This window comes from Peromyscus eremicus, chromosome 4 (assembly GCF_949786415.1).
Source record: "Peromyscus eremicus chromosome 4, PerEre_H2_v1, whole genome shotgun sequence".
NCBI lineage: Eukaryota > Metazoa > Chordata > Mammalia > Rodentia > Cricetidae > Peromyscus > Peromyscus eremicus.
Genome location: NC_081419.1, coordinates 85898774 through 86042952, shown reverse-complemented (window position 1 = coordinate 86042952; position 144179 = coordinate 85898774). Strand labels below are relative to the sequence as shown.

At 37.7% G+C, this 144179-nt stretch overlaps 6 protein-coding genes across 6 annotated transcripts; 2 read left to right on the top strand and 4 right to left on the bottom strand.

Moving 5' to 3' along the window:
* Positions 1-15122: 15122 nt before the first annotated feature.
* On the bottom strand, positions 15123-16070 carry LOC131908453 (olfactory receptor 4K3-like). Its single transcript, XM_059259496.1, has one exon. The coding sequence runs from the start codon at positions 16068-16070 to the stop codon at positions 15123-15125; it is 948 nt and encodes a 315-aa protein (XP_059115479.1).
* Positions 16071-32889: 16819 nt separating this feature from the next.
* LOC131908452 (olfactory receptor 4K3-like) lies at positions 32890-33831 on the bottom strand. Its single transcript, XM_059259495.1, has one exon. The coding sequence runs from the start codon at positions 33826-33828 to the stop codon at positions 32890-32892; it is 939 nt and encodes a 312-aa protein (XP_059115478.1). The 5' UTR covers positions 33829-33831.
* Positions 33832-59282: 25451 nt separating this feature from the next.
* On the bottom strand, positions 59283-60226 carry LOC131908451 (olfactory receptor 4K3-like). Its single transcript, XM_059259494.1, is given in 2 exon segments — positions 59283-60041; positions 60044-60226. Coding segments are annotated over 2 exon segments (939 nt in total). The 5' UTR covers positions 60224-60226.
* Positions 60227-98777: 38551 nt separating this feature from the next.
* LOC131908450 (olfactory receptor 4K3-like) lies at positions 98778-99716 on the bottom strand. Its single transcript, XM_059259493.1, has one exon. The coding sequence runs from the start codon at positions 99714-99716 to the stop codon at positions 98778-98780; it is 939 nt and encodes a 312-aa protein (XP_059115476.1).
* A 17638-nt stretch (positions 99717-117354) lies between these two features.
* On the top strand, positions 117355-118296 carry LOC131908449 (olfactory receptor 4K3-like). Its single transcript, XM_059259491.1, has one exon. The coding sequence runs from the start codon at positions 117358-117360 to the stop codon at positions 118294-118296; it is 939 nt and encodes a 312-aa protein (XP_059115474.1). The 5' UTR covers positions 117355-117357.
* Positions 118297-137563: 19267 nt separating this feature from the next.
* Positions 137564-138505, top strand: LOC131908448 (olfactory receptor 4K3-like). The gene has a single exon (XM_059259490.1). The coding sequence runs from the start codon at positions 137567-137569 to the stop codon at positions 138503-138505; it is 939 nt and encodes a 312-aa protein (XP_059115473.1). The 5' UTR covers positions 137564-137566.
* The last annotated feature ends 5674 nt before the right edge of the window (positions 138506-144179 follow it).

Below are 144179 nucleotides of genomic sequence, written 5' to 3'. Positions count from 1 at the left end.
TTTGCAGACAGGACAGGCTTGTAGATCAAGGGTTTTGTGGTGTATATGTTTCTTCTTTTGGTAGCCTTCAGAGTACTTTCCCATACCAAAGACATTAGAATGTAGAATTAAAGGTTCTATGTAGGAACCAGCTCTACTTCTTTATGTTCAATGTGTTATGTGTGTGTTGTCCTCAGCAATGAGACCCTGTTGTCAGTTTGCAGAGGACAACCCATCGTCTTGGCAACAGCTTGGGTTGTTTGGAGATTTTGGTGGGACCTCTTTGGGCAATAACTCAGTAGTGTAACCTGTGGTGATATATTGTGTACCCTATAAAGCTTGCCTGAGGATCAGAGGACAGAACAAGCCACTAGATTAAACATAGAAGCCAGGCAGTAGTGGCACACACCTTTAATCCTAGCACTCAGGAGGCAGAGATTCATCTGGATCTCTGTGAGTTCAAAGCCACCCTGGACTACATGAGATTGACTCAGTCTAAGAGAGAAACAGAGCCGGACAGTGGTGGCACACACCTTTAATCCCATCACTTGAGAGGCAGAGCCTGATATTGGGGTGAAAACTGAAAGATTAGAGAAGCAGAGCAAGCCACAGCCACCACCTCTTACCTCACCAACTCCTCAGCCTGAAAGAGCCTCAGCCAATAGGCTTTTATCCCAGTGAGCTTCCTCAGCTGAAAAGCTTTAGTTCCTGTCTCCTCATGCCTTATATACCTTTCTCTGCCCACCCGTATCATTTCCTGTCTCAACTTTCCTAGTGCTGGGATTAAAGGCACATGACTCCCAAGTATTGGTGTTAAAGGTGTATGCCACCACTGCCTGGCTCTTTTTCTCTCCTAGACTGAGTCAATCTTATGTAGTCCAGGATGGCTTTGAACTCACAGAGATCCAGATGAATCTCTGCCTCCTGAGTGCTAGGATTAAAGGTGTGTACCACCACTGCCTGGCTTCTATATTTAATCTAGTGGCTTGTTCTGTTCTTTGATCTTCAGACAAATTTGTTAGAGTACACAATACATCTCCACAGTTTATTCCTTAAAAGTATTTTCTTCCCTCAAGTTATGTTTCAGTAGATACATAAAAAGTGGTGGAGAAACTTTGATATGTGTAGAGTGTCCCCTGGTGGTGACTTTGAATTATTATTATTCTAACACTAAGGACAGAATTGGGTGGAATAACACTAGTATCATCAAAATTGCTTCCAGGCAGTGGGACCGGGTCCTGTGCTCATTGCATGAGTCGGCTGTTTGAAACCTGGGGCCTATGCAGGATCGCTTGGCTTGGCCTGGGAGGAGGGGACTGGACCTACCTGGACTGAGTCTACCAGGTTGATCTCAGTCTGCGTCTGTGGGGAAGGCTTTGCCCTGGAGGAGGTGGGAATGGGGGGTGGGCTGGGGGGAAGGTGAGGGGGGCGGGAGGGGAGGAGAACAAGGGAATCCATGGCTGATATGTAGAACTGAATTGTATTGCAAAATAAAAATAAAAAAATTATAAAAAAGAAACGTATAAGCCAATAAATCACTGTATTGAGAAAAAAGTGTATAAGCATTTCTTAGTATAGAAAGCAACATCTCTATGGGGCTTTGCTTAATGAAATAGTTATGGGATAATATTAATGGCACTTAGTAAAATAATGCTAGTAATTAATCAATATCTTTTTTAGATGTGGAGATATTTCTGTTATGATAACCAAAACAACTAATATTTGCTTCTGAAACGTAGAGATGCTAGGTATCTTTTTTGTCATGATACTAGTGACTGAACCCAGAGACTTACAAACTCAGGTAGTAAGATCTTTCAATATGATAGACAGGCCAATAAAACAAGTAATTTACTACCCCGTAGCAAATACAAACTACATATACAAGCTATGCAGAACTGCCTTTAAAAGGAGTTCAATTTTTTTTCTTTTAATCAGCTGTTCAAGTTGGATACTCACAATGAGGTTCGAGGTTCTAGGTTCAAGTAGAAAGAGAAGTTAAGTTTTAGGATGAAAGACCATTGGCATTTAGATCACATGCTTATAAAACTTGTCCTCAAAATCTGTTTGTGGTGTGGGGAGTGCGGTAAGGTGGTGAAATACAAGTATGTTTTGTGTGATCCCGTAAAAGAGGAAAATTAGAACAAAATCAGAGAAACTATATTCTGAGAGCGCTGTGAAGAACATGTGGAAAGAATTAGATGGCAACAAAACTGAAAAGCATCTAGAGAAAGAAACAGCAACTCACAGAAAACTATGAAGCAATCCATTGCACCAACCCCAGGCACTCAGTGGAGTGTAACCTGATGTCACAGTACAGGGAAGTGCAGAGAATAAGGTCAGTCCCCAGGGCAACAAGAGTGTGCCAGTCTTTGTTGAAGGAGAAATTCTTGCAGTGTTTAAATCCAATGTGGGGATTAGCCCCAGAGTGGTTCCTGCTGTGTACCAGGCTACTGTTGGAGAAGAAATCCAGTGATTGCTTGCCAAGTCTAGGAATGCTATAATCAGAAGCCATCTTGAGAAGGTGCTTATGATTTGGGCCTGGAATACTCAGAGGACCGGGAAAACACAGAACAGTAAGAACTGAGGATCCTTGTGGACACCTTTCTTTAGTGATTTGGTAGGAGATGGTTACAGAGAGTGACAGAGAGGAAAACATCCTGTTACAATTGCACTGATAAGAGTAAGCAGCACAATCTTGGATGATGGAGAGCATGATGGTTACTGATCTTGTGTTTTGTGGTGAGGAATGAGATCAAGTCCATTTCTGTCCACTGAGCTGGCAGGATATGAGAAGGCCACTATTGAGGGCAGAGAATTGTTGGTCTCATGGATTCCTTTCATTGTAGAATTCAGTTATTCTCTCCCTATGTCTATACTGCATTTGGGAACATGCTTGAGCATATGCCCTGTCCTTGTGTGCACATATTGGAATGTCATTGGAACAAGTGGACATCTGTTCAGGAACAAGACACAGAGATTGTTGGGGATAGCTGCAGCTTAGAGTGCATAAAAGTCTAGGGTGGATGTGGTGCTGCCACAGACCATACAACACTAAACAAAACTATCTGGTGAAAAATGTGGGGACATGGCTCAGCCTACCTATTCTGTAGCACCAAGCTACCAGTGGCTGCAGAGATGAATTGTAACAGACCTCAGCTGTTACTGTCTACCCTCCACACTTGGTGGGTTTTGATGTTAGATGATCTGGAAAGCAGTCTTTTGATTCATGTTCCCTTTTGTTTCATTCTTTCCTTCTATATATTTTATTTATATATTTGTTAATTCATATTATCAGTTAATTTGTTGTTTGTGTGAATACATGTATGTGGGTATGACTGCATGTGTGTATGTATATGTGTGGAGGCCAGAGGTCAACCCAAGATGCTGTTTCTCATGTGCAGCCAACTTAAAATTTTGAGACAGTTATCTTTCTCTGGTCTGGGGGAGGAAGATAAGAACAAATTATGTATGAAAATGCCACAGGAACACAGTACTTTGTATTCTAATTTAAAAACAAACAAAAGAAAATGCAGCATAATGTTTTCTTAAAAACAAATTTCTTTTTAAAGAAGTAGTAGAATGGATGATAGAGAAACAAACTCACACATTCCAGTGCTCTGACTTTGGACAGAAGTGCCAAAAACATATTGGAGAACAGAGCACCTCTTCAGTAAGTGGTGCTGGGAAAACTTGATGTTCCTTTGTAAGATGATGAAACTAGATCCATACTTTTCATCCTGCACAAGAACTCACTCAAGATTATGTCACCAACCCAGCCACAAAACCCCTCCACCTACAATCTGTCCTGCCTGCAAGATGAGCTGGGGTAATGATGGCACAAAGCTTGTGGGAGTGGCCAAGCAGCGTTTGGTGTAACCTGGGGCCCATGCTACAAGAGGGAGCCCATGCTCTATTTTATCTTAATGGCCAGGACCCAGAGACTGGACGGTCCAGAGACCTAGGGTAAAACTGAGCACAACTCCCAAACAAAACAAAAACAAAACACCCAACCCCCAAACGAAAACAAAACAAACAAACAAAAAACAATGAAATGATTCCTAATGCTATTCTTCTATACTCATAGATGAGTGTCTTGTCCAGGTTTATCAGAGAGACTTCCTCCTACAGCAGATGCGAGTGGGTACAGAGACCCATGGACGTTATGCAGAGATAAAAAGTCTAAATTGGAGGTTTCCATTGGGTCCTTACCCTTGGAGATCAGGGAAACCCATTGAGGAGGGGGAGGAAAGATAGAGGAGATGAAGAAAACTAGGAGAACATGGCCGGTCAAATCAGCTAAGCAGGGCTCACATGGACTCATAGAGACTGAAACAGCAAGCACAGGGACTGTACAGGTCTGCATGAGGTCCTCTGCGTATGCTATGGCTCCCAGCTTGGTGTTCTTCTGGGACTGCTAACAGTGGGAGTGGGTGTGTCTCTGACTCTTTTGCTTGCTCTTAGAACTCTTTTCCTCCTAATGGGTTGCCTTGTCCAGCCTGGATATGGGAGGGGTTTTGCCTCATTTTATTGTATCTTGTTTTGTAGTGTTTGGCTGTTGTCTCTTGGAGGCCTGCTCTTTTCTGAAGGGAAACAAAGAGGGAGTGGCTCTAGGGGAGAGGGGAGGTGTGGGGGAGCTAGGAGGAGTGGAGGAAGGGGAAACTGTGGCTGGGATGCTTTGTATGAGAGAAGAATCTATTTTTTAATATAAATTTTATTTTACTGGGCAAGGCAACTTATGAGGAATAGGATACCAAAAGCCAGTAAATAAGTTAAAGACAGCCCCTGCTCCCACTGTTAGGAGTCCTACTAGAAGACCAAGCTACATAACTGTCACATATATGCAGAGTGCCCACGTCAGTCCCATGCAGGCTCCCTGGTTGTTGGTTCAGTCTCTGTGAAACCCTATAGGTCCTTCCTTGTTAGTTGATTCTGTGAGTTTTCTTTAAGGAATCCACTCAAATTTGATCTGAGACCTTAAGGTAAGGCTTGACATTTTGAAGCTATTTGGAGGAATCTTAGAGGAGAAACACTTGAAAATACAGGCATTAGGCAATGAATTTCTGAATAAGATTCCAGTAGCCCAAGAAAGAAAACAACTGACACATGAGGTTATATCAAATTATGAAGCTCCTGTGCAGCCAAGGCAGCGAATGATAGGCTGAAGAGAAAGCCTACAGAATAGGAGATGTGTGGTAGCCACTCATGTGACAGAGGATTCATAGCCAGACTATATAGAGACATTAAATAATTTAACAACAAAACAATTAATTTGATCCATAAATAGGCAAGAGATTTGAGGGGACACTTTGGAAATGAAGTACAAATAAATGTAGGAAAAATTCAACATCTTTCGCTATCAGAGAAATGCAGTTACCAAGATTCTTCCACCTCATCCCAGTCCCCAAAACCATTATGAAATAAACAAACAACAACAGCAACAAAACAATGACAACAGAATTTAGTGTTTCTGGAACTTTCTCTTCTAATAGCTTGCATTAGGGTCATTCAGCTTATGTGGACTGCTAGAGGGCTCCATGTTTGAATGCTTGATCATGCTACCTCTAGTTTAGTGTCGTGGGGATGACTTCAGTGTCAAATGGAACTTTGAATTCTTCTACACCACCCCTGTCCTGTGCATGATCCAACAGCCTCTAGTAGCTTGTGGCTATATACTTGACAGCTCAACTTCAATGAGTTGTGCATTCCAGAATGCTGTTGACCGAGAGCAAGAGTGTGTAGCAGTTGGTAGATCTCTTCATCTGGAAATTGGAGATGTTTGGAGAGAGAAGGCACACTTTTCTGTTGACTATGAGTCTTACCACATGCCTGCTTTGCCTTAAATAGTCACTGTGAGGCCAGAAGACTGATATATGTGATGATATCTCTTAGCCTCCACCCAGTTGTTTGGCCTGCTTTGACAACCCTTGCCTTATTGCCAACCACCACCTCCATGTGTTAATGGTGAAGCACAAGAACTTTTTCTAGAGTGTCAGGGCTAGAAACATTAAGATCTAGTATTTCTGTACTGGCAAAGGTAGACATGGTCACAGTAGGGAATAAGAGACTGCAACATCCCATGAAGGTGAAGTTCCAGGCCCTATGTGATGACTAATGAGTAACTGAGCCTGCAACAAAAATTTCCTTTAGAATTTTTTAAGAAGCCATACTCAGAGGTTCTCACAGCATTTGGGAATAGACATGACACCATGTAGAGTCCAACAGATACCGTAGGCCAGTCCAAAGATCTTTTCAGAGGATCTGTAAGTAACAGCAGGTTCTGGTAGTTGAGGTCCATTAGTAAATGGAAAAGTCAGTTCAGCTGTCACCAGAGACACCATTCAGAAGGAACAAGTATCAAATTTAGGGCCTGGGGCCTCAGAAATACAGGATAGAAATATCTCTCTGGCTCTTGTTTGGGTCTCTGAACTCCTTTCACCCAAGCTCCCCAACATCTTGTTTACTTCATGTATTGTTGGATTTGAATTGTTCCCAATAATGGTGTATATCAAGAATGAGAAGCTTGGATAGCATAGGGGTGTCCATGTCAGCGTCAGGGGGGGGGGTTACTGCATTTTTCAAGCACCTGAGGATTCAGAGCAGCCCCCCAGGCACTAAACCCTGTGTTGGGTAGTGCTGTGCTGAAGTCTCCTGTGTTCCAGGATATGGCTAACCATTCTCCTGGAGATGGAGCGGTGACACAATTGAGTGGCTCAATATGTACCAACTTCCCTGCCACTTGAAAAAGGTAAAACACCATCTTCATTAAAACAACCACATTCTCCCTTGTATTTCAAACTTTATATCATTAGAAATTTTCATGACCTAAACATATTTCCAATAGCTTGTGCTGGTAATATTCTTTAATCAATTATCTGGCAGTAACACAGACCTATGAGCACTCCTAAATGATGGTTTCTCAGCCCATTGCATGTGCCCACGTTTTTGTTTAGAAAATGCACAAACACACACATGCAATCATTTGGTTAATATTTTTTTTTTTACTTTCAGTATTTCCCGCCATCATTTCCTCATTTCCTCTTGGAACATTTCTTAAATACTTTCTTCTCTTTTCTTGTATTATTTTCACCATCTTTCTACCCAGTTCTTCGTACTATGGTGTCATCCCTTCCACCATTTCTCCCTTTACCTGCTGGCTCTCACAGGAGATAAGAAGACAGCAGAGAGATAAAGTTGAGCAATTCCTTAGTTGGCTTTATTTTGTTTGTCAGCTGTAGTTTCTGATGTCCTATAACCACTCAGGAAACATTTGCTGAATTAAACTGTACTTTGAGAGTACTGATTTGAGCCTGCAATGATGGGAATATATCACAGGTGGACATGTTTAGCTTCTTGGTCTCTATTTTTCGCTTGATGTGGATGATTTTAGAATCCTGTTGATCATATGATTGTATAATTATCTTATAGTAATAACAAACTGTTCTAACATGTTTTCTCTACCTTCTATCTCTTTACCCCTGTGTTTGTATATATGTATCTCCCTTTTGTTTCATATATGTTTGTACACACATATATGCATATGTATACACATGCATACACAAATCCATACATATATATGTATGTATGTATGTATGTATGTATGTATGTATACATATATAAAAAAACCACAGGGAGCAAACATGAGCAGAATTGGTTAGATGTATATGTCCTAGAGCAGATTTCCTGTTTTCAAATATAAGATCCACCAATTTGGGGGCTACGGCAAAGGGTAAATAGAAAATACACTCTTTATCACAATTAATTATTAGTCAAAATATTTGCATTTATTTATTATTAAGTGTGGATTTAAATGATTTTTCAGATTCTCCCTCTCTATGATCAGATACTTCATGTTTTCTCTTAATTCATATATATATATATATATATATATGTATATATATATATATTCACTAATTGTGGTCTCAGGAATCATTTTAGTTTTCAGGATTTAAGATTGTTTATTAAACTGCTGTTACAGGAAGTCAACCTTTAGATGTTCTGCTCAGACTAGAATCCACTTATAAAATCTGTGTTGGTGAAAACACTGGTGTTTATTTTTAATATAATTTTTAATTAAAAGTTTTATGGTCAGCTAGGTAATGGATATTTATTCCCTCTAGATTTTTGTGACTTTCACCTTGTTTATCCTATTAATTTTTTCATTTTCCATGAAGACATTAATAAGTAACTACCAAAGCAATAAGTTTTACTGCCAGCTTCGACTTAAGGGTCCCTGAGACTATGTTTCCCTATTCTTGACATAGATATTACAGAAATAACTCTCAAAACTGTTTCAGTTTTTTCCTTTTGTTATTTTGTATTCAATTCTAATTTGCTTGTTATTCAGCTTCATAGGCAAAATAATTCTTAGAAGAATAAAGAAATGGTAATTCACAGAAATCAGTGTCATCCCCTGGTGACCCATTAAGCACCTTAGCTCTCATTACTGTGGGAGAGCTGATGTGATTCCAAAATAAACTTCAGTGGCAGACCAATTCCTGGCAGCCAACACTTGGCCTCTGAAGTTCCTCTTGGTCACTGTCCAAGCACAATTAGTGCTCTTAATTAGCTGCTTTTATTGTGGCAGAACTATGTAACATTCTTTACACAGGGGACTGTCATGTAGGGATGGAAACTTTGTATGCTGTTTCAACTCCCTGAAGATGCCTATAGCCTCCAGTCACAAGAGCAAAGTTTCTCCCGTTTATTGTGTTCTATTGTCAACAGGGAGTGTGCTTATGAGATTTGCCTTTGGCAATGATAGTTGAATCTTGGCTTCCTGACAAAGTAGATTATGGGCTGGATTTATGTATCTACAGTTTTCTACCAAACTTTGAATTTTATCTCATTTATTTATTTATATTGAGACTGCAAAAACTGGAATACAGAACATACAATGGGACAAATGATTTTATATAAAGTGAGTATTCTTGTAAGCATTCTCCACGTCTAGAAATGGAACTTTCCAGCTACTGCAGAAATTTTTAAGTGGCTCTTGCTAATCCTACCCACTGCAAATGCTCATCTTTGCATGCACAGATTAGTGCACATCTCAGCCCTCACCAGAGAAGCTTCTTTTAGCAACAGGCAATACTGGTTAATACAGGAACTCACAATTGGTCCAAGTATAGAAAGTGTGCAGTTCTCTGCCCTAAATGGACATCTGTATCACCCAAGCCCTGCCCACAGCTCAGGAAACTTTGTGTAAGAGGTGGCAGAAAGAGGTAAGAACCAGAGGTTGGGAAAGACTGTTGTGGATCAGGGTCTTCGGGCAAGACAGGGCCATACCACTCATGGACTCAGAGCACCTCTTGTTACCTACATAAATTCTCCATGATATAAAGCTAGTCACATTTCAGCATTGATGTGATAGTGGCACATGAGTCGTCATACCTAGCTAAGGAGTTATTTGTAGTTGACAATCACTGTGAGAGGGAGAGTCATTTTTCTTCAAGGATGTAGCCCCTGTCAGGTAGCTCATGTTCCAGTGCATGCCCCTGCATATTGTGTGCATACAAGCAGTAATAACTTGACTCATGGAATTAAGAAAAAGGCATGAAGTTTGGAATAGGACATGTTGCAGGGAGCAATGGGGACTTACAGGGGGAGGGCTGGGAGTGTGTATAATCAAAATACATTGTATTCATTCATGAAATTATCAAACATACTTTAAAAAGTAAGAATAGTCTGGCTTATATTAGTTATCAGGGAAATGCAAATTGTTCTAACAATCAGTAGCCACCAATGGCAGAAAAAACTGGTTTGGGAGAGAACAACAACAAATGGTTTATTTGCATTTTACAGTTTTACTGCCCAAGTATGCATTCCACAACGCTATCATTTAGTCTTCTTTAATTTTTCACTTGACGTGTTTTTAGATCCTTGTATAATATAGAGTTCCTCCCAAAATTCCACCTTACTGTATTTGTTGAAAGTTACCTTTTGTCTTTTTTTTTTTTTGCAATTTGAATTTTTCCAGTTATAGATTCGGTTAATGTTAACATTCTAATCACTTTTGCATTTTATTCAAATGGAAGCTGGATATGGAAGATTAATTAGACACAGGTTTGATTCTGTTTTTGATAACATAGTACTGCTGTGTTCATGAATCAGGAAGCATAATTATGTGTTTTCTCTTACTATCAGCTGTTAACTTTCTTTTTCTTTTTTTTTCTTTTTTTTTTTTTGGTTTTTTTTTTTTTTTTTTTTGGTTTTTCGAGACAGGGTTTCTCTGTGTAGCTTTGTGCCTTTCCTGGAACTCATTCTGTAGCCCAGGCTGGCCTCAAACTCACAGAGATCCACCTGCCTCTGCCTCCTGAGTACTGGGATTAAAGGTGTGCACCACCACTGCCCGGCCAGCTGTTAACTTTCAATACTATTAAATGTACATATATATGCATATAATTATATATACACACATATATTGCTATATTCTAGAATATATATCTTCATGCATATATACATCTATATATGCAAAATAACAAAATAGGAAGAGATACAGAGAGAGAGAAAGAGGGAGAAAGCAGAGAATATAACATCAATAACACCAATTCTAATCCAACACGTTACACTTCTGCCCCCCCCCCATGCTTCATATTTATTTTTGAGCAGTTTTGTAATGATATCCTTCTGGGTTATAATTGTTAAATAAAATGAAAACGGTCAGTTTAGGAAGTCCTTCCTAGAAATGGATGCATAAACAATGATGAGTATTCTTTAAAGACAGCTGCATGTTTTTTTTGAAGAAAAATAAATCTAAAACATAATAGTTTAAATTGAAAATGAAATGATGCAGTGGCAAATAATTAACAAAAGAAAGCTTATTTGGTAACGTGAACGTGTAAAATATATTTTAAGTTATTCATAAAAATAAAGAATGCTCTTCCTTTCATATAAACCTTACTTCTAGATGACTCCTTCAATTGTTCCGGAGTCCTGTTGCTTCCTACCCTGGATTTCCTAGGTGCCATTTCTGTATCAAGCTCAGGCATAGTTTTGTTTCTTTACTTTATCTCTGTAAGTCCCAAATGAAACATGTATAGCTTTCACTCAAAAATTAATTTAAAAATAAATTACCTGCTGAAGAGTATATCAGAGGCCATTTTTCTCCTTCAGTTTTGGTTATGACTTTTTTTTTTTAAAATACATTTGGCTTGAGTTGTAGGTTTTTTTCTTTCATGTTGCATTAGCATTCCCCAGGTGACACTATTAAATGTTTAACAATCCCAGAAGGTCATCAAAGACAGTCCAAAGTACAATTTCACCAAAGTCCAACTTGGTGAGGTAAGTGAGTTTGTTGAGGTTTATTACATAACACAGTTGAGGGGTTACTTAGAGGAGTACCGGTAATCCCCAAATAGCTGTGTAACCATGAGAACTAAGAGGGAATATGGTGGAAGAGAACACTCATCCATACATTTCTTATTGCTGAGTCATTAGAAAGTACATGCACATAAACAATCTTATTAGGGTTCAATTGGCTTTCCAGCACTTTGAATATTATTGTGTCTCTACATTAATCACTACCCACTTCAAAAAAAAAATCTTCTCTCACTAAGGTTGAGAATAGTACAGATCTATGGTTACAAACATGACTATTTAAAAGGAGTTCAACAACATGAACATTTTGTAAACTAATACTAATAGATTCACCCTTTAGAAATTTGCATCTGGCTCTCGAAGCTATGGGCTTTTAATCAGGCTTCAGAGCCTAGCCATAAATTCCTTCCCATGGTAAATGCCTCAAATCCAATAAGAAAGTGATTAGTTACTCCATAGGAGCAATGCCATTATTGCATCAGTGGGCACATCTTGCTTGGTAGGTCATTCATTGCATGCAGAATCCAGAGATAGATAAGACCACGGATGTCTTTTCTTCTTTTGTGGCCTACATAGCACCTTCCAATACTATGAATGCAAGTTAGATCAGAAGAAGTATCTCTGTCACTTTGAAATTGATTTTTCTACTTATTGAAGCCAAAGTATGTTGTGCCTTCAGCAATAAGATCATGCCATTTAGTTATGATGGGCAACTAAGAACAATGGAAATGGCCGCTGCTATTTTTGGAGGCCTTTGGGGATTTCCTGGACTATAAACCATAGGAATATAGCACAGCACAGATTCTTACAAATGTATATGTTAGAGGTCTGTTAAATGTTAACAAGTAGATTAAATACAAGTTCATGAATTAAAGAGTGGATTCATGCACACAGTCCTCGGGTAGATTATATTTAAAAAATATTACAAAAGTATTAATAATCACCTGACAAAATTTCAGTCCTCAAGACTGAGATAACGTAGAAAATATCATCAGAATTCATTAGTAAACTTATGATATTATGCTTGTTGAGTTATAAAAGAATATACACCTCAAGCTCTACTATAGAGCTACAGTAATAAAAACAGCTTGGTACTGGCATAAAAACTGACATATAGACCAATGGAATGAAATTGAAGACCCTGACATTAATTCACATACCTATGTACATATAATTTTTGACAAAGAAGCCAAAACTGTACAATAGAAAAAAGAAAGCATCTTCAACAAATGGTGCTGGCATAACTGGATAGCAACATGTAGAAGGCTGCAAATAGATCCATATCTCTCACCGTGAACAAAACTTAAGTCCAAGTGGATCAAAGACCTCAACATAATTCCAGTTACTCTGAACCTGCTAGAAGAGAAAGTAGGAAGTAGTCTTGAACGCATTGGCATAGGAGATCACTTCCTAAATATAACACCAGTAGCACAGACACTGAGAGAAACAATTAATCAATGTGACCTCTTGAAACTGAGAAGCTTCTGTACAGCAAAGGACATGGTCAACAAGACAAAGCGACAGCCTACAGAATGGGAAAAGATCTTCACCAACCCCACATCTGACAGAGGACTGATATCCAGAATATATAAAGAACTCAAGAAATTAGACATCAAAATGCCCAACAGTCCAATTAAGAAATGGGCTATAGAGCTAAACAGAGAATTCTCAACAGAGGAAGCTCAAATGGCTGAAAGACATTTAAAGAATTTCTCAACATCCCTAATCATTAGGGAAATGCAAATCAAAATGACTCTGAGATACCACCTTATACCCGTCAGAATGGCTTAGATCAAAAACATGGAAGACAGCTTATGCTGAAGAGGGTATGGAGCAAGGGGAACTCTCCTCCACTGTTGGTGGGAATGCAAGCTTGTACAGCCACTTTGTGAATCAATATGGTACTTTCTTAGAAAATTGGGAATCCATCTCCCCCAAGATCCAGCTATACCACTCTTGGGCATATACCCAAGGAATGCTCAATCATACCACAAGGGCACTTGCTCAGCTTTGTTCATATCAACATTGCATATCCAGATTGTAATATCCAGTTTGTAATATCCAGAACCTGGAAACAACCTAGATGCCCTTCAACTGAAGAATGGATAAATAAAATGTGGTACCTATACACAATGGAATACTACTCAGCAGAGAAAAACAATGACATTCATGAGATTTGCAGGCAAATGGATGGATCTAGAAAAAATCATCCTGAGTGAGGTAACCCAGACTCAGAAAGACAAACATGGTATGTACTCACTCATAGGAGGATACTAGATGTAAAATAAAGGAAGACTAGACCGCTACTCACAACTCCAGGGAGGCTACCTAGAAAACAGGACCCTAAGAAAGACACAGGGATTGCCCAATGACAGAGAAATGGATGAGATCTACATGAGCAAACTGGATGTGAGTGGGGGTAATGAAGGGCAAGGTTGTAGGGAAAGAGAGCTTAGGGAGTGGGAGATCCCAGCTGGATCAAGAACAGAGAGGGAGAACAAGGAAAAGGAGACTATGATAAATGAAGACCTCATGGGAATAGGAAGAAGCAAAGTGCTAGAGAGGTCCCCAGAAATCCACAAAGATACCTCCACAATAGACTACTAGCAATGGTCGAGAGGAAGCCCTAACTGACCTACTCTGGTGATAGGATGGCCAAACACCCTAACAGTAGTGCTAGAAATCTCATCCAATGACTGATGGAAGTGGATTCAGAGATCCACAGCCAGGCCCCAGGTTGAGCTCCAGGAGTCCAATTGTCGAGAAAGAGGAGGGATTGTATGAGGGAGAATTGTTGAGACCAAGATTGGAAAAAGCACAGGGACAAATAGCCAAACTAGTGGAAACACATGAACTATGAATCAATAGCTGAGGATCCCCCAACTGGATCAGGCCCTCTGGATAAGTGAGACAGTTGATTAGCTTGATCTGTTTGGGAGGCACCCAGCAGTGGGATCAGGACCTGTCCTCAGTGCATGAGCTGGGTGTTTGGAGCCTGTGGCCTATGCAGGGACACTTTGCTTAGCCTGGGAGGAGGGGACTGGACTTGCCTGGATTGAATCTACCAGGTTAAACTGAATCCCCAGGGGAGTCCTTTCCCTGGAGGAGATGGGAATGGGGTGTGGACTGGGGGGTGGGCGGGGCGGGGGCAGGAGGAGGGGGGGCAGGAGGAGGGCGGGCAGGGGAATCCGTGGCTGATATGTAAAATTAAATCAAATTATAAAATTAAAAAATAAATAAATAAAAAATACCATCTGCATCAATGAACAAATATTTATTGACGGCCTACCTGAAAAAAACAGCAAGAACATGATAATGAAAAAAAAAAAAAGGATACATGACAAAGTCCATTGCTGTTCAATGTACAGTTTATTACTTTTATCTCATCTTTTCTTAATTCTTCTTCCTGTCCCCATTAGCATTTTCGTAGATATCTGTGATAAGCAAAAGTTCAATTTGGCAGGGCTTAAGTTAAAAGTTTTGGGGATATGGTAATAAACAGAATTATATTCAAAAGAAATTTACTAAGTTATTCACAGAGAAAGCATACAAGTTTGGTAAACAAACATTGTTCTACTTTATGGAAGACAAAAGAGAATGCAAAATGGGTTGAATAACATTCCTGTAAGAAGGATCATTCATATTTGTATTCCAGGTGAATAACTCATAATGTTATGCTGGCTGATTAGTAACAATTATGTTCTTTGACGTATACCTGAATTTGTAGACTGGTAAAAATATTGACTATAAGTAAATTTCCTGATTTTAAACTTATTTTGTAAGATCAGTCTCTATTATTCAAAGTATTTAGTGGAGATTTCTGGCTATTAGTAATTTTCTTTGGAATACATGTAGTTGTTAATAAACCTTTTCATAGCATTTTTCATCTCTTTATTTCGAAGTGTATAAATGGCTGGATTTAGGAGAGGTGTAAAAACAGAGTAAAACACAGCAAGAAATTTGTCCAACCAGGTGATATTGAGGGGCCACACATAGATGAAGATGCAGGGCACAAAAAATATCATCACCACTGTGAGGTGGGCAGTACATGTGGACAGAGCCTTAGATGCACCAGCTTTAGAGCTCTGGCGAACAGTGATAAGGATATATGTGTAGGAAATAAGCAAGAGAATGAAGCAGGTTACACCCACAAGTCCACAGTCAGCATTCATTAAAATATCCAGATCATGGGAATCTATGCAGGCTAGTTTGATTACCAATGGCATGTCACAGAAAAAACTGTCTATTTCCTTGGGTCCACAAAAAGGCAGCTCCACAATCACTACAAGATGACTCATGGCATGCACAAAGCCAATGGTCCAGGAAGTCAGCACCAACCCAGTGCATCTTTTCAGGTTCATAATGGTGAAGTAGTGGAGTGGTTTGCAGATGGCCACATAGCGGTCATAAGCCATTACCACCAACAACACCATCTCTCCTGCAGCAATGCAATGGGCAAAGAATACCTGAGACATGCAGCCTGAAAATGAAATGGTTTTGTGCTTCCTGAGAAAGTCTGTGATCATCTTAGGAGTGGTGACTGAAGAAAGCCACATATCAACAAAGGACAGATTGGCCAACAGGAAGTACATGGGGGAATGGAGATGGGGGTCAGTGGTGATTAAGACCATGATGACAATATTTCCAGACACGATGAGCAGATACAATATCAAAAACATCACAAAGAGTAAGACTTGAAGATTCTGTGAGTGGGAAAGTCCTAAAATCACAAATTCTGACACCACAGATTGATTGCCTCCATCCATTTTACTCATGTGCCTTTAGAAACAACCTGTGGGGGAAAGAAAGATAAATTAGAAGGATGTGGAAAATGATTTAACTACTCGAATCTGACATTCACATTGAAAGTTATCATCTACTCCTGAAAGAGAAAAGTATAAATGTTAGGCAAGTCTTTGCCAACTTTGAGAAACATCACTGCCCAAGTGAAAGGTAATGAGCCAAGAGCAGCTCCCATGAAGAGAAGCATGAAGTGTGACTGTTATCCACATGCTCTATCAGGAAATTCCTATATAATAGAGCGGTGAAGAAGCAGGATAGCAATCCAAAAGCCTAACCATGTGTGTGATTTCACCTGGAAAGGGTTTTTGTTCATTAGTAAAAAATGATCTGAGTATGTCACTAGCAAGCATAACACTTCATAATAGAAATGAGGTTTATATTTTGGACCTGATAGGAATTACATTGAATTTCAGTACAAAAGTTCTTACTATTTAATTGTAACATGTATATTGAATCAGTTGATCACCAATAGAGTCATTCTTGTGACATCATTGAATTGAAACATTTGTTTAAAGCTATAAAGTAGATGTTCCAACCTCATTGGAGATAAGTTGTACAGAATACCATATAGGAAACACATAGTTTGAGACTGAGATGTAAAAACCAGAATCACAATATTTTGCTAATAAAATTTTATCATAGGATTTATTTATTCAGCTAAACTGATTGTTGAGCTACCATTGTAAATACTTGTGGTAATCAAGAACAAGGCAACTCATATTCAAACCTGAACTCTGAAAGTTACATTTAATTCAGTTTTAGTAGTCAAAAATACTGATCTTGAATTCTTTAAACTAATTTTTAGAATCCTTAGACTGAAATATTATACTTTCCTGACTTGAATAATATATAATCTATCATCTGTTTTCTCATTATGTCACTTACCTATTGACCATCTGTATTGCTTGAGAAGAAAATAAATTACATAAACACAGAAGCAAAGGATGACTTTAATTGTAAACCTTAGGTGAATGTAATGTTGAAGTTTCAGTGAACAGCAGTTATTCACCTCAAAGCACAGCTGGAGTGCTTGTGCTGATCTGTAATGAAAAACATTCAAGCTGGATGGTTGGAAATCATTGCCCATTTTCTTCCATCTTGAGTAATTCTCTTGGTGATTTTTGATTTTTAAGTCTTATTCTTTTACTCTATGAAATATCTATGGTAAAGGAACAGAGCATGTGATCAATGAAAGCTCTCTCATTATCATCAGAGTTAAATTCACCTTCCCTTTTTTTGAGGACTCAACAGATAAGGATGAAAAGAATGCTCTAAAGTCATTAGGTAACATTTATTTGCACATAGAAGCATGATAGTAGCTAAGAGTATTGTATGCTGGATAAATGTTATGTACTTTTAGAGATCACCAGATTCTGTAAGGAAAATACACTCATATTATACCCAACAGGCCTGTGAGCCTTGAAAATTTTGATAATCTGAATTCTACCTCTAAATTAGCTTCTTGTCATTCTGAAAATTCCAGGAAAGTTTCCACAAACCCATTCTGTATCTTCAGGAACAACTTATTTAGATAATATAAATTTAATATTTCATGTGTTTAATATATAAATTTCCTCCAAGATGAACATACACATTTTTAGGAAACAGTTAGCCATTAAAAGTGTAACCATTTTAAAATTAAGCTTAATTTTATTATTATTCAGAATCATGGAGGAATGATCATATTCATTTATTAATATTAACCCATGTTTATCAAGTTACTAGACTAAGCATAGATTTTAAAATAAGATCAGATTTATATTTATCTAGCAGTTAACAATATGCATACTTTTTTCTTAGAAGTATTTGTTTCCATTTCTTTATCTACAAAATTAACATACTTAAGTTGGTACTGTATTGGGAAGCTATAAAACAACACATAAAGAGAAATAAAGAAGATTTTTCTAGTATGTATGGTAAAATGATCCATAGGAATTGTCCCCTGTATACTTTCATGTATGTCTTAAAACAATATTGTTTGTACTGTTTTAGGTAAGGATTTTTTTGTTCAGTGGAACACTTTAAGATTGTGTGTATGTGAATATATATAGTCACTTTTCTTTAAAATACTTGATATTTATATTTCCTCCAAGTTGATATACATATACTCAGTAACTATGGGATATGCAGATGCAAATGACATATTAAGCACGCTGCCTGTTTTCTAGAAACCTAACAAACATTTTATGCTTCAGTTTCTTTCTTGGGCGTGCTCTAAGTATTTTAGAGGGCCTAGATTCAGTAGAATGTTCTATTACTTCATCTGGAATTCTTAAATTGGTGACTAATCTCATAGAAAGTACTAACTTCAGCTTTTAGATGAATAATATTGAAAAAAATCAATGAAGGGGAACACATCAAATTATTTTTAGGAGCATTAAAGCCAAGTATTTATTCTTTTCTCTGATTAACATTTTTTCCATGTAGGTAGTTTTGTATCAAAATTCTAAACTCTGTAATAGTGTCAATATTTATGTTTTTGTAAGCATTTGTGAATATAGTCAGAATTATACACTTTAATTAATACTATGTTATAGATCCTGATGACTTAGAATTGTACTGTAGTTGCTCCTAATGTCTTGATTGCTGGCAGATTGTTTGATCTGATTTCTGAGATCAACAAGAGTTATGCTTCCACTCACTTGACTTGCTATTATATTTACTCCTGTTTCTGAGCTGAAAATTGTCTTATCTACTGTGCACTCAATGATTAAACATCATTATTCTTGATTAAGTCATAGAATTCTTGCTTAATGTTAACTGGGTGCTGCTCAAATTTATCACTGGACAAGAGATAATGATCTTCTGACACAGACACTAACACACTGGGGGGGGGTGTGCCTTTTGGTGGTGTGTGCACAAATAAATGTTAATCCACAGAAAATTCTGGTGGCTTAAAAGATAGTGAAACCATTTAAATGGCTTCTAAAAATGACAGAAGATAAAGAAAAACATTTCATGTCCATATATAATAGATGGTAGAAGAGATACCCAGGAATATTTCAAGAATTATCTTAAAGTAGAATGCCAAAGATATGAGATGATTTACCAAACTCGATCATATTTTCTTCCTGCTGATGTGTGCTCCTGAAGACATCCATTTCATGCAGATGCAATCTCTTGGAAGTGTATCTTCTAAGCCTGACCTATATTCCCTGCCTGAAGCTGTCCCATGGGTGAATTGACTTGTTCTGTGTTCTGAACAAAATGAGAACCCTGAAAATAATTATCTTGGACATCTCTCAGGGATTTCTCTGTTAAGAACAATACCAAGAGTTACTTATCTTATTAGTCATCCCAGAGTTGACAACATTAGTCCATTTTCCAAAATTATTTACTTGATTAATAAGAACCAAAGAGAAGTTTTCTGCTATCCTGATATGTTACTATGTCTATATCATGTAAGTGAATAAAATTGTTTTATAGTTATAAGAGGTCATGTGCTGAACACTGTGAGATATTACCAGAATGAAAGTGAATAAAATTGCTTTATAGTTACAAGAGGCCACGTGCTGAACAGTGTGAGATATTACCAGAATGAAAGCCATGCTATGAATGCAGTTCCTTAGTGCATGATAAGGTGGTGTCAAATCAGCAGGCGATTTTGGCCACTTGGTTGATGCATTTTAGTCTGATATATGACTCTATATGTCAGCATCAGGTAAGAATTGGGTGTCAAGTTATTAAAACACTATTAGTTAATTTTTTATTATTTTGCAGACATTAATAATATGTGTGTTCATGTGAGTCCTGGTATGTTATGGGAATTAGAACAACTTTGTGGAGTTGATTCTCTCCTTCCACTTACCAAGTGTTCTGGGACTGAACTCAGGTTGCCACACTTGCATAGAAATTCTTCTTATTTTATCAGCCACATGTCCAATGCCTTTCCTATCATGTTTTAAGAAAAGAAGACATAGATGTACAATTCAAATGTTTTTGTTTTGAGTTTTACATTTAAAATATCTATAATAATACAATATATAAGAAACAAGTGACATTTAAATGTACAATTTAAGAAATGTTGATACATGCCATCAACCATGAAGAAATCATTACATATAAACTTTAAACCTCTGAATACAAAAGATCAGAAATGACACTAGAAAACTGAAAGACAATTCATGCTCATGGGTTAGTAGAATTAATATTGTGAAAGTGATCATTTTGCTAAAATCTATGTAAGATTAAACATAGTCCCAGGAACAATTTTAATTGTATTTGTCATATAAATAGAAAGAAAAACTCTTCTAAAATTAATTTGGAACCACAAAGGACTCTAGATAGTCCAAACAAAACCAGCATTGTAGGAGGGATTATCATTACAAATCTCAAGATATATTATAGATTCATAATAATAACAACAACAGCATAGTACTGGCACAGAATCAACAGGAGAGCAATGGAACCAAATAAAGACCAAACATAAGTACTCACCACTACAGTCATCTAATATTTGACCATGATGCCAAAATCCCACATTTGAAAAAATACAGCATCTTTAATAAAATTTCATAGGAAAAATGGGCAGCTACACGCAGAAGAATGAAATTAGATCTCTATCTATTACTTCGTACAACAAACTCCAAACTGATCAAACCTAAATATGAAAACCATACACCGAAACTGTTAGAAGAAAATAAGACAGCACCCTTGTAAATACTTTACATTGGATTGGATTGTTTTATATTGTATACAAATTATATATATTGAAATTGATATTGTTAGAAAATGCTATATGTATATTTCTAATTGTACCCTAAGTGTACCATTCATTTAACAATGTAATGCAATTTTCTGATCCTTGAATGTTGTTATTACCAACTATTAGGATATAAAGAAATGAAAGCTAGTAGTTAGACATTATAATAGAACTTGTAGTCATATTAGGTATGTTTTCAAGATTGAGTAGATATATTTTAGATAGGTTATCTTCAAACCCTTCAGAGATCTACAGAATATGGCATTTAAAATGTTTTAATAACTTAGAAAATTTTTCTTTTTTGTTATGAATATGAGACATGCCAGCTCCTGACAGTACCAATCTACTTCAGAGAAAATATGGGCATTGAAAAAACTGCAATTGGAGTTAACTTTCATTGTGGCAAAAGTTAGCCACTGGACAACAAAGTATCCTCAAATCAACTGCTGACAAACAGGACAGACAGGACACGAAACAAAGGACTACTGATTCTTGTCAAAACAAGTGTGGTTATGGCTTTATCAAAAGGCATCTTCTGAGGCCAGGACAATATGGCACCATTCCTGAAGTGGCCTTAGCAATCCGGGAAAGGTACAGTGCCCTTTTCTTCGAAGGCAGCTTAACAGGCAGTGGGCCGATGGCTTCTGATGTGCAATGGGAAGGTAGTTGAGACAGTTATTCTTGAAGAGTAATTAAGCTCACACCTCTCAACAGTAGAATGGCACTTAATAGAGGGATATGGAGAAGAACGGGATGCTGAAATGAAGCCACATACACACATAGCCAAGAAGAATGGACAGCTGAATTAAAAAAACATCAACAATTTCTAGAATTTAAAATCCTGAATCATGACATGACACTAGTGGAATTCAGGTGTTTCTGGTATATATACTGCTCTCACTCAATGTGAGGTTGAACTGTTGACCTTGTGTACATCCTACTTCACAAATGAGTCTTTCAGATACGCTAAGCCTATAGGCTGAAGATGATGCCCCAACACTGCAGAGAAGCCTCAGATGATTGTCCAGGCAGATGGCTGTTTCTGTCAACTCACAATTTTTTGGAAGTTGCTTGCATATACTTCCTGTTTTTATTTTTTTGTTAGCTAATATTACTCCCTTCTTGGGTCTCTGAGGGAGTTGAAGATTAGTTAGTTATAGTTGAAGATTAATTAGGATAGAAAGTGAATTAGATACAATAGAATAGATAATGGAATTATTTTCTCTGAATTTGTCAAATACAAATGAACTAGACATTGTTTAGGTATTTATTACTTATATATATTGTATATAGTTATTGTACTTTTGTATATAGTTTTTCTTATGTTATAAGCTTTTTCTTTTTTTCCTTTTTATTAAAATAGAAAAGGGGAAATATGGTAATATTTTATTTGTATTAAAATGTTATTTGTATGTTAATAAATAAAGTTGCCCGGGGGTCAGAGCTATTAGCAAGCCATAGGAAAGCAGGGTAGTGGTGGCGTACACTTGTAATCCCAGCACTTGGTAGGCAGAGCTGGGTAAGGCTCTGTGTGTTCAGGGATACAGCCATTATTGGATATACATGCCTTTAATCTCAATACCAAGCATGGAAAACCTGGAGGCCTATACAGACAGGCCGTGACGAGGTGGTCATGTGGTTGGGTTTACAACCAATAAGAAGGCAGAACAGAAACTCTATATAAAGACTTTAACACAGGGGTAGTTCTGGTTTGGAGAGGTAGGACCACTGCAGGAGGAAGGGTAAGGTTTTAGCTCTTAGCTCTGACCTCTTGGTTTTCTTCTTTGCATTGGTTCTGTGTTTCTTATTTAATAAGAAGGTTGGTTACATCTACATACCCTAGATGATAAAGGTGAAGGAAAGGACATTGTCAATAGTATTCCATTTCCTCCAAATCAAGGCCTACAATTGGCAAGTAAGATCTCATGAAAACCAAAAAAAAACTTCTACACAGCTGAAGAAAAAGTCATCTGAGTGAAGAGGAAGCCAAGTGAATGAGAAAGAATCTTTACTAGCCATACATTTGATGGAGGGTTAATATCTAGAATGCACAAAGAACTCTGAAAAACAGAGCCACTGAGAAGTAGTCTTTAATTGGGATTGGGAAAGGAAGGTCAGCAGAGAAGAGAGAGGAAGGGAAGACAGATAAATAACATTGAATCTATTTGAAAAAGCCTTAAGGAACATTGCTTTATATATATAAACTTACATGTAATACATATGTTCTTTATATTCTAAATGAAATTTTACCACTTGGGCTGACAACACTTCCCACAAGAGCCATATAAAAACCAAACAAACACAAACAAAAAACCAACAACTCAAAACCAGGTATGAGATATCTCTTTTCAAGTTGTTGGTCAGGAAAGTCTAAGAGAGTCCCAAAACCTATAGGCTATTTCTATTGCCGTTGGTTTTCTCCCAGAGATTGAAGGTAAACCTGTGTTGCTGAAGACACCATGTATGTGAGATATATGACTCAAAAGATTTGAGCTAGATCTGACCTGATAACTTCCTCCTTGAGAACTGGCTATCATAATATTAGACATTATTATGCAAGCTTCCAATGGAGGGAAGCAATCAGTATTGCTACCTAGCTGTGATGCCTATGATCAGTCTTGCAAGTTAGTTCTAAAGGAGCAATAGTGGCATTTGTGTCTTTATGGTAACCAACAGTTTTCTAATTAAGTTCTATTCAATGGGAGGATAAACATATGTGATACTGGCAAACTAGACAACTACCTGGGTCTAGTAAGGCCATGAGTCTTATTCAGAAACCTAGTACCACCACTTTACAAAACAGTTAAATTCTAATTGTACATTAAATACTTATCCGTATAATAAAAAATAAGTGTTGCTCTCATACCTTATCAGGAAAACCTTACTTTTTGCAGCAGATGGAGATCATCACAGAAAACCCTAGCTGGTCAAAATACAGAGAATATGTGATTATGGGGTGACCATCCCCATCAAGTAAATTGACATAATTCCTGTATTCAAGGCCCAAGGACTATTGCAGAAATAGTGGGTGGAAAGACTGTAGGATGAAGAGGATTAGGAAGTCTGTTGTAAGATTTTGTCTCTTAGAATAGAGAGGAAAGATGTTCCCATGATAACATACCAATATGGCTGTTGAAACAAAACCAGACATTTCAAGGGCCCCACTTCAAGACAAAGAACTACATGTAGTTAAATCATGCACAGAGAGTCAGAAGTAACCTTTTACAGCGATGAATGCCCTAATTAGTCACATACTACAAAGTGGTCAGCCCTGAAATCATGTACAGGGCTACACTAAATGGACTTACCTGTTATATTTATATTTTATGCATACATATGTAAAAGTAATAATCAAGAAAATGAAGCCATGGTTTTGAGAGCGAGTGAGGGTGGATGGACATGGGAACTGTTGAGTAAGAGGGCACTGGAGAGATTTGATGAAAGAAAGGTAACGGGGAAAATAATATAACTGTATTCTTTCCTTCCAAAATCTTTACTGATCACTTGTGAATGTCTCATAGTGAACTCTGATCATACTCTTCCCAGTCATCCCAGGTGCACCCCCTACCCTTGTGACCTCCCCAGAAAAAAAGCAGCAGCAACAGCAACAGCAGCAGCAGTTGCAGAGGAAGAAGAAGAAGAAGAAGAAGAAGAAGAAGAAGAAGAAGAAGAAGAAAAAGAAGAAGAAGAAGAAGAAGAAGAAGAAGAAGAAGAAGAAGAAGAAGAAGAAGAAGAAGAAAACAAGTCCAATTTGTGTTGCTCATATATTCACTGGAGCATGGTCAAAACTTCCCGTGGACAGTCCCTTAAAGAAAACAGACTTCTTCTCTACCTGCACTTCCACCAGAAGCCACAAATTGCAGAGAGCTACATGCCAGTATCCTCATCACAGTTTTTACCTATTTTTTTTTGAGACAGGGTTTCTCTATATAGCTTTGGAGCCTTTCTTGGAACTCACTCTGTAGACCAGGCTGGCCTTCAACACACAGAGATCTGCCTGCCTCTGCCTCCCTAGTGGTGGTATTAAAGGCATGTGCCACTACCATCTGGCTCTTATCATGGATTTTAAGAGTTCTCTGTAATGGATTTCTAGGCTGTTAATTTTTTGGAAGATGTAGGTGGGGATAGGGGTTATCAGAGAAGCTGTTTATGTCCCTCTTTCTCAACTGTGAGTTTTCAGTCATTGAGACCACTACAAAAGTAGCTTCCTTGCCTTTTACAGTCAGCAGAAGCACAGAACATGGAATTCTACATGGTTTCTGGTGAACACATGGACCATGGACATCCAGTGTCAACACATGCCACAGACCTCAGCATGGTCTCTGGAGGCAGTACAGACCACAGACATTAACATGGCCTTCTGCCACAGCACAGGCCATGGACACCATCATATCCCTTGTTAGCAGTACAGGCCAAGGACATCAACATGGCCTCAGGTTGTAGGACAAGCCACTCATATCAACATGGCCCCCATTGCTCAGAACCAAGGTGATCATGTGGCTGGGCAGAGTGTTCAGAGGCTGAGTCTGCATAAGCTCCAGGCTGGCACACACCACCCTGTCAGCTCTACTCAACAAGGTCATGTTTCCCTGTCTACTACAGCCTTCTCTTATGCCTGTCACTGTAGTTGTATCCCTAGTTCCACATCTCTCCACCTTGCACTCACCACTCCATCCCTCCATCTTTCCCACCTCTCCATACCATATTTGTTTGTTGTTTTTGCATTTGAAACTGCAGTGTGTCACACAGAATATTCTTTTGCCCAAATAGCTCTACATGCAAATTCTTATTGCAACTAGTCATTGTTCTGGTTCAAGGTTTCTAGTTTCTGAAGCACCATAAATACTGGACCATTGCTGAGACTTGTCTCCTGCTGTTGTCCAGAGTCAGGGTAATGTTGCAGCTAGGCAGCACATTTGAGGACAGGTTCTGTACAAGCTCCCGGCTGCTGCACACCTCCCCACTGTTAGGATAATTGTTTTAGTAAATGGTGTGAAGATGTGTCTCTGTTCTACCTCACCTGCCTAAGGCACCTTCTGATTGGTTTAATAAAGATCCTAATGGCCAATATCTAGGCAGGAAGAGGATAAGCAGGACTTCCAGGCACAGATAGGAACTACGGGAAGGAATCTGAGGTGGGGGATTCACCAGCTAGACATGGAGAAAGTTGGACATATGGTACTGAGGAGAGGTAACAAGCAATGTGGCAGAATGTAGATTAACATAAATGGGTTAATTTAAGTTTTAAGAACTAGTTGGGAACAAGCCTAAGCTAAGGCCAAGCTTTCACAATCAATAAAAAAAAGTCTCTGTGTCATTAATCAGGAGTTGGCAGTCCAAAGAAAAGTCCGACTACACTCCACCCTCAATGTCTGCCATTCTGAGGCTCACTGGGCTCTACTTTTGTGCTTGTAGAGTTTTGGCAACACCACTGCCCAATACCCTCCATCTTCTAGCAGGACAAGCAGCACAGGCTGCAGCCTTGGAGGTTCTGTGTTGGAGGCTGGCCAATTGGAGGGCCTAGGGCTGGACCTGTTCAGTAATGATGTTTCCCTGGGAGCTCCAGGCCACTGCATACTATTCTGTCCATGGTGGCAGCCACCTGGGGCACAAATGCTGTTTGTAGGCCATGGGAAGTGCAGCTGTCTGGTGCCTTTTCTCTCTCCACAGGGAAAGCAGCACAGGCCATCGCTCAGGTGGCTCCAAACAAGGATCTGGATAGTGAGCCTAGGAATTGCCCTACCCAGTATTGACCTGTATCTGTGGGAGATCCAGGCTGTCACACATCTCTGTGCCATCTGTTCTGGGAGCCCCACAGCTCATCAGGCATGACCTTTGTGCTTGCAGTCTGCTGGCTAAGATGTGGCAACAAGGATTCATCATTCTCCCCCACTGTTCTGCTATCTTTCTTTCCAACTTTTTAAAAGCGTCTTCCCATAAAACCTGCCTTTTTTAGTTTTTCAGTCGTTCTGGAGCTACTGGGGACTCCACAGACTCCCTTTCTGCCATGCCACTCTCCAGAGCCTCCATGGGTCTCTCAGACTCCTAGGAGTTCTGCAGCAGGTCGCAGTGGCTGCCACCATCTTTGTTTTCTCCACTGTATCTTTTATTTATTTATTTTTTTAAATTTTATAATTAATTTGATTTTACATATCAGCCACAGATTCCCCTGTCCTGCCTCCTCCCAGGCACCCCCTGCACTCCCCCCAATTCACCCCCCATCCCCATCTCCTCCAAGGCACGGACTCCCCTGGGGATTCAGCTCAGCCTGGTAGATTAAGTCGAGGCAGGTCCAGTCCCCTCCTCCCTTCACCCAGGCTGAGCAAAGTGTCTCAGCATAGGCCCTAGGCTCCAAAAAGCTAGCTCATGCACCAAGGACAGGTCATGGTCCCACTGCCTGGGGGCCTCCCAAACAGTTCAAGCTCATCAACTGTCTCACTTATCCAGAGGGCCTGGTCCAGTTCCATGGGGGTTCCTCAGCTATTGGTTCACAGTTCATGTGTTTCCACTAGTTTGGCTATTTGTCCCTGTGCTTTTTCCAATTATGGTCTCAACATCTCTCACTCATACAATCCCTCCTCTCTCTCACCAATTAGACTCCTGGAGCTCCACCTGGGGTCTGGCTGTGGATCTCTGCATCCATTTCCATCAGTCATTGGTCCCTTGATATTCTTATGTTGTCTTATTGCTCTGGCTAGAACTTCAAGTACTATATTGAATAAGTATGGGGAGAATGGCCTTGCCTTGTTCCTGATTTCAGGGGAATCACTTTGAGTTTTTCTCCATTTACTCTGTTGGTTTGCTGTAAATTGCCTTTATTATGTTAGTTATGTTCCCTGTATTCCTGATCTCTCCAAGACCTTTATCATGAAGGGGTGTTGGATTTTGTCAAATACCTTTTCAGCATCTAGTGAGATGATCATGTGTTTTTTTTTCTTTCAGTTTGTTTATATGGTGTATTACATTGACAGACTTTAGTATGTTGAACCACCCTTGCATCCCTGGGATGAAGCCTACTTGATCATGGTGGATAATTGTTTTCCTGTGTTTTTATAGTTGGTTTGCCAGTACTTTATTGAGTATTTTTGCATCAATGTTCATAAGGGAGATTGGTCTGTAGTTCTCTTTCTTTGTTGCATCTTTGTTTGGCCTGGGAATCAGGTAATTGTAGCCTCATGGAAGGAGTTTGGTAATGTTCCTTCTGTTTCTATTGTGTGGAACAATTTGAAGAGTATTAGTATTAACTCTTCTTTGAAGATCTGGTAGAATTCTGCACTGAAACCATCTGGTCCTGGGCTTTTTTTTGCTTGGGAGACTTTTAATGACTGTTTCTATTTCCTTGGGGGTTATTGGACTATTTAAATAGTTTATCTGGTCTTGATTTTACTTAGGTATGTGTACCTATCCAGAAAATTATCCATTTCTTTCAGATTTTCCAGTTTTGTGGAGTAGAGGCTTTTGAAGTATGATTTGATGATTCTCTGGATTTCCTCAGTGTTAGTTGTTGTGTCTCCCTTTTCTTTTCTGATTTTGCTGATTTGGATCCTCTCTCTCTGCTTTTTGGTTAGCTTGGATAAGGGCTGGTCTCTCTTGTTGATTTTCTCAAAGAACCAACTCTTTGTTTCATTAATTATTTGTATTGTTCTTTTTGTTTCTATTTTATTGATTTCAGCTCTTAATTTGATTATTTCCTGGTGTCTGTTCCTCCTGGGTGACTTTGCTTCTTCTTGTTCTAGAGCTTTCAGGTGTGCTGTTAAGTCACTAGTGTGAGATTTCTCTAAATTCTTTATGTGAGCATTTAGTGCTATGAATTTCCCTCTTAGCACTGCTTTCATAGAATCCCATTAGTTTGTGTATGTGGTATATTCATTTTCATTGATTCCTAGGAAGTCTTTAATTTCTTTCTTTATTTCTTGCTTGACCCATTGGTCCATTGGTGATTCACTTGAGCATTATTCAGTTTCCATGAGATTGTAGGCTTTCTGTAATTTTTGTTGTTGTTGAAATCTAACTTTAAGCCATGGTGGTCTGATAGAACACAGAAGGTTATTCCATTTTTTTTTTGTATCTGTTGAGATTTGCTTTGTGGCCAAGTATGTGGTCAATTTCCATGGGGTGCTGAGAAAGAAGGTATATTCTTTTTTGTTAGGATGGAATGTTCTGTAGATATTGATTAAGTCCATTTGAGTCATAACATCACTTAAGTCCTTTACTTCTCTGTTAAGTTTCAATTTGGGAGATCTGTACAGTGGTGAAAGTGGGGTGTTGAAGTCTTCCACTATTAATGTGGTGTTTTATAGGTGATTTAAGCTTTAGTAATGTTTCTTTTACATATGTGGGTGCCCTTGTGTTTGGGGCATAAATGTTCAGAATTGAAACTTCATCTTGGTGGATCTTTCCTGTGATTAGTATGTAATGCCCTTCTTGACCTCTTTTGATTGATTTTAGTTTGAAGTATATTTTGCTGGATATTAGGATGGTTACACCCCTTTGCTTCTTAAGACCATTTGATTGGAATGTCTTTTCCCAGCCTTTTATTCTTAGGTAGTGTCTATTTTTGAATTTGTTTCTTGTATGCAGCAGAACGATGGGTCCTGCTTAGATATCCTTTCTGTTAGCCTGTGTCTTTTTATAGGTGAATTAAGTCCATTAATATTAAGGGATATTAATAACCAGTGATTGTTCATTTCTTTTATTTTTGTTTTTGGTGGTAGTGTGTGTGTACTTCTCTTCTTTGGTGTTTACTGCTCTGGTGTTATCTGTTGCCTGTGTTTTTGAGGGTGTATCTGACTAATATCTAATAAAATAGAATTCAAACTAAAATAAATTGAAAGAGATTGGTATGGACATTACATATTTATCACAGGGAAAATCCACCAAGATGAAGCCTTAATTCTGAATATTTATGCCCCAAATATAAGGGCACCTACATTGTAAAAGAAATGTTACTAAAGCTTAAATAGTACATCAAACCCAACACATTAATAGTGGGAGACTTCAACACCCCACTCTCACTAATAGACAGGTCTGCCAGACAGAATCTTAACAGAGAAATAAGGGAACTAACGGACATTATGACTCAAATGGACTTAATAGATATCTACAGAATATTCCACCTTAACACAAAAGAATATACCTTCTTTTCAGCACCTCATGGAACCTTCTACAAAACTGACCAAATGCTTGGTCACAAAGCAAATCTCAACAGATACAAAAAAATTGAAATAACCTCCTGTATCTTATTGGACCACCATAGCTTAAAGTTAGATTTCTACAACAACAAAAATTACAGAAAGCCTACAATCTCATGGAAACTAAATAATGTCCATTTGAATCACCAATGGGTCAAGGAAGAAATAAAGAAAGAAATTAAAGATTCCCTAGAATTCAATGAAAACGAATGTACAACATACCCAAACTTATGGGACACTATGAAAGCAGTACTAAGAGGAAAATTCATAGCTCTACATGCCCACATAAAGAATTTGGAGAAATCTCACACTAGTGACTTAACAGCTCACTTGAAAGCTCTAAAACAAGAAGAAGCAAACTCACCCAGGAGAAACAGATGCCAGGAAACAATCAAACTGAGGCCTGAAATCAATAAAATAGAAACAAAGAGAACAATACAAAGAATCTATGAAACAAAGAGTTGGTTCTTTGAGAAAATTAACAAGATAGACAAGCCCTTATCCAGAGTAACCAAAAAGCAGAGAGAGCGCATCCAAATTAACAAAATCAGAAATGAAAATGGAGACATAACAACAGACAATGAAGAAATCCAGATAACCATCAGGTCATGCTTCAAAAACCTGTACTCCACAAAATTGGAAAATCTGAAAGAAATGGACGATTTTCTGGATAGGTACCACATACCAAAGTTAAATCAAGACCAGATAAACTATTTAAATAGACCAATAACCCCCAAGGAAATAGAAATGGTCATTAAAAGTCTCCCAACCAAAAAAAGCCCAGGACCAGATGGTTCAGTGCAGAATTCTACCAAATTTTCAAAGAAGAGTTAACACCAATACTCTTCAAATTGTTCCACACAATAGAAACAGAAGGAACATTATCAAATTCTTTTTATGAGTCTACAGTTACCCTGATACCCAAACCACATAAAGATGCAACAAAGAAAGAGAGGGAGGCACGCTATTTTCCAAAGGGAAACAGAGGGACAGTGGGTCTGGGGGAGAGGGGAGGTGGGAGGGAGACAGGGAGGAGTGGCAGACAGGAGGCTGCAGTTGGGGTGTTTTGTACGAGAGAAAAATAAATAAGAAATGTAAAAAGGTAGTTTGTTTTCTAGGGTCATTGGAAATTTCTTTCCTTCTGGCTAGCTATCACAGCGCCAGAAGTTATTGAGGCTACTGGGAGAGAAAGGTATTATTGGTCTGACCCAGCACTAGACTTTACATGATACAATACTGATTTGCCAAGCAAGATGAACTACTGGCATAAGAATGGATGGGCTATCATGGGCTAACCAACTCTTCCATTTGGATTTAAGTCTGTTCCACATTAAGGAATACAGGATACAGTCATATTCTGAGGATGTTCTCAGCATGCCAGATGGGGAAAGATCTAAAATGTACAGGAAATATAAATTGTTAAGTTCTTATACTTATCAGTAACAATAGATAATATAAGTATAATTGAGGCTGTCCAATACGTATCTGATTGTTACTTAGTGTTACCTATATGCCAAAGGTACTTATATCTACAGTTCAGAATGCATAGCACAATTGTTCACAAATCACACCGTTTTGTAAAAATAGAATGTGAATCGTGACATGAAATCGTTAAAAATAATCTGAACTTTAAGAGTGATGTTCTGGCATTTCATTTAGCACGAGCTACTCTTTTGTGTAAAAGTTACTATTTTAGTATATTGTGCAATGACATTTAACAAATAAATGCCATTGGGAAAATTATTTTCTGCATCCTTCAACAATAAAAAATTTCAATCTTTGTTACCAAAAAAATGTAATATATATGTCTAAGTTTTCTTTAAATATTAAAATATTCAAGACAATAATAAATGTGTTTGTGATAATAACATATCTTACATCATAAACATGAACAGATAGCTAACAACCATAAATATATTTTATTTATTCTACCACTTGTATTTTCCTATATTAAGAGAATAAAAGCTATATATATGTATGTTATTTTTTGCTTTATTTCTATTATTTCACTGTATTTTAGCCCTTATCTTGAGAAATAAAAGATATATTGTACTCTATTACGATGCATATTATTATGATGCATATTATTATGCAAATGATAATTTTAGGAATATTTCAAATGTCAAAGATCATATTCAAATTTTATTCACAAATAAATGTTAATATTAGATGAAACAATTGGCCTGCTTTCTGTTTTGTATAATTGTTCATATATATAACTATATAATTAACTATAAGAAGTATTTAAATATGAAGAATTAGCAAGAATGTTCATGGCTACTGTCTCAGAAAGATTATAGTTCATGATTTTATTGAAATAATAAACAATAACTTAGAGGATAAATTTTAATTCTTGAAACTCAGATAATTAAGGAAAAACAGCATTAGATTTGTTTATACAACTATTTCATTGTCATTAAGGTAATAAAAACTAAACTAAATAAAAGTCCACTGCTATTTGTGTGCAGTTTATAACTTTTGTTATAAGGTAAAAATAATAATGTTGTCTTTTTCCAAAGGAGTGAATAAAAGGTTTGTAGCTGTGTTGAAAAACAAAGTATATTTTTGATATTGTTAGAGCAATATTAAAGTGAATTTTACAAAACAAATGCCACTTATAAGCCTGACAAATACATTTATGTTCTTTTTTAATATTATTGAAGATATAAGAATCAATTGAATAATTTTGTCATGAGGAAGCGCCATATTAAAAAACAATCAGAAATAATTTACAATGTTCTATATGATTAAAATGTTAAATCTCCAAATTATATTAAGCTTATTACATATCAGAATACCTTAACTAATTGTACATACAAACTAAATACCCAAATTATCAGTTTGTAGTAATTTTAGTGAATTGTAAGTTTGAAATATTTGCAACGAATTTTCTTGGCATTAAGTATTTCTCTTGTGATTCATGAAATGGCTTTTTAATTTCTTTACAGCATTTTTCATTTCCTTATTTCTCAGTGTATAAATGGCTGGATTCAGGAGAGGTGCAATAAGAGTATAAAATACAGCAAGAAATTTGTCCAACCAGGTGATATTGAGTGGCCACACATAGATGAAGATGCAGGGCACAAAAAATATCATCACCACTGTGATGTGGGCAGTGCATGTGGACAGAGCCTTAGAGGCACCAGCTTTAGAGCTCTGGCGAACAGTGATAAGAATATATGTGTAGGAAATGAGCAAGAGAATGAAGCAGGTTACAACCACAACGCCACAGTCAGCATTCATGTAAATATCCAAATCATGGTAATCTGTGCAGGATAACTTGATTATCAGTGGTATGTCACAGAAGAAACTATCAATTTCCAAGGGACCACAGAGAGGTAGCTGCACAACTGCCAAAAGCTGACTCATGGCATGCACAAAGGCAATGGCCCAGGAAGTCAACACCAACCCGGTGCATCTTTTCAGGTTCATAATGGTGAAGTAGTGGAGTGGTTTGCAGATGGCCACATAGCGGTCATAAGCCATTACCACCAACAGCATCATCTCCACTGCACCAACACAATGGTCAAAGAAGACCTGGGACATGCACCCTGTGAAGGAAATGATCTTTGGTTCCCTGAGAAAGTCTGCAATCATCTTAGGAGTGGTGGCTGAGGAAAGCCACATATCAACAAAGGACAGGTTAGCCAAAAAGAAGTACATGGGGGAATGGAGATTGTGGTCCGTGACAATTAAGAACATGACAATACTATTTCCAGATAGAGCGAGCACATAAATCATCAAAAACATCACAAATAGTAAGAGCTGAAGATTATGTGAGTGGGAAAGTCCCAAAAGCACAAATTCTGGTACCATGGACTGATTCCATCTATCCATTTTACTCAGGGGGTCTTTAGAAATAACCTGGAGAGAAAGAAAGTTCAATTAGAGGGTTGTGGAAAATGACTTAACTATTGAATCTGACCTTCACATTGGAAGCTAACCTCCACACTTGAAATAGAAAAAATGTAATTTAAAGACAAGTCTTTGCCTACTTTGAGAAACATTGCTGCCCAAGTGTAAGTTAATGAGTAAGTTTAACTCCCCACAAAGAGAAGCACGGGGTGTGACTGTTATACTCACACTCTATCAGGAAATTCCTCTACAGGAGAGCAGTGAGGAAGTAGAACAGCAATTTGAAAGCCTAAAAAAAAATGTGTGTGGTTTGATCTGGATGGTGTTTTCTGCCCATTAGTCTAATAAAAATGGTCTGAATGTATCACCATCAATCACAACACTTCATAAATGAGGTTTAAACTTTGGACCTGATAGGAATTACACTGAATTTCAGAACAAATGTTCTGATGAGATCTTAACATATTTTTGCAGCATATATAATGAATCCACTGATGACCGACAGAATCATTTCTGTGACTGAATTAAAAATGTTGCTGGAGGTAACTTGTACAGAATACCACATAAAAATACATAGTTTGAGACTGATATGTAAAAACAAGAATCACAATATTTTGTCAACAAAAACTTACCATAGAAATTATTTATTTAGCTAAACTGATTAGCAGCTATCATTGAGAATACATGTAATATGGTGCATGAGCGGACTTTTTGGAGCCCAGTGCCTATGGTGGACACCTTGCACAGCCTTGGTGCAGGGAGGAGAAGCTTGGACCTGCCTCAACTGAATGTATCAGGCTCTGCTGACTCCCCATGGGAGACCTTGCCTTGGAGGAGGTGGGAATGGAGAATAGGTTGGAAGGGAAGTTTGAGTGGGCAGGAGGAGGGAGGAGAGGGAGATCTGTAGTTGGTATGTAAAATGAATAGAAAATTTCTTTAAAAAATTGAATAGAAAAAAAGAATGCAAAGGGAAAAACCTGTAAGAATAAGGTAGTATATATTCAAGTAAAAAAAGAAAATACGTGTAATAATGATAACCAAAGAAGAAGGCAAATCATAGTCAAGCCTGAACTCTGACAGTTAGATTTAATTCAGTTTTAGCAGCCAAAAAACAAAAAAAAAAAACAAAAAAAAAACACCTGACCTTGAAATTTACTAGCTAATCTTGAAAATTCTTAGATTTTCAAATATTATCATTTCCTGGCATGGACTATGTTTCATCTATCATCTGCTTTCTCATTTTGTCACTTACCTATTGATCATTTGTATTGTTTCAAAGGAGAAAATAAATTACATAAACATGTAAGCAAAGGGTGTGTTTTGTTGTCAACCTTGGATGAATGTGATGTTGAACTTTCAGTGAACAGCAGTTATTCACTTCAAAGCACAGGCGGAGTGATTATATTCATCTGTAACAGAAAATATTCAAGCTGAGTGGTGGGAGTTGATTGCCCATTTTCTTCTACCTTCAGTAATACTCTTGGTGGTTTTCAATTTTTAGGTCTTATTCTTTTATTCTTTGAAGTCACTATGGTGAGGTAATAAAAGAGGTGAACAAAAGTTCTCACATTATCATCAGAGTTATATTTACATTCCCATTTTTTTAATTTGGACTCAGGGGTGGAGTTAGGATGAAAACAAAGAGGACATCAGATAACACATTCATCTGCTATAGAAACGTGATAATTGATAAGAGTCTTGTATGTTACAAATAAATATATGTACTTTCTAGAGATTACTTGATTGTCTAAGGAAAATAATGTTGATATTATACCAAATAGGTCCATGTTCCATGAAAGTTTTGATAATCTAAATTCTATCTCTAAATTAGTTTCTTGTCATCCTGAAAATTTCCAGCATAGGTTTTCAAAAACCAGTTCTGTATCCATGTAATTTACATGGGTGATAGAAATTTAAAATTTCATTGTTTGCAAACCTCATGATGTCATTGTTTTTCTCTGCTGAGTAGTACTCCATTGCGTATATGAGGTTTGCAGGCAAATGGATGGAACTAGAAAAAATCATCCTGAGTTAGGTAACCCAGACTCAGAAAGACAAACCTGGTATGTACTCACTCATAAGTGGATACTAGATGTAAAGCAAAGGATAACCACACTGCAACTCACAACTCCAGGGAGGCTACCTAGTAAAGAGAACCCTAAGAAATACACAGGGATCGCCCAACAACAGAAATGGATGAGATCTACATGAGCAAACTGGATGTGGGGGGGTAATGGAGGGCAAGGGTCAGTGGAAAGAGAGCTTAGGGGAGGGGGAGGTCCCAGCTGGATCAGGAACAGAGTGGGAGAACAAGGAAAGACATACCGTGATAAATGAAGACACCATGGGAATAGGAGGAAGCAGAGTGCTAGAGAGGTCCCCAGAAATCCACAAAGATACCTCCACTGTAGACTACTGACAATGGTCGAGAGAAAGCCCGAGCTGACCTACTCTGGTGATCGGATAGCTGAACACCCTGTCATGATAGAACTCTCATCCAGTGACTCATGGAAGCAGATGCAGAGATCCACGGCCAAGCCCCAGGTGGAGCTCCAGGAGTCCAATTGATGAGAGAGACGAGGGATTATATGAGCAAGAGATATTGAGACCATGACCGGAAAAAGCACAGGGACAAATAGCCAAACTAGTGGAAACACATGAACTATGAACCAATAGCTGAGGAGCCCCCATGGAACTGGATCAGGTCCTCTGGATAAGTGAGACAGTTGATTAGCTTGAACTATTTAGGAGGCCCCCAGGCAGTGGGACCAGGACCTGTCCTTAGTGCATGAGCTGGCTTTTTGAAACCTAGGGCCTATACTGAGACACTTTGCTTAGCCTTGGTGTAGGGAGGAGGGGACTGGACCTGCCTGGACTGAATCTACCAGGCTGAGCTGAGTCCCCAGGGGAGACCTTGCCTCAGATGAGGTGGGAATGGGGGGTGGACTGGGTGGGGGAAGCCAGGGTGGCTAGGAAGGGGGAGGATAGGGGAATCTGTGGCTAATATGTAAAATTAAATTAATTATAAAATAAAATTTAAAAATTTCATTGTTTAAGATAGAAATTTGCTGCACAATGACCATACACATTCTTAGTAAGCAACTGGCTAATAAAACATAACAGTTTTAAAATTAAGTTAAATCCTGGAAGAATGGTCATATTAGTCTATTAACATTCACCAATGTTTAAGACAATTATTAGACTAAACATAGATTTTAAATAAATTCAGGTCTAATTGATTTCTCATTAGCAGTTGATATTATGTATGGCTTTGTCCTAAATGTATGTGTTTACATTCCTTTAAAATAAAATACTTAATACTTAATATTTTGTTGTGAAGGTGTAAAAGAAAAGACAGTATCTGGAGTCAAATAATCCACAGGAGTTGTCTCTTTTCTGTATACTTTCATGTATATCTTAAAGCAATATTGTTTGTACTGTTTTAAACTTTTAGGCAAGAATTTTATCGTTCAACTGAACACCATGTTTAAGATGAGTGTGTATGTGTGTGTGTGTGTGTGTGTATGTGTGTGTGTGTTGTGTGTGTGTAAAAGAATATATACAATCACCTTTCTTTAAAATACTTGATGCTTACATTTCCTCCAAGTTGACACACATCTTTTCAGTAACTATGTAGATGTGAAGGGCATATCAGTCATGCTGACTATTTTCAAGAACCTAATAACCATTTCATGCTTCTTTTTCTTTTGCTCAGGGGTGCTATAAGTATTTTAGAGGGCCTAGATTCAATAGAATCTTCTGTTACTTCATATGTAATTCTTGTCTTTAAATTGGTGGCAATTCTCACAGAAAACACTAATTTTGACTTTTAGATGGTTAAAGATTAAAAAACCAACAAAAGAAACAGCAAATTACATTTTATGAGCATTTAAGCCAAGTATTTATTTTTTTCTCTAAGTATTTTTTCCATGTAGATTTTTTTTATTAAAGTTACATACTCTGTAATAGTGTCAATATTTATACTCTTGTAAACATTTGTGGATATAGTCAGAATTATGCACTTTAGTAGATACCATATGGTAGGTCCTCATGACTCAGAGTGGTATTGTAGATGATCATAATGTCTTGTTTGCTGGTAGACTGCTTTAATTTGATTTCTGAGATGAATAAGAGTTATGCCCAAGTTGACTTGCTATTACATTTACTATTTCTAAGCTGAAATTATGTTATCTACAGTGTACTCTATGATTAAACAATACTGCATTTGGTTAAGACACAGAGAATTATTTTGCAGTGTTAGCTGGTTGCTGCTCATACTGATCATTAGATAAGAAATAATGATCTTCTGATGCAGACACTAATGCGCTGAGGGTGTGCCTTTTGGTGGTGTGTGCTCTGATATTTATCCACAGAAATTGCTGTTGGATTAGGAAAGGTAGAGAAAACACAGTAATTGTCTGCTAAAATGACAGAAGACAAAGAAACATTGCTCAAGTACACACATAATGGGAATTGATAGAGGAGATACATAGAAATATTTCAAGAATTATCTTAGGGAAGAATTTAAGATGAGATGATTTACCAAACTCATGTTTTTCTCCAAGATCACATTTTCTTCCACCTGATGTGTGCTTGTGAAGATATCTATGTCATCCAGAGATGGTCTCTTGAAAGCACTTCCTCTCAGCCTGACCTATATTCTCTGCATGAAGTTGTCCCATGGGTCAATTGACTTGTTCTGTGTTCTGAACAAGATGATAACCTGGCTATAATTATCTTGGACACATCTTAGGGATTTCTCTGTTAAGAACAATTCCAAGAGCCAGGTGGTGGCGGCACACACCTTCAATCCCAGCACTCAGGAGGCAGAGGCAGGTGGATTTTGTGAGTTTGAGGCTAGCCTGGTCTACAGAGTGAGTTCCAGGACAGGCTTTAAAGCAACACAGAGAAATCCTGTCCCCCAAAAAAGAACAACACCAAGTGCTACATATGTGTGTTATTAGGGAGACATTCTTAGTAATCACCCCAGAACTGACAACATTAGTCCATTTCTCAAAGTTATTCACTTGACCAATAAGGACCAAGGTGAATATATTTTCTCATAGTTATAAGAGGCTATGTGTTGAACAGTGTGAGCTGAACAGTGTGAGATATGACTAAAATGAAAGTTTTATTGTGGATTCAGTTCCCTAATGCATGGTGAGGCTATGTCAAATTGGCAGGCAATCTTGGTCACTTTGTTGCATATTTCAGTTTTATCTGGAACTCTCTGTGATGGTGGCAGGTATTAATTGGGTGTCAAATTATTAAAACACCATTGGGTTTTTAAATTTTAAAGTTTTTTATTCATATATGTGTACATGTGACTCATGATACGTATATAATAAAACTTTGTGGAGTTGATGTTTTCCTTCTATTTCACCAAGTGTTTTGGGACTGAACTCTAGCTTCCAGAATTGCACAGCAAACTTTCTTATGCTATTAACCATCTACCCATTACCCTTTCCATTATGTTTAAAGAAAAAAGGACATAGATATGCAATTCAAATATACTTGTTTTGATATTATATTTAGAATACTTCTACAGTAATACAATAAATAAGGAACAAGTGACATTTGAATGTATAATTTAAGAAGAGTTGATACGTGTCATCAACCATGAAGAAATCATGACATGTAAGTTTTAAATCTCTGAAGAAAGAAATTGGAAATGACACTAGAAAATGGAATGACATCCCATGTTCATTGGTTGATAGAGTTAAATATTATGAAAATGACTATTAGCAAAAGCTATTTAGGATTCAATGCAATCCTAATCAAAATTCCCATCTCATTTATCACATGGATAGAAGGAAAAACTATCCTAAAATTTGTTTGGAACCACAAAATTCCCTGGATAGCTCAAGCAATTTTGAACAAAACCAACAGTGCTAGAGAGTTCACCATTATAGATCTCAAGATATATTAGAGCTTAGTTGCAATCAAAATAGCATGGTACTGTCAGATAAGCAAGCAGTAGATCAATGGAACAATATAATTACTTGCCACTACAGTCATCTTATAGTTGACAATGATGTCAAAAACACACGTTGTAGAAAAACAGCATTTTTTAACAAATTGTCCTAGGAAAACTGGACATCTACATGCAGATGACTGAAATTAGATTTTTATCTATCACTTTGCACAACAAAGAACTCCAAATTGATAAAATCTAAATATGAAAACTGAAACCCGATTCCTGGTAGAAAAAAAAAGTCAGTATAGTATATGATAAATGTGTAGGAATGGACTTTCTGAATAGGACTCAACTTGCCCAGGAATCAAGGCTTAAAATTGGCAAGTAAGACCTTGTAAAAACCAAAGAGCTTCTACACAGATAAAGAAATAATTATCTCAGAGAAGAAGAAATCCAGAGAATGATAAAGAATCTTTGCTAGCTATACATCTGACAGAGGATTAATGTCTGGAATGCATAAAGAACTCTGAAAAACAGAGAAGTAGGCTTTAATTGGGATTGGGGGAGGGAGGTCAGCAGAGGAGAGGGATGATAGGAAGAGAGTTAAATAGCACTAAGGATATTTGAAAAGGATAATTTTTTAAAGGAAACATTGTTTTCTATTTATTAAAACTTACATGTGATATATATGTTCATATCCTAAATGAAGTTTTGCTACTTGGGATGACAATACTCCCCATAAGAATGACAGATCATCTGAAAAAGAAAACCTCAGAACCAGGCATGAGATACCTCTTTACAAATGGTTGGTTAGAAATATCTAAGAGACTCCCAAAACCTATAGGCTATTTCTATTACCTTTGGTTACCTCCCAGAGGTTGAATGTAAGCCTTCATTGCTGAAGTGTATCTCAGATATAGGACTCAAAAGATTTGAGCTAGATCTGACTTGAAAACCTCCTTCTTAAGGACTGTCCTTCATAGTAACAGAAATTGCTAGACAAGCTTCCAACGGAAGGGAGCAATCAAGATTGCTACCTCGCTGTGATACCTATGACCAGTCTTGCAAGTTAGTCCTAAAGGAGAAATGGTGACATTCATATCTTGGTGGTGACCAACAGCTCTCTAATTGGACTTAAGATCTCCTCAATGGAAAAATAAAAATACCTGGTACTGGCAACAGAGCCAACTACCTGGAACTAGTGAAGCCATGACTGTTAGTAGGTAACCGAGTACCAGCACTTTACAAAACAAAGTAATTCTAACTGCATTTTAAATACTTATCCTTATACCCACATAAAAGAAACTACTCTTTAAACCAGATAACAATTATCACATAAAACCATAACTGTTTAAAACACAGAGAGCAAGTGATTATGGAGTACTTAGAAACATAAAATACAATGTCAACCTAATTCCTGTACCCAAGGCCAGGGGAAATTTACAGAAGTAGAAGGTGGAAAAATTGTAAGAAGAAGATGATTAAGAAGTCTGTTGTGAGATTTTGTCTTATAGAATAGGGAAGGAAGATACATCCAATATGGCTGCTGAAACAAGACCTGAAATCTCAAGGGTCCCACCTCTAGACAAACATTGACATACACTTAAATCATGCACACAGAGTTAGAATTAGCCTTTTCCAGGGATGAATGCCCCAATTAGTCATACACTACCAAGAGATCAGCCCTAAAATCATGTACATACAAGTAACACTAAATGGACTCAGCCTGTTGTATTTATGTTTTATGTGTACAGGTATAGCAGTAATAGCCAAAGAAAAAGAAGCCATGATTTTGAGAGGGAGTAACAGTGAGTAGACATGGGAACAGTTGGAGAATGAGGACACTGAAGGGATTGGGGGAAGGAATGGCAATGGGGAAAATTATGTAGCTTTTTTTTTTTTTTTTTTTTTTTTGAGACAGGGTTTCTCTGTGTAGCTTTGGCACCTTCCCTGTGAACTCACTCTGTAGCCCAGACCGGCCTCGAACTCACAGAGATCCACCTACCTCTGCCTCCCAAGTGCTGGGATTAAAAGTGTGTGCCACTACTGCCCAGCATAATTGTATTTTAATTAAAATAAAAATTAAGAAAAATTCAAAACAATCCATTTAAAAATGAAATTTGATTATGAACAGAGTTATCAAAAGAAGAACTAAAATCGCTAAAAAATATGTTAAAATATATTTATTGTTCTTTTAAATCTGGGAAATACAAATCAAAATAGCTATTATAATCCTTCCCCAGTCAGAATGGCCAAGATCAACAAAATAAATGACAACAAATGATGTACGTGGGCAAGGGGGAAACCTCATTTACTATTAGTGGTGTTGCAAACTGGTTCAGATAATCTGGAAATCAGTGGAGCATTTTTTAAAAGCTAAAATTAAAGCTACCAACTGATCAAGCTTTACCATTCCTTGGCATATCATTAAAGGACTCAACATCCTATTTCAAAGGTACTTGCTCAGCAATCTTCATTGCTGCTGTGTTCACAATAGGTAGGAAAAAGACAACTCAAATGTCCTTCAACTGAAGAATTGATAATGAAAACATGATACATTTGGACTATAGAATACTATTCAGGTATGAAGAAAATGAAATAAGATTTTCAGGTAGGTGGATGGAATTAGGAAAGATCATATTGTGAAAGGTAACACAGATCCAGGAAGACAAAAACTAGTTATCCTCTCTCATCTGAAGTTCTAACCCCAAATCTTCAAATTTGAGTAAATAATCTGGAGTAAAAGCAAAAACCAACAAAGTAAAAAGGGACCATGGAGAGGAACAATAGAGAGGGGATAAGTTATTTGATGGGGGAAATGAAAAAAATGGAGGACTTTATTTGGGGAGGAGAGAGGTTGATCAAAATGGAAGGAGAGGAAGGGAGGTTATTTGAAAAGCCGTAAGGATTCATATTATTATTTTTACCTAAAATTACATGTAAAACATATAAGTCTATATGTATATATATATATATATATATATATATATATATATATATATATATAGTTTAAATGAAGTTGATCAACTTCACTAACTTCAGAGGGGAACCTCTTACTACCACTTTACCAATTATTGGTTTAGGAAATTCTAAGCGCATTCTAAATACTTCCTATACCCACATAAAAATAAACATCTTTGTCAAATAAACATCTTAGTCAAATAAACATCTCTTCATAAGAGATGAAGACCATTACAGAAAAACAACTTGTCAAAATGCAGAGAACTATTGATAACAATTGATCAGCCCCAATTGATACATCTACAACACACCTTCTACATCTAGTGCTCAGGGAACACTGCAGAAGTCACTGAAAGGTTATAATAGAAAGGTTCAGGATATGTGTGATGAGATTGTGTCTCCAAGAAATGACAGAGAAGCTTCACTCACGATGCTTCAACAATATGACTGCTTAAATAAGACCTGAACAATCACTACACCAACATAATTCTGACGTGGAAAGAAGAAATTTCAGAGCTCTAGTCCTATGCAAAGAATTTCAGAAATGCTGAGAGTAGAATTAGTCTTCCCCTGGGAGGAGACCTCTAATTGGTTATCAAATACCAAGTGGTCAGTCCTGAAATCATATGCATAAAAGTAACACTAAATGAACAGAAAAGGCTCTATTCATCTATTTAGATATATATGCATACATACAGCAATAACAAAGAAAAACAGGCCATGAGTTTGAGGGAACCAAGGAGGCATGTACATGTGAGCAGTTAGAGAGAAGAAAGGGGAGGGGAAAATGATATATTTTATTTTTAAAAGCTAACAACCAAGCAAAATCTTGCTGTTTAAACTGTGAAACCTCCTAGAATATCACCAGACCTTTATTTGGCAGTCATTTTTTTCCCCCAGAAATGTAACCTTGACACAAATCTTGCCACATTTGCCAACAAATGAAACACAGAACCCCTTGAATGTTTCCTCTTTTTAAAGATCCTGCTGTAGTTGCTTTAGTGTTTCATCAACCAAAGTTACATGATGGTATCATTCAGATCTGCCAAAGCATCTCCCACTTCATAAATGTCATGAAACAATTAGAAATCAATGATTTTCTTTTTCTTTTTTCTTTTCCAGAGCTGAGGATCGAACCCAGGGCCTTGCGCTTGCTAGGCAAGCGCGCTACCACTGAGCTAAATCCCCAACCCGATTTTCTTTTTCTTAATTAAAATTTTCTTATTCATTTTATATACCAACCTCAGATCCCCCTCTCATCCTTCCTTCCACCCCACCCCGCCCACCCCCCTATCCCCTCCTCCAAAAGGGTAAGGCTTCCTATGGGTAGTCAGCAAAGCCTAGTACATTCAGTTGAGGCAGGACCAAGCACCCCTCACCCACTCCTGCTTCCCCACCATCAAGGGTGAGAAAGGCATCCCACCATAGGTTATGAGCTTCAGAAAGCCAATTCATGAATCAGGGATAGATCCTGACCTCATTGCCAGGGGCCCCTCAAATAGACCAGCTACACAACTGTCTCACTTGTGCAGAGGGCCTAGTCCATTCCCATGCAGGTTCCACAGGTCTAAAGTTCGTGAGTTCCTATAAGCTTGGTTCAGTTGTCTATGTAGATTTCCCTATCATGATCTTGACCCCCCCCTTGCTCATATAATCCCTTTTCCCTTTCTTCAATTTGACTCCTGGAGGTTGTTCTGATGCTTGGCTGTGGATCTCTGCATCTACTTCCATTAGTTACTGCATGAAGGCTTTATAATGACAGGGTATTCACTAATCTGATTTCCCAGGTAGGCCAGTTCAGGTACCCTCTACATTATTGCTAGCACTCTAATCTGGAGTCATCCTTGTGGATTCCTTGGAATATCCCTAGCACCAGGTTTCTCCTTTACCCCATAGTATCTCCCTCTGTCAAGATATCTCTTTCATTGCTCATCCTCCATCCCTCCACTCTATTGCCCCCCTACCTCATCCCTAGTTTAGTTATGGGGATATTATCTGTTACCCCTTACCAAGGCAATCCATACATCCTTCTGAGGGTCCACCTTATTTCCCAGCTTCTCTGGAGCTGTGGGTTGAGGTCTGATTATTCTTTGCTTCACATCTAGTATCCACTTATAAGTGAGAACATGCCATGTTTGTCTTTCTGAGTCTGGGTTACCACACTCAGGATGATATTTTGAGTTCTATCTATTTGCCTGTAAATTTCATGATGTCATTGCTTTTTCCAGTGAATAATTCTCCATTGTATATATATAGCACATTTTATTTATCCATTTTTCAGTTGAGGGGCATCTAGGTTGTTTCCAGGTTCTGGCTATTACAAATAATGCTACTATGAACATAGTTAAGCAAGTGTCCTTGTGATATGATTGAGCATTCCTTGGGTATATGCCCAAGAGTGGTATAACTGGGTCTTGAGGAAGATTGATTCCCAATTTTCTGAGAAACCGCCATACTGATTTCCAAAGTGGCTGTACAAGTTTGCATTCCCACCAATAGTGTAGGAGTGTTCCCCTTGCTCCAAATCATCTCCAACATAAGCATTCTTTAGTGTTTTTGATCTTAGTCATTCTGACAGATGTAAGATGGTATCTCAGAGTCATTTTGATTGCATTTCCCTAATGACTAAGGATGCTGAGCAATTCCTTAAGTGTCTTTCAGCCATTTGAGATTCTTTTGTTGAGAATTCTCTGTTTAGTGCTGTATCCCATTTTTTAATTGGATTATTTTGTATTTTGTTCTCTAATTTCTTGAATTCTTTATATATTTTGGAGATCAGCCCTCTATCAGATGTGGAGTTCGTAAAGACCTTTTTCCATTCTGTAGGCTGTTGTTTTGTCTTATTGACTGTGTCCTTTGCCTTACAGAAGCTTCTCAGTTTCAGGAGGTCTCATTTATTAATTGTGGTTCTTAGTGTCTGTGCTGTTGGTGCTATATTTAAGAACTGGTCTTCTGTGCCAATGCATTCAAGACTTCCTACTTTCTCTTCTATCAAGTTCAGTGTAACTGGATTTATGTTGAGGTTACTGATCCACTTGGATTTGAGTTTTATGCATGGTGATAGATATGGATCTATTTGTAATCTTCTACAAGTTAACATCCAGCTATGCCAGAACCATTTGTTGAAGATGCTTTCTTTTTTCCATGGTACATTTTTGGCTTCTTTGTCAAAAACCAGGTGTTCATAAGTGTATGGATTAATGTCAGGGTCTTCAATTTGATTCCATTGGTTCACATGTCAGTTTTTATGTCAGTACCAAGCTGTTTTTATTACTATGGCTCTATGGTAGATCTTGAGGTCAGGGATTGTAATGCCTCCCAAGGTTGCTTTATTGTACAGGTTTCTTTTAGCTATCCTGGATTTTTTTCTGTATGAAGTTGAGTATTGTTCTTTCCAAGTCTGTGAAGAATTGTGTTAGGATTTTGATGGGGATTGCACTGAATCAGTAGATTGCTTTTGATAAGATTGCCATTTTTAGCTATGCTAATCCTACCTATCCATGAGCATGGGAGATCTTTCCATTTTCTGATATCTTCTTCAATTTCCTTCTTCAGAGATTTAAAGTTCTTATCATACAGGTTTTTCACTTGCTTAGTTAGCGTTACCTTAAGGTATTTTGTATTATTTGTGGCTATTGTAAAGGATATTTCTCTGATTTCTTTCTCAGTCCACTTATCATTTGTATATAGGAGGGCTACTGATTTTTTTGAGTTAATCTTGTACCCTGCCATATTACTGAGGGAGTTTATCAGCTGTAGAATTCCCTCATAGAATTTTGGGGTCACTTATGTATATTCTCATATTATCTGCAAATAGTGAAAATTTGACTTCTTCCTTCCAATTTCTATATTTTTGATCTCCTTTTGTTGCCTTATTGCTCTAGCTAGAACAAGTACTGTATTGAATAAATATGGGGAGAGTGAACAGCCTTGTCTTGTTCCTGATTTTAGTGGAATTGCTTTGAGTTTCTCTTCATTTAATTTGATGTTGACTGTCTGCTTGCTGTAAATTGCCTTTATTATGTTTGGGTATGTTCCTTGTATTCCTGATCTCTCTAGAACCTTTATCATGAAGGGGTGTTGGATTTTGTCAAAAGCTTTTTCAGCACCGAATGAGATGGTAATGTGGTTTTTTTCTTTCAGTTTGTTTATATGGTTTATATGTTTATACATTGACAGACTTTCGTATGTTGAACCATCCTTGCATCCCTGGGATGAAGTCTACTTGGTCATGATGGATATTTTTTTGATGTGTTCTTGGATTCGGTTTGCCAATATTTTACTGAGTATTTTTGTATCAATGTTCATGAGGGAGATTGGTTTGTAATTCTCTTTGTTGCATCTTTGTGTGGTTTGGGTATCAGGGTAACTGTAGCCTCATAAAGAGAGTTTGGTAATGTTCCTTCTGTTCCTATTATGTGGAACAATTTGAAGAGTGTAGGAATTAGCTCTTCTTTGAAAATCTGGTAGAATTCTGCACTCAAACCATCTGGTCCTGGGCTTTTGTTGGTTGGGAAACTTTTTTTTTTTTTTTTGGTTTTTCGAGACAGGGTTTCTCTGTGTAGCTTTTGCGCCTTTCCTGGAACTCACTTGGTAGTCCAGGCTGGCCTCGAACTCACAGAGATCCGCCTGGCTCTGCCTCCCGAGTGCTGGGATTAAAGGCATGTGCCACCGCCGCCCGGCACGGTTGGGAAACTTTTAATGACCGTTTCTATTTCCTTAGGGGTTATTGGACTATTTAAATAGTTTATCTGGTCTTGATTTAACTTTGGCATGTGATACTATCCAGAAAATCATTCATTTCTTTCAGATTTTCCAATTTTGTGGAGTACAGATTTTTGAAATATGACCTGATGATTCTCTGGATTTCCTCATTGTCTGTTGTTATGTCTCCCTTTTCATTTCTGATTTTGTGAATTTGGATTTCCTCTTGCTGCATGTTGGTTAGTCTGGATAAGGGCTTGTCTATTTGTTGATTTTCTCAAAGAACCAACTCTTTGTTTCATTGATTCTTTGCATTGTTTTCTTTGTTTCTATTTTATTGATTTCAGGCCTCAGTTTGATTGTTTCCTGGCATCTGTTTCTCCTGGGTGAGTTTGCTTCTTCTTGTTTTAGAGCTTTCAAGTGAGCTGTTAAGTCACTAGTGTGAGATTTCTCCAAATTCTTTATGTGGGCATGTAGAGCTATGAATTTTCCTCTTAGTACTGCTTTCATAGTGTCCCATAAGTTTGGGTATGTTGTACATTCGTTTTCATTGAATTCTAGGGAATCTTTAATTTCTTTCTTTCTTTCTTCCTTGACCCATTGGTGATTCAAATGGACATTATTTAGTTTCCATGAGATTGTAGGCTTTCTGTAATTTTTGTTGTTGTAGAAATCTAACTTTAAGCCATGGTGGTCTGATATAATACAGGAGGTTATTCCAATTTTTTTGTATCTGTTGAGATTTGCTTTGTGACCAAGCATGTGGTCGATTTTGGAGAAGGTTCCTTGGGGGTGCTGAGAAGAAAGTATATTCTTTTTTGTTAGGATGGAATATTCTGTAGACATCTATTAAGTCCATTTTAGTCATAACATCTGTTAGTTCCCTTATTTTCTCTGTTAATTTTCTGTTTGGCAGACCTGTCCATTAGTGAGAGTGGGATGTTGAAGTCTCCCACTACTAGTGTATGGGGTTTGATGTGTGATTTAAGCTTTAGTAATGCTTCTTTTACAAATGTGAGTGTCCTTGTATTTGGGGCATAAATGTTCAGAATTTAGACTTTATCTTGGTGGATTTTCCCTGTGATAAATATGTAATGTCCTTCCTGATCTCTTTCGACTGATTTTAGTTTGAAGTCTATTTTATTAGATATTAGAATAGCTATACTAACTTGCTTTTTATGTCCATTTGATTAGAAAGTCTTTTCCCAGCCTTTTACTCTGAAGTAGTGTCCGTCTTTGAAGTTGAGGTGTGTTTCTTGTATGCAGTAGTAGGATGGATCCTGTTTTTGTGTCCATTCTGTTAGCCTGTGTCTTCTTATAGATGAATTGAGACCATTGATATTAATGGATATTAATGACCAGAGATTTTTTAATTCCTATCGTTTTTTGATGGTAGTGTTGTGTGTTTCCCTTATTTGGTATTTGTTGGTGTAGGATATCCATTGCCTGTGTTTTCATGGGTGTATATAGCTTCCTTAGGTTGAATTTTTCCTTCTAGTGCTTTTTGTAGGGCTGGATTTGTGGACAGGTAATGTTTAAATTTGGTTTTATCATGGAACATTTTGTTTACTCAGTCTATAGCAATTGAGAGTTTTGCTGGGTATAATAGTCTGGGTTGGTATCCATGGTCTCTTAGTGTCTGCATAGTGTCTGTTTAGGTCCTTCTGGCTTTCAGAGTCTCCACTGAGAAGTCAGGTGTTATTCTTATGAGTCTGCCTTTATATGTTACTTGACCTTTTTCCTTTGCAGCTTTTAATATTTTTTTTAAATTATGTATGTTTAGTGGTTTGATTATTATGTGGTGAGGGGACTTTTTTTTGGCTCCAATCTATTTGGTGTTTTGTAAGCTTCTTGTATTTTCATTGGCACTTCCTTCTTTAAGTTAGGAAGGTTTTCTTCTATGATTTTGTTGAATATATTTTCTGTGCCTTTGAGTTGGTATTCTCCTTCTTCTACCCCTATTATTCTTTGGTTTTGTCTTTTCATGATGTCCCAGATTTCCTGGACATTTTGTGTCATGACTTTCTTGGCTTTAGTGTTTTCTTTGACTGACAAATCTATTTCCTATATTGTATCTTCAACACCAGAGATTCTCTTTTCCATTACTTGCATTCTGTTGGTTATGCTTGCATCTGTGTTTCCTGTTCGTTTACTCAGATTTCCCATTTCTAGCATTCCCTCAGTTTGTATCTTTTTTATTACCTCTATTTTAGTTTTTAAATTTTGAACTATTTCCTTCATCTATTTAATTGCTTTTCCTTGGCTTTCTTTAAGGGATTTGTTGATTTGTTCCAATATTTTGTTTGCCTTTTCCTTGATTTCTTTAAGGGAATTTTTCATTTCCTCTTTAAAGGCCTCTATCATCCTAAAAGTCATTTTTAAGGTTGATTTCTTCTGTGTTGGGATGTTCAGGTCTTGCTGATGTAGAACCACTAGGTTCTGTTGGTGCCATGGTGGTATTTATGTTGTTGACTGTATTTTTGCACTATTGTCTACCCATCTCTTCCTCCACTTGGTGCAAATGGTGACTGTGTCTGAGGGAGCCTCTCTTGGTCTCGTTGATACTCTTGGTCCAGTAGGATATCTTGGTCTAATTGGTGCTCTTGGCCCAATTGGTGCCGATGGACTTCATGTCTCAGGGAGCAGCTCTTAGTCTAATTAGTGTTAGTGGGCTTTGTCTCTGGGAGCAGCTATTCCCAATTTGTGCAGTGTGGGCTTATGGCTTTGGTGGTCACTGGTGCCACAGGGGATGATTGGTTTGGTGAGTGAAGTTGGGAAAGAATCTACTGCTCAATATCTTGGGCTGCACTGGCTGGGGGGCAAGATGAGGTGTAGATGAATATCTAAATGGCGTTATTAAATAAAAAACACAGAGCCATATATAGGGGTGAGAACCTGAGAGATCAGGGAAATAGGGAAGCCACAGCTAAGCTTACCTCACCAACTCTGCAGCTTCCAAATGCCCTTGTAAGTGTCTTATATCTTCATAGGCATTTCCTTCTTCAGATTGGGAAAGTTTTTTCCATGATTTTATTGAGTATATTTTCTGTACCTTTGAGTTGATATTCTTCTCCTTCTTCTATCCCTATTATTCTTAGGTTTGGTCTTTCATGGTGCCCCAGATTTCCTGGATGTTTTGTGTTATGACTTTCTTGGCTTTAGTGTTTTTTTTGACTGACAAATCTATTTCCTCTATCATATCTTCAATGTCAGAAATTCCCTTTTCCATCTCTTGCATTCTGCTAGTTATGCTTGCATCTGTAGTTCCTGTCACTTACTCAGATTTCCCATTTCCATCATTCCCTCAGTTTGTGTCTTCTTTATTGCCTCTATTTTTATTTTCAAGTCTTGAACTATTTCCTTCACATGTTTAATAGCTTTTTCTTGATTTTCTTGACTTTCTTTAAGGGATTTGTTAATTTCTTTTTTTTTTGTTTTTTTGAGACAGGGTTTCTTTGTGTAGCTTTGTACCTTTCCTGGAACTCACTCTGTAGTCCAGGCTGGCCTTGAACTTACAGAGATCTGCCTGTCTCTGCCTCCCGAGTGCTGGGATTAAAGGCGTGCACTACCACAGCCTGGCTTTTACTCGATTTCTTTAAAGGAATTTTTCACTTCCTATTTAAAGGCCTCTAATATCTGCAAAATGTCATTTTTAAGGTCATTTTCTTCTGCTTCTTCTATGTTGGGATGTTCAGGTCTTGCTGTAGTAGAACTGCTAGGTTCTGGTGATGCTACATTGCTCTTTATGTTGTTGAATGTATTCTTCCACTGGTGTCTACCCATCTCTTCCTCCAGTCAGTGCAAATGGTGTCTGTGTCTCAGGGAACCACTTTTGGTGCAATCAGAGCTGGCTGAGTCTGTGTCTCAGGGAGCATCTGTGGTCTCAGCGGATGGGTGAGTTTGGAAGATGGAGTTGAGCTTGTAGATTACAGGGTCCAGTGGGTGGTGGTGGTGGTCAGCCCTGCCTGCAAGAGTCTTGCCTGCTGCCCTGTAACTCGAGCTGCAATGGATGGAGGTCGAGGTCAGTGATTTTCTAGCTCTATACCATTCCTTAGACTCCTGATGAGCCAAACTCAGTCTATTTTTCTTCTTTTTAATGGTTTTATTCATTTTTGAGATTTTTAAGTAATAAATTTTTACTATATTCTTTCCTGTTTTCCAAATCATTCTCAGCTTCTTTTGTATCTCCCTATTTTGTAGACCAATACCTGGCTCCCCTGAGTTTTTTTTTATTAATAAAACCTTTAGAAATTCATCCTATACTACCTACCCAACTTTATATATTTTCTCTATCTTAAAGAAAGATTCAAAGAGGTCCTATGGGAACTTTAAACAACCAAGCCTGTTTAAAAGGGCATAATATAGGTCTCTCTCCTCAAAGTGACCACAAAGCTCTAATGATGAAAATAATGTCTATGCAACTCATTGAGCCTGGAGAAGTCAAAATGATGCCTACACAAAGCCTTCATTCTTACATGCTGGCAACTTTGTTACTGAAAGGTACTTTGCACACTTCCAAACATAAACATCATCCCACCTACAAACCTTTCATCTACAATGATGTACTATGTGCAAGGTATGCTAGTGCACTGGTGTCACAAAGCTTATAGGAGTAACCATCCAACATCTGATTTGATTAAAGACCCACTCCATGACGTGGAACCCATACCCAATGCTGCTTGAATGACCAAGTACCTGAGACTAGATAGCCCAGGGATCTAGGGGAAAATCAAACACTACTCTTCTACCAAGGAAACAAAGCAACAAAAAATAGCTCCAATTGCATTCTGCTATCCTTATAGATTAGTCCCTTCTCAGCCACCATCTTAGAAGCTTCCCCCTGCAGCCAATGGGAAGAAATACAGAGACCTATAACCAAATAATATGCAGAGAGTGAGAGACCTTGGAATCCTCAGGCCCAGATGGGGTATCTTCATCAAATCCCTTCCCTCATGGCTCAGGGAACCCTGTGGAAGAGGAAGCAGAAAGAGTGTAAGAAGCAGAGGAGATAGTGGTAACCAAGGAAACAAGGCCTTCTAAACACAGCAGGATCAACACTCATAGGAATTAAGCGACTCAGGCAGCACAGGTTTGCATTATTTGAAGTCCTATAGCTGGAAGAAGAAGCGGATACATGCCCCTAACCCTAAAGCTATGTCCAACTGATAACCACTTGTAAAGAAAAATTTAGCTTTCTTCAAGTCTCACTGGGGGTATAAGCTACTACTAAGGGCAGACAATGTTCCCATGGCCAACAGAAAGCTAACTGAAATGGATCTTTGGAGGCTCCTTGTTTCATAATGTCATGTCAGAGCTTTTTAATTTTTTCTTCCTTTACTTTACATATTTGTTACCCTACAGACTTTGCAAATATTTTTTATTGCTTCAGGTTTGTGTTTTAATGAAATTCCTGAGTGTTTGAACAAATGTGTCCGTGTCTATATCTATTTCTTGTGACTTTTTTGAGTTCTTTTCCTTCTGTTTGTTTGTCTTGTACTATTTTGATTGGTTTGTGTTTGTTTTAGGTTCTTATATAATATTTTATTATTACTCCTTTGATGCTTGTTTGTTTTCTAAAGAGAGACACAAAAGGAGATGGATCCAGATAGGAGGGCAATTCAGGAGATACTGGCAGGAGTAGAGTGTGGGGAAACTGTAATTAGAATATAATGTATGAGAAATAAAATCTATTTTTCAGAACAAAGCAACAATAAAAAGTACAAAAGAAACATGGAGTCCATTTTGTGCTTGCAGCTACTCCTAAAAATAAGGAATATCCTGAGGTGTGGTTGATATCCAGTGTTGTTCTATTGGAAAAAAAATAATTTTCTGTTTCCTAGGAGGTTCAACTGCAAAATAGCTTTTTGGCTAGGGGTTCGACATTGTGCTCCCTTTTTCTTCTCTGTGTTTGGATTTTGTCTGGCTTAAGATGTGCAGGTCTTGTGAATGCCTTGACAGTTTGTGTGACTTTGTATGTGTATCTCTTCTGTCTGAAAAACCCCATTTTCTTGAAGTCATCCACCACCTCAGGCTCTTACAATCTTTTTAACTCCTCTTCAGCACAGCTACCTGAGCACTGGGAGGAGGGGTGTGATAAAGCCATTTCAGTTAGGGCTTAGTTTTCCAAAGTCTCTCCCTCTCTGCACATTGCCCAGGTGTGGGTTTCTGTATTAATTACCATTCCCTGCAAGAAAAAGCTTCTATGATAAGAGTTGAATGATTCATTCATTTATACTATAGATTATGTTATTATGAGTCATTTTATTGCTATATTCATTTAGTAGAATAATAGTAACAGGTTTTCCCTAGGCCCATGCCCTATCTAGTGTCAGGTTCTTGGCCACATTTACTGTGTCAGGTATGAGATCCACTTGAATTTTTGAAATTAAACATTTTTTGTGACTTTCATATATCAGACTTTTTTTTATACCTCTTCCACGTTTTCCTGCAACCTTCCAACTGCCCTTGTTCCCCCGCCCTGCACCCCTACCCTGCATCAAGATACTTGTATGCAAGTTTCAAAGATATACTATTAAGGGTTAAAATATACAGACATAAATGACTAATAAAAATAAATAGTATTATCTTCACAGCCTGTCCTTCCTAGACAAGGGAGAGCTGTAGCAGGCTTTCTTGGACCATCAGTCTCCAAAATCACGACATGGAGACTCATTAATTATGAATGCTTGGATTTAGTTTAGTCTTGTCCCACTAACTGTTATGACTTATATCAACCTGTTTCTCTTCATGTATGTTTTGTCACGGGTTTTATTTTTTTTAACCTTTCTTACATTCTGTGTGTCCTGTTTTCCTGCTTCCTCTGTGTCACCTCACAGGCTAGCGGCTGCCTGGTTGGCTGGCCCAGGGGCATCTCCCTCATTTTTCCCTCTCCCCTAGTTCTCTCTTGTGCCTAGGTTCCTCCTCTTACTTATTCTCTCTGCCTGCCAGTCCCACCTGTCTCTCTACTGCCTAGCTATTGGCCATTCTGCTTTTTAATAGATCAATGAGGTATCTTAGAGAGTCAAGAGAAAACAAATTCAACACATCTTTACACAGTTACACAAATGCTGCATAAACGAATGTAACACATCTTTGCCTAGTTAAACAAATATTCCACAACAAGGGCCTACTCTCTGCATTTCATCAAGATACTGCACTATGCTCTATAATAAACCTCACTTCTCTCTACGGCCCTTCCCTAATATGATTGGGGTAAGGAACGCTGAAAATATCTGGGCTTCAGACTCTCTTACTCCACCTCTGCTGAGGTCTCCATATTAGTGCATGCTAAAATCTGCAGGTACAAGCCAAAGGAGTGCTCCAAGTTCCATGACCTGTCCACATTCTTCCCAGAATTCTGAAGAATTTCTTGCTCCATAGGTCAGTATTATAGCACATTATGTGATGGTATGTGGCACAGATTTCCCAACTTTTGGGGCTTATACACTTTTTCTAAACATATGTATTTGTGCTACTGAGATATTTTCCTGTGCTGGTGGACATTTAGTGTTTCTCTGGTATCTTAGAGTGGGAGTACAGATCCTTGTATACCTTTGATCAAAGAATGGTCCTCGCTGGGAAATGTTCTTTCTTCAACCTTTTGTTTATTCATTCATTTGCTGATACACATTTGAGTACATGTCCTTTTAAAAGTATTGTTGAATCTTATTTGCAAGTATCATATTGAAGATTTTGTGTGTAGTTCATCAAAGAAATTTGCTTATACCGCTTGTTGCTATTATTGTTATGACCTTATATGAATTTAGAATCAGGTTAAATTAGGGTTTTTAGAATAAGCTTCAAAATTTTCTCTCCATTTTCCCCCATGATCATTTTGGGAAACATGGATGTTATTTGTTTTTGAAAGACCTTGGAGACCTCAGGGCTGGATCCATCTGGTCCTGGTTTGTACCATTAGCTTAAATTTTGTTACTGCCTCAATATTATATCCATTTGGGTATTTCTTAAAAAATATCTTGCTCATTCAAAATTAGTAGTATCATAGTATGCAGATTTAGCTGCTTTTCTAACTTATTGGAGCATATGTTTTCAAAACATCTAGAAATCCTCTGGATTTCAGTGGTTGTGTTGTAATGTCACCTTTATTTTTCTAATTTTATTAATTTATCCCTTATATCTATTTTTTTGTGTTTTTTTTCCTACTGAGGTTTTATTAAAACTTTTCATCCTTTAATTAAGCAGTATTCATTTTATTGTCTTTTGTATTGTTCTTTTCATTAATTTCAACTCCTTATTTCTCTCATTTTATGAATTTGGTGTTTATCTTGTTCTTTTTTTTTCTACCAACTTGACACATGCCATTAGGTTATCACAGGATTTATAAGCATATCATTCTTTCATAAAACCACTGCTGTCGCCATATTTCATGTTAAGTGTGGCATTCTGTTAGGTAACTGAAAGTTTAAAAATGTCTAGGGTGAGAGCCTTTAAAACCCTAGCAGCTTTTCTTTGTTTCTACATGATCATTCTGATAGGAGAAAGTGTGGTTTTGCTCTCTTTTCAAAACCCTCTTCCTATCACACAGCACAGGATATGATGGGAAGTTTTGGGGAAAATCTATATGTGTCCCGAGAATAGCAAATATTGTAGCTCCAACATTCCATCGCTGAACTCTCTCTTTGGTTGGTCCTCTAGGAAAAACAACCATTTGCTATCTCCTCTAGTTCTTCAGGGAGTGGATTCCCTTTGTATCTATTCAAAATTATAGTCACAAGGTTCACAAATTTTCTCTTTTTATTTTCTCTTCTGACTTTTTTTGCTTTTAGGATAGTTTGTTCTTCTCTAATACAATACATTCAGACCATAGCCTCCCCTCCATCCACTTCTCCCATTCCATCCATTTCCCCTTACCCCCAGATACACTGATCCTCCTTTAAGAAAAGAGCAGTCCTTCCAGGGATATCAACTGGACACAGCATAATACGATGCAGTAGGACTAGGCACAAACCCTTATTTCAAGACTGGATGAGGCAGCCCAGTAGGAGGAAATGCATCCCAAGAACAGGTGAAAGAGTCAGACATACTTCCACTTCCAATGTTAGGGCTTTTATTAAAACCCCAAGCCAATCACAGCATGTATGCAGAGGATCTGGCATAGACCCATGCAGTCTCTGTGATTGCCACTTCAGAAAGATTTATTCATATATTCCAATAACAAAAATAAGATGACGCTTCCATTTTGGTTTTTTAAATGTTGGTATCATGAATAGGAGTGAAGTTCATGAAACATTATTTCCTGTATGTGTTGAATGTATCATAAACGTTCCTATTTTACATTTGAAAAAGATAGTTTGATTTCTAGGTTCACTGAAAACTTTTTTCATGTTGGCTAGCTTTCACAGTGCAGGAGGTTATTTATTCAGACTACTGGGAGAGAAAGGGCATTATGGGTTTGACACAGCATTGGACTTTACATGATATAGTATTGACTTGCCAAGCAGGATGGAACAAGAGTGACTTGGCTATTATGGACTAACCAACTCTTTTCTGATTGGATTTAAGACCTGCTCCACTGTAGGGAATGTATGCCTGGTATTGTAAACCTAGCCAAAAGTCAGTATCTAGAGGGTCATAGGAACTAGGGAGGAACCTACTATTTTTATTTCTAAATTTTTAGGCTTACACCCACAGATTTGTGCTACTTGCAAACTTTGTCAGAGATGCTTATTTTTTTATTTTCAGTGTTCAGTATCAATAGAAACATATATAATTGGCCATGGTGCTGAGAATGTGGATTCTCACCCTTAAATGGAACATCTTTAGTCAAGACTAAGGGAACATTTTGGAAAAGGAAGTGGAAAGAATATAAGAGCTGGAGGATTCTGTCTTCTGCACATGGTTATTATATTCATTGAATTCACATTATCTGTGGTTACCTGCCTAAGACCTGCACAAGATCAAGCCAGATCCAAGTTTTGCATGGATGTAGGAGGAGCTCTTGGGGTACCAACTTTAACTGGGGAGCTATTAACTGATTGTTAGCTGCTTTAGGAGGGATAATCATTCTTCTTTGGAGGTTTTACCATGTGAGGGCTGTCTGTGTTGCACTGGATGGCTGCATACTTCTCCACTTAATAGGACCACTAATTACATTTAAGATGACTTGATTTTTGGGAGAGGATCATGTTTACTGGCATCTGGAAATACTTTGAGGGAGGAAATGGGGTTATATATGATCATATTTCATTACATACATGTGTACATTCTCAAATAATTAATTTAAAAAAGAAAATTTAATAGAAAATATTCCTCACTCAGGTTATATTCTGAGGATATAACTCAGAATGCTAGATGAGAACAAAAGTATCTGAAGTTGACAATGAATAAAAAAGGTTAAGTTCTTATTTTTATTAGTAACAATAGATATAATAAGTATAGCTGAGGCAGTGAATACACATCTGACAGTTGTTTAGTGCTATGTACCAACATGTGCTACAATTACAGTTCAGAATGTATATCAGAATTGTTCACAATTCACACTGTATAGTAAAAACAGAATGTTAATTATGGCATTACATAATTAAAAATAATCTAAATTTAAGGGGATAGTCAGGTATTTCACTTAGCATGAATTACTGTTCTTAGAAAATCATTATTATTTTCGCATATTGTGCAATGACATTTAACAAATGAATACTGTTAGAATAAAATTGTTTTCTGCATCTTTTAACTATAGAAGAACTCAAGTCTGTTACCTGAAAGAATTTAATATATATTTCAAAGTCGTCTTCAGCTACTAAAACATTTGAGTTAATAATAAATGTCTTTGTGGCAATAATACTTCTAATATGACAGGCAGACCTGAACAGACAGCTAACAATCATAAACATATTTAATGATCATTTTGTTGTATTTTTCCTATATTATAAGATAAAAGCTATATATATTTTTGGTCTTATTTCTGTTATTGTTCTTATCACTGAATTTAAATCCATCTCTTGAGAAAAAAGAGATGTATTATATCTTACGATGCACATTACTATGTAAACTGCAATTTTCAGAATATTTGAAATGTCAAAGGTCATACTTAAATTTTTATTCACAAATAAACATTAATATTGCAATGAAATAACTCTCAGGATTTAAGTTTTGTAAAATTGTTTATTATATATTATTAGCTATACCAAATATTTAAATATAAAGAATAGGAAGCAAGGCCATGGCCACTATCTCAGAAAGATTATAGTTCATGATTTTATTGAAATAGTCAACAATAATTTGAAGGACAAATTTTTGTTCTTGAAACTCAGATAATTGAGAAAAATCAGTATTAGTTTGTTTATATAACTATTTCATTTTAATTAAGGTAATAAAATCAACACTAAATAATGTCTAGTGCTATTTTGTGTGCAGTTTATAACTTTTGTTTTATTCTTTCCCATTTTTTCTATTTCCCTCTTATTATTTTGGAGAAAGCTGGAATAAAGTAAAAATAATAATGTTGCCATGTTAGAAAGGGTGAGTAAAAGGCTTGTGGGTAGTGTTAAGGCAGATTATTGTTTTTTGATGTTGTTAGAGCAATATTTAAGTGAACTTTACAAAAAATGTTGTTTAGGAGCTTGACAAATACATTTAGGTTATTGTTTATGTTGCTGTAGATATTTAAAAACCTTTTCAATAGTTTTCTCATGAAGAAGTGTCATTTTAAATTTTTTTCAAAAATAATTTAAAATGTTATAAGTGATTAAAATGTTCAATCTCCAGAATTATATTGAGCCTATTACATATCAAAAAACTATAATTAAGGTACATACAATTAACTGTCACAAAATTTCAACCTTTCCTCATTTAGCAAAATATAAATTTTAAGTATTTATAGTAGTTTTTCTGGGTATTATGTATTTACCTTGTTATTCATGAAATAACTTTTTAATCTCTTCATAGAATTTCTCATTTCTTTATTTCTCAGTGTATAAATAGCTGGATTTAGAAGAGGTGCAAAAACAGAGTAAAATACAGCAAGAAATTTGTCTAACCAGGTGATATTGAGTGGCCACACATAGATAAAGATGCAGGGAACAAAAAAGATCATCACCACTGTGATGTGGGCAGTACAAGTGGACAGGGCCTTAGATGCACCAGAATTAGAACTCTGCCGAACAGTGAAAAGGATATATGTGTAGGATATGAGCAACAGAATGAAGCAGGTTACAATCACAACTCCACAGTCAGCATTGACTAAAGTATCTAAATCATGGGAATCCATGCAGGCTATGTTGATCACCAGTGGTATGTCACAGAAGAAACTATCAATTTCCAAGGGACCACAGAGAGGCACCTGTAACACTGCCACAAGCTGACTCATGGCATGCACAAAGCCAATGGCCCAGGAAGTCAACACCAACCCAATGCATCTTTTCAGGTTCATAATGGTGAAGTAGTGGAGTGGTTTGCAGATGGCCACATAGCGGTCATAAGCCATTACCACCAGCAGCACCATCTCTCCTGCACCAATACAATGGGCAAAGAAGACCTGGGACATGCAGCCTGCAAAGGAAATCGTCTTGTTTTTTCTGAGAAAGTCTGCAATCATCTTGGGAGTGGAGACTGAGGAAAGCCACATATCAACAAAGGACAGGTTGGCCAAAAAAAAAAATACATTGGGGAATGGAGATTGTGGTCAATAGCGATTAAGACCATTATGACAATATTTCCAGACACAATGAGCAGATAAAAGATCAGAAATATTATGAAGAGAAGGACCTGAAGATCTTGTGAATGGGAAAGTCCCAAAAGCACAAATTCTGATACCATGGACTGATTCCTGCCATCCATTATACTCAGGATGTCTTTAAAAACAACCTGCAGATAAAGAAAGATCAATTAGATAGATATGCAAAATGACTTAACTAGTCAAATCTGACCTTCATATTGCAAGTTAACATATATGCATGAAACAGAAAGGCTAAATGTAAAGACAAGTCTTGGCCAACTTTGAGAAGCATTGCTGCCCAAGTGAGAACTAATGAGCCAAGTCCAACTCCCCATGAAGAAAAGCATCAGGTGTGAATGCTATCCACATGCTCCATTAGGAAATTGCTCTTATAGGAGTGCAGTGAGGAAGCAGGACAACAATTTGAAAGCCTAAAAATGTCCGAAACTCCACCTGGAAGGGAGTTTCTGCTTATCAGTCTAATAAAAAAATGATCTGAATGTGTCACCAGCAATCATAACACTTTATAATAGAAATGAGGTTTATACTTTGGACCTGATAGGAATTACAACTGTCTTTAAGATACTTCATACTTACATTTCCTCTAAGTTGACATACACTTATTAACTATGAGAATTGGAAATGCAGAAAAACAATTGGCAATGATGACTGTTTTCCAAAACCTTAACAACTATTTCATACTTCCTTTTATTGCTTAAGAGTGCATCTAGGAGATGTTTTCAGAGGTCCTAGGTTCAGTAGAATCTTCTACTGCTTTACCTATAATTCTTGTCTATAACTTGATAGCAATTCCCATAGGTAATGCTAACTTTGGCTTGTAAATGAGTACATTTAAAAAAATCATTGATATTCAGCCAGGCAGTGGTGGTGCACGCCTTTAATCCCAGCACTCGGGAGGCAGAGCCAGGTGGATCTCTGTGAGTTCGAGGCCAGCCTGGGCTACCAAGTGAGTTCCAGGAAAGGCACAAAGCTACACAGGGAAACCCTGTCTCGAAAAACCAAAAAAAAAAAAAAAAATCATTGAAAGGAAACACACCAAATTATCACTGTAAAGCATTTAAACCAAGTATTTATTCTTTTCTCTAATTAAAGACTTTTTTCGTGTAATTTGTTTTGCTTTAAAATTATAAACTTTGTAATAATGTATTTGTATTTTTATGAGCACTTGTGGATAAAGTTTAATATACACTTTTTTCTTTGTTTCTTTCTTTCTTTCTTTTTTTTTTTTTTTTGAGACAGGGTTTCTCTGTATAGCCCTGGCTGTCCTGGAACTCGCTCTGTAGACCAGACTGGCCTTGAACTCACAGAGATCCACCTGGCTCTGCCTCCTGAATGCTGGGATTAAAGGTGTGTGCCACCACCACCCGGCTTTAATACTTTTAATAACACTTTAAATACGTACTATGTTGTAGATCCTGATTACTGTAGTTGCTCCTAATTTCTTGTTTGCTGCCAGATTGCCTTAATCTGATTTCTGAATGAACAAGTGTTATGCCTTGTTTCATTTAACTTGCTATTACACTTACTGCTATTTCTGAGCTGAAAATTATCTTATCTATAGTGAACTCTATGATTAAACAATACTGCAATTGTTTAAGAAACAGGAAATTATTGTACAATGCTAGCTGGGTGTTGCTCATGCTGATCACTAGGAATAATATTGATGCAGACACTAACACGCTTCTGTGAGTATGCCTTTTCGTGGTATGTGCCCTGATGTTTATCCACAGAAACTGCTGTTGGATTAGGAAAGATAGAGAAAACCCATTAATTGGCTGCTAAAAATGACAGAAGACAAACATTGCTCAAGTCCACACATAATGGGAATTGGTAGAAGAAATACCTAGAAATATTTTAAGAATTATCTTAAAGAAAATGTTGGAAAGATGAGTTGTCTTATCAAACTCACGATTTTTTATTGGGTTATATTTTCTTCCATCTGACGTGTATATGTGAAGACATCCATTTCATACAGAGAGTTTATTGGAAGTACTTCCCCCCGTCCTGACCTATATTCACTCCTGAAGTTGTCCCGTGGGTAAATTCACCTGTTCTGTGGAACAAAATGAGAATCCTGGTAATAATTATCTTGGACATCTCTCAGGGATTTCTCTGCTTGCAATGATACCAAGTTCTACATATCTATGAAAGTATAGAGGTATTCTTATTAATTATCCCATAATTGACATAATTAGTCCATATCTCAAAATTATTCACTTGACCAATAAGAAGTTTTCTGCTAATATGTTCTGTTATTTTATCTATATCATCAAAGTTAATAGAATTGGTTTATAGTTACAAGAGGTCATGTGCTGTACGATGTGACAGGAACAAAATCCATGCTGTGAATACAGTTCCCTAGTTCATGACAAGGGTGTATCAAATTGGCATTTGGTCAGTCGATTGATCCCTTGGTTGATGTGTTTCAGTCTGATTTGTGACTGTATGTGATGGTGACAGGTATAATTTGGTGACAAATAATCAAAATTTTATTAGGCTTTTAAAATTTAATTTTTGTTTTTGTTTTTATTTTATTTTATTTTACAATACAATTCAGTTCTACATATCAGCCACAGATTCCTTTGTTCTCCCCCCTCCCGCCCCCCTCCCCTTCTCCCCATCCTACCCCCTATTCCCACCTCCTCCAGGGCAAAGCCTCCCCTGAGGACTGAGATCAACCTGGTAGACTCAGTCCAGGCAGGTCCAGTCCCCTCCTCCCAGGCCGAGCCAAGCAACCCTGTATAAGCCCCAGGTTTCAAACAGCCAACTCATGCAATGAGCACAGGACCCGGTCCCACTGCTAATTTTAGTTTTATCTTTTTATATTTTGTTCTTATCCCTTAGAAGCTCGTTTGTTTTCTAATGACAGAAAGAAGCTGGATCCTGATTGTAGGGGAGGTGAGGAGGAACTGGGGGGAGTAGAGGGAGGGAAAACCAGGTTCAGGATATAGTATATGGGGAAAATATTCAATTCTCAATATAAGAAAAAATGGGCTGTGTAGAAATGAAAGTGGCTAAAAACATCTTGAAAATGTTCATGATCCATAGCCATTAGTGAAATGAAAATCAAAACAACTTTGGCATTTTATCTTTCCCCAGTCAGAAAGGCTGAGATCAACAAAGCAACTGAGAACAAAATGGTGGTGAGGATGTTGGGAAACAGGAAGCCATATTCGTTATCAGTTGGGTTGCAAACTGGTCCAGCCCCTCTGGAAATTAGTGTGGGGAATTCTTCAAAAGCTAAAAATAAGTCCACCACGTGACCAAGTCATACTACTAATGGCACATGATCCACGGACTCAACCTCATACTCCACAGATACTTGTTCAGCAATGTTCATTTCTGCCTTGCTCATGACAGTTAAGGAATGACCAATCCCAAGCTCCTTCAGTTGGGGAGTGGATAACGAAAATGTGATATATAAACACTATGGAATACTATTCAGCTGTAGATAAAAAAATTAAATAATAAAATTTGCATGTAGGGGTTCATGGAATTGGGAAAGATCATATTGTTTGAGGTAACCCAGACCCAGAAAGACAAACACCAACCCTTCATTCCCATCTGAGTCTCCTAAATTCAAATCTTCAGATGTAAGTATATAACCTAGAGTAGTAGCAGAAACCAGCCAAGTAAAAATGGACCATGGAGGGAACAATAGAAAGGGGAGTAAGAGAGTACAAGTGCTTCAAGAGGGAAATATGAAAATGGGGGACTTTAGCTGGGGAGGGGAGAAAGTGATCAACAAAGAAGGAGAGGGAGAGAGAAGAAGAAAATAAAATTAAGGATCATCTACATATTTATTTAAAATTACATATATTACATATATGTTTGTGTGTATGCATATGCAATATAGTTTAAGTAAAGTTATCCAACTTGGGCTGACAATGCCACCCATAACAGCCTTAGAGTATCTAAGAAGACCTTGTACCAGGCATGAGATACCCCATTTCCAGTCATTGCTGGGGAATTCAAGAGAGTTCTAAAACAACAGGTTATTGCTGTTGCCTCCCAGAGATTGAAGGTAATTTCTTATTGCTGGGGAAAAAAATGTTACCATGTACTTTGGTCACAGGATGAAAAGGGTTCAAGCTGGATTTGACCTCAAAGCTATTTCCTTGATGATTAGCTTTCATAGTACCAGAAGTTTTAGTTACTATAAAAGCATCCAAGTTAGGAAAGTAATTAACAGTTGTAGCTAGCTCTGTTACATATGAACCACAAAACCTAGCAACCTGGCATCATGTCCCTAAGTGTAAGAGCCAAAATTTACTCCCTGGGTCAAAGTTATCTAATGAGTAATGAAAACCTGTCTGGGATGTATGGGTCTCAGCAAGGCTGATGTTGAGACAAGTTTATTGTAAGAAATCAGACCTTCTATACCCTTATCAGAAACAGAATACAATGGAGTTTGCTAGAATCAATACAATTGTAGTTGCCAGGATACAATCTCATTTGCAAGTTATAGATGATATACAAGGTTAATGTCTAAGGCTAATTATCCAGACACGCTTCTATATGCTTCACAGACTTCTATGGAACACAGACAAACTCAGGTGGCCTGAATGCTTCACTGCCTGGGTTAATGCCTCAGTTTCTCACAAACTTAAAAGAACACTGTGCCCCAGGAGCCACAGACTCTAACCTGAAAGACCTATGACACAATCCTCTCAAGGCAAGCTGATGAGGCCAACTTCATGGTTCTCCACACCTAAGGGCGCTATAATGGCACTCACATCTTGGTAGTAACCAACTGTTTCCTAATAGGACTTGAGGTCCACTCAATGGGAAGGAAATCATACCTGGTAATGGAAATCTAGTCATCTACCTGAAGCTAGTGAGACCATGAAACTTAGTGGGGAACTTAATATAACATTTTACTAAACACTGGTTTAGTAAATTCTAATTGCATTCTAAATACTTATCCTTAAACTCACAGATAAGTATAACTTGAATCTCTCATCAAATAAACATATCTCTATAAGAGATGGATACCATTACAGAAAGATACAACTGGTCATAATTCAAAGAATAAGGGATCATGGGCTAATGAGCCCCAACTGACACATCTATAACATAACTTTTGCATCTAGTGTCAGGGAACATTGCAGAAAAGGGCTTTGAAAGAAAGCCAGTGGTTCAGGAAATGTGCTGTGAGATTGTATCCAGAAATGACAAGAAAGCTTCATCCATGATACCTAAACAGTATGACTGCTTAAGTAGGACCTGAACAATGACTACAACAACATACATGTGATGTCAAAGGAGAAATATCACAGAGCCCCAACCCTATACAAAGAATACAGGATGCAGAGAATAGAAGAAACAGTCTTCCGCAGAGAGGAACCCTATAATTGGCTATCAAATACCAAGTAGTAAGTCCTGAAATCATGTACATATAAGTAACATTAAATGGACTGAGCTGATTGTATTTATATATTTAGACATGTATACATACATACAGCAATAACAAAGAACAGATTATGAATGTGAGGGAGCTAAGGGGGTGTATACAGCTGAGAGGTTAAACGGAGGAAAGGGAAGGGGAATGATTTATATATATTTTAATTTAAAAACTTTAAGAAGCCAACAATCAAAGAAGTATATTGCTGTTTAGACTACAAATCCTCCTAGAACCTCAACAGAATTGTAAATTGTATTTGGCAGTCATTTTTCCCCCAGAAATGCCACCTTGACACAAATCTTGACACATTTGCCAACAAGTGAAACACAGAATCCCTTGAATGCTTCTTCTTTTTAAATATTCTTTCATAGTTGCTTTAGCATTTTATAAACCAAAGATACATGGTGGTAAGTCATTCAGATCTCTCAAAGCCTCTCCAACTTCACAAACTCATGTCACATTTATAGATCAATGATATTCTAAAGCTTTATACCATTCCTTAGACTCCTGAGGAGTCAATCTCAGTCTGTTTCTCTTCCTTTAACATTTTTATTTATATTTTGAGAACTACATACAATTCATTTTGACTATATTCCTTCCCATCTTCCAAATCCTCCCAACTCCTCCACTACCTTCCTACCCAACCAACTTTCTTTTTTTCCTCTCTCTTAAGAAAACCAAAGGAGTCCTGTGGGAACGAACTTCCAAACAACCAAGTTTCTCCACAAACTGATGGCAGAGTCCTATGAAATAACATCCACATATCTTACTGAACATGGAGAAGTCAATTTCATGCCTTCATAGAACCTTTATTCTTACTGGCTAATGTTCTTGGTATGGAAGGTATGCAACACTAACAAAAAGAGAAATGTAAACACAGTCACAGTTACAAAGCCTTTGATTGACAATGGTGTACTGTCTGCAAAATATGCTAGTGTGGTGGTGGCACAATATTGTGGGAGTAACCAACCAATATCTGATTTTATTTAAGGTCCACTCTATGAATTTGAACCCATGCCCATTGCTGCTTGGGTAACCAAGTACTTGAGACTAGATAGCCAAGAGACCTAGGAGAAAACCAAATATTACTGTGCTACAAATGCAATGCAGCAACAATTAAATAATTCCTTCTGATATTGTGCTATACTCATAGATGGGTGCCTTGCTCAGTTATCATCAGAGAAGCATTCTCCTGCAGCAGATGGGAACAAGCACATAGACTCCCAGCCAGCCAATATACAGAGAGTGACAGACTTTGGAACATAGCCCTAAATGTGATGTTTCCTTCAAATCCATCCCCTCAAGGCTCAGGGAACCCAGAGGAAGAGGAGGCAGAAAGAGTGTAAGAGCATGAGAGAATAGAGGTCACCAAGGAAACAAGGCCTTCTAAACACAGCAGGACTGACGTGCATATGACTGAGGCTGTGGCAGTATGCACAGGGCTGGCATGAGTCTGCACCAGATGGGGTCTTAGAGCTAAAAATGAGAAGTGGTTACATGCTCACATCTCTAACCCAGAAGCTCTCCAATTGATAGCCACTTGTAAATATAAAATTAGTTTTCTCCAAGCAAGTCTCACTGGAGAAACAAACTATTCTTAAGGGTAGTACCCATCCCCAATAGTAGATAGCCAACAGAAAATGAACTTAAATGCATCTTTGGAGGTTTCTTGTTTCATAATGTCATATCACATGTTTTTTTTAAAATTTTTTTACTTAATTTAATTTTTTTAATCCTACAGATTTTATGTATATATCATGGCTTCTGGTTTTGTGTTTTTGTGGGACTTCTGAGAGTATGACCAAGTGGGTCTCTGAGTCTATGTCTGTTTCTTGTTCCTTCTCTCGGGTTCTTTTGCTCCTGTTTGTTTGTTTTGTCCTATTTCAATTTGTTTGTCTTTGCTTTATCTTATCATTTTCTGATTTATTTCACTATTATCCCTTAAATGCCTGTTTGCTTTTTAAATGAGAAACAGAATAGATGTGGATCCAGATGGGTGGCGAGCTGGGGAGGAGCTGGGAGGAGGAGAGATGGGGGAACTGTAGTCAGGATATTTGCCTGAAAAAAAACCCAAACATTTTTTCAATAAAAAAAAAATGCCAAAAACAACAATAACAAAAAAGTACATAAGAAACATGGAGTCTGTTTTGTGCTGGTCAACTATGAGAATAAGGCGTGTTCTGAAGTATGATTGAAATGCCCAGTGTCACTCCATGAAGAAAAATGATTTTATATTTCCCAGTAGGTATCAATTGTGAATATGTTCTTGGATAGGGGTGGGCTTTGTGTTCATTTTTCCTTGTCACTGTTGGGATTTTGTCTGGCTTGAGTTTATGCAGCTCTTGTGAATGCTGTCACATTCACAAGTGAATTCATGTGTGTATCTCTTGTGTCTGGAAAACCCAGTTTCTTGAAGTCATCCACCACCTCTGGCTCTTACAATCTTTCCACCTCCTCTTCTGCATAGCTACCTGAGCTCTGGGAGAAGGGATGTGATAGAGCCATCTCAATTAGTGCTGGGTGCTCCAAAGTCTCTCACTCTCTGCATAGGTGGGGGTTCCTACATTTATTACTGTCGACTACAAGAAAAAGCTTCTGTGATGAGGGTTGAGTGATGATGCACTCATTTATGTTATAGATTATGTTATTAGGGGTCATTTTATTGTTGTGTTCATTTAGTAGAGTAATAGTAACAGGTTTTCCCTAGGCCCATGACCTTTCTAGTATTGGGTTATTGTCCTAATTAACAGTGTCAGGTATGAGTTCTGTTTCATTTGTTAAATTAAATCCTTTTTTTTTTTTTTTAGAATTCCTGCATCAGACTCTTTTTCCACCATTTCCACCCCTCCCTACACCCCTCCAACTCCTCCTGTGTCTTCCCCCACTCTGAATACAACTAATGACCTCTTCATCTTTAATTATTAATGTTACACACATATGTAGTTATATGTATATTATGCATATATAAATACAATCAGAGTGTACTTTCACACCTCATTCTTTACTCTCCTGAATATCCAGTAAACTTTCCTATCTCAGGAGATTATCAACATAGACCTAACTTTATTTCTCTTTCTCATGCATTCTAACATCCATGAGAAAAGGCAAACTGTCTCAACTTCCATTTTTTTCATCTTTTCCTGATAAACAATATATCACTGAACTACTGTTATACTAAACAGAGTAGGAATTAGAAAGAAAATTTCAAAATATTTCAGGTAAAGAAAAATAGAAACAGAATATTAAAAAATGTATAGGAACTTATGAAAGCAACTTGAATTTTAGCTTCTTCAAAATATTTGCTAAAACCATAATAATGTTGGATAAATTACATTGAGGTTAAAAATGTATAAGTAAATATCATGACCATAACAGTATTTTAAACTTACTAAGATTAATGCATAAAATTAATTTGGTTTGCATAGAAGACTATTGTTTCAAAACATATAAAGCAATGATTCATAAAAATATACATAGTGGATAAATAGGAAAAATAATGGGAAGTGATGAGAAATCAGGCAGAAAATATGCAAATATGGATAATTAAGGCATGACACCATATGCCTGGAATCTGAACTCCCAGGAAGCTTATGCAGTAGGAATGTGAATTCAAGCCATAGCTGGGGTATTCAGTGAGAGCCTGTCTAAAAGTGAACATATTTAAAAACATAAGATTAAGAATTTAATATCTTAAATAGATATCCCTCCATTTACAGTTTATCACTTTATAGATCTTTCTTTTTATTATCTATTATTTATGAGAATAACATTGGTGTATGGATTAAATAAATATAATGGAATATATGGTTTTGAAGCAAATGTGAGAATTTATCAAAACTGGCTGTATATTAAGACAGATCACTAGTCTTAATAAATTACCTCGGGAGGCAGAGCCAGGCGGATCTCTGTGAGTTCGAGGCCAGCCTGGGCTACCAAGTGAGTCCCAGGAAAGGCGCAAAGCTACACAGAGAAACCCTGTCTCGAAAAACCAAAAAAAAAAAAAAATTACTATTTATTGGTTATCTCTAACTGTGGGTTTTTTAAAACATGAATTCAATGTAAAAAGAAAGACTTCTTTTGCTAACTATTAGTTTGCAATCTTTTATTTCTTTTAGAATCAAATGTTATTCTTGCTAAAAGGACATCACAAAATGGTGTTAAAATATTTTTTTGGAGAATCCAATTGATGTCATATTTTTACTGCTTTTTATATATAATATTTTTGTTGACTATTTGTAAATTTCACATGATACACCTCTATCACATTCATTTCCCAATCCTTCCAGGTCCCCCCACACCCTTATGACCTTTCCCAAATCAAAAGAAGAAGAAAAAAGAGAAAAAAATACCAAGTCCAAATTGTGCTGTTCTTATACTCACTTGAGCATGGTCAAACTAAACGTATAAAAATGGAATACAAAAAAATGTTCACATTAACAATCTTGAGAAAGTGGTGAGTCCATTGAAGTGAGCAGAAATTAGTGCCTGCTTTTGCTTTTAGGAGCATGAGTGAAATGAGGAATGAAATGGAAATGAATTTTTGGAAAGTCTCTTCTGGGATAAATAGAAATAATTTGCTCTCTGACAACCTGTAGCTGAAATTACATGGGTTAGAATCAGGAAGAAAGTAATGAGTTGACTAATTCTGATATAGTCCTATGTTGCTTCAGGATTTACTAAGCATGCCCAAAAGAAAATTGACACCAATGTTCAGCTAAAGCTAGCTGAATAAATAAATGCTCAAAGACAATATTATTGACTGGATTGAAGAGATAAATTCTCATTAACTCTCAGTAAAAGAAAGAAACTATTAATTGCAATTTGTTCAATTCCTTTGCACGAAACTATCTTGTAACAAGGACTTCTGTGACATGAAGTGACATGTCAATAGAAGTAGATGTTAAAATAATCTGAGAGCACCAGTGGTAGTAACAACTATGAGGTTCAAGCTCACTGCCGTCTGAATGACTAGGAAGCTAGTGACAATAAATGCTGATGAGGATGAGGAGAAAGAATAACCCTTATCAATGCTTGTGGGAATACAGCTGGAGCATCCACTATAGAAATCAGTATGGAGGTTTCTCAAAACTGTATGGACACGTACAACTATCATATTACTCAGGTGTACCACTTCTCGATCAGATCTTACTGCATAGGGGTCTTAAACATCCTCATTTTTTTTGATACACTATTCTCAGCAGGCAGGAAATGGAACCAGTCTAGACGTTCATCAACAGATAAATGTGTTTACGCACATTGGAATTTTCATTATCCTTGAATAAAAGTAAAGTGACAACATTTCCAGGTGGTGGAAATAGAATTTGTTAACCTCGGTGAAGTCATCAGACTCAAAGAAACAAATACAACACTCTTACTTTCACATGTGGATCTAAGACTTTCATTTGTATGCGTATCTGTGTACATGTCTCTGTGTGTGCATTTGTGTGTGTGTGTGTGTGTGTGTGTGTGTGTGTGTGGTATATCCATACATTAAACAAACAAAGCAAATAAAACTAACAAAATCCAAAACAACAACAACAACAACAACAAGAACACACACACACACACACACACACACACACACACACACACACACACGGAGCAAACACAAGGGATTATTGCAAACCATGGACTAGATTACCTGCTTTCTAATGCAAGGTCAACCAACTTTAGAGACAAGGCAGAGGTTAAGTGGAACATATGTAGTTTTGCATAGTCGATTAAGAGTATCCAAAGTGTTTGAACTTATTTTAATCATGGATTTCAGTGATTTTGAAAATGCCTCCCACTCTATGGTGTGTGTGAATATTGGAAATTCCCTTTTAATGCATATTTACTCCTAATATATTTCACTCATTGTGTTCTCAGGGACCATTTTAGAATATTTTGGAATTTCAAATTTTTCTTTAAAATTGTTGTCATAGAAATTTGAGCTTTGGATAGTTCCAGTCAAAATAAATTAACACTTATAAGGCATGTGCTGACGCAATCATTGGTGTTTATACATTACATCATTGCTAATTAAAGATCTTTATGGACAAATGAGTCATGAATGCTTCTACTCTCTTGATTTTTGTGGCTTCCACATGATTGTCCTATTGGTTTGCATCCATTTACCATGAAAAAGTCAATAAGTAGATAAGATGAAGAAAATACTGTCCCATCTGCTTCAATTTTAGTGTCTCTAATGGCACTATGATTACTATTCTTAATCCAGATCTCATATTGCAAAGCCAGTTTTAAAAAAACATAGTTGTTCTTTCAGTTTTTCTTTCTGTTATTTTTAATTCATTTTAATTTGCTTGTTATTTGGATTCCTGGGTAATAAATTATTACAAGGAGACGTAAACACTAATTTACAGGAATAGAAGGAATCCTCCAGTGACCCATTAACCACTTTCCCTCTTATAACACTGGGAAAACCAATCTGATTTCAGAAGACAACTCCCAAGACAGATTCTTGGCAGGCAATGTCTGGTCTCTGAAGTTCCTCTTGGTCACTACCCAAGTACAATCAGGGCTCTTAATTAACTGCTTTCACCATGGCAGGGTTTTGTAACACTCTTTCCACAGGGGACTCTCATGCAGCAGACAGAAACTTTCTGCGTTGCTTCGACTCCCTGAAGATGCAGTTGCCTGTGCCCTGTAGTCACAGGAACAGCGTTTCTTCTGTTTATTGTGTCTGTTATCAACAGTACAGCTGCTGATGGGATTTCCCTCTGGCAGTGGTAGCTGAACGTTGGTCTCAGATATGGGAGATTATAAATTGGAGGTATGTGTCTCAACTTGTCCACCATGTACTGAATTTAATTTTTAAATTAAATTTGTAAATAAATCACAATACAGAAAAGAGTGCTATCTTTATCAGGATTTAATTTTCTGTGATAAAATACCATGGCCATACACAACTTGGGGAGAAAAGGGTTTATTTCACCTTGAAGATTACAGTCCATCATTGAGAGAAGTCAGGGCAGGTGCTCAGGGCAGAGACCAAGAGCTGGGACACTGGGGCAAAGACTATGAGGAGTGCTACAGGCTTGCTTCTCATGGTTCAATAAGTTGCCTTTTTTTTTTTTTAAAAAAAGTCTTCTCTGATACATTACATCCCAACCTCAGTTTCCCCTTCCTCCATTCCTCCCAGGCCCTCTTCCCACTTCCCCTGTCCCTCTGATTCACTCCTCCTACATTCCCTTCAGAAAAGAGCAAGCCTCCTGGGGATATCAACCAACAGATGTGGCATAACAAGTTACAATAAGACTAGGCACAAACCTGCTTTTTGAACCCTCCTGGACCACCTGCCTAGGATGATACCTCCTACAGTGAGCTGGGTCTTCCCAACTCAGTCAGCAGTTAAGATCCCACAGGCATGTCCATCTGCCAAGCTAGTGGAGGAATTTTCTCATTTGAGGTTCCCTCTTTCAAAATGACTCCAGCTAGTATCAGGTTGACAAAAAAATTAGCCAGCACAACTGGTAGAAAAAAATATTTTTATAAAGTGATCGCCCTTGTAATTCTTGCCCAAGTCAAGATATTGAAATTGCCAGACATACAGAAAACCCTCATGAAATCAACAAGATAGACAAGCCCTTATCCAAACTAACCAAAAGACAGAGAGAGAGCATCCAAATCAACAAAATCAGAAATAAAAAGGGGGACATAACAACAGACATTGAGGAAATCCAGAGAATCATCAGGTCATACTTCAAAAATCTCTATTCCACAAAACTGGAAAACCTAAAAGAAATGGATAATTTTCTGGATAGGTACCACATACCTAAATTAAATCAAGACCAGATAAACTATTTAAATAGTCCAATAACCCCTAACGAAATAGAAACAGTCATTAAAAGTCTCCCAAACAAAAAAAGCCCAGGACCAGATGGTTTCAGTGCAGAATTCTACCAGATCTTCAAAGAAGAGTTAATACCAATACTCTCTAAATTGTTCCATACAATAGAAACAGAAGGAACATTACCAAACTCCTTCTATGAGGCTACAATTACCCTGATTCCCAAACCAAACAAGGATACAACAAAGAAAGAGAACTACAGACCGATCTCCCTCATGAACATTGATGCAAAAATACTCAATAAAATACTGGCAAACAGACTCCAAGAACACATCAAAACAATTATCCACCATGATCAAGTAGGATTCATTCCAGGGATGCAAGGATGGTTCAACATACGAAAGTCTGTCAATGTGATACACCATATAAACAAACTCAAAGAAAAAAACCACATGATCATCTCACTAGATGCTGAAAAGGCATTTGACAAAATCCAACACCCCTTCATGATAAAGGTCTTGGAGCGATCCGGAATACAGGGAACATACCTAAACATAATAAAGGCAATTTACAGCAAGCCAACAGCCAACATCAAATTAAATGGAGAGAAACTCAAAGCAATTCCACTAAAATCAGGAATGAGGCAAGGCTGTCCGCTCTCCCCATACTTATTCAATATAGTACTTGAAGTTCTAGCCAGAGCAATAAGACAACATAAGGAGATTAAGGGGATACAAATTGGAAAGGAAGAAGTCAAGCTTTCCCTATTTGCAGATGACATGATAGTATACTTGAGCAACCCCAAAGATTCTACCAAGGAACTGATACAACTTATAAACACCTTCAGCAACATAGCAGGATACAAGATCAACTCCAAAAAATCAGTAGCCCTCCTATATACAATGGACAAAAAAGCGGAGAAGGAAATCAGAGATACATCACCCTTTACTATAGCCACAAATGACATAAAATACCTTGGGGTAACACTAACCAAGCAAGTGAAGGACCTATATGACAAGAACTTTAAGTCCCTGAAAAAAGAAATTGAAGAAGATGTCAGAAAATGGAAAGATCTCCCATGCTCATGGATAGGCAGAACTAACATAGTAAAAATGGCAATCTTACCAAAAGCAATCTACAGATTCAATGCAATCCCCATCAAAATACCAACACAATTCTTGACAGACCTGGAAAGAATAATACTTAACTTCATATGGAAAAACAAAAAACCCAGGATAGCCAAAAGAATCCTGTACAATAAAACAACCTCTAGAGGCATCACGATCCCTGACTTCAAGCTGTACTATAGAGCTACAGTAATAAAAACAGCTTGGTACTGGCATAAAAACCGACATGTGGACCAATGGAATCGAATTGAAGACCTTGACATTAATCCGCACACCTATGAACAAATAATTTTTGACAAAGAAGCCAAAAGTGCACAATGGAAAAAAGAAAGCATCTTCAACAAATGGTGCTGGCAAAACTGGATATCAACATGTAGAAGGCTACAAATAGATCCATATCTATCACCGTGCACAAAACTTAAGTCCAAGTGGATCAAAGACCTCAACATAAACCCAGCTACTCTGAACCTGCTAGAAGAGAAAGTAGGAAGTAGTCTTGAACACATTGGCATAGGAGACCACTTTCTAAATAGAACACCAGTAGCACAGACACTGAGAGAAACAATCAATCAATGGGACCTCTTGAAACTGAGAAGCTTTTGTAGGGCAAAGGATACGGTCAACAAAGCAAAGCGACAGCCTACAGAATGGGAAAAGATCTTCACCAATCCCACATCTGACAGAGGACTGATATCCAGAATATATAAGGAACTCAAGAAATTAGACATCAAAATGCCCAACAGTCCAATTAAGAAATGGGCTATAGAACTAAACAGAGAATTCTCAACAGAGGAAACTCAAATGGCTGAAAGACATTTAAGGAATTGCTCAACATCCCTAATCATCAGGGAAATGCAAATCAAAACAACTCTGAGATACCACCTTACGCCTGTCAGAATGGCTAAGATCAAAAACACTGAAGACACCTTATGCTGGAGAGGATGTGGAGCTAGGGGAACTCTCCTCCACTGCTGGTGGGAATGCAAGCTTGTACAACCACTTTGGAAATCAATATGGCGCTTTCTTAGAAAATTGGGAATCCATCTCCCCCAAGATCCAGCTATACCACTCTTGGGCATATACCCAAGGAATGCTCAACCACACCACAAGAGCACTTGTTCAGCTATGTTCATATCAGCATTGTTTGTAATAGCCAGAACATGGAAACAACCTAGATGCCCTTCAACTGAAGAATGGATAAACAAAATGTGGTACATATACACAATGGAATACTACTCAGCAGAGAAAAACAATGACATCATGAGGTTTGCAGACAAATGGATGGATCTAGAAAAAATCATCCTGAGTGAGGTATCCCAGACTCAGAAAGACACACATGGTATGTACTCACTCATAACAGGATACTAGATGTGGAACAAGGATGACTGGACTGCTACTCACATCACCAGGTAGGCTACCTGGAAACCAGGACCCCAAGAAAGACACAGGGATCGCCCAATGACAGAGAAATGGAATGAGATCTACATGAACAGCCTGGACATGAGTGGGGGTAGTGAAGGGCGAGGGTGGAGGGAAAGAGAGCTTGGGTGAGTGGGAGATCCCAGCTGGATCAAAAACAGAGAGGGAGAACAAGGAATAGGAGACCATGGTAAATGAAGACCACATGAGAATAGGAAGAAACAAAGTGCTAGAGAGGCCCACAGAAATCCACAAAGATACCCCCACAACAGACTGCTGGCAATGGTCGAGAGACAGTCCGAATCGACCTACTCTGGTGATGGGATGGCCAAACACCCTAATTGTCGTGCTAGAAACCTCATCCCACTACTGAGGGATCTGGATGCAGAGATCCATGACTAGGCCCCAGGTGGATCTCTGGGAGTCCAATTAGCGAGAATGAGGAGGGTTTATATGAGCGAGAATTGTTGAGACCAAGGTCGGATAAAGCACAGAGACAAATAGCCAAACAAATGGAAACACATGAAATATGAACCAATGGCTGAGGGGTCACCAACTGGATCAGGCCCTCTGAGTGGGTGAGACAGTTGATTGGCCTGATCTGTTTGGGAGGCATCCAGGCAGTGGCACTGGGTCCTGTGCTCATTGCATGAGTCAGCTGTTTGAAACCTGGGGCCTATGCAGGGTCGCTTGGCTCGGCCTGGGAGGAGGGGACTGGACCTACCTGGACTGAGTCCACCAGGTTGATCTCAGTCTGTGGGGAAGGCTTTGCCCTGGAGGAGATTGGAATGGGGGGCGGGCTGGGGGGAAGGTGAGGGGGGCGGGAGGGGGGAGAACAAGGGAATCTGTGCCTGTATGTAGAACTTAATTGTATTGCAAAATAAAAATTTAAAAAAAAATCAAAAAAAAAAGAATATATAAATATCAATGACCAATAAAATGAAATAAAAGGTGTTATCTTGACAGTCAAATCTTTCCGCTACAAGGGAGGGCCTACTGTCTGTGTTTTAGTTCGGTCAGCATACTGTATTGAGTTCTATCAGAAACCCCCTGTGGTTTGTCCAGGTCCTCCCTGATATGACTGGGGTAGGGAATGCTGAGACTCTCTGGGCTTCAAACTCTCTTACAACACCACTGCTGAGGTCTTCACAGTCGGTGCATCCTGAAATTTGTTGCTACAAACCAGAATCTTGCTGCAAGTGCCATGTTCCATTGGCATCCTTTCCAGAGTTCAGAAGAATTCCTTACTTCATGGGGCAATATCACAGGATATTATGTGATGGTATGTGACATAGATTTTCCAGTTTTTTGGGCCTTTTATACTTTCTCTAGAGCTCTATCTATGTGCTACTGAGATCTTTCCCTCTGATGATGAACCTTGAGAGATTTTCAGATACCTAGCAGGATAGCACAGCTACTTGTATACCCTTAATCAAAGAATGGCCCTCCTCTATTGTGGAAAGTTAATTGTTCAACCTTTTGTTTATTCATCCACTTGATGACAAACATTTGAGTAATCTATAGGTTTTCCTATTGTGAAGAATTCTGCCAAAGACAAATATGCAGAAGATTTTGTATACCTTTTAAAAAAATCAATTCTTTAAGGGGTCCACCTAAATTTGGAATTGCTGAGTCATAACATAAGTCCCTTTAACATTTGAATAAATTATTAAAGTGATTTTGAAGTATCTCTACCATATCATTCTAATTTATTGCATATTTCTTTGTTTGAGAATTTCATATGTATATATATTGCATTTCTATATTGTACTCCACTTTCCCTCATCTCCAATACCTCTGATATCACTTCCAGCACTTTCTACCCCAATTTTATGTACTTTCTCTGTATCTCTCTATTAAGCCCTCTGATTCTTCTTAGTTCTTCCTATATGTGCATACTGTAGGACCATCTACTAGAACAGTGGTTCTTAATCTTCCTAATGCTGCAACCATTTAATATAGTTCCTCATGTTGTGGTGACTCCCAACCATAAAATTATTTTGGTTGCTACTTCACAACTGTAATTTTGATACTGTTGTGGATCATAATGTAAATACTTATGGCGATAGAAGTTTGTCTAAGGGGTCATGACCCACAGGTTGAGAATCACTATACTAGAGTGCTGTGGGATGTTCTGTATGGCAAATGTGTTGCTAATTAGTCAATAAATAAAACACTGATTGGCCATTGGCTAGGCAGGAAGTGTAGGTGGGACAAGGAGGAGAATAAAGCTGGGAAGTGGAAGGCTGAGTCAGAGAGACACTGCCAGCCGCCATGATGACAAACAGCATGTGAAGATGCCGGTAAGCCACGAGCCATGTGGCAAGGTATAGATTAATGGAAATGGATTAATTTAAGCTATATAAGAACAGTTAGCAAGAAGCCTGCCACGGCCATACAGTTTGTAACCAATATAAGTCTCTGTGTTTACTTGGTTGGGTCTGAGGCTGTGGGACTGGCAGGTGATAGAGATTTGTCCTGACTGTGGGCCAGGCAGGAAAACTCTAGCTACAAATGGCGTCCAACGTGGTGGCAAGAGTTTCCACCTAAAACCTGAGAAAAAAAAAGATTCTAAAACGGAGCTAAAAACAGTTCCTAATTGTCTCTCTCAAATGAGCGGCAGCTGCCGGTTTGAGCTACTGGCGGGTTCCTAGCGTGTGCACTCGACCTGCAGTTTGGCGAGAATGAGGCCTCTGCAAGTGGCACGTTAAGCTGCTTGGTGGATTTAGCCTTTGCTGGTACAAAACAAAAAAGAGGTTTCTGGACTACACGCTGCTTTGATAGAAGCATAGACCCACAATAGCTCCCAGAGCTGGTGGTAAAGTACCACGGCCATGTTGGGAAGCTGAGGTGGGCAGAGCCAGCAGCCACAGCTGCTGCAATTTAAGGCAATAGATTTACAATAAGACAGATTCAGATGTAATAGTTTACAATGTGTGTAAAAGATATGTAGGCTTGAAAGAGACAAAAAAGGTGGTATATAGAGTTATAGAAACAAATACATAGTTTTAAAAAATAAAGTCTTTAAAGAGACAGTAAAGGTAGTATAAAAAATAAGCCACGTAAAAATGGATATTACACAGAGAATCTGGATTGTGTTGTCTTTGGGATTTTTAACTGCAGAAAAACATTTGATTGTAAAAGCTGTTGAGTTATGCCAAAATGTATATTTTAAAGGTACCTTGACTTCAAAATTTGTATGTAAGGACATGTTAGTTTGGAAAGGAGACTCTGCTTTTGTTCCCACAGAAAGCCAAAGGCTATGGATTTGTTCCAGATTAAGATACATCAGGTTTGACCAGCCAAGACCCCCTGAAAGGTCTCCGATGACACCATGGCCCAGATGATCCAACATCCAGAATGGTTTGAAGGCGACTGGCTCAGACAATACAGCCTCATAGACTACTCCATGATCCTAAAATTTTCTTTGTGTCCCCATAAGATACAGCGCCCCCCTCCAGCAGGAAGTAGTAAGAGAAGCTACGCCCAAATTCCCAAATTATATGTAATTTTACTTTGTTAAGGTTAAAACCTTCCTTTTTGAAAAAAAAAAGGGGGGGGGAAGTGCTGTGGGATGTTCTGTATGGCAAATGTGTTGCTAATTAGTCAATAAATAAAACACTGATTGGCCATTGGCTAGGCAGGAAGTGTAGGCGGGACAAGGAGGAGAATAAAGCTGGGAAGTGGAAGGCTGAGTCAGAGAGAGACACTGCCAGCCGCCACCATGACAAGCCGCATTGAAGATCCCGGTAAGCCATGAGCCATGTGGCAAGGTATAGATTTATAGAAATGGATTAATTTAAGCTATAAGAACAGTTAGCAAGAAGCCTGCCACGGCCATACAGTTTGTAACCAATATAAGTCTCTGTGTGTACTTGGTCAGGTCTGAGCGGCTGTGGGTCTGGCAGGTGAGAGAGATTTGTCCTGAGGTGGGCCAGGCAGGAAAACTCTAGCTACACTAGAGCATGAGCACCTTCTCAGGGGCTGCGTCCTTGAAATCTAATTGTCCTTTCCCCAGAAGGTATCAGTTGCCAACATCCCCTCAGCTAGGAGTTGGAATTCATGAGCTTCCAAATCATGCATATATATATATATATATATATATATATATATATATATATATATATATATAAAACTTTAGCTTGTGAAGGACTTTATGCATGGAGTCAGTCTACTGTAAACTCATTTGTGCTGTGGTCCTGTCATATCTGACAAGTACTCCACTTTTTGCAGATATCCAGTAACTCTGGCTCTTAAAATCATTTTGACCCATTTGGTTGTTGGAAAGAAAATGGCCCCCAAAAGGAGTGATACTATTAGGAAGTGTGGCCTTGTTGGAAGAAGTGTGTCACTGTGGGGGTGGACTTTGAGGTCTCTTTTCTCAAGTTTCACTCAGTGTGACAGTCAGTTGCCTCGGAGTCAAGATGTAGGACTCTCAGCTCCAGCACCATATCTGCATGCACACTGCCATGCTCCCTGCCATTATGGTAATGGACTGAACCTCTGAAATTGTAAGGGAGCCATCCTCATTAAATGTTATCTTTATAAGAGCTGGTTATGATGCCTTTTCCCAGCAATAGACTGGCTGGGCAGTGGTGGTGCATGCCTTTAATCCCAGCACTCGGGAGGCAGAGGGGCAGGCGGATCTCTGTGAGCTCAAGGTCAACTTGAGCTACAGAGTGAGTTCCAGGAAAGGCGCAAAGCTACACAGGGAAACCCTGTCTCAAAACAACAACAACAACAACAACAACAACAACAACAACAAAAACCCTAACTAAGACACCCCATCTTCCATGATGATCCTTGAGCCTTAGAGGGAAGGAGTGTGATAAAGCTCGGTAGAGCATCATATTTAACAATACCTCTTCAAATATTGCGTATTTAAAAAATTCTTATGCAGGTTCAGAGTAGCTGGATTTATGTTGAGGTCCTTGATCCACTTGGACTTAAGTTTTGTGCACGGTGATAGATATGGATCTATTTGCAGCCTTCTACATGTTGATATCCAGTTTTGCCAGCACCATTTGTTGAAGATGCTTTCTTTTTTCCATTGTGCACTTTTGGCTTCTTTGTCAAAAATTATTTGTTCATAGGTGTGCGGATTAATATCAGGGTCTTCAATTCGATTCCATTGGTCCACATGTCGGTTTTTATGCCAGTACCAAGCTGTTTTTATTACTGTAGCTCTATAGTACAGCTTGAAGTCAGGGATCGTGATGCCTCTAGAGGTTGTTTTATTGTACAGGATTCTTTTGGCTATCCTGGGTTTTTTGTTTTTCCATATGAAGTTGAGTATTATTCTTTCCAGGTCTGTGAAGAATTGTGTTGGTATTTTGATGGGGATTGCATTGAATCTGTAGATTGCTTTTGGTAAGATTGCCATTTTTACTATGTTAGTTCTGCCTATCCATGAGCATGGGAGATCTTTCCATTTTCTGACATCTTCTTCAATTTCTTTTTTCAGGGACTTAAAGTTCTTGTCATATAGGTCCTTCACTTGCTTGGTTAGTATTACCCCAAGGTATTTTATGTCATTTGTGGCTATAGTAAAGGGTGATGTATCTCTGATTTCCTTCTCCGCTTTTTTGTCCATTGTATATAGGAGGGCTACTGATTTTTTGGAGTTGATCTTGTATCCTGCTATGTTGCTGAAGGTGTTTATAAGCTGTATCAGTTCCTTGGTGGAATCTTTGGGGTTGCTCAAGTATACTATCATGTCATCTGCAAATAGGGAAAGCTTGACTTCTTCCTTTCCAATTTGTATCCCCTTAATCTCCTTATGTTGTCTTATTGCTCTGGCTAGAACTTCAAGTACTATATTGAATAAGTATGGGGAGAGCGGACAGCCTTGCCTCGTTCCTGATTTTAGTGGAATTGCTTTGAGTTTCTCTCCATTTAATTTGATGTTGGCTGTTGGCTTGCTGTAAATTGCCTTTATTATGTTTAGGTATGTTCCCTGTATTCCTGATCGCTCCAAGACCTTTATCATGAAGGGGTGTTGGATTTTGTCAAATGCCTTTTCAGCATCTAGTGAGATGATCATGTGGTTTTTTTCTTTGAGTTTGTTTATATGGTGTATCACATTGACAGACTTTCGTATGTTGAACCATCCTTGCATCCCTGGAATGAATCCTACTTGATCATGGTGGATAATTGTTTTGATGTGTTCTTGGAGTCTGTTTGCCAGTATTTTATTGAGTATTTTTGCATCAATGTTCATGAGGGAGATCGGTCTGTAGTTCTCTTTCTTTGTTGTATCCTTGTTTGGTTTGGGAATCAGGGTAATTGTAGCCTCATAGAAGGAGTTTGGTAATGTTCCTTCTGTTTCTATTGTATGGAACAATTTAGAGAGTATTGGTATTAACTCTTCTTTGAAGATCTGGTAGAATTCTGCACTGAAACCATCTGGTCCTGGGCTTTTTTTGGTTGGGAGACTTTTAATGACTGTTTCTATTTCGTTAGGGGTTAGAAGAGAAAGTAGGAAGTAGTCTTGAACACATTGGCATAGGAGACCACTTTCTAAATAGAACACCAGTAGCACAGACACTGAGAGAAACAATCAATCAGTGGGACCTCTTGAAACTGAGAAGCTTTTGTAGGGCAAAGGAAACGGTCAACAAAGCAAAGCGACAGCCTACAGAATGGGAAAAGATCTTCACCAATCCCACATCTGACAGAGGACTGATATCCAGAATATATAAGGAACTCAAGAAATTAGACATCAAAATGCCCAACAGTCCAATTAAGAAATGGGCTATAGAACTAAACAGAGAATTCTCAACAGAGGAAACTCAAATGGCTGAAAGACATTTAAGGAATTGCTCAACATCCCTAATCATCAGGGAAATGCAAATCAAAACAACTCTGAGATACCACCTTACGCCTGTCAGAATGGCTAAGATCAAAAACACTGAAGACACCTTATGCTGGAGAGGATGTGGAGCTAGGGGAACTCTCCTCCACTGCTGGTGGGAATGCAAGCTTGTACAACCACTTTGGAAATCAATATGGCGCTTTCTTAGAAAATTGGGAATCCATCTCCCCCAAGATCCAGCTATACCACTCTTGGGCATATACCCAAGGAATGCTCAACCACACCACAAGAGCACTTGTTCAGCTATGTTCATATCAGCGTTGTTTGTAATAGCCAGAACATGGAAACAACCTAGATGCCCTTCAACTGAAGAATGGATAAACAAAATGTGGTACATATACACAATGGAATACTACTCAGCAGAGAAAAACAATGACATCATGAGGTTTGCAGACAAATGGATGGATCTAGAAAAAATCATCCTGAGTGAGGTATCCCAGACTCAGAAAGACAAACATGGTATGTACTCACTCATAACAGGATACTAGATGTGGAACAAGGATGACTGGATTGCTACTCACATCACCAGGCAGGCTACCTGGAAAACAGGACCCCAAGAAAGACACAGGGATCGCCCAACGACAGAGAAATGGAATGAGATCTACATGAACAGCCTGGACAGGAGTGGGGGTAGTGAAGGGCGAGGGTCGAGGGAAAGAGAGCTTGGGTGAGTGGGAGATCCCAGCTGGATCAAAAACAGAGAGGGAGAACAAGGAATAGGAGACCATGGTAAATGAAGACCACATGAGAATAGGAAGAAACAAAGTGCTAGAGAGGCCCACAGAAATCCACAAAGATACCCCCACAACAGACTGCTGGCAATGGTCGAGCGACAATCCGAACTGACCTACTCTGGTGATGGGATGGCCAAACACCCTAATTGTCGTGCTAGAAACCTCATCCAACTACTGAGGGACCTGGAGGCAGAGATCCATGACTAGGCCCCAGGTGGATCTCTGGGAGTCCAATTAGCGAGAATGAGGAGGGTTTATATGAGAGAGAATTGTTGAGACCAAGGTCGGATAAAGCACAGAGACAAATAGCCAAACAAACGGAAACACATGAAATATGAACCAATGGCTGAGGGGTCACCAACTGGATCAGGCCCTCTGAGTGGGTGAGACAGTTGATTGGCCTGATCTGTTTGGGAGGCATCCAGGCAGTGGGACCGGGTCCTGTGCTCATTGCATGAGTTGGCTGTTGGAAACCTGGGGCCTATGCAGGGTCCCTTGGCTCAGCATGGGAGGAGGGGACTGGACCTACCTGGACTGAGTCCACCAGGTTGATCTCAGTCTGTGGGGAAGGCTTTGCCCTGGAGGAGATTGGAATGGGGGGCGGGCTGGGGGGAAGGTGAGGGGGGCGGGAGGGGGGAGAACAAGGGAATCTGTGGCTGATATGTAGAACTGAATTGTATTGCAAAATAAAAATTAAAAAAAAAAAAATTCTTATGCAATGTTTCTGAGTCTGGCTTATTTCTTTAAGACTGTGATAATTAACATATATATACACATACACTTTACCTGTGTGTATGTTTGTGTATCACATGCATGAACTGCCCATAGATGTTAGAAGAGGGAATTGTATTCCTGGAACTGGAATTACAGGTGGTTTAAGTCACCATGTAGGTGCTGGTAATCAAACTCTGGTCCTCTAGAAGAAAAGTCATTGTTCTTAACCTTTGAGTCATCTCTCCAATCCTTTACTTTCTTTTTTGCATTCTTTTATTTATTCTATTGTTTTATATATTTTAAATACTATATTGAATTAAAATGTTGATAGGAGACAACCTGGCTGAATTCCTGATTTTACAGGAAATATTTTGATTTTTCTCAACATAGTATATTTTGTCTATAGGTCTACCATATATAACCTGTATTACGTGGAGGTATGTTCTTTCTATTCCTAGTTTCCTGACAGCATTTGTTATAAAGCAGTATTGAAATCTTGGTAATAGGTCCTTCTGTAAATATTGAGATGATTATGTAATGGTTAATCATTTATTATATTTATATTAAATTATATGTTGTAAACCACTCTTACAACTCTGGAATGAATGAAAATTGATCATTGCACATGTTATTTTCACAGTGTTGTTAATTGTATTTACAAGTATTATATTGAAGATTTTGTATATAGTTCATCAAGGAAATTGGTCTGCAATTTTTTGCTGCTGCCATTGCTTTGACCTTATCTGGATTTAGAATCAGGTTAATATTGAGTTTGTAGAATAAGATTCAAGATTTTCTTTTATTTTCACATGATTAGTTTTAGGAACATTGTTGTTACTTGTTTTTGAAAGGCCTTGAATACATACCATATTATTTTTCTGGGTCTGTGTTACCTCACCCAAGATGATTTTTATGAGTTGCATCCATTTGCCTGGAAATTTCATGATGTCATTTTTCTTAACAGTTGAGTAATACTCCATTGTACAAATGTACCACATTTTCTTTATTCATTCTTCAGTTGAGGGATAGCTAGGTTATTTCCAGTTTCTGGCTATTATGAATAAAGCTACAGTGAACATAAATGAGCAAATGTCATGGTATGTATTCACTTATAGGTAGATATTGGCTGTTATATAATCAAGCCACAATCCAAAGACCCAGAGAGGTTAGGTAAAGGGGAGGGCTCTAGGGGAGAATGCATGGGCCTCCCTGGGAAGGGTAAATAAAATAAACTTTGTGTATGGGACTGGGTGCAGGTCGGTATGGGAGTGGGAAGGACCAGGTATTGGGGAGGGCTAGAGGGGAAGAGTTCAGGAGAGACAGCTGAAATTGGCAGGCATTTTGGAGGACAGTGTGGAAACCTATGGTGGTGGAAACTTTCTGGAATCTATGAGGGTTACCCTAGTAAGGACTCCTAGTAATGGAGGATCTGGAATCTGAACTGGCCATCTTTTATAGGTAGGCAAGTGTTCCAGTGGTGGGGCTGAGTTACATTCAGTTGAGTTGCTGCCTAAGAGGTTCCCATAGGTCCCCTAAACAACCCCAGGCTGATACTAGGACATAAGGTCACTCTCTGAAAACTGACAGCAGGCTCCCATTGCTGAGGACAACATCCACACAGCTTATTGAACATAGAGAGGTTGAGATGGTGCCTGCATGGAGCCTTCACCCCTACGTTCTGGTCTCTTTGGTATGGGAAGTGTTATGCAGGCTACCAAAAGAGGTATCTGGACACCAACGCAGGCACAAAACACTCAACCTATAATCTGTCTTGCTTGCAAGATGTACTGGGACTGTGGGGCACAAAACTTGTGGGAGTGGTCAACCAATGTTTGATTTAACTCGAGGCCCATGCCACAGGAGAGAGTCTGTGCCCTACACTGCCTGGATGACCAGGAACTGGAGACTGGATATCTAAAACCAAATAAAACTGGCAAAAAAAAAATGTCAGTGAAATGATTCCTAATGATATTCTGCTATACTCTTAGATCAGTATCTTATCTAGTCATCTTCAGAGAGGCTTTCTCTGGCAGCAAATGGGAACAAGTGAAGAAACCCACAGCCAGACATTATGTGGAGAGTCTAAATTGGAGATCTTCAACAGGTCTCTCTTCTTGCAGATTGGGAACTCTGTGGAAGAGAGAGGAAAGACTGTAGAAGTCAGAGAAGATGGAGGACATTAGGAGAACATAACCCACTGAATCAACTAAGCATGGCTGATACGTGTTCACAGAGCCTGAAGCAGCATGCACATGGCTTGCATAGGTCTGCACGAGGTTCTCTGCATATGTGTTATGGCTATGACTCCTTTGTGGGACTCCTAACATTGGGAGTGAGTGTATCTTTGACTCTTTTGCCTGCTTTTGGGACTCTTTTCATTCTATTGGGTTGCCTTGTCCAGCCTCAATATATGAAGGCTTTACCTTATCTTATTGTAATTTGTTTTGTTCTGTCTGGTTGTCATCTTTTGAAGGCTTATCTTTTCTGAAGAGGAAATGAAGGGGTGAGAAGTGCTGGGGGGCGTGGAGCTGGGAGGATTGGAGGATTGGAGAGCAGGGAAATTGTGGTTGAAATGTATTGTTTGAGAGAATCTATTTTCAATTAAAAAGAAAGAAACCTAATGTGCCATTAGGTTATAAATATGATTTGTATATATGCAATTATAAATATATCTTTCTCTCACAGAATCACTGCTGTCACTGTATGTCATATTAAGTATGTCATACTATTAGGAAATTAAAATTTAAAAACATCTAGGGGGTGAGCCTTCAAAACCAAGTGCTTCCTTAGTAGGTGTTCTTTGGTTTTACGTGATCATTCTGTTAACAAAACTGTTCAAGGTTCTGAAAATGAAAACAGAAGCAATAAAGAAAACACAAGTTGAGGGAATTCTGGAAATTGAAAATCTAGGTAAGTGAATAGGAATTACAGATTCAAACATCACCAATAGAATACAAGAGATGGAAGAAAGAATTTCAGGTGTTGAACATATGATAGAAGAAATCAATACATCAGTCAAAGAAAACGTTAAATCTAAAAAATCTCTGACACAAAACATCCAGCGTCTAGGACACCATGAAAAGACAAGACCTGAGAATAGTAGAAATTGCTGGTAGCCATGTCAGAGGAGCAGCAGGTGGCAATTGAGCTTCAGGAGATCAGGAAGCAAGGCACTCATGGTTGAATCTCAGATAGGCAAGGCCCTGAAGGCTTCAGCTCCAGAGTGTCTTTTGCTACTGCTATATCTTTACATATTCACGACTTCTATTTTTCTTTGGTATCTGGCATGGTGTCAATGGGTGTGGGGGATCCCTACTACCTTTAATGTAGTGTGATTATCTTATGGAAATATCCCATTCTACTCGGCATTTTTACTGGTGGATTATTATGAAGATGATTTACTCTTAAGTTGTACTGTTTAACTTAAATTATTTTATACAACAATAGTGTTAGTTTAAACAGAATTTTTTTTTTAAATTTTTATTTTGCAATACAATTCAGTCCTACATATCAGCCACGGATTCCCTTGTTCTCCCCCCCTCCCGCCCCCCTCACCTTCCCCCCAGCCCGCCCCCCATTCCCATCTCCTCCAGGGCAAAGCATTCCCTGCAGACTGAGATCAACCTGGTAGACTCAGTCCAGGCAGGTCCAGTCCCCTCCTCCCAGGCCGAGCCAAGCGACCCTGCATAGGCCCCAGGTTTCAAACAGCTGACTCATGCAATGAGCACAGGACCCAGTGCCACTGCCTGGATGCCTCCCAAACAGATCAGGCCAATCAACTGTCTCACCCACTCAGAGGGCCTGATCCAGTTGGTGACCCCTCAGCCATTGGTTCATATTTCATGTGTTTCCGTTCGTTTGGCTATTTGTCCCTGTGCTTTATCCAACCTTGGTCTCAACAATTCTCGCTCATATAAACCCTCCTCATTCTCGCTAATTGGACTCCCAGAGATCCTCCCAGGGCCTAGTCATGGATCTCTGCATCCAGATCCCTCAGTAGTTGGATGAGGTTTCTAGCACGACAATTAGGGTGTTTGGGCATCCCATCACCAGAGTAGGTCAGTTCGGGCTGTCTCTCGACCATTGCCAGCAGTCTTAAACAGAATTTTGATGATTGGAGTTTTTAAATAAATGTAGTACGGGATTATGAAATAGGTTAGTTATCAGGGAAATTAATATAGGTAAAGGCAGGATATGGCTTTGCTCCCACTCTTGATAAAGCAGGGGCTGCAATGGATAGAAAATAAGAACAAGGAAGTATCATAAAGCTAGGACTTATGAGTATCTCTTGAGGAGTCATATGGACTGTGGCTTAGGTTAATGATTAAGAAAAACAGTTGTGTTACTGAAGCTAGGTTAGCTCACATTCTTTTAATGTTAATATTGGGAGATGTATTCAGAGGTTTTGGTGTGCATCATAGCTAAAACATAGCTTTAAATAATGACTTAAGGTTAGGCTAAGATGTTTTTGTTAATGGTTTTGAGGTAGAAAACCTTGGGGAAGAATTTAAAGTTTAGAAAGGCACATAGTTTAGTTGAGTGAGGGACTTGTTGAGGTCAAGAAACAGGAACAATAACAGCCTGCATATGATTTGCTGATGTGCCTTTCTTGCTAGGATGGGTTGGTTATCAAAGGTGATGATTAATTCCTTGTACCCATTTCTGCCCTCAGCTTCCTGATTAAAAAAGCTGTTTAGATATGTTATTCTTTTAAGATTTTTTATAAAATTACCTTTTAAGATAAATAATGCAGTGATTGATCCTTCCCTTGCAACTGCAAAATGTAGCCTGCCAGTCAAAGAACTGGCTGAAAAACACCTTGCTTGCTTACTTTTTGTTAATCTATAACAAGTTGCTTGGACATGAATGTATGTGGGTTTGGGGGAGTAATTTTTTTAACCTGTGATACATAAAATGTTTAATCATGTAAGGGAAATGATAAACATGTTGTTTTTCATCTGTATTCATTGTAATCATTCACTTGAAAAATAGACTGTAACCATTTTGTAATTTTTCTATTGCTTGAAAGATTTTGCTGGGATATATATACTCTAAAAGAGAGAGAGAGAGAGAGAGAGAGAGAGAGAGAGAGAGAGAGAGAGAGAGAGAGAGACAGAGAGAGACAGAGAGAGACAGAGAGACACAGAGAGACACAGAGAGAGAGACAGAGAGAGACAGAGAGAATAGACAGACCCTAAAGGTGTGTGTGCATGTGTGTTTCCCTTTTTTTGCTGGCCACAGAGAGTTAACTTTTGCCCCACTTGCTGGTCCCAGAGAATTGAATTTTACTCCTTCAGACAGAAATGTCAAGTAGAGTGATTAGTTCACTGACTCCATGACTCCTCCTCAAACCCTGAACTGTTGAAGGCTGGTCCTCATGGCAGCAATATATATTATAATAAATAATAGATTATATATATAAACTACTAAAGAAAAAGAGGCCATAAATTTGAAAGAGAGAAAAGGGGTAAATGAAAAGGGTTGGAGTGAGAAAAGGGAAGGGGGAAATTATATTATAACTTCAAAAATAAAAAAATATTATATAAAGAGGTATTTGTTATAGATTTTTCTTTGCAAGTCTGATAGAATTCTGTGAATCTGTAGGAGCCTGGGTTTTGTTTACTGTTCTGTGAGCCTTAGGTATCCATGTTTAAAGGGTGTTGCATCTTCTATTCCATTCTACTCAGAGTCCAATTTTCTCTTGTATTAAAATCCCAAAAGTTTGTGCCAGGGCTTTCTCCTGGGACCAAACTAAGTCTATGGTAACCTCCCTCTCTGCCTCTAATCTCCTCCGGTTTTTATTTTCTTACTTTTTTTTTTTTTTTAAAGAATCTGGGTTTCTCGAAGTATTGTCCCCTTATGCATTTCTGTTGTTTAAACATTTTCATGTTCACTAAATATTTTATTGTAGAATGTCTGGCAGTTTCCTCTGTGAAGCAGGAACCTGAAGGACCATTTTGCCAAGCAAAGTTCAGTAGTCACATTCCTATGGGTCCTGAAAGGTTAAGAGGTTCTTCTGTCCCATATCAGAAGAGCCCTCTGGTGTGAGACAAAGAAAAACCAATATTTCTATTTAAATCAAGTTGATTACAAATGTGATCTCTTTCTAAAGAAGAAAAGGGGATATAATATAGATATGATAGGATAAAAGGGTAGATTAATGAACCTACTTTTAAAGAACAACAACTTGTTTAGAAATGTTTTACATTGCTATGGATTTTAGTTTATTGCTATAAATTTAAGGTTAATTTTGTTATACTGTATATATATTTCCACTCTTGTTTAAGATATTATGTTTATATAACTCATTTAAATTGTAATGTATAGTTAAGAAATACAGATTAATAGTCTTCTATGATAGTCATGTTAAATTTTCTACATATACATAGATATAATTCAATTAGGTAGGTAATCATCAAGCACTTCAAAGACCTACAGAATATGGCATTTAAAATGTTTTAAAAATTTAGACTTTCTGGACAGTGAGACATGTCTGCTTCTGACAGCACCGATTTACTTCAGAGAGGAGGATGGGCATCAAAGGCACTCTATATGGAATTTATCTTCTTCTTGGCAAAAATAGCCATTTGGGCAAGAAACTGTTCTTGCCTGGACTGCTTGATTGACTGGACATGTAGGACCCATAGGAAGGTGACCACTGAACTTTGCTTGGCAAAGTGGTTCTTCAGGTTCCTGCTTTGCAGAGGAAACTGCCAGACATTCCACAGGACACAGAGAGAAGTGACTGAGAGATTCTAGGCCTGTGGGCTGAAGACAGATGCCCCAACTTTACAGAAGAACTTTGAATGACTGTCCAGGCTGCCAGCTGTCTCTGTCTACTCTCGCAAGACTCCCAAAAGTTGCTTGCATCCTTCTCCCATCTCTCAGGTAATAGTATATCCTTCTGAGGTCTTTGAGGTAGTTGAAGACTAGATAGCTATAATTTCCTTAGTTATGATAAAAGATAAGTTAGATATGAAATCTTAGACTCACAAATATAGGATGGATAGGATATCTTCTTTAATTTTGCCAAATATATATAGACTAGATATTATAACTATAATTCTTGCTTGATAATTATTTTGTTATATGTAATTTTACTATGTTAAAGTTAAAACCTTCCTTTTCGGAAAAAAAAAGAACAGGGGAATTGTTGTGGATATCTGTATGCTGTGAATGTGCTTCTCTGATTGGTTAATACATAAAGCACTGACTGGCCAGTAGCCAGGCAGGAAGTATAGGTGGGACAAAGAGAAAGGAGAATTATGGGAACAAGAGGGCTGAGTCAGAAGACACTTCCAGCTGCCACCGTGAGAAGCAAGTTGTGAAGGCAGAACTGGGAAAAGGTACCAAGCCATGTGACTAAACATATATAAGAATTATGGGTTAATTTAAGAGTAAGAGCTAGTCACTAATAAGCTTGAGCAAATGGCCACACAGTTCATAAATAATATAAACGTCTGTGTGTTTATTTGTGTCTAATTGGCTGTGGGACTGGCAGGTGAGAGATTTGTCCTGACCACCAGCAGGCTGGGACACAGGAAAACTCCAGCTACATTTTACTATATTGTTGAAATACTCATTTACATCCCACTGAAGTTCAGAGTGTTGCAGAATAGCTGCTTTAAATTTTTCATCAGATATTGGTTCCTTCTTGTGGAGCAGACCTTAAGTCAAATAAAAAATTGGTTACCTACTCCTACAAGTTCTTTTCTAATGAGAGACATAAAGGGAGTAGATCTGGAGGGGAGGAAAAGTAAGGAGGGACTGGGAGGAGTAAAGGGAGGGGAAACTATTATCAAGATATATTGTATGAGAAAAGAACCTACTTTCTTCTTTTTTAGCTTTCTTTTTATTTATTCTTTGTGTCTCTCACATCATGCATCTTGATCCCATTCATTTTCCTGTCCCTTCATATCCACTCTCTGCGCCGCCCCCCACCAAAAATAAAATAAAATAAAATAAATAAAATTTAAAAGAAAAAAAGGGAGAAATCTCATCATGGAAGCTGTAGTGTGACACAGTGAGTCACGCAGTAGTAAACCCTTTTGTCCATATATCTTTCAAGGGCTCATTGTAATGAATCATTGATCTCACTGTAGGCCTTTGCTTTCTGCTACACTGTCAATGGTGGGCCCTCACTGGAACTCCTCTTGAATATCCTCTTGTTGTCTTGTGTTGTGGAGATCCTGCAGCTTTGAGTCTTCAGGACTGGCCCATTAACGTGCTCCCAGAGATCACAGATGGTGTGGAAGTTGGGGTGGGTCAAGGCATAACCCTGGTTCTGGGCCTGGATAGTTGCACGGTTGGTCAGTCCACCAGCTCTTCCCCATGCTTACCACCAGGGTGAGCTCTCCAGTATTGCTCCGGTCAGCTCTCCTTCCTGCCCCACTGGTTGCTGCAGAGCTATTTCTGGAATCCTCTTGCTGGCAGGAGCTAGAAACCCCTGGCTGCATTTGGCTGAGTCTTGCCTGCCCTGGCCTCATGGCTTGGGATGGAGCTGTTGCTGGAGTCCTCTCCTGGGCCGGGGCTCAAGAATCTATTTTCAATAAGAGGAAAAAATATAAATTCTTCGTCAGAGACTTTGTCAATAATTTCAGGCACTCACCAATAATGGTTTCTGTCTGGCCAGTTTTTTGAGCCATTTTTTTTTTCTATTAAATGAGAACATGGTTCTCTCAAAGTTTCTTTTTTAAGAAAAAATACTTCTTTGAGAGTTTGAGTTTTATAAATTGTTGTGATCATATTCACCTCGTCTCCTCTAACTCTTTTCAAATCCACCCCCACCCATTCAACTTTGTGTCCTTTCATTAAAAATAAACAAAACCATCAAAATCAATTTCTGCTGCTCAAATATTCTTAGATTCCGGTTCTTCCACTAGATGTATGTTCTCTCACTGTAGACTAGTAGACTTATCAGGGGATACAGTTTTAGAGAAATCTGTCTTAATATTTTTTTTGCTTGGAAAGGTTAGTTTCTCATTGAAGAAGTTTATATTTATTAGTTTTTGCAATCCAGCCTGATTTGTGCCTGCTTTACCAATCTTCAGCACTAGATGGTGACCTTCGTCTAAGTATGCTATGAATTCATGGTTGCTCAATATTTCTTTGGTGTGGGATAACACAAACTTTGGTTTCTCCCAACCTCACAAGTGCCCTGCTATTCTGCATGGCCTAAGTGTATACCCAAATGGATAGTCAATTTGTGAAAGTTTTTCCCTGGTCTTGAATGCCTTATCTGCAGTCAGTGACATGGGAGTGGGGATGGGTGGGTTCTACTTATCAATGGACAGACTCTCTGGAGGGACCAGCCTCAGGTTTCTAAATCATGACTATGGCCTCCAGTGATACAATTATGTATAGTAATGACCCCTTGTATCCATAAATAATGGCAGAGCACATGAATGGAGCAAAACCCACACTGCTGTAGGCTTCCTACTACTGAAAGAACTTATTAATCATGCCTGAGAGTCCAGAGGCTCCAAAAGTGAGCTCTGTCCAGGTTATAGGACCTTTGTTTTTTTTTTCCTGGTGTTGAATGTCATTAAAGAGAACCTTGTACTAAGTTCCAAGGCAATTCTATTCTAACTTTTATGTCTGCTCACCAGCCCCTGGAGTTTTCTGTCTAATGCCTAAGATTGGAGAAGGCATGAGCCAGTTTCTTTTCTCCTTAGTGACTTATTTTCTCTTAGGATTAATCTCAAAATGGGTTCAAGAGCATTTAATATATTGTATTTTTGTTTTTATTTAGTTCCTGGAAGTTTTTAATTTGTCTTCTTGATTTCTTCTTAGCCACACTCTTAATCCAGTAGTTCATTGTTTAAGCTCCATGACTTGGTGCATTTTTGGTAGAGATCTTTTTGCTATTTATTGACTTCAAATTTTATTGCATTTATCAGATAGGTCATATAGAGCTATTTTAATTTTTCTGTATTTGTCCATATTTGTTTTATGTCCCAGTGTGTGGTCCATTTTACAGAAACTTCCATGAACAACTGAATATAATATGTATTCTTCAGCATTTTGGTGGAATTTTTGTCTTTATGACATGACTATCAGAAAATGGGGATGTTGAAATTACCTACTATTACTGAGTTGAGGTTAGGTGGTGTACTGAAGTCCAGTTTTATGTGTGCTATTTTAATTTATTTCTTTTTTTGATATTAACATGTACTTCGATCATTTCTCCCTTCCCTTTTCTTCATGGCAAACCTCTCATATACCCCTTCTTGCTCTTTTTCAAATGCGTGGCCTCTCTTTTCATTAATTGTATTTTCATATATATATTCCTAAATATAACCTGCTCAGTCTTTGTAATGTTACTTGTATGAATATGTTTTTAGTGCTGACTATTTAGTGTTGGATAACCAATCAGTGTGCTCTTTCTTGTAGAAAATTATTTTTTCCTACTCTCTGAATTCTTAGTTGCATGCCAGTTGTATGTGTAGAGTTAAGGTCCCCTGCTATGGATGACTGATTGATAAAACACGGATTGGCCAGTAGCCAAGCAGGAAGTATAGGTGGGACTAGCAGAGAGGAGAATTGAGAGAACAGGAAGGCGGAGAGGAGGAGACGCCAGCCTGCTGTCCAGGGAGCATCATGTAAAGCAGCAGGTAAAGCCATGGAACACGTGGTGACATATAGATCAACAGAAATGGGCTGAGTATAAGAATAAGAGCTAGACAATGGTAGGCCTGAGCTAATGGCCAAGCAGTTTAAATAATATAAGAGTTTGTATGTTTATTTTATAAGTGGGCTACAGGACTTCCGGGGCTTGGTGGAACTCGGAGAGAAAAACTCTAGCTACAGTCTCCTGCATTTTTCCCTGCCCATTTTTGGATGTCTATTTATATCATCCTTGTTTAATTCATGTTTAACAGTCAGGTTGGTGAGATTTTTTTGGGTGTAGCTTATGACATTACTAGGAGACACAGTCTCGCTTTTATGCAGTTGGGTATACCAAAGTTTGGTACATACATGTTCACTATTGAATTATGTTCTTGGTCAATTGTTTCCTAAATCTGAGTGAAATTTCCTTCTTTATCTCTTCTGAGTAGTTTTGGGTTGGACTCTTCTTTGTCAGATAGTATTGGGACACATGCATGTTCAGAGGTCCCATTTTTTTTGAATACATTATTCCCAGCCTTTCCCTCTAAGTTAATGCCTATCTTTGAAGGTATGATGAGTTTCTTGTACACAAAAAAATGTTTTTTTCTCCCTCTTTCTTCTTAATCTATTATATTTAGCTATTTTTTTTGTGATTTGGCAATTAGAGCATTAATATTTAAAGTTATTATTGCAATGTTTTTATGGATTTCTAGCCTTTTTTCTGTTTGTATTAGTCCTATTTTACACTCCAGTAATTATATCCTCATTTGTTTTCATATTGTAGCTTTGTGGGCATGCTTATTCCTCATTTCAGTTCAAAGTATTATTTCTTATATTCTCTGTTGGACTAGTTTGATGGACATAAATTCTTTTAGCTTTTTTTAATATTACAACATTAATTTTAGTTTTTCTTCCTTTATATATGGCAAATAGTTTTGGTAGACAAAGAACTCTAGGTTAAAATCTGTGGTTTTTTTTCTTTTTTTTTTTTTTTTAGAACTTGGAGTACTGTGCTGTTCTGCCCTTTAAAGTTTCCAGTGAGAAGACAGATGTTATTCTGATGGGTTTACCTTTATGTAGGATTTGTAGATTCTCTCTTGTAACTTTTAATACCCTTTCTTTGAACTGAATATTTAGTGTTTAAACTATTTTATGGCATGGGGAGTTTCTCCTCTGTTCTTTCTTAGCAGTCCATAAGCTTCTTGTATCCATATTCTTTAATTTGGGGAAGTTTTCTTCTATTATCCTATTGAAGATCTATTCTATTCTATTGACCAGGGATCTTTCTCCTTCTATGACTATAATTTGTAGATTTGGGCTTTTCATGGTGTCCTAATGTTCCTGCATTTTCCTTGTGGTGTGTATGTGTGTGTGTGTGTGTGTGTGTGTGTGTGTGTGTGTGTGTATGTGTGTGTGTATGTGTGCAGTTTTATCTTTATTGAGTGGTCAAATTGATCTTTTTTAGCTTCAATTTTAATATTCTTTTATTCAATCCATTCTACTTGTAAGATATCCTCCCAAGTTTTCTAACTGTGGTGTTGTTTCAATTCCATCTCAATTTCAAGTTGAGTTATTTTTTATATTTCTCTTTTCTAAATTTATCTTTCAAATCCTAAATTGTCTTTACCATTAAACTTTTCTGTGTGTTTTCCTAGATTTTAATTAGGAATTTACTCTTCTCTTCTTTAAATTCTTTCATTTGCTTATTTTGATCTCTGTAAAGTCTTGTATTCTTTGATCATGTTTATAATTGTTCTTTTAAATCCCATGCCCTAAGATTCTTATGGGTAATTTTCATTCAAGACCTCTTCCATAGGAGTAGTAGTCGTGGAAGGATACTGCCATTGTGTTGACCTTTTGTCTGAGCTTGTGTACTTATTGCATTTGTTTTGTGTCTGATATGAGATTCTAGCCTGCTCCTGCTTATAGGTCTTATCTATCTTGCTATGTTGAGCAACCAAGAGCAAGATCAAACTAGCTAAAAATTGCAACATGGAGAGAAGAGGAACTTCTCAGATATGATCTCCAGTTGAGCAGTTATTTAAAATAGATAGCCACTGGGGTGGCTACTTGTAGCTTTCTCATGTCCCAGTGGATAACCCAACACTCATGTGCACATGGGCAGCACTAATTGGACTCATTGAGTTACTAAAAAGAGAACACGGATTTAGAAGGGACATGTATTAGAGGAAACCTTGGGGGAGTTGGAAGGAGGTAATATGGATGGATATGATTCAGATACAGATACATTGTACACATATATGAACCTTTTAAAAATAAAATTTAAGAAAATTGATACTTATTTCATAGCCCAGATCATTGTGTAACATATCATTATATATTACATGTATCTTAGGTAGCAGATGTGTGATAATTTGGTGCAAGTTTTATGCAAGTATAAATTTATCAAATCAGTTCATCTTTGATAAATTGTATCTACTTATATCAACATTTAAATAGAATTTTGACTGTTTCAATATACCTTTTCCTATATGTGATTACTTATTGTAATTCTATCAAAAGATTCACATATTTAAAACTTTGTGGTTTAGAGCATGCTGAAATATGTAGTTTAGAAATTGCTGTATTATAATTAATTGACCTACTTTTTCTATGTGAAATGGTCTTTTATTCTCTCTAGTAATATTCTTCCATCTGAAACTTACTTTGCAATATTAAAGTAATTGCTGAAGTTTCTCTTTATGTATATTTTTATAACATGTATTTATATTTTTTTTTAAAAGTAGAACTCTTGCTTGACACTGATAATGTAGCCAAGAATCTAAGACTAGACAGACCAAAGATCTAGGAGAAAACCAAAATACTACCATTCTAAGATATAAAAACAGCTAGCTAGAAGCCTGAACCATTAGGCCAAACAGTTTAAATAATATAAGTGTCTGTATGTTTATTTTATAAGTGGGCTGCGGGACTGTGGGGGCTTGGCAGGACCCAGAGAAAAGCTCTCCAGCTACAATTCTACTAAAAGAATATAGTGATAAAATGACTCCTAATGAAATGCCATATTCACAGATCAGTGTCTTGCTCAGCTATTAGTGTCTTGCTCATCAGAAAATCTTCTTTCTTCAGCAGATTGGAACTAATACTGAGGCCCACAAGTGAACAATGTGCAAAGAATGTGAAACCTTGGAACACTCAATCCTAAATGGGATGTTTCCATCTAATCTCTCCCTTCATGGCTCAGGGAAGTATGGAGAAGAGGAGGCATAAAGAGTGTGGGAGCCAGTTGGGATAGAAGATACAGAGAAACAAGGCCATATATATATATATATATATATATATATATATATATATATATATTAGGACTAATATGTATGTGGAAAACCATAGTTCATGATTTTATTGAAATAATAAACAGTAATTTAAGGGACAACTTTAGTTATTAAATCTCAGATAATTGAGAAAATATTATATTTTTATACTACCATTTCATTTTTTATTAAGGTAATAAAATCAACACCAAATAACGTCCACTTGTATATCTTGTGCAGATTATAATTTTTGTTTTATCCTTCCACAATTTTCTTATTCCCCCTTTAGTGCTTTTGGAGAAAGCTGGAATAATGTAAAGGTTGTGATGTTGACTTTTTACAAATGGATGAATAAAATGTTTGTGGGGTATGGTAAGGTAAAGGATAAATTTTTCGTGTTGTTAGAGCATTATTTAGGTGACTTTTACAAAAATGGTAGTATGAGTTTGACAAATACATTTAGGTTCTTCATATTACTAAAGATATATAAGAGCCAATTCACTAATTTTCTCAGGATGAAGGATCAGTTTTTAAATTTTTTCAGAAATAATTTAGTGTTCTATATAATTAAAATGTTCAGTATCTAGAATTATACTAGGCCTATTACATATCAAAATACTAAAATTAATTGTACTTATAAATACCAAAATTTATAACCTCTCCGAATTTTATTGAAATGTCAATTAAAAATATTTATAGTGAATTTTCTGGGTTTTAAGTATTTACCTTGTGATTCTTGAAATAGTTTTTTAATCTCTTCAAAGCATTTTTTATTTCTTTGTTTCTTAGTGTATAAATGGCTGGATTTAGGAGAGGTGTAACAACAGAGTAAAACACAGCAAGAAATTTGTCCAACCAGGTGATATTGAGGGGCCACACATAGATGAAGATGCAGGGCAAAAAAAGGAGCATCACCACTGTGATGTGGGCAGTGCATGTAGACAGGGCCTTAGATGCACCAGCTTTAGAGCTCTGGCGAACAGTGATAAGGATATATGTGTAGGAAATGAGCAACAGAATGAAGCAGGTTACAACCACAACCCCACAATCAGCATTCATTAATATATCCAAATCATGGGAATCTGTGCAGGATAACTTGATTACGAGTGGCATGTCACAGAAGAAGCTGTCAATTTCCAAGGGACCACAGAGAGGCAGCTGTAGAACTGCCACAAGCTGACTCATGGCATGCACAAAGCCAATAGTCCAGGAAGTCAACACCAACTTAGTGCATCTTTTCAGGTTCATAATGGTGAAGTAGTGGAGTGGTTTGCAGATGGCCACATAGCGGTCATAAGCCATTACCACCAACAGTACCATCTCTCCTGCAGCAATGCAATGGGCAAAGAAAACCTGGGACATGCAGCCTGCAAAGGAAATGGTTTTGTGCTTCCTGAGAAAGTCTGTGATCATCTTAGGTGTGGTGACTGAGGAAAGCCATATATCAACAAAGGACAGGTTGGCCAGTAAGAAGTACATGGGAGAGTGGAGATGGTGATCAGTGGTTATTAAGATCATGATGGTAATATTTCCCAGCACAATGAGCAGATAAAGTATCAAAAATATCACAAAGAGTAAAACCTGAAGATTCTGTGATTGGGTAAGTCCCCAAAGCACAAATTCTGATAGGAAGGACTGATTACCTCCATCCATTTTATTCTCAGAAACAACCTGCAGAAAAGGAAAGATTATCAGAGGGATGTGGAAGAAGGACTAGATTGTTGAATTGGACAGTCACGCTGGGACTTAACATCTATACATCAAATAAATGTGAAGAGAAATCAAATAAATGTAAAAAGAAGAATTTGAATGGCATTGCTATCCAAAGTAAAAGCTCATGAGCCATGATTAACTTTAGTAAAAGCAGAGCATAGAGTAAATTTAAATGAACAATGTTTCGGAAATCTTCTCTGTATGTTAGGAGTGAGGAACACAGGTCAGCAAACTAAGAGGCTACACATAATTATATTTTCCCTTTGAGGGAGATTTTACCCACTAGCTTAGTTTAAACAAAATCTAAATGTGGAGTCAACAGTCATCCCACTACTCTATAAAAATTAACTCATAGTCTCAGGGAAATGGTGATGAATTACACTGAGTTTCAATGCACAGGAAGTTCTAGAGTCTTACTGTTTTTTTAATCATTACAAATAGTGATTCTTTTAATACATAATGAAGTTTTTCCTATAATACTTCACAATATTAAATTTTTATCTTACTCCTCTGAAGGAAATGTTATGATAATCATTATGAGAGAACCTATAGAACACTTGATGCTTGAGTACATGATGATTGGGATGTGAACATCATGTTTATACTTAACATAAATTAAAATGTATTGGGGAATTTATTTGGTAAACTAGACTCACTAGCAAAAATGTCATTGCGGGTGAATGTGGAAATGGATTAGCCAAACTGGAGGAGAATTCAGATTCTACCTTGAACTTTACATATGGTTTAAGCCTATAATTAGAAAGTATTTATTTAAAATCATATCAATAAATAGTAATGAATCACTAAACTGTGCAGTACTAGTGCCTTTTATTATAAATGATATATTCATCTACTATCTATCTGTTTGTATGTCTGTCTGTCTTCATCATTATCATCTATCATCATTATCGTCTATCTATCTTCAGTTTGTATCATTTATCTGATCACTTGTGTTACTTGAAAGATGAGAATATATTACATATACATGTAAATAAAGTGGGTCTTTGACTGTTAGTCTTGTATTAGTGTGAAGTCAAACATCCAGTGAGAACTAATTATGTACATCCAAAGATAACAGTGACCATACTGACAGGTAATATTGACAATAATCAAACTGCATGGGAGAGAAAATTTGTAAATGTTCTCTCTTCCTTCATAAATTTGAATCTGAATTGTCCTCCTGTTTGGCTAATCCATTTCTGCATTTACCTGCATTGACATTTTTCTAGTGAGTCTAGTTGACCAAATAAATTCCCTAATACATTTTAATTTATATTAAGTATGAACATAAGTTCACATTCCAGTCATCATGTACTCAATTCTTACATATGCATCCTTTGAAATCCCTAGGGTGGAAGTGGCGAAGTTGACCACAGAGAAGCCTCCCACCATCATGCGTTATTTTACCTTCTCCTTTACTGAGGAGCAAAGGAAGAAAATCAGGTGAAACACTTGTAATAGAAAAGATGCGTGGCCGGGCGGTGGTGGCGCACGCCTTTAATCCCAGCACTTGGGAGGCAGAGCCGGGCGGATCTCTGTGAGTTCAAGGCCAGCCTGGGCTACCAAGTGAGTTCCAGGAAAAGGCGCAAAGCTACAGAGAAACCCTGTCTCAAAAAACCAAAAAAAAAAAAAAAAAAAAAAAAAGATGCGTATTAGATAATTTGAAAAGAAATCTGTTTTCTATTAAAGAAAGGTTCACCAGTTTTCTGAGGAAAATACTTCAATATTGTACCAAACATGTTTGTGGTCCTTGTAAAGGATGAATAATCTGAGTCCCCCCTTAACTTATTTTCTCATCAGTGTGAAATTTACAATGTTTTCAAAATACAATTTTGTACTTTGTAGAAAACGATACACAGAAAACCCTTAAGCGTTTTAACATTTTAGTATGTTGATAAATTTTTATTATTTTGTAGCTAGAGTTTTCCTGGTCCTGCCTGGCCCACGGTCAGGACAAATCTCTCTTACCCGCCAGTCCCGTAGCCGCTCAGACCCAACCAGGTAAACATCCAGAGACTTATATTACTTAAACTGTTTGGCCTAGTGGCTCAGGCTTCTAGCTAGCTGTTCTTACATCTTAAATTAACCCATTTCTATAAATCTATACCTTGCCACATGGCTTGTGGCTTACCAGTATCTTACATGTTTGTACTAACTGGCAGCGTCTCTTCACTCAGCCTTCCTGTTCCTAGAATTCTCTTCTCTGCTTGTCCTGCCTAGCCTATACTTCCTGCCTGGCTACTGGCCAATCAGCATTTTATTTATACAGAGCGATATCCACAGCATTATTTCTTTTCTTTATTCTTTATAGTATACATTTAAGCAATATTGTGTTCAAAGTTATGGGTTTTTACTCTTCAGCTGAACTCTGTGTAAGTAATAGCTATTTATTCTCTCTCCCTGTATGTGTGTTTTAAACACTTTTCTTTAAAATGCCTTGTCTATGTTGATATTCACCTACTGAGTAACCATGGATATATAGACACAAATGACATATTAAAGGACTGGCTCTTTTTCAGGAATGTAACAGCTACCACACTCTTTATGTCTTCATCCCAGGAGCACAACATAGAAATTTCCATGAAAACATCTTTAGAATTCTTACTGTCAATATGGTTGGAATTCTTCTAGAAAATGCTAATATTGGTTTTAGGTTTTATAATACTGACTTCTTTTGCAGAGGACCTGGGTTCAGTCTCCAACACCCACATGATGGCTCACAATTGTCTGTAACTGTAATTGTCTGTAACTTCCAGGAGGATCTGATGTATTCTTTTTCCATACACACAATACACAGAATTATGTAGGCAAAACACCCATATATATAAATAAAAAGATTTTAAGAAATATATTCATTCTCTTGTGGGGTTAGTATTCTTCCAGAAAAGTTTATACGCTATAAAACTCTACAATATTCTCAACATTTGTACTTTTGCAAGCAATATGCATATATTCATGCTTAGATAAGGCAGCAGATTCTGTGTGGTGTACTCTGATGTGGTAAGAAGGACATTCTAGGAGTTCATTAATGTATTTACATTTCTCATGTTCCTTTTCATTTTATTTCTGCAATACCCAAGTGTAATGTTATTTCTCACTAGATTGGTATCCCTTTTTACATCTCCCTCTATGCTGAAAGTTATCCTACATGCTAAACATATCTGATGTAAGAAGACACTATCCTATTAGATGGTAGAGGACTGTGAAGAAGAGCAGCTGGATGCTGCTCCTATGGTACATCAAGTAAATATCAATGAGTTAATGCAGACTAAGCACATTTCTGAGGCCACGCTTCTTTCTTGTGTGTGAACTGATGATAATACACAGAATCTAGGTGGAAGAGGAGATGTTGTGAAGCCCATGTATTATTTTCTAAAATGTAACAAAGCAAAGAAATAATTCTCATTCCCAATCCTAGTGGATGTTGGTAAAACAGATGCACAGATATATTTTCAGAATTGTCTTAGAGAAGAAACAGGGAGATGAGATAGCTTACCAGACTCAATATTTCCTTGTAGATTAGATTTTCTTCCTTTCTGATGTGCACCTGTGAAGATATACATGTTGTTTAATGATACTATCTTGAAATCATTGTCCTTCGACCTGGCTTTTATTCACTACCTGAATTTGTCCCAAGGCTAAACTCATCTAGCCTACATTCTGAGCAAAAGAGAATAAATAATTATATCTGTGTTCTCTTGGGGATTTATATGGTTGAGTGATTCTGAGTGCTGCATATTTATTAAATATAACAGAGATACAAGCAAAAAGTACAAATAGCTCCAGAATTTAAAATTAGTGAAGCAGTATAATTTTTTCCCTTGGCCAATAACTGCCACAGTGATAACTTATTCATATGTGATCTGTTTTTTTTTTTTTTGTTTGTTTTTTGAGACAAGGTTTCTCTGTGTAGCTTTGTGCCTTTCCTGGAACTCACTTGGTAGCCCAAGCTGGCTTCGAACTCACAGAGATCCGCCTGCCTCTGCCTCCCGAGTGCTGGGATTAAAGGCGTGCGCCACCACCGCCTGGCCTGTTATTCTATGTAGCCAAATTTCATAACAATTTTGTTCCCAGGTCTAAGGGAAACCATGTGTTGTGTAGTCTACATGATCATAACAAAGTGGTCCTTTAATACATGATGAAGTTGTCTCAATCAGACAGGAAATGCTAATCATATAGAAATTGTATTTCAGTATGTTCTCTGATTATTTGTTATATTGGAGGGTATGAACTTGATTTTTCAAATTATTAAAACCTCAGGAGGTTTTGAAAAGAAGACATTGATGTGAGTTTCAAACACATTTATTTTGATTAAGATTGAGTGGGAGAAGACCCATATGCTCCCTCAGGGTTCTCTGCCTTGGACAGGGAAGGGAAAACATGGACCTGCCCAGTGCATTGCGGAGCCTAGCAGTTGGGCACTATTGTGGTGAACAAATATGTCGTGGGGTATGGAAGAGAGAGAGAGAGAGAGAGAGAGAGAGAGAGAGAGAGAGAGAGAGAGAGAGAGAGAGAGAGAAACAAAATGGTTCATGTTCTGTGATGACAGGCAGATCTGAAGAGGTAAAAGTGATGAGGAGCATGCTGAGGTTAGTGGCCTGGTTACCATCTGGGGCCATGGTGACGTCCAGGCCTGAACTGCTGCCACAGCCACGGTCTCTGTGGCTCCTGTTTCCACCAAAGGCCAAGATGATAGGGCTGCACAGAGTTGGACTTGACCCTCACTGGCTAAAACACTAGGCATAACTGGCTCAGCCTCTCAACTGGGTAGCAGGACAGAGCTCAAGCTGTTGGCAGGGGGCATGGGCGATCTGGGGCTGGGGGCATGAGAGTGGAAGAACTAGTCCTTTTCCCCTCCTTTGCCATGTGGTGGTGCGGTTCAGGGAATGATGCTCTTTCTCTTGCTCCCCCTGCCAACTGCAGCATTCAGGGGAGTGCTGTACCTTGCCTGGGCAGTACAGTGGAGCTGACCCTGTTGACACAGGGCACAGGTGTGGGTGAACAGACTCAGAGAACGTCTGGTTCTCATCTGCCTTATGGTGGCATGAGTGAGGGAGGGATCTTCCTCGCTCCCTCACCATGCAAGCAAGAGAGCTGGCCCTGCCTCTCACCAGAAGCAAGACTCTGTAGAGTGACCCCTGCACTTCACCTGGGCAAAACAGTAGAGCTGGCCTGGTGGTGTAGGTGTGAATGAGCTGGCCCAGAGGATATGAGAACAGGAGAACTGGCCCTGCCCCTTGCTGCTTACTGGATAAGGTGAGCTAGCTGGGGTGGTGCTGGAGAGCTCACCTGGATGGTGAGGATGAGGGAGAGCTGGTGTACTAATCAATCCAGTAACCAGCCAGGCCTATAAGTTGGCCCATCTCAACATCCACTCCATCTATGATCTACTGTAGCATATGAAGGGGCCAGTCCTCCAGACCCAAAGTAGCAGGATCTCTATGACACAGGACAAAACAGGATATCCAAGAGGAGTCCCATTGAGGGCACAGCATTGATAGTGTAGCAGAAGCCAGAGGCACAAACCAGACCAATGACTCGTTTCAATGAACACTTCTAAGTAAAGATGTATGGACTAAAGGGTATACTGTGTGATTTCTTGTGTCACACTACAGCTTCCACAATGAGATCTTTCTTTTATTTCTTTATTTCTCTTTTAAATTTTATTTTGTTTAATCTTGGGAGGAAGGAGATTGCAAAGGCAGAAGGCAGATGTGAAGGGAGAGGGAGATGAGTGGGATCCAGATGCATTAAGTGAAATCCACAAAAAATAAAAAAAAAGGAAAATTAGGGAAAATTTTATTTTAACTATATATCCATATATAAAAACTGTGTATGTATTTTTATATGTATATGTTATATTTTAAAAAATGGCAGGAAAGAGTCACACCATGCAACAGGGCCCACGTGGGAGGTTTATTGAGGGGAGGGGAGAGAGGGGGCAGAGAAGTGGGCAGAGACCAGTTCCTGGGGATGAGAGCAAAGGAAGAGAAAGAGATGGGAGGTGGGCAAGGCCTGCCTTTTGTAAGGAAACACAGCAAATGCACACAGGGAGTGATCTTAGTGGCTGTATCTGAGGATATATCCTGTCAGGACCCTAAGGGCAGGCCAGTTCAGATGCCTAAATGCTAACATATTATATATAAAATATATATAGTGTAGACAAATTTCTGAACAGTCTTATTAAATAAGAAACATGGAGCCAAATACAGGGATGAAAGCCACAGAGATCAGAGAAATAGTGATAGCCACCAACTAAACTTAGCTCACCATGCCTCGGTAGCTTCCCAAGAGAATCAGCTTTTTCCTCTCTAACCTGGGCCTTTATTGCCTTGCTGTTTTGCCTTCTAATTGGTTCTTAGCCCAGCCACCTCACTTCCTTGTCACTGCCTGTCTATACAGACCTCCAGGTCTCTATGGTTGGTACTGGGATTAAAGGCGTGTGTTACCATGCTTGGCTGTGTCCTTGAACGCACAGAGACTCTGCCTGTGATGTGATCAGATTAAGGGTGTGTGCTACCACCACCTGACATTTATTTATGGCTGGCTATCTATGTCCTCTGATCTCCAGGCAAACTTTATTTATTAACATACAAAAAAATATCACCACATTTCAGCACAAATAAAATATCACCACATTTCCCCCTTTTTCTAATAAAAATAAAAAAGAATAAAAATATAAGAAAAACTATATACAATAAGTAAATAACTATATACAATATATACAAGCAATAAATAACTCAACAATGTCTAGTCCATTCACATTTGACAAACTCAGAGAAAATATTCCATTATCTATCTTATTTTGGTAAGTCCAAAATGTACCTGATTCACTTTCTATCCTAACTTATATTACTAACAGAAAACTATCTTATAATGTCTTTCAAATTTATACACTTTACACCTCTTTACTGAGTTTCTTTTCTGAAATTCTTAACAAGGAAAACTATAACTATCTAATCTTCAACTCCCTCAAAGACCCAAGAAGAAAATAATATTACCTAGTAAAACAGGAAGTGCAAACAAGTGGTTTCCCCCCAAAAATGTGAGTTGACAGAAATAGCCAGCTGCCTGGACAGTCACCCGAGGTTTCTCTGCAATGTTGGGGCATCATCTTTGGCCTACAGGCTTAGCATATCTGACAGACTCATTTGTGAAGTCAGAGGTAGACAAGGCCTATAGCTTGACCTCACACTCGGTGTGAGTAGTCCATGTACCAGATAAACCTGAATTCCAGCAAAGTTCTGTCATGATTCAGGATTTTAAATTCTGGAAATTGTTGGTGTTTTTGTAATTTGGCTGTCCATTCTTTTTGGCTTGTGGGTGGCTTAATCTCGGCATCCCATTCTTCTCTGCATCCCATTCTTCTCTAAATCCCATTCTTCTTGGCTTATGAGTGGCTTCATCTTTTTTATTAAATGCCATTGAGAGTTTAGACTCTATCATTCTAGTTATTCTTATAAGAATAACTGTTTCAGCTACTGTTCCACTGCACAACAGAAGCCATAGGTCCATTGCCTGTTCAGCTGCCTTTGAAGAAAGGGGCACTGTATCTTTTCTGAATTGCAAGGCCACTTCAGCAATGGTTCCATATTGTCCTGGCCTCAGAAGACACCTGTTGCTAAAGCCACAACCTCACTTGTCATGGCAAAAATCAATAGTCCTTTGTTTTGTGTCCTGTCTGTCCATTTTGGATAGCATAATGTCAGCAGTTGATTCGAGGGCATTTTGTTGCCCTGTGGCCAACTTTTGATATAATGAAAGTTAACTCCATATGCAGTTTCTTCAATGCTCATATCTTCTCTGAAGTAGAAAGGTGCTGCCAGGAGCTGACATGTCTCATAGTCATAAAAAAAGAAAAAAAATCTAAGTTATTAAAACATTGTAAAGGAATGTTCTGTATGCTGTGAATGTGTTGCTCTGATTGGTTGATAAATAAAAAGCTGATTTGCCAGTAGTCAGGCAGGAAGTATAGGTGGGATAAACAGCCAAGGAGAATTCTGGGAAGTGGAAGGCTGAGTCAGGAGAAGTTAGCCCACCATCCAGGGAGCAGCATGTAATGGCATACAGGTAAAGCCATGGGACATGTGGTGGCATATAGATTAACAGAATTGGGCTGAGTTTAAGTGTAAGAGCTAGTCAGTAATAAGCCTGAGCTAATGGCCAAGCAGTTTTAATTAATATAAGCTTCTGAGTGATTATTTTATAAGTGGCTGCAGGTTCCATGGGGCTGGGCAGGACCAGAGAAAACTTTAGCTACAATATAGCTTTATTGCAATAAAGTAGATAACTTCACTTTAAAACATGTAATTTAATATGTATTGAAAAATGCATTAAAATATAAAAAGTCAGCATAATATAGGTGAAAAATAAAATTTAAGAAAATTAATTCTTGTTTCATAGCCCAGATCATTGTATAACATATTACTACACATTTTATGTATTTTAGGGAGTAGAAGTGTGATTTTTGGTGCATGTTTTATGTAATTATAAAATTATCAAATCAGTTCATCTTTGATAAATTGTATCTCCTTATATCAACTATTTATGTTGGAAGACATTGATGGCTAGTCAGGGGTCAGAGCCTCTCCATGGCCTAGTAGCAAAATGGAGCTCCTTCCCTCCAGCAAGGCTTCCTATCCTCTACTTGCCCTTATCTGGAGAATATCCCTGGGCCTAGAGGACTGGCCTTATCTGAAAGCTGTTTCTAAACCAGATGCATGATTCATCTTTAGCTTGACCTTGGCACAGATCCATGCTGAGAGGACTTGTGCTAGGAGCTCTGCTATAGACCCTACTGCCACATACTAAGCCTTGTGATAGGAGCATGCCACTTAGTGCAAATTAGGGTTTCTCCCCAGGGTCTCCAATTCTATGTATTTCTTATACTCTAGAGTAAAATTGAACTGATTCACCAAAATCTGTCTCCTGGAGGGCTGTCCTCTGTTCATGCTCATGGGCCACCAAAGCGTTCTGTCTCCCCATCTGCTTCTTTCCCCTCTTGACTTGGTGGCCAACAGGCTGAGGGGGAAAGAGGACCCCACACATTTTGATTGGGTTTTGACTGTTTCATTTATATCTTTTCCTATGTGTGATTACTTATTTTTGTAATGCCATCAGAAGACTCATACATTTAAAACTTTGTAGTTTATAACATGCTGATTAAAATTACTGTATTATTATAATTAGTTGACCTACTTTTTCTATATGAAATGTTTTTTTTCTAGCAATACTCTTCCATCTGAATCTTACTTTGACCAATATTAAAGTGATTGTTGAAGTTTCTCTTGAAACTATCATACTATCATATACATTTTTCATTTTTTGACTTGGAACCCCTGCTGGACACTGCTCACGTAGTCAAGAACCTAAGACTAGACAGAACAAGGATCTAATGGAAAACCAAATACTTGCATTCTACTAAAAGAATATAGTGATAAAATGACCCCTAATGACATGCTGTACTCATACATCAGTGCCTTGCTCAGCCATCACCAAAGGAGCTTCTTCCTGCAGCAGATAGGAACAAATACCGAGGTCAATACTAGACAATGTGTAAAGAATGAGAAACCTTGGAACACTCAGTCCTAAATGGGATGTCTCCATCTAATTCTGCCCCTATGGCTCAGGGAACAATGGGGAAGAGGAGGCATAAAGATTCTAATAGCCAATTGGGACAGAAGGCTCAAGGAAACAAGGCCTTATATATACAACAGGACTGATGCACATATGGACCCACAGAGACTTTGGCAGCATTCACAGAGCTTGAACAGGTTGAAGCCAGATGGTGTCCCAGTGATAACAGGGGAAGTTGACATAAGCCCCCATCTGTAACCCAGAAGCTATCTCCAATTGATAACCATTCAGAAAAGAAAACTTAATTTTCTCCAGTGGAGTCTCACTGGGTATACAAACATACTTAAGGACAGGCTCCATGCCCAGCAGTAGATGGCAAATACAAAACAAACTCAATGGTATCTTTGGAGTCTCTCTCTCTCTCTCTCTCTCTCTCTCTCTCTCTCTCTCTCTCTCTCCCTTTTGCTTTGTCTCATAATGCTTTTTCTGGACTTTTTTTAAACATTACAGGTCTTTCATAATACATTATGTTTTCTGATTTTGTGTTTTCTATGGGATTTTTGTGTGTGCAAATGTGTGTGCCTCTGTGTCTATATGTGTTCTTTGTGCTTTTTCTTTGGCTCTCTTCTTGTGTATGTGTATTTGTTTTATCCTATTCTGCTTCATTTATATTTTATTTGTTATTTTTTATTATTACTACTATTATTATTTTTAGATGCTTGCTTGTTTTCTAATGGGAGAAGGGTGTGGATTTGGTTGGACAAGGAGGATCTGGGAGAAGTCGGGGAAGGGAAAACCACAATCAGAATATATTTTATGAAAAACAAACTACTTTTCAATTACAATGTTTTATAAAATTGAAGACATCTTTCTCTCTCATTTATGTGATGTGCATCATTATTTAAAATAAACTGGCCAGAATAGGTTAAATCGTTTGTATTTACTGTTATGTCATATCAATTTATATATCTGATTTTATGACACTACTATGCACCCTTTATTACTACTGATAGTATGTTTTACTTTTTTGCCAGAGGCCATAAGAATATACAGCAGATGACAACTGGTACTCATAAGGTCAACTCACCAGATAAATAACTCTCTGATGGGAGAAGCTCATCAAGCAAGGCTTACAGGGCAACAGACTATAAATGCTGTTTTACTTCTGTTTATAATTTTCTTGTATGCTATCATAATTCTCCCTTAAAACAGACCATGGGATTCTTCCCACAGCCCACTGGTAGTGTGTTTTTCATTTATTGGGCACAATTATGTCTGTGGATCAACAGAAAGATTATTTCTTCTTACTGAGTAATTATGGTGAATAAAATATACTTTTATAGCCTCACCTTTATTCCATGGCTTCAAGACACTTACATACAATTAGCTGATTTAAAACCTCAGAGCAAATTCAAAGTAGTCTAGTTGCCTCTACAAATGAATTACACAAGAACAAATTCCTAGGTGTCTAGTTGTTGAACCAAGGTCAGGCATAAAACAACTTTGGTGGCAGTTCCCCACTTGCTAAACTCTGGCTGATAACATTGAAAACAATTTCCTACACAAATTCCTCAGCAACTAACTGCACAAAGTCCTAATCTCAGCTCTGTGATTCAAGACTCGAGGTTCAGCCAACTAACTGTTTATTGTTTAGGTCCTGAAATTTATATGGTGACAGAATAGCAATTAATCAATTAACCAAGTCCAGAGAGAAACAGCTTTATGCCCAGCTAAACCTTGGGAAAAGCTTTCATAATTATCCAGGGCTACAGAGGATAATCTAACTTCTTAGCTTTGAATAAAAAGTTACAAGTTTCCTTCCTTATGATCTGGAGTTGCATAGGAGAAGGGTTGCATATGGTCCTGGGAAGGATAGGAGAAAATATTTTTAAGTCAGGGACAATGTCACTGTCCATCAGGAGGTGCTGAAGCACTTGGAATTACGTGGCTCCCATCTTTGCTTTACAGCCTGGTCACCAGGGAGCTTGACTGATAGCTGAGCATTGCCATGGTTAATCATTCCCAGCCATACCAGCTGCCCAGTCAGCACAACATTCCAAGTCCAAGAGAAACCATGTGATTTCACATGTGTTATCAGAATGGCTCTGCTTCTTATTGCTTACTCAAAAAATGTAATGTGACCCTCAAAATGTAACTCATATATTGTCTTGAGCTTTCTGTTGGGTATATATAAAGGCAAACAAAGATGAAGTGATTTTAAGATACAGTAATAAAGAAAGTTACCATCAGAACATGTGTGCTCCTTTCCTACCCCTCAGACAGAAAAAGTTTAGTTCTAGCTGACATTGTGGATTTTTTTTTTGCATACCTTGGGTGCAGTCTTGGAATTGGTACTCTAAAGACTGCAACATTTTTGGTTGTGATCCTAGCCTTTAATAGCTGATCTATCTCTCCAGTCCCTTAGAATATATTTTAAAGTCAGGCAATATCCCATACCTCTTTCTAACATTCATGAATTATAAGTGATAACATTGCTTAAAGTGCATATTTTTTCAAAGATATTTCAAGAATCCTCTTTGTCAAATTTACAGTCATTTTTTCATACAACAGAAACTTGGCATCATGATTTGACCTCATCATTTTCTGTAGATTACTCAGTCCATTGACAGGCATATATACGAATCTGATAATTATTATTATTTCTAAGTGTCATATGTCTCCTCTTCCCTTTGAGTTGCATATACTTGATTCTCTTGACTTTTTGCAGCTGAGAGCCTGTTAATTTTATCTTTGAAAATTCAGATCTTAGTTTTCATGTCAGTTTATGTTTGCTTGTTGCAAAGTAGACATTATACTACTGGTGGGAATGTAAAGTAGTAGAACTATTATGGAAAACAATATGCAAGTTTCACAAACATTAAAAATGGAGCTAATATGTAACCCAGCTATGCTGCTTCTGAGTATATATCTGAAGTTTTTGAAATTAAGGTGTTGAAGAAATATCTTCATAGGTATTTTTTTTAGTATTACTTCTCATAGTTAAGTTGTCAATTCAATTGTCCATGAATAAGTGCATAAAGCTCAAGGTGGTTGATAATATTGAGGGAACTTTACTCCAAATACAGCAGGGCTGATACAATAGGAAATCACAGCAATTGTTACAGCATACATGAAGCCTGTATAAGCTCCATCCAGAGATGGGAAGGTGGGCACAAAATCCCATTGCTCCCTGAGGAGTTACTGGCATTTGATAGCAGTGGGATAGGACTGTTGTTTTGCTTTAGTGATATGATCTCTGGTAGGCCCACCACACACTGAGGCAGTCCTTATTCCCAAGAATAACTGGGCAGTGCAAACTGGTTTCAATGGAGAAAGAGAGGAAAAAAGCTGTTGGGTGGTGGTGGTGTACTCCTTTAATCCCAGCACTAGGGACTGTGAGTTCGAGGCCAGCCTGGTCTACAGAGTGAGATCCAGGACAGGCACCAAAACTACACAGAGAAACCCTGTCTCAAAAAAAAATAAACAAAAAGAAAAAGAAACAAAAGGAAAAGAGAGAGAGAGAGGAAAAAAGCAATATCAAAGATGAGTAGGAAGGGATGGGAGGGAGACAAATTGGGGAAAGTTAATTATGTTAAAAGTTTGAAAAAGAAATTAAATTGTTATAAATAACTTCAACTTATAATCACTGTAATATTAAACACAGAAGTACTTAAAAAATAAGATGGAGAATAACATAGGGAGATCCACTACATTGACCTCTATCTAGCTTACAGATGCACATACTTATAACATGTGCACATATGCATACACCACACAAAAATACAAAATAGGAAACATCATGGGTTAAGGAACTAGTTCATTGTCTATGATGTGGTGATATTTCTTCATAGTTGAAAGGGTTTATCAACACTTCTTAAATTTTACATTTTAAATTTCATTTTTTCTTATCTATTACATTAAATAAATATTTTATTTGTTTGTTGTTTAGAAGGAAGAGTTTATTTGGACTCATTGTCCAAGAAAAATAAGAATTTTTAAAGGCAGGAAACATGACTACAAGTGACAGAAGCAGGAAATTGAGAGCTTGGTTCTTTAAACACAGCATGAAGCCAAAAGAGAGAACGTGGAGTGGCTCCAAGTTTTAACTCTTAAACCCACTCTAAGTGACATATGTCCTGCAAATCCATACTTCCCTATAACCTTTTCAAACATGTCACCAATTGGGGAGGAAGTGGTCAAATACATGAGCCTGTGGGAGACATTCTCACACAAAACGTTATATTGGGTGATGTTGGAAATCTTTGAATTGGAGTTCTGTCACTTCCCTTGCTCTCTCTACAGGCCAATCTTTTAGCTGATCTTGTTAAATGTTTTAAATCTAAGATGAAAATAAGTATGTTTGAAATGTGCATCTATATCTTCTTTTTAAAACATAGTGAAAGAGGAGTGGCCAAAATGTCTCCAAAAATAAAGATGTTTGCTGTGCAAATCTGACAATCTGAGATCATCAACCCCTAGAAAATTGGTAAAGGTAGAAGAAGAGAATTGACAGAAAGACCCTCTGACCTACATACATGTATGTATTTATATGTGTATATACACACACACATATATGTTCATATATATGTATACATACTATCGCACAAATTCACGCATAGGTAAATAATTAAAAAACATAATGGTGTCTAAATGACTTGACAGCTAATTTAAACCTATTAATATCACATACAAGTATAGAACACACTAAATACATCAGTTATGTGACCAAGACTTGAAACAGATTTACAATACATTACGGAATTATGTTCAAAGCATGGGTTTTGTTCTAGTCATATCTCACACTCTTAGCAAATGGTCTCATAGCTATAATTTTTTTAGTCACTTTGATTATATTGATACAGTAACAGACTACGCAGACAGCATGCTTTTCCTTCGTCCTTATTGGTGAAGTGAATAATTTTGAAAAGTTCACTAACATTATCAATGCTGGTCTGACTAACAGAGGGTTTTACTTTTCTCTCTATTTTCACAAATATGCAGCACTCAGTATCACTTGTATCAGAGAAATCCCTAAGAGATGTCCAAGATAATTATTTACAAGGTTCTCATTTTGTTCAGAACACAGAACAAAGGACATGGTTCACCCATGGGACAGTTTCAGGAAGTGAAGATTGGTCAGGCTGAAAAGAAGACTGTTCCTACACTACATGAATGTCTTCATAAGCACACATCAGATGGGAAGAAAATCTGACCCAAGAGAAAACTATGATTTTGGTAAGTCATCTCTCTGATATTCTTCTGTTAGGTAATTCTTGAAATTTTTTCTAGTTATCTCTTTTTATCAATACCCATTATGTGATGGGCTGAGAACTGTTTGTCTTTTGTTATCTTTGGATACCAATTAATGAGTTTTCTCCACTTCTCATATTCTTCTATTTATGTCTAATCAGAAAATCATCATTCTTTATCAGATAATCCATAACAGCATTATACAGCTATCATTGTACAAATATTCCCTTCAACTTACCCAGACAAAATATTTTTAAATCACAGTGACTCATATATAAAATAACTTTCAGCATAGAAATGGTAAAAATGATAGCAAATTAAATGGGAATAGACATAATACATGGTTATTATAGAACTCAAATTTTAAAAAACCTGAAAATGAATGACTCCAGGGAGGAGAGTTAGCAGCTCCCAGAGATGAGCTCATTAATTTGTTTTCAAATGTAGAGTGGACAGTCCTGAATTCATATACAATAGTAAAACTGGACTCAACAAGTTATGTGTGTATGTTTGTGCTTACAGATACACACACACACACACAAACACACACACACACACAGAGGTAAGAATAATTACCAAAGAAAAAGAGCCTATCCACTTTAATGGTGGTACTAGAAGGGTTTAGGGAGGGTAGTTGGAAGGGATATGAGAAGGAAAGTGAGGAAGGGAAGTGATATAATTATATTTCACTTAAAATATATCTAAAAATTAAATTAAACTTACACCCCCTAAAAAACAAATCAAAACAGATGGACAGACAGACAGAGAAAAAACCCAACAGCAACCAATCTGCTAGCAAAGCAAACTACTAGAAGCTACTAAAATATCACTCTTTAAATCACCATTATTTATCACTTGATATGTATTAAGTTCTATAAATATGACTATATCCATAAATACTTAAAGAAATATAAATTTTGAGACTATAATAAAGTTTAGCACTTTAATAGAAGGGCAATCAATATAGAAAAAACTTTACACGTAGAAGAAAATAAATACCTTGCTTCTAGATTCTAAAAAAGATAATTCAGTTTGTCTCCTTTCATTAATGTTTGTTAATATAAAAGCCAACATTATTCAGACTGAGCAGGTTATATTTAGATATGAGCATATATGCATGCAGTAGCAATTACTGAAAAAAAGAGGCCATGAATTTAAAAGAAAGCATGAGGTGGTCTATTGTATGATATGTGGAGAAGAAAGGGAAGGGAGAAATGATGTAATTAAAGTATAATCTCAAAAAATAAAAGAAGTCATTAAAACAAAACAAAACCCAAAAAGTTGCCCTGGAAATTTTCAGACTGACCAGAAGCTGTCATGTGAAAAATCAGACTTATCAAGGAACATGAATTCTCTTGTATAATCAGTATATTTTCCTTAGATATTTGGTAAATCTTTGTAAGGCACATGTGTTTACTTATCTGCTATCATGCTGCTATAGCAGATGGATGTGTTACCTGCTGTCTTCAGAACTTTCTTGTTTTTCATCCTTACTCCACTTTTCTGAGCCTTCAGAAAACAGGAATGTAAAATAGTTCTGATAATAGCATCAGAGATCTCATTGTTCACCTGCTGTATTCCTCCCATTTCAAAGGATAAAGGATGATAAGAACCACAAGTTGAGAATCACTAAATGGTGCAGAAAAGGGAGAATGATTATCCAACATCCAGCTTGAGTATTATCAGTTAGAACAGTATAAGCACTCTGCTTGTGCTTTGAGGTGAATAAGCGATGCTTACTGAAAGTATAATGTCACAACCATCCAAGGCTGACAGTCAAAGATCAGCTATGCTTACATGTTTATGTAATTCATTCTGTTCTTTAAAACAACAAAAATCATCAGTAGATAAGTGATATAATGAGAAAATATACTGTTGATAGACTGATGGTAGATGACATATTATTCATGTCAAGAAACTATGATATCTCAAAGTCTAAGAATTCTCAATATCTGTTGCTACAAGTTAAAAACATTTTCTAGTGCTAAGACTGAACTAAACGTGACTTTCAGAGCTCAGGTTTGGATATGTGCTGCCTTGCTCTTTGGTAAATCCACTCCTACAGATTTTGTGAAGATACTTTGTTAATAAGTCTAGTTAAATAAATTCAATGATATATGTTTATTAATAAATAACTGTAAACCTGGTTTAATGTTTCTATCTGGTACTTGTGTAAATCTTATATGGTATTTTGTAGGCTTCCCAACTGAATTTTTTCCATTCCCTACTTCAACGTTTTAAACTAAAATTTTACTTTATTTATTTCACAGATATTAATTTACTGATGCACAATGACGTCATCACACATGCTTCCAAAAATGGTGACATCTTGTCTGATCATTTGTACTGAACTTCAATACAATTTCTGAATTTAAACCTCATTTTTGTTATAGAATATCATAATTGCTAATGACAAATTTAGACCATTTATTTAAGAAACCAGATAATTTTTTTTTTATTTTCACGTTGCTGTCTTGCTTCCTCACTACTCTCCTGGAAATGAATTTCCTAATAGAGCATGGGTGTAATAGTCACATCTGATACTTCTCTTTGTAGGGGAGTTGATCTTGGATCATTAGCTCACTTGGACAGTAGTGCCACTCACATTTACCTTAGATTTCTCTTTACATTTATGCATTTCTATTCAGGTAAGTTTCAAAGGGAATGCCAAGTTCTACAAAAGAAGTACAATTCTTCTTATGACTAGCTGATAATTTTCTTTTTTTGCAGGTTTCTTCCGAGGACACTGAGTAAAATGGATGGAGGCAATCAGTCTGTGGTGTCAGAATTTATACTTTGGGGACTTGCCAATTCAAAGAATCTCCAGGTCTTACTCTTTGTGATGTTTTTGACACTTTATCTGTTCATTGTATCTGGAAATATTGTCATCCTTGTTTTAATCACCACTGACCGCCATCTCCACTCTCCCATGTACTTCTTGTTGGCCAACCTGTCCTTTGTTGATATGTGTCTTTCCTCAAACACCACTCCTAAGATGATATCAGACTTTCTCAGGGAAATCAAGACCATTTCCTTTGCAGGCTGCATGTCTCAGGTCTTCTTTTCCCATTGCATTGCTGGAGGAGAGATGGTGTTGTTGGTGGTAATGGCTTATGACCGCTATGTGGCCATTTGCAAACCACTTCATTACCTCACCATTATGAACCTGAAAAGATGCACTGGGTTGGTGCTGATTTCTTGGACTACTGGCTTTATACATGGTATAAGTTACTATGTAGTGGTTGTACAGCTGCCTTTTTGTGGCCCCAAGGAAATAGACAGCTTTTTCTGTGACATGCCATTGGTAATCAAGCTAGCCTGCATGGATTACCATGATTTAAATACTTTAATGAATGCTGAGTGTGGGGTTGTGGCTGTAACTTGCTTCATTCTCTTGCTCATATCCTACACATATATCCTTATCACTGTTCGCCAGAGCTCTAAAGCTGGTGCATCAAAGGCTCTGTCCACATGCAGTGCCCACATCACTGTGGTGATGATCTTCTTTTTGCCCTGCATCTTCATCTATGTGTGGCCCCTCAGTATCACTTGGTTGGACAAATTTCTTGCTGTGTTTTACTCTGTTTTTACACCTCTTCTGAATCCAGCCATTTATACGCTGAGAAATAAAGAGATGAAAAATGCTATGAAAAGGTTCATAGGCAAATTTCTGGGTCCCAAAGGAAATTCATAATATTAAAAAATGTGTCCCAATTACTTTAGATAAAGAGACTGACTGTATGAAAGAGATTCAAAACCAGTAAATATCATTTATATTGAATATTTGTACCATTCTTTCAATGTAGATATCATTTAACACCTTAAAGACAATATGACATTTATTGATCAACCAGCAGACCATTGTTAATTCTTTGTCTTAAATTCTAAATATGAATGATTTTTCCACACAGGAATGTCATCAAAGTATTCTTCTATGTTTTTAATAAAGTTTAACTTAGCACTTTTGACCAAACTCATATGTTTATCTTTATGAACAAAATCTTAGTAAATTTTAACTGAGTATAAGTCTGTATAACATCACATGCCAATTAATTGGTTTTCTAATTTCATGAATACAAATTTTAATTATGAACTTGAATTTTCCTAAAATATTTATTCCTTAAATTTTTAATTACTTCTCCTCAGTCTGAACATACCAAAGAATGTATACTTGAATCTGTCTTCCCTTGTAATAATAACTTTGCAGAAGAATATTTTGGTTTTGTTACATTTTTTTAATATTTCCTTCTTTTTCTATTAAGAGATTTTCTATTCATTTTACATATCAGCCACAGATTCCCCTGTCCTCCCTCCTCCCACCCCTCAGCCTTTCCCCCCAACCCAGCCCCCATTCCCACCTCCTCCAAGGCAAGGTCTGTCTCCCCTAGGGATTCAGCAGAGCCTGGTATATTCAGTTGAGACAGGTCCAAGTACCTCCTCCCTGCACCAAGGCTGAGCAAAGTGTCTCAGCATAGGCACTAGGTTCTGAAAAGCCAACTCATGCACTAAGGACAGGTCCCAGTCTCACTGCCTGGGGGCCCCCTAAAAGTTCAAGCTAAACAACTGTCTCACTTATCTAGAGGGCCTAGTCTAGTGCTGTGGGGACTCCTCAGCTATTGGTTCACAGTTCATGTGTTTCCACTAGTTTGGCTAGTTGTCTCTGTACTTTTTCCAATCCTGGTCTTGATATCTCTTGCTCATATAATCCCTCATATCTCTCATTGATTGGACTCTGATAGCTCTGCCTGGGGCTTGGCTGTGGATCTCTGCATCTGCTTCCATCAGTCACTGGATGAGGGTTTTATCATGACAGTTAGGGTGTTCAGCCATGAAATCACCAGAGTAGGTCAGCTCAGGCACCCTCTCGACCATTGCCAGTAGACTATAGTGGAGTCATCTTTGTGGATTCCTGGGGATCTCTCTAGCACTCTTCTTCTTCCTATTCCCATTGTGTCTTCATTTATCAGGGTTATCTCTCTCCTTGTTCTCCCACTCTGTTTCTCATCCAGTTTCTGCTCCTCTAAGCTCTCTTTCCGCTGACACTTGCCATCCATCACCCCCCTCAACTCCAGTTTGCTCATGTAGATCTCATCTATTTCTCCACTGCTGGGTGATCCCTGTGTCTTTCCTGGGGTCCTCTTTACTAGCCAGCCTCCCCAGAGCTGTGAGTTGCAGTCTGGTTATCCTTTGCTTTACATCTAGTATCCACTTATGAGTGAGTACATATCATGTTTGTCTTTCTGAGTCTGGGATACCTCACTCAGGATGATATTTTCTAGTTCCATTCATTTGTGTGCAAACCTCATGATGTCATTCTCTGCTCATTGTTTTTCTCTGCTGAGTAGTACTCCATTGTGTGTATGTACCACATTTTCTTTATCCATTCTTCAGTTGAAGGGCATCTAGGTTGTTTCCATGTTCTGGCTATTACAAATAATGCTGCTATGAACATAGTTGAGCATGTGTCCTTGTGGTATGATTGAGCATTCCTTGGGTATATGCCCAAGAGTGGTATAGCTGGGTGTTGAGGGAGATTGATCCCCTGTCTCAGGAGGTTACTCTTGGTCCAATGATAGCTCCTTGTCCAATGAGAGCTGATGGTTTGATTTCCATGCCTCAGAAAGTTACTCTTAGTCCAATGAGAGCTGGCAGTAAGGTTTCCTTGACTCAGGAATTTTTTGGGGTCTCAGGTGGATGGATATTGGGCCAGGGCATGTAGATTCCCGGGTCTAAGGCAGGGTTTTGATGGAGCATGACTTTGTGTGGATTTTTCTCTTTTTTCCAGCAACTGTTGGTCCAATGAGGCCTCTTGGTCCAATGGGAGCTGGTGGTTTGTTTTCCATGCATCAGGAAGTTGCTGGGTCTCAGGCAGATGGTTATGGGATCAGGGCATGTAGATTGCAGGGTCAGGAAATGGATTTTGGTGAGGGGGGGCCTTCCAGCAGGAGTTTTATCTGCTGGTGGGCAACTTGGACAGAGTTGTGGCCATTCCGGGGGGACTGGTTGTGTCCCAGTGATGGGTCCTAGGGGCAGGACTCTCTGGGTATCTGTTTTGTTATATTTATTGCAAAAATCCAAGAAGGTTCAGAATATTTAATGAGCTTACTAGTTCCATCCAAAGAAAGGAAAGTACTGATTTTTTAAAAATTTTAACAATTATTTTTGTGAATACTTTTATGTACTATTACTTCAACTTATTATGCTCATCAGTACCTCACTGATCCTCATATTGGCCACTTTTGAAAGGAAAAGGATTTATTTTGTTATTATTTTAAAACCCATGTTTTCAGTCTGCTACAGACTTCAATGTACTTAAAAAGCTCGGAGATGATTATAAATTTGTTTAAGTCACCTATTAAATATAGATTATTCTCTCATATAATATATCCTCATTACAATTTCCTCTCCCTTTACTCCTCTTCATTTCTGTCCACCTCCCCTATTTTCTGGTTCCCTTCTCTTTCTGTTTCTCGTTAGAAAAGACAAGGGTTTTAAGTGATAACAACAAAACATAACAAATTAAAACATAGTAAGCTAAAACAAAATCCATTACATTGAAGTTGGACCCTACAAACCAACAGAAGGAAAAGAAGCCTAAGAGAAGGCACTAGAACAAGATACCCTATCATCCACACACTCAGAAGTCCCATAAAATTCCTAAGGTGAAAGCTATAATATTTATATACAGTGGACCTGGTGCAGGCCCGTGAAGGCTCCATGCTTGTTTCTTTAGTCTTTGTGAGTTGATATAAGTTTTTCTCAGCTGATTTACAGGGCCTTGTGCTCCTAGTGTCCTCCATCCTCTCTGACTCTTACACTTTTTCTACATTCTCCTTTTCTGTATTTTCTGAACTCTGAGGGGAAGGATTTGATAGAGACATCCCATTTAGAGCTGTATGTTTCAAGTTCTTTCTCTTTGTGTAATGTCTGACTGTGAGTCTCTGTATTCATTTCCATCTACTGCAGGATGAAGCTCCTACAACACTGGCTGAATAAGGCAATGATCTATGAGTATAGAATATCATTAGGATTCATTAATTTTTAATGTTTTTGACCTGTGGTATTTTTTTTCTCTAGGTCTCTTGGCGACCTTGTCTCTGGTTCATTGTTGATTATGAGTTCCATTTTTTGGTGAGGACTTTAAGTCAAATTGGACATTCATTGTTTACTCCCACAGGTTTTGTGGCACCATTGTTTTAGAATATTTTACAAGCAGTACAGATTGTAAATCTAAGATTTTGTGGCTGTGTTGGTATTTATATATTTTTTGGTAGCCTCAAGAGTACCTTCACATACCAAAGAACCTAGATACAGTAAAAGGGTCTATACAGGCACCCATTTGGTCTCTCCATGTTCAATGAGTTGTATGAGTGTTATCTACAGCAATGTGGTCTTGGTTTCAGTTTGGAAAGAGCAGCCTATTATGTTGGTAAATGTCTGAGTTTTTTGGAGATTTCCACGGGACCTTGTTAGGTGACAACTCCAGGATGTAGCTGAGTCCCAAAAGGGAAGCTTCATTTGTTGACAAGTGAAGACCAGTTGGGTCTTCCACATTATTTTGAGACTTTATTAGGGTTTCCTTTATATATTTTGAGAATTTTCCACTGCAGTAGGTTCCCCCCACAAATCCAATTATAGTTGTTTCTCCCCACATTCCCTTTACTAACTACATCCCCCCTTACAGTTTCCACCTGATCTTTTTGTTTTCATCTCTCCCATCATCTACACTCTACCCATAAAATCTATTGTATTTTCCTCTCCTAGGAAGGTTCATGTGTCCCCCTAATCACTTCCTGTATACTTGACTTCTCTGGGACTATAGATTGTAGCTTGCTTATCCTTTATTTAATGACTAATATACACAAATAAGTGAATGCATATTGTATTTATCTTTCTGGGTCTGGGTGATCTCATTCAGGGTAATTTCTTTTCTAGTTCCTTTCATTTTCCAGCAATTATCATGATGTCATTAAAAAAAAAAAACAGCTGAGCAACACTACATTGTGTAAATGTACCACATTTTCTTTTTCCTTTTGAGGGACATCAAGGTTGTTTCTATTTTCTGGATATTATTAATAGAGCAGCAATGAACATGGTTAAACAAGTGTTCTCATTATAGGATAAAATATCCTTTGGGTATGTCCATAGTGGCTATAGAAGTTTGCACTCCATCAGCAATGGAGGAATGTTACCCTTAGTTGACATGCTCACTAGCACAAGTTGTGAATTATGTTATTGATCTTAACCATTGTGACAGGTGTAAGATAAAATCTCAAAATAGCTTTCATTTGCATTTCCCTGATGGTTAAGGATGTTGAACATTTCTTTATGTCTTTCTCTGCTATTTGAGATTCTTCTATTGAGTATTTTCTGTTTAGATCTTTTTTTTTTTTTTGGTTTTTCGAGACAGGGTTTCTCTGTGTAGCTTTGCGCCTTTCCTGGAACTTACTTGGTAGCCCAGGCTGGCCTCGAACTCACAGAGATCCGCCTGGCTCTGCCTCCCGAGTGCTGGGATTAAAGGCATGCGCCACCACCGCCCGGCCTCTGTTTAGATCTTTATCCCGTTTTTAAAAATTGGATTATTTGGTTTTTTTTTTATATATAGTTCCTTGAGTTCTTTATATATTTTGGATACTAGCCTTCTAAAGGTTGTGGAATTGGTGAAAATCTTTTCCTATTCTGTAGGCTGACCTTTTGTCCTATTGAGTGCATTCTTTGTTTTACAGAAGCTTTTCAGTTTCATTAGGTCCCATTTATTAGCTGTCTATCTCAGTGTCTGTGTTATTGGGTTTTTGTTCAGAACGTATTCTCCTGTGCCAATGGGTTCAAGGCTACTCCTCACTTTCTCTTCCAGGTTTAGTGTGTTGGGTTCTATGTTGAGGTCTTTGATCCATTTAGTGTTGAGTTTTGTGCAGTGTGATGAGAATGGATCCATTTGCATTCTTCTACATGGTGCTATCCAATTTTATAAGTACCATTTCTTTAAGGTGCTATCTTTTTTCCCAGTTTGTACTTCTGGCTCCTTATTAAAAATCAGGTGTCCATACATGTGTATATTCATGCCTAAGTCTCTATACAGAAGAAACACATATAAAGGGAAATGGAGAGAGTGAAGATGCACCAGTAGGCCACCTATTTATGGTAACTTAGAAATCAGTGTTCTGAATTCTGGGACTACTCATGAGCATTGTGTGCAATTCTTACTTAGAAGCTCAGTGTGGTCAGATAGGCTGACCATCGTGTCATTCCTGCATTTTCTCCTACAGTTCTTTCCTTTGTATTATTTTTGCCCTCCCAAGAACTGAGCCTCCTGAACCACAAGCAGATTTTGACAACCATTACATTATAACTAAAAAGATAATAGCATAGGTAAATAGATGATAAGGTCTGAAAGCAAAGAGAGTATCTGAGCATGGGAATGGTGTCATTCCAAATTTAGAATCCTCTCTTATTGGACCCATATCAGTAAGCATGCTGGAGTCATTAGCAAACAGCTGAGGACAAGGTCCTCCAACCTCCATCCCTAAGAACAAGGGATAGTTAGGTACCAATACCAAGTAATACCCAATGACATTATTTAGAGTCAGTGCAGTAAGAAAACAAGAGCAGAATAGGTGCTTACGCCATCTCTTGCAGCTGCTCAACTTCATGTGCTTCATTGCTGTTATCAGATGTCTGGGATTTGGTGAGTTAGGCATGGATCCAGGTGGGCTGTGTTTCTTTTTCTGGAAAGAGACAAGCAGAACCTCTCCCAATGGTTTATAACAGGACTGGTGATTACCATTTACCTGTTACTACATCTTTCTAGGTCACCAGAGGGAAGCTTGTAGATCCTCAGTAAGCTACCTGATATTTATGAGCTTCAGTATTTTCCTTGTCATCTGTTTTCAAAAACTTAAAAATAAATAATGCCATATTAGTAAGATGTTGAGGCTGTGCTTTATTCAGACTCATATTCCAGCCCCCTTTGCATTGATAAATTTGTTCTTTGAGTTGTTTGTGTACAGTTTGACTTTGAGGATTATAAGGGATACCAACAACATGTTGAATTTTCCATTGGATACAAAATTACATAAAGGCAGACGAGAGATAATCAGGGCCATTATTTAGACTTGGTAGGAAAAGAAAATTTGTATAAAATCACTATATAGAGAAGGAGGAATATATTATCTCAGAAAAATGTGTGTAGGAGTCAATAATTATTGATACTAGAACACTCATAACAAGGCTTATCCTTTCTAATATTACTTATGTTAGTTCTTCTATGCATTTAAGGCAACCCTATAGGAGTTTCCAGTTGTTTTCCTGAAGAAAATAACATAATTGAATTCTGCAGAATGAATAGTAGCATTGAAATATCAGTGGAATTCTACTTGATTCACTGATATATAAATTTTTGATCCAACTTACCTCTTCACAACTTCAAGAGACAGTAGTAATTTTAAGAGAAAGAATAGTACAGAATCCCTCTTATATATATAAAGCATTAACTTATCTGGAGAATGGCTTTGTTCTTCTGAGCAAACTGCTTGGCTAATAATAAGCCATTTAGGCAGTAATCAGAAATTGCTTCAGAATCCAGAAACATCCTGAGTGAGGTTGAGAGGGGAGACTGTCCTATAGTGCCACAGGTTTTCCCTTGGCCATTGAAAGAAACATGGACTATTCCTGATATGAGGGACATTGCCACAATTTCTTAGATCATTGGATAATTTCACCATCTCATTTAAACTAAGTGTGATTGCAAAACAAAGAAACACACACACACACAAAAAACAAATCACAGTCACAAAACTAAAGTAATATAGAGAAAATAAATTCTAGCAGATTAACCAGGCAGTGAATGATGTTGTAAATAGATAATAGCTTAAGATATTGAAGACTAGAATGTGGAGAACAGAGAACAAATTCTGTGACTATATATTAAAAAGTCTCAGTTCTTATCTGTTTTGTTTTACATATTTAATTACCATGAAGACATTAAAATGAGCTAAGATAAACCATGAATGCTTCTAATTATTTTTTAAAAAATTGTTGTCTTTCCTACTTATCTACATTATTGTACACTTAAGAATATATTCTTGCTCTCTTGAGGCTGAGGATTTTGTAAAGCCAGTCCCCAGGAACTCCTGCCTTACTCTGTCCTAGTTGCAGGCCAGCAGGCAGGGCTCCTGTGAAAAGACCCCCCTTTCCAAGACCTCCCCCCACCGGACCCTGAAATCTACATGCCTTGCCCCCATACCCATTAGCCTGGGACCCCATCCACTTCTTGAGGCACAGAAACCAAATCACCAGCTCGCATTGGACCAAGAGGTGAGTGACTCTGCTCATACCCAGAGAGTCCTGCCCCCAGGACCCACCCTGGGACACAGTCGGTCCCTGGAAATACTCACCCAAATCTGTCCAAGTTGCTAGCCAGCAGGCAAAACTCCTCTGGGTGGGACTGTCCCTCACCAAAACACCCCACCAGACACTGCAATCTACACACCCTGCCCCCATACCAATCCATCTGAGACCCCAGCAACTTCCTGAGGAAGGAAACCAAATCACCAGCTGGCATTGGACTAAGAGGTGAATGTTTCTGCTCCTGCCCCTAGGACCCATCCTTGGGACACAACCAGTTCCCGGGAACCCCTACCCAACTCTGTCCCCGTTGCTGGCCAGCAGGCAAAACTCCTCCAGGAAGGCTCCCCTCACCAAAACCCTCACTAGATGTTGCAATCTACATGCCCTGCCCCCATACCCATCTGCCTGAGACCCCAGCCACTTCCTGAGGCATGGAAACCAAATCAACAGCTCATATGGGACCAAGATCTCTCATTGGACCAAGAGAAATTTTCTGAGGCATGGAAACCAAACCACCAGCTCTCATTGGACAAAGAGCGATCATTGGACCAAGAGTAACCTCCTGAGACAGGGAATCCACCAGCCTTCATTAGACCAAGAGTGGCTTTCTGAGACATAGAATCTGCCAATTCCAATTGGACTAACAGAGGCTTCCTGAAACACAGAATGTGTCAACTCTGACTGGACCAAAAGCCCTGATAAGACCAAAAGTGGTCCCTTGAGTCACAGAATCAACTAGCTTGGGTTGACCCAAGAGAAGCTCCCTGAGACACAGAATCTGCCTGCTCCAATTAGACTAAAAGCTAAGATTAGACCAAGAGGGGCACCCTGGGACACACACAACAAGCACAGAGTAGACCAATAGCAACTCACTCAGACACAGGCACCACTTATACCTGTTAGAGGAGGAGATGGGCAGACATCAAGGCAAAAAATATATACAACAATATAAAGAGCAATATGGCATCACCAGAACCTAGCCCTCCTCCAACAGCAAGACCTGAACATCACAATGTAGAAGAAACAGAAGAAAGTGACCTTAAGAATAGCATCATGAAGATGCTAGAGGCCTTTCAAGAAAAAATGAAAAATGAAATTGAAGAAAAGACAAACAAAAAATTGGAAGAAATCAATAAAGAAATTTAGAAAAAGACAAACAAAAAATTGGAAGAAATCAAATAATCGCTTAAAGAAAGCCAAGAAAACCATGAAAAATCAATTAAACATGTGAGGGAAACAGTTCAAGGCCTGAAAAGGGAAATAGAAACAATGAAGAAGACACAAACAGAGGGAATGCTGGAAACAGAAAATCTGAGTAAACAAACAGAAAACACAGATGCAAGCATAACCAACAGAATACAAGAGATGAAGGAGAGAATCTCTGGTGTAGAGGATACAATAGATGAGATAGATTCATTAGTCAAAGAAAATACCAAAGCCAAAAAAGTCACAACATAAAATGTCCAGGAAATCTGGGACTGTATGAAAGGCCAAATCTAAGAATAATAGGGATAGAAGAAGGAGAAGAATACCAACTCAAAGGCACAGAAAATATATTCACCAAGATCATAAAGAATACTTTCCCAACTTAAAGAAGAAAATAGCTATGAAAATACAAGAAGCCTATAGAATACCAAACAGACTAGACCCCCAAGAAAGTCTCCTTGCCACATAATAATTAAATAACTAAATCTACAGAACAAATGAAGAATATTAAGAGCAGCAAAGAAAAAAATGCCAAGTGACTTATAAAGGCAAACCCATCAGAATAACTCTCTATTTCTCAATGGAGACTTTGAAAGCCAGAAGGACATGGACAGATGTAACGCAGACACTAAGAGACCACGGATGCCAGCCTAGACTAATATACCCAGCAAAACTTTCAATCATCATAGACGGAGTGAACTAGACATTCCAAGACAAAACCAGATTTAAAGAATACCTAGACACAAGGGCAGCCCTATAGAAAGCACTAGAAGGAAAATTCCAACCTAAGAAAGGCAGATACACCCACAAAAACAGAGGCAATGGATAGCACCACAGCAGTAATTCCCAAAGAAGAGAAATACACACACTCTACCACCATTAGAAAACAGGAACCAACAATCACTGGTCATGAATATGCCTTAATATCAATAGACTTAATTCATCTATAAAAAGACACAGGCTAACAGAATGGATACCAAAGCAGGACCCATCTTTCTGATGCATACAAGAAACACATCTCAATTTCAAAGATAGACACTACCTCAGAATAAAAGGCTGGGAAAAGTCTTTCCAATCAAATGGTCTTAAAAAGCAAGCTAGTGTAGCTATCCTAATATCCAACAAAATGGACTTCAAACTAAAATCAATCAAAAGAGATCAAGAAGGACATTACATACTCATCACAGGAAAGATCCACCAAGATGAAGTTTCAATTCTGAACATTTATGCCCCAAGCACAAGGGCACCCACATATGTAAAAGAAACATGACTAAAGCTTAAATCACCCATAAAACCCCATACATTTATAGTGGGAGACTTCAACACCCCACTCTCACCACTGTACAGATCTGCCAAACTGAAACTTAACAGAGAAATAAGGGGTTTAACTGATGTTATGCCTCAAATGGACTTAATTGATATCTGCAGAATATTCCACCCTAACAAAAAAGAAAATACCTTCTCAGCACCCCATGGAACCTTCTCTAAAATTGATCATATATTCGGTTAAAAAGCAAATCTCAACAGATACAAAAAAAATTTGGAATAACCTATATTCTATCAGACCACCATGGCTTAAAGTTATGTTTCAACAACAACAAAAATTACAGAAAGTCTGCAATCTTATGGAAACTGAATAATGCTCAACTGAATCACCAATGTGTCAAAGAAGAAATAAAGAAATTAAAGACTTCCTAGAGATCAATGAAAATGAATATACCACATACCCAAACTTATGGGATGCTATGAAAGCAGAGCTAAGAGGAAAATTCATAGCACTAAATGCCCACATAAAGAAGTTGGAGAAATCTCACACTAGTGAGTTAACAGCACACCTGAAAACTCTAGAATAAAACTTAGAAGAAGCAAAGTCACCCAGGAGGAATAGATGCCAGGAAATAATCAAATGGAGAGCTAAAATCAATAAGATAGAAACAAAGAGAACAATACAAAGAATCAATGAAACAAACAGTTGGTTCTTTGAGAAAATCAACAAGATAGACAAGCCCTTATCCAGAGTAACCAAAAGGCAGAGAGAGAGCTTCTAAATTAGCAAATTCAGAAATGAAAAGGGAGACATAACAATGATGAGGAAATCCAGAGAATCATCAGGTCATACTTAAAAAACCTGTACTTCACAAAATTGGAAAATCTAAAAGAAATGGACAATATCTGGATAGGTACCACATATCTAAGTTAAATCAAGTCCAGATAAACAATTTAAATAGACCAATAACCCCTAAGGAAATAGAAGGTCTTTAGAAGTCTCCCAACCAAAAAAGCCCAGGACAGATGGTTTCAACCCAGAATTCTACCAGATCTTCAAAGAAGAGTTAATACTAATACTCTTTAAATTGTTCCACACAATAGAAACAGAAGGAACCTTACCAAATTCCTTCACAGAGGCTACAGTTACTCTGATTCCCAAGCCAAACAAAGATGCAACAAAGAAAGAGAATTACAGAACAATCACCCTCATGAACATTGATGCAAAAATATTCAATAAAATATTGACAAACAGACTCCAAGAACACATCAAAACAATTATCCACCATGATCAAGTAGGCTTCATCCCAGGGGTGCAAGGTTGGTTCAACCATATAAACAAACTGAAAGAAAAAAACCCCCATATGATCCTTTCATTAGATGCTGAAAAGGCCTTTGACAAAATTCAACAACCTTCATGATAAAGGTCTTGAAGAAATCAGAAATACAGGGAGCATACCTAAACATAATAAAGGCAATTTACAGCAAGCCAACAGCCAACATCAAAGTGAATGGAGAGAGACTCAAAGCGATTCTACTAAAATCAGGAACAAGACAAGGCTGTCTGCTCTCCCCATATTTATTCAATATAGTACTTGAAGTTCTAGCTAGAGCAATAAGACAACAAAAGGAGATCAAGAGGATACAAATTGGAAAGGAAGAAGCCAAACTTTCACTATTTGCAGATGACATGATAATATACATAAGTGACCCCAAAAATTCAACCAAAGAACTCTTACAGCTGATAAACACTTTCAGTAATGTGGCAGGATACAAGATTAACACAGAAATATCAGTAGCCCTCCTATATACAAGAGATAAATGGGCTGAGAAAGAAATCAGAGAACCATCACCCTTTACAATAGCCACAAATAATATAAAATACCTTGGGGTAACTCTAACTAAGCAAACAAAGGACCTGTATGACAAGAACTTCAAGTCTCTGAAGAAAGAAATTGAAGAAGATATCAGAAAATGGAAAGATCTCCCATGCTCTTGGATAGGTAGGATTAACATAGGAAAAATGGCAATCTTACCAAAAGCAATCTACAGATTCAATACGGTCCTCATCAAAATCCCAAAACAATTCTTCACAGACCTGGAACGAACAATATTCAACTTCATATGGAAAAACAAAAAACCCAGGATAGCCAAAAGAATCCTGTACAATGAAACAACCTCTAGAGGCATCATGATCCCTGACTTCAAGCCCTACTATAGATTACAGTAATAAAAGCAGGTTGGTACTGGCATAAAAACCGACATGTGGACTAATGGAACTGAACTGAAGACCCTCACATTAATCCGTACACCTATGAATATACGATTTTTGACAAAGAAGCCAAAACTATACAGTGGGAAAAAGAAAGCATCTTCAACGAATGATGAGAGCATAACTGTAGAAGATGTAGAAGATTGCAAATAGATCCTATCTGTCACCCTGCACAAAACTTAAGTCCACATGGCTCAAAGATCTTAACATATATCCAGTTACTCTGAACCTGATTGAAGAGAAAATAGGAAGTAGTCTTGAATGCATTGGCACCGGAGATCACTTCCTAAATATAACACTAGTAGCACAGACACTGAGAGTAACAATTAATAAATGGGACCTCTTGAAACTGAGAAGCTGTTGTAAGGCAAAAGACATGTTCAATATGACAAAACGACAGCCTACAGAATGTGAAAAGATCTTCACCAACCCCACATCTGACAGAGGGCTGATATCCAGAATATATAAAGAACTCAAGAAACTAGACATCAAAATACCTAACATTCCAATTAAAAATGGGCTATAGAGATAAACAGAGAATTCTCAACAGAAGAAACTCAAATGGCTGAAAGACATTTAAGGAATTGCTTAACATTCTTAGTCATCAGGGAAATCCTAATCAAAATGACTCTGAGACTCTATGTTATACCTATCAGAATAGCTAAGATAAAAAACACTGAAGACAGCTTATGTTGGAGACGATGTGGAGCAAGAGGAACACTCCTACACTGTTGGTGGGAATGCAAACTGGTACAGCCACTTTGGAAATCAGTATGGCACTTTCTCTGAAAATTGGGAATCAATCTTCCTCAAGACCTAGCTATACCACTCTTGGGCCTATACCCAAGGAATGCTCAATCATACCACAAGGACACATGCTCAACTATGTTCATAGCAGCATTATTTGTAATAGCCAGAACATGGAAACAACCTAGATGCCCTTCAACTGAAGAATGGATAAAGAAAATGTGGTAATACACACAATGGAATACTACTCAACAGAGAAAAACAATGAGCAGAGAAAAACAATGACATCATGAGGTTTGCACGCAAATGAATGGAACTAGAAACTATCATCCTGAGTGAGGTAACCCAGACTCAGAAAGACAGGCATGATATGTACTCACTCATAAGTGGATACTAGATGTAAAGCAAAGGATAACCAGACTGCAACTCATAGCTCCAGGGAGGCTGGTGAGTAAATAGGACCCTAGGAAAGACACAGGGATCACCCAGCAGTGGAGAAATAGATGAGATCTACATGAGCAAACTGGTGTTGAGGGGGGTAATGGAGGGCAAGGGTCAGGGGAAAGAGAGCTTAGGGGAGCAGAAGGTTCTAGCTGGATGAGGAACAGAGTGGGAGAACAAGGAGAGAGATAACCCTGATAAATGAAGACACAATGGGAATAGGAAGAAGAAGAGTGCTAGAGAGATCCCCAGGAATCCACAAAGATGACTCCACTATAGACTACTGCCAATGGTCGAAAGGGTGCCTGAGCTGACCTACTCTGGTGATTTCATGGCCGAACACCCTAACTGCCATGATAAAACCCTCATCCAGTGACTGATGGAAGCAGATGCAGAGATCCACAGCCAAGCCCCAGGCAGAGCTACCAGAGTCCAATCAATGAGAGATATGAGGGATTATATGAGCAAGAGATATCAAGACCAGGATTGGAAAAAGTACAGAGACAACTAGCCAAACTAGTGGAAACACATGAACTGTGAACCAATAGCTGAGGAGCCCCCACAGCACTAGACTAGGCCCTCTAGATAAGTGAGACAGTTGTTTAGCTTGAACTTTTAGGGGGCCCCCAGGCAGTGAGACTGGGACCTGTCCTTAGTGCATGAGTTGGCTTTTCAGAACCTAGTGCCTATGCTGAGACACTTTGCTCAGCCTTGGTGCAGGGAGGAGGTATTTGGAACTGCCTCAGCTGAATATACCAGGCTCTGCTGAATCCCTAGGGGAGAACTTGCCTTGGAGGAGGTAGGAATTGGAGGTGTTTTGGGGGGAAAAGCCTGAAGGGTGGGAGGAGGGAGGACTGGGGAATTCGTGGTTTATATTTAAAATGAATGGAAAATCTCTTAATAAAAAGAAAAAAAGAATATGTTCTTGTCAGGTGTTGAAATTGTTAGATTACATAAGACCATATTTTATATATTGGCTTCACTTAATTGTCATAAGGACTAACTTCTAATATTCTGTGTTGTCTCATTTGGATAAAGATACTGATAAAGTTACACTACACATATGTATGTACATTTTTACAAAGAAAATAACATGATAGCTTGTGCAGTAATTGCTGACAATTACAATTTACATATACAAAAACCTACGTAGCACTTTTATTTTTGCGATCAGCAGAATTTATTGCAACTCCATCTCAAGTGAAATTGTTTGAAAGGTATACTCCTTAGTTTTCTATAACAATAGAAGAAATGTTTGTATTCTATATAGTTAATATTTATGGCATCCACTTCATATCTGCCAGCATCACATACAGTTACAGAGCACACTGAACATCATCAGTCAAGTGACCAAGATTTGTCACAGTTCGTCATGCATGGAAATAATTTTCACAGCACTGCTTTTGTTCTGGTTTTATCTTACATTTTTACAGAACATGGTTGTCTAACTACAAAAAATTGATCCACTTTGATTACATTCAAACAGTAAGTGACCAGGCAAAAGAAAGCATCTCCTTTACTCCTTATCTGAGAAGTGAAAAATTTTGAAAAGTTGTCTAATTCTAATCAGTGCTGAGGTGACTATAACAAGGTTAGTTTCTTTCTGTTTCAACAGTTATTTAGCACTCAGTATTACATTAAATGGGGAAATCCCTAAGAGATGTCCAAAGTAATTATCTCCACCATTCTCATTTGGGTCAGAACACACAAGTGAATTTCACCCATGGGGAAATTTCAGAAGGCAAATATAGGTCTAATGAGGTGAAGACTGTCTCTACACAAGAGATATCTTCGTAAGCACATATTAGATGTGTTTTCCTTTCTGATCGAAAAGAAAATGTTGAGTTTGGTAAGTCATCTCATCTCTCTGATTTTCTTCTGTAAGGTAATTCTTAAAATATTTTTGGTTATCTCTTTTTACCTATACCTTCAATAGGTGGAATTGAGAATGATTTGTTTGTCCTCTGTCATTATTAGAGGCCAATTAATGTATTTCCTCTACCTCTCTTATTCCACGTGTTCTCATGTCTACACTAGAATGTCATCATTCTCTGATAGTCCATAAAAGTAACATACAGCTAGTATTGTCCAAATATTCCCTCTCACTTAACTGTATAAAATATTTTTAAATAAAAGCGTGCATATTAGGTAAGATAACTTTCAGCATAGAAATAGGAGTAAAAATGAAGGCAAGTTAAGTGGGAATTATGGAAATCACATTAAAAATTTTGCCAACTATTGTCTTCTAGGAAAAGAAGTATTAGTCTCTGCAGGGATGAACTTCCTAATTTTTTTTGTCAAATGGCCAGTCCTCGGTCCTGAAACCATATGAAACAACAAAATTATACATAACAGATTGTATTTATATGCATTTGTACATACAGATACATATATAAGCCATATATATAGCAATAAAAATAAAAGAAAAATGGCCTAGCTACTTGAGAAGTAACATGGGGCACTTGGGAAAGGCTTGTGGAAGGAAAGAATATAGGGAAAATTAGGTATTCCACTTTATTTAAAACATATTTAAAAATAAAATATATGTACAATTAAAAAAACAAAACAAAACACATATGAAAAGAAAACCCACAATACAACAATCAATCTGCCAGCTAAGCGAGCTATTAGAAGCTACTAGAATATCACCCTCCATTTATCAGTAACTATCATATGGTATCTCTTCAAGTTGTGTAATTATGACTATAAGCATAAATGCAGAAATTCAAATACTGAAACTATTAACAAGTTTAGCACTTTGATAGAAGGGCAATCAATACAGAAAACACAACAATAGAAAATAGAAGAAAATTATTAGTTTGCTTCTAGACTCAAAACAAGATTATTCAGTTCATTTCTGTTCATTAATTTTTAAATATTTATTACATGTAATCCAACATTAGATTTCTCTAGGAGAATTGCTACTAAGTTAGATGCAAGAATTACAGAGATGCTTTAATAGATTAGTGTATTTCATTAGGTCTTTAAAAATACTGATAATCCTGGCCAAGAGAACAGAAGAGTCAAGTGATTTGTTAGTGCATGTTGAATGTGTCATTTTCATTTATATATTTCATAGTTGCTGAATAGGTATATCTCAACTTAAGTGTATCAATTATTTTAAGGAAAGGTGATTATACAGATGTATACATATATTTGTGTCTAAATATCTATAAATATGTATGTGCAAATATATATGTTCAAATAAATACATATGCGCATGTATATACACAGATATATATGTACAGACACATATACTATGAGTTCAAATGGACATTAAAAGCTTTACAAACAAAATTGTTTCAACATACAGTAGAATACATGATGAAATGAAACAACTCATGTATCATTTTACTTTGGATCTTGTGAGACTTAATAATTCCTGTGTGTATATTTTACTATGTATTTTCATAACCCATTATTAAACTGAATGTGTAACAGTCTTTAAGATATTGTAATACTTGGTACCATTTTTACTAGCTTCTCAATCGTCATGTGGAAACAAAACATTCTGAATAACATCAATTAAAACAGGTCTGTTAAAGCATGGTCACGCCTATGTATCAGAAAGTGGTTTTAGGATACTTTACATCCACAGAGGTCTGATACAGTAGTGTCCTGCATCTATAATACTAGAGGACACAATTTAAAAGGCATTACTTGAGACTTGGTTCTACCTTGTGGCAGAGGTCCCAAAGGACAGTCTAACATAGCTCTGTAAATGATTACTCTCCCTTAGTAAAATCTTTTATGAGCAGCACAGTTCTATCATGATTGCCAAAATTGAGCTCAACAAACCCAACACCAATAGACATGCTACAATGGATGGGGTAAGCTCAAGAGGCCTCAACAAAAAATCCTTAGAGATACTGAGAGTTGGAGAAGTAGACTTCCCATGGAAAGAGCACACCAATTGGCTCGCCAACTCCGATTGATAAATCTTGAAAACATATGTACAAGAACATCATACACAGTGAACAGTTTATATATAGGAATATGTATATGGCACATATAAACACACTTTTATGTAAAACATACACAAAAAACACATATATACTTTTATGTTAAAATAATTAATAAAAGAAGCCATCAATATGAAGGAGAACATCAAAGGGTATTTCGAAGAATCTGAAGAGAGGGAAGGGAGAAATGTTGTAATTATATTACAATATTAAAAATAAAAGAAATAATAAAAAATCCCAAATAATTCAGGTTGACTAGAATTTTTTTGAAATGTTGAAAAATAAAAAATTTCAAGGAATATGAACTCTTTCCTGTATAATCAGTGTATTTTCCTTAGATATTTGGTAAATCTTATAAGGCACGTGTGTTTACTTATTTGCCATCATGCTCTTATAGCAGATGGATTTATTACTTGGCGTCTTCAGAACTTTCTTGGTTTTCATCTTTACTCCATCCTTCTCAGTCCTTAGAAAACAGGAATGTAAAAAAAAGTTTTGATTATGACTTCAAGTATTTCATTGTCCACCTGATCTAGGATAAAATAAAGTTGAAAAGCACCAAAAAGCATTTGTAGTGAATACAAATGTCTGGCTTGAATATTGTCCATTGTCTGGCTTGAGTATTTTCCTTTACATCAATATAAGCACTCTGTCTGTGCTTTGATGTGAATAATCGTTGCTTACTGAAAGCACAACATCACACTCCTCTAAGGCTGACAGTCAAAGAACAGCTATGCTTACATGCTTATATGATTTAGTCTGTTCTTTAAAACAACAAAGATTATCAGTAGATAAATGATATATAATGAGAAAATATACTGGTAACAAATTGATGACAAATGATATATTAATCTTGTCAGGAAATTATAGTATTTCAAAATCTAAGGGCTCTCAAGATTAATTTATGCAATTTAAGATCAGTATTTTCTACTGCTAAGATAATCTAATTGTGATTTTTATAGCTCAGGTCTTAATATGTTTTGCTATGTTAGTTGGTCAATCTGTTCCTACAGGTATTTGCAGTGGTATGTTGTTAATCAGTCTAGTTGCATAAATAAATTCTGTAATATACATTTGTTTATGAGTAACTGTGTACCTCATTTGAACATTTCAGCCTGATATCTATGTATATCTTATATGGCATTCTGTTCGGTATGCTTTCTTACTGAGGTTTTCTCATCATTTACTTCATAGTTTTAAGCTAAAATTTTAATTTACTAATGTCACAGAAATGCTTCTACTGATGTCCAATGAAATTATTAAGCATGCTGCCAAGAATGTTAGCATCCTATCAGATGATTTGTACTGAGATTCAAATGCAACTCCTCACCAGTTTCCAAATTTAACCCTCATTTCCATAGTGGAAAGTCATGATTGCTAGTGACATATTAAGACCATTTATTAACCATACACATTTTCCTCATTTCTGTCCTGCTTCCTCATTGTTCTCCTATAAGAGAAATTTTCTGATAGAGCATGAGTGTAACAGTCACACCTGATGCTTCTCTTCATGGGGAGTTGCTCTTGGCTCATTAGCTCTTTAGCTTTCACTTGGGCAGCAGTGTCGCTCACATTTACCTTAGATTTCTCTTTACATTTATGCATTTCTATTCAGGTAAATATCAAAGGGGATGTAAAGTTCTACAAAGGAAGTAGAATTCTTCATATGACTAGTCGATAATTTTCTTTCTTTGCAGGTTTCTTCCGATGAGACCCTGAATAAAATGGATGGAGGCAATCAGTCTGTGGTGTCAGAATTTATACTTTGGGGACTTGCCAATTCAAAGAAACTCCAGGTCTTACTCTTTGTGGTGTTTTTGATACTTTATCTGATCATTGTGTCTGGAAATACTGTCATCCTTGTTTTAATCACCACTGACCGCCATCTCCACTCTCCCATGTACTTCTTGTTGGCCAACTTGTCCTTTGTTGACATGTGTCTTTCCTCAAACACCACTCCTAAGATGATGTCAGACTTTCTCAAGGAAAACAAGACCATTTCCTTTGCAGGCTGCATGTCCCAGGTATTCTTTGCCCATTGCATTGCTGCAGGAGAGATGGTATTGTTGGTGGTAATGGCTTATGACCGCTATGTGGCCATCTGCAAACCACTCCACTACTTCACCATTATGAACCTGGAAAGATGCACTGGGTTGGTGCTGATTTCTTGGACTACTGGCTTTATACATGGTATAAGTCACTTAGCAGTGGTTGTGCAGCTGCCATTTTGTGGCCCCAAGGAAATAGACAGTTTCTTTTGTGACATGCCACTCATAATCAAGCTAGCCTGCATGGATTACCATGATTTAAATACTTTAATGAATGCTGAATGTGGGGTTGTGGCTGTAGCTTGCATTAGTTTGTTGCTCACATCCTACACATATATCCTTATCACTGTTCGCCAGAGCTCTAAAGCTGGTGCATCTAAGGCTCTGTCCACGTGCTCTGCCCATTTCATAGTGGTGATGATCTTCTTTTTGCCCTGCATCTTCATCTATGTGTGGCCCCTCAGTATCACCTGGTTGGACAAATTTCTTGCTGTGTTTTACTCTACTTTCACACCTCTCCTAAACCCAGCTGTTTATACACTGAGAAATAAAGAGATGAAAAATGCTATGAAAAGGTTCATAGGCAAATTCCACGTTCCCAAAAGAAATTCATAATACTCAGAAATGTGTACTAATTACTTCACATTATGAAACTGACTGTATGAAAGAGATTCAAAACCAGCAAATATGGTTTATATTGAATATTTGTACCAATCTTTCACTATAGATATCATTTAACACCTTAAAGACAATATAACAATTATTGATCAACCAGCAGAGCATTGTTAATCCTTTGTCTTAAATTCTAAATATGAATGATTTTTCCACACAGGTATGTCATCAAAGTACTCTTTATGTTTTTAATAAAGCTTAACTTAGCATTCTTGACCAAACTCATATGTTTATCTTTTTGAACAAAATCTTAGTAAATTTTAACTGAGTATAAGTCTGTATAACATCACATGCCCATTAATTGGTTTTCTAATTTCATGAATACAAATTTTAATTATAAACTTGAATTTTCCTAAAGTGTTTATTCCTTAAATTTGTAATTACTTCTCCTCAGTCTGAGCATATCAAAGAATGTATACTCGAATCTGTCTTCTCTTTTAATAATCATTTTACAGAAGAGTAATTTGGTTTTGTTACATTTATTGCAAAAATCCAAGAAGGTTCAGAATATTTAATAAGCTTACTAGTTCCATCCAAAGAAAGGAAAGTACCTTTTTAAAAAAAAATTGTAACAGTTATTTTTGTGAATGCTTTTATGTACTATTGCTTTAACTTATTATGTTCATCATTTACTTCACTGACCCTCATATTGGCCACTTTCGAAAGGAAAATGCTTTATCTTGTTATTATTATTTTAAAAAACCGTGTTTTCCATCTGCTACAGACTTCAATGTACTTAGAAGCTGGGAGATGATTATAAGTTTGTTTAAGGCACCTATTAAATATAGATTATTTTCTCATACACTATATCCTTTTTACAATTTCCCCTCCCTTTACTCTTCTTAATTTCTCCCCACTTTGATCCTATCTGAATCCCCTCTCTTTCTGTTTCTTATTAGAAAAGACCAGAGTTTTAAGTGATAACAACAAAACATAACAAAACAAAACACAGTAAGATAAAACAAAATCCATTGCGTTGAAGTTGGACCCTGCAAACCAACATAAGGAAAAAAGCCCTAAGAGAAGGCACTACAATCAGAGACCCTCTCATTCACACACTCAGGAGTCCCACAAAATTCCTAAGGTGAAAGCTATAATATTTATATACAGTGGACCTGGTGCAGACCCATGAAGGCCCTGTGCTTGCTTCTTTAGTCTTTGTGAGTTGATATAAGTTTTTCTCAGCTGATTCACAGGGCCTTGTGCTCCCAGTATCCTCCATCCTCTCTGGCTCTTACACTTTTTCTACATTCTCCTTTTCTGTATTTTCTGAACTCTGAGGGGACAGATTTGATAGAGACATCCCATTTAGAGCTGCATGTTTCAAGTTCTTTCTCTTTGTGTAATGTCTGACTGTGGTTCTCTGTATTTGTTTCCATCTACTGCAGGATGAAGCCTCTCCAACATTGGCTGAATAAGGCAATGATCTATGAGTATAGAATATCATTAGGATTCATTAATTTTTAACATTTTTTGACCTGTAGTATTTATTTTTCTCTAGGTCTCTGGGCTACTTTGTCTCTGGTTCATTGTTGTTTATGAGTTCCATCTTGCGGGGAGGACTTTAAGTCAAATTGGAATTTATTGTTTACTCCTACAGGTTTTGTGGCACCATTGTTTTAGCACATTTTGCAAGCAGTACAGATTGTAAATCTAAGATTTTGCGGCTTTGTTGGTGTTTACATTTTTTTGGTAGCCTCAAGAGTACTTTCCCATACCAAAGAAGGTAGATGCTGTTAAAGGTTCTATATAGGCACCAAGTTTGCCTCTCTACATTCAATGAGTTGTATGAGTGTTGTCTACACCAATGTGGTCTTGCTTTTAATTTCAGAGTGCAGCCTATTATATTGGCAACTGTCTGAGTTGTTTTGAGATTTCCATGGGACCTTGTTAGGTCACAACTCCAGGATGTAGCTGAGTCCCAAAAGGGAAGCTTCATTTGTTGACAAGAGAATACCAACAGGGACTCCCACATGATTTGGTGACTTTTTGGGGTTTCTTCTATGTATTTTATGAAGTTTCCAATACACTAGGTCTCCCCCCACAATTTAAGTTCTTATTCTTTCTTCCCACATTCCATTTTCAACTCCATCTCCCCTTCCCCTTCACTTCTGCTCCTTTCATTTTCATCTCTCCCATCATCCCCACTCTACCCATAAAATCTATTGTATTTTCCTCTCTCAGGGAGGTTCATGTGGCCCCCTAGTCCCTTCCTCTATACTTGACCTCTCTGGGACTACTGATTGTAGCTTGGTTATCATTTATTTAGTGGTTAATATACACAAATAAGTGAATGCATACCATATTTATTTTTCTGGTTCTGGGTGACCTCACTCAGAGTGATTTTTTTTCTAGTTCCATTTATTTTCCAGCAATTATCATGATGTCATTTTTTAAAAAGCAGCTGGGCAATACTCAATTGTGTAAACATACCACATATTCTTTTTCCATTCTTTTGTTGAAGGTTATCTAGGTTTTTCTAGTGTCTGGATATTATTAATAGAGCAGCAATGAACAAGATTGAACAAGTGTCCTCATTGTAGAGTATAGTGTCCTTTGAGTATTTCCATGGTAGTTGTACAAGGTTGCACTCCCACCAGCAATGGAGGAGAATTACCCTTATTTGATTTCCACACTAGCACGAGCTGTCAATTTTGTTATTGATCTTAGCCGTTCTGACAGGTGTAAGATGAAATCTCAAAATAGCTTTCTTTTGCATTTCCCTGATGGTAAGGATGTTGAACATTTCTTTAAGTCTTTCTCAGCTATTGAGGTTCTTCTATCAAAAATTCTCTATTTAGATCTGTATCTTATTTTTAAAAATTGAATTATTTGGTTTTTTGATATATAGTTTCTTGAGTTCTTTATATATTTTGGATATTAGCCTTCTAAAGGATGTGGAATTGGTGAAAATCTTTTCCTATTCTGCAGGCTGACCTTTTGTCCTATTGAGTGTATGCTTTGTTTTACACAGGCTTTTCAGTTTCATGAGGTCCCATTTATTAATTGTCCATCTCAGTGTTTGTGTTACTGGTTTTCTGTTCAGAACGTATTCTCCTGTGCCAATGGGTTGAAGGCTACACCTCTCTTTCTCTTTTTCCAGGTTTAGTGTGTTGGATTCTATGTTGAGTTCTTTGATCCATTTAGTGTTTTTTTTTTTTGTGATGTGTGTGTGTGTGTGTGTGTGTGTGTGTGCGCGCAGCACAATAAGAATGGATCCATTTGCCTTCTTCTACATGGTGCCATCCAGTTTTTTAAGTACCATTTGTTTAAGGTGCTGTATTTTTTTCAGGTTTGTATTTCTAGCTCCTTAAAAAAAAAATTAAGTGTTCATATGTGTGTGGATTCATGCCTGAGTCTGTATACAACAGAAGGAACACATAAAAAGATAAATGGAAAGAGTAAGACTCATCAGCAGGCCAGCTACTCATGCCAATTCAGAAATTAGTGTTCTGAATTCTGGAACTACTCATGAGCATTGTGTGCCATGCTTCTTATTTAGAAGCTCAGTGTGCCAGATAGGCTGACCACCATGTCATTCCTGCATTTTGTCTTACAGTTCCCCTTTTCATATTATTTTTGCTTTCCTGGGATCTGAGCCTCCTGAACAACAAGCAGATTATGACAACCAATATATCACAACTAAAAAGATAATAGCATAGGTAAAGAGATGATAAGATCTGTGAAAGCAAAGAGAGTATCTGGGCATGGGAACGGTGTTATTCCAAATTTAGAATCTTCTCTTATTGGACCCATATCAGTAAACAGGCTGAAGTCATTAGCAAACAGCTGAGGACAAGGTCCTCCAACCTCCATCCCTAAGAACAAGGGATAGTTAGGTACCAATAATCCAATAATACCCAATGACACTATCTAGAGTCAGTGCAGTAAGAAAACAAGAGCAGAATAGGTGCTTATGCCATCTCTTGCAGCTATTCAACTTCATCTGCTTCATTGCTGCTATCAGGTGCCTAGGATTTGGTGAGTTAGGCATGGATCCAGGTGGGCTGTGGTTCTTTTTCTGGAAAGAGACAAGCAGAATCTCTCCCAATGGTTTATTATGGAGCCGATGATTACCATTTACATCTTTCTAGGTGACCAGAGGGAACCTTGTACATCCTGAATAAGCTACCTGATGTTTATGAGCTGCAATATTTCTCTTGCCATCTGTTTTCAAAAAATTTAAAATAAATAATGCCATATTAGTAAGATGTTGAGGCTGTGCTTTATTCAGACTCATATTCCAGCCCCCTTTGCATTGATAAATTTGTTTTTTGAGTTGTTTGTGTACAGTTTGACTTTGTGGATTACAAGGGATCCCAGTAACATGTTGAATTTTCCATTGGATACAAAATTGTTTAAAGGCAGAAGAGAGATAGTCAAGGCCATCGTCTTTTTTCACATATAGGGCCCTCTTTCTATCATGAAACATTATAGTAAATAAGTAACGACATGAGAAGCCTTCTCCCTTGCCATCAGTGTGGCCATAAGAAGGTTAGAATAAGTTTCTACTATGACATGAACATGTTTATGCCAACTAGATGAAGCAATATGCATGAAATCCATTTGCTGTAATCCCAGTAGCTTTAGGCCCTTGAGACAGACTCCTACTGGTTTAAAAGGTCATACAGGGAGAAATGGGGCACAGGTATTCCATCCTCTGCCAATCTGTTTTGACTGATGATGATTTAAATTGGGAAGAAGGGCTCTTAATGACAATGTAGGTTGATGAAAACAATTGTGCATAGTCACTATGTCCTGCCAGATAGAGGCCACTAGAGACCGTGATACCTTATCAGCAAGAACATTTCCTTTATTTAGCACTCCTGGAAGATAATTACCGTCTCTGATGTATGATACAAACATAGGATGTTGTTGCTTTTGTAATATAGCTTGCAAAACTGTGATGATTTGAATGAAAATGATCCCCATAGCCCAGCTGAGTAATACTTCATTGTGTAAATGCACCACATTTATTCATCTATTCTTCCATTAATGGATATCTAGATTGTTTCTAGTTTTTGGTTATTACTAATAGAGTAGCAATGAATATGTTTGAATAAGTATTCTTGTAGTAGGATGAAGGGCCCTTTGGGAATTTGCCCAAAAATAGTATAGCTGGATCTTGAGGTAGATAGATTCACAAATGTCCAAGGAACCACTGTATTGATTTCCATAGCAGTTATACAAGTTTGCACTCCCAAGAGCTATGGAGTAGTGTTCCCCTTATTCGATATTCTCTATAGCATGAGCTGTCACTTGTGCTATTGATCTTGGCCATTCTGCTAGGTATAAAATGAAATCTCAAAGTAGTTTTTATTTTCATTTCCCTGATGGTTATCAATATTGAACATTTTTAAGTGTTTCTCAGTCATTTGAGATTCCTCTACTGAGAATTATCTCATAAATCTGTATGCTATATTTAATTTTTAAAAATTTATTATTCCCTCATACAATATATCCCAATCACAGCCTCCTCCCTCCATTCCTTCCAGTTCCACCCCCATCTCCCCTCTCTCCCAGATTTACTGCTTCTCCATTTCCTTTTAGAAAAGAGCAAGTTTCCCAGTGATATCAACTGAAAAGGAACAAGGCATAACAAGATGCAAAAAAGACG

Coding starts and splice junctions, on each gene's coding strand:
- LOC131908453 (XM_059259496.1), bottom strand. CDS start 16,070: ATGAGTAAAATGGATGGAGGCAATCAATCTGTGGTGTCAGAATTTGTG.
- LOC131908452 (XM_059259495.1), bottom strand. CDS start 33,828: ATGGATAGATGGAATCAGTCCATGGTACCAGAATTTGTGCTTTTGGGA.
- LOC131908450 (XM_059259493.1), bottom strand. CDS start 99,716: ATGGATGGAGGTAATCAGTCCTTCCTATCAGAATTTGTGCTTTGGGGA.
- LOC131908449 (XM_059259491.1), top strand. CDS start 117,358: ATGGATGGAGGCAATCAGTCTGTGGTGTCAGAATTTATACTTTGGGGA.
- LOC131908448 (XM_059259490.1), top strand. CDS start 137,567: ATGGATGGAGGCAATCAGTCTGTGGTGTCAGAATTTATACTTTGGGGA.